We start from the raw sequence: 113,894 nt of genomic DNA on the forward strand, positions 1-113,894 counted from the left end.
CATTTAATCTCCCTTGGCATGGAGTAAAATCTGAACTGCTTATTAAAAGTACACCATGGACCTAAACCACCATACACAAAACAGCCGAGCACGCGGAGCTCGGCAGAGGTGGGGTTTAGGAACGTTCGAAGCTCGGGTCAGTTTGGCTCCATTTCTCTTGGCCTAAGATGCTCTGATTTTATCAGCACTGAAATATTAAAAAAATACATATGTGTGAAAAAAGCTGTAAAGCTGCCTCCTCAGGCCAAACTACGTGTGTCGGCATGGCCACATGTGGGTGGGAAGGGTCCCTAGGTACGATGACCACAGAGTCAAAAGGTTATTTTCTCAGATGTGGGCAAATGTCACTTTAATTGCAAAGCCTTCATTTACAGCACACTCAACAATGAACAAACAGGAGAACTGTGACTTCTGAACATATGAAATGTATAAAAGTCCCTTGAAATTCAGATAGTCGAGATACGAGCATTCCACAAGAAAAGCACACTTCCCCATTTTTCTGAAGACCGTCTTATGTTTCAAAGATGACAAGGCATACTCAGAATCTCAAAACAGTAGGATGTTCCTTGCAGGGAGAGAAGAAGAAAATCTTGTTTCATACTATTAGGCAAATACTTAACGAGAAGGGTCCTGGGTAGGGATGGGAAGCCAGGAGGAAGGAAGCACCAGATACCATGCGAAACTAAACAAATCAGTTCCACCTCTGTAACACAGATGGGACATGCCACTCCACGACCCCCGACACGGGGTGTGCAAGAACAGCCATCGGAGAGCGGCTGCCGTCACTGGCTGGGATTGCTGAAGGGTGTCAATTTAGCCCATGGACAAAATCCTTGAACAGCAGATACAAACTGTCACTGACTTTAAGTCAAAAAGAATCTTAAGGAAATTCTTGTTTTATTTATATAGATATGGACTCCTATTTATCTAATTAGAGCAATGATTACACAGTTGACATTCCTGTTCCAGAAGGGTTTGTTCAAACACTGGAATGGCTTAAGAAAAGCATCGTCTAATTTCGATTTTATTTTACACTTTGAAAAGAGACAGAGGGAAGACAGAGATAAAGGATGACTAATTCCCCCCGACTCTGGGGCCCAGCAGGTACAGACTTCTCTGACTCCAGGTTCATCCACACTGCTGGGAAGTTTCAATGTCTAGGGAAAACCAGGGAAGACTAGGTAAGCCCGCTGCGCCCCACCCCTATACAAAGAATTCTACAGTGAGTCTATCACAGTGCTCTAGCTGAAGCGTATCTTTAAAACTAAAGAGGGATTCAACTGAACATCTAAATTTTAAAACTGTAGCGTTTCAGCAACAAATAAGCTCAGAGAACTCAACCCAGAAGTGAAATGAAAGAACTATTGCTCTGACGTCTGAAAATCAAGCCGCTGCGCTCAGCTCTGCCCCACTTTCAGGCTTAGGCAGACACATAAGGGGGTGGTGGCTCCTTGGACGCGCCATTCACAGTGGCATCGTCGTACGGGGGTAACAGCACCTGAGAAGAAACAGAGAAGACGAGGGTTAGTGTGTAAAGGTGCACATACATTCCCCTGAGCTTTAACTTTAAAGGAACTTTCATGCAATTAAATGTTTACCATAGCCGGTACCAAAGATCAACTTGCCAGCAAGTGGCTACCCTTCGATGAGAGACTTTTTCTTAAGGAAGAAAATGGGAAGAGACTTTTGGCCCTTCTGTAGGTTCTCCTCACCCTGTTCACATGTGCCTGGAGGGACACAGGACTGTGTCGCTAGGACTAGGAAGCAGGCGACTGTGGCTCTCCAGAGCACGAAAGGCTTCTGGGTGAGTTCCACGTGTGCACACAATTGGGGCAGGCACCTAACTGACCACAGGAGCCGCACTCATGGTTGAGATCAGCCACAGTTTACCGGCACAGCCGTGGTAAGTTACTTAACCTACATTTCTGCAGCCATAATAGGTGGATACCTGAGGTCTATAAAATACCTAACACTGCTTGATGCACCCCTGAGACGGTCGATATTATCTGTCAATGGGTGAAGAGAAATAAATAAGAATAAACACTCATGTTGATGGACAACCTTTCTGTTCACATTTCAGGTACAAAATCAAGCACTTCTAATTGTTCATGAGCTGTCAACATAAGAAAACACTGACTGATTTGGGGAGTAAAAAACCAACCAGGGAACAGCAACTCAATATAATTAGCCTTGATTCAATCAACTAACATTTATTATGCACCTACTGAATGACAGGCATTGTGGGTACAAGATAATTCAAATAAAAGACAGTCTGTGCCCTTAGGAATTGAGAGATGAGATGAACGAAAACCTTACCCACCTCAAGTGCTTTGTGGAAAGAGGAAGAATATTCATTCACAAATGGAACAGAACAAAACAAAATTATGGACATCACTTAAACTGAAAGTAGTAAATAAATGTAAAAGTCAATTTCCTGCCTTTTCATTTATTTATCCCTTTAGCTTCCATAGGGACATTAGAATTTTCTTTTTAAGTTTTTGTCACACCCCATTCCCCCAATACCACACACAGGCACACTCTTCCCTCTCTTAACACACCTGATTGCTGATTTTTCTCTTCTTCCGGTCTGGGAGCTCCTCTTGAGGTGCAGCCCTGTCTCAGCCCCAGAGATGTCCCCAGTCCCTATTCGCTAGTAGGAACTCAGATGTTTGTAGAATAAATGATGGAGGCATCCCCTGGGCTGGCCCTGGGAGAGTCTGTATGGTACATCAGAGGGAGAAGTGCAGCCGGGCATTCTAGGCAGAGGACATCTACACTGGCTAGAGGCCAATTAGGAGACTGGAAACCACCCAGTCATTTGAACAGAGAAAATTTCATAAAGAGTCATTAACAGAGGACTGGAGGTGAAACAGGTAAAATCAGGCACGATCAGTGCATCGGTGTGAACAGGATGTTAAAGAACGCACACGGAAAACTCCTTTAGGCCTCTCGGGAGGATACGTGGCATCAGGCCCAGAGCAAAGAGGAGGTGCTGCAGGTAGACAGGTAAGAGCACCGGCAAAGGGAGGAAACCTGAACGTAGAGTACCTTCTGGGACCGGAAGGAAAGACGGACGAGGGTCAGAGCATGACCGGAGCCCTGTCTTTCACGAGCAGGCACTTTACCCAGTAACTGGCAGGAGCATCTTGACGAGGGATCCTAAAGGTCTCGGCCTGACATGGGAGAAAAGTGTACTCTCTACAACAAAGCCACAGCTCCGCTCCCTGTGTCGGCACATAGGTGTGTGTGTGCGTGTGTGCGTGTGTGCACATTCGATGTGGCTACTTAGAACCGGTGGCAACAGCTGGGATCGACACTAAAAACATTTACATTTTCCACGACTGAGCTTCAGCATGATGCTCCTCGGCCTCATTAAATAACGAACTGGTTCCTATCTATCATTATCCTTGGAGAAATTATTGTAAAACACAGCAGGGCTACTAAAAAAGGACTGAAATCAAGCCATTGTATCCAATTTATTTTCTTTCCTGAGCAAAACACAACACTCAGATTCTCCAAAAATGTACACCAAAGATTAAACATGAAATTAAAAAAAATTTTTTAATGTTTATTTTGAGAGAGAGAAAGAGAGAGAGAGAGAGAGAGAGAGAGAGACAGCAGGAGAGAGAGGGAGACACAGAATCTGAAGCAGGCTCCAGGTTCTGAGCTGTCAGCACCAAGCCCAATGCGGGGCTTGAACCCACGAGCTACGAGATCATGACCTGAGTCAAAGTTGCCACTTAACCAGTTGAGCCACCAGGGTGCCCCTGAAATTTTTTTAAAAAAAGAAAAAAGTACTGTAACTTTGTAATTTTGTTTGTCAAAATATACCTACTTTCGCATTAAGTTTGGCAGTTTGTCACTATTTCTTGTGATTTGTCTTCAAACTTGTATTATTATTATATTTTTAAGTTTATTTATTTATTTTGAAAGGGACATAGAGAGTGCGAGTGGGGGGAGGGGCAGAGAGAGAGGGAGAATCCCAAGCAGGCTCTGCAGGCGGTCAGTGCGCAGAACCTGATGCAGGGCTCGAACTCATGAACCATGAGATCATGACCTGAGCCGAAATCAAGAATCTGACATTCGACCGACTGAGCCACCCGGGTGCCCCTTCAAACTTGTTTTACAGTTTCATTTTGCAAGAGTTATCATCACATCCCAATATTGGCCTTTTGTCTCAAATATTCCTATTGCCTTGGACCCTTCATCCAAAGTCAAGAGGCCTGGTGACAACTTTGCCCTTTCAGCGGGGCTCGTGACAGTCTCACCTATCCTCGCGTCCCCACAACCACACTGAAGATGGTCTTCACACAGTACCTCACGCTCTTTTCACTGAAAGTCATCCAAATGGAATCAGTTTTACATTCTGAAGGGATAGCGTCATTTTTTTTAATCGAAGTGACGTTAATATTATTGACAATTTCAAGGAAGGGTTGGTGACATGGGACTGCCATACTGTTTCTATTACAGTCTGACAATGCTGACTAAAAACACTTCCTGTTGTCCTTTTCTTCTAAAGATCAATAAAGTACTTAGAAATCTGAAAAAACAACTGTAGAGTCCATTAAGATGGAACATGCCAATTAAGATGCCACATAACAAAACTGGTTGAAATCCAATTACTTTGACATTTTTAGAAGTTGGCTTTTAGTTAAACTCAGTCTTTCATTTTTAAAAATTTAGTCATTCACAATGAATGACTACAAAAATAATCTCTGAGGACTAAGAATATAGGTCATGTCCTACTTCAAACTAAAGGCACTGCCTGGAAAAAGGCAGCTGCCCGACGAGTAGACAAACACAGAGACGTTACAAATCTCAACCACAGAGGACTTGACTTCAAGCAATATCCAATCTAATGAAATTCTAATCTAAGTACAGTCCCTTGGAGTTTGTCTTAATGCGAGCTCAACCACAGGGTGACTGTGTGATCGTGTCACTTTCTTCCATGCAGAGGGGAAAATCCCTCTTGCCAGTGACCCCAGAAGGCAGCTGTTCACTAGGAAGATTAGAGTCTGTGTGTCCGTAGAGTCTCTTTCGTTGGGAGTTACCTTGCTAAGTGACACTGTGCTTGTGGGAAAGCAGCTCCCTGGTCATTGCAGTTCAACACAGCAAATACATCAATACATAAAACAGTTGGAGGGAGAAATAAATTAACACCAAAGGTCAAAAAATGTAACACAGAAGTGATTTCATAGAAGGATTCCATAAATCCACAAGTCATTAAAATTTGGGAAACGAATTCATTCCATCAAATACTAAGAGATGATAAAATGGTCGAGAGAAAAGAACTATTTATTGGTAAAAACAGGAGATGTTTGGGTACTATGGTTAGAGTTGGACTTCAACCATAATAGTAGAGCTTAGGCATTAAAAGCTTACATGGAACTCTACAGTTGTCAGCTTTACACACACACCTCCCCAAAGTATTATAGGTAAGTTACACACATGTCTACAGACATTCACAAAATTACATGTCCAATTTTGTGTTTTGGGAAGAGTGTTCAGAGCTTTCATCATGTTCTCAGAGAATCTTCCCCGGAGATCTGGGGGTCAAGACCAGAGATCAATATGAGGTACAAGGTAAAGTGCACCAGAAGGCTATTTGCTGGCCCCTGCATCCTACCAGGGCAACGTAAATTAAACTGAAACCAGTGACCAGGACGATGGCTGTGTGGCACCTTGTCCACGCTGGGGCAGGGGGATGAGAAACCCTAGGAAAAAAAGAGAACTGACAGATGACCTTACACAGTCAAAATACTTGGAAAATAGTATTAGTAGGTGGTTGACAGATCTAATAGCCACACAGAAAGGATGGGGGCTTAGGTAACAGGAAAAAAACAAAAACTATACAAGAAAATGTATACCACAGAGCTCTGCACTGAACAATATTCACGTATGTGCATCATCCAAAGTAAACACTGACTGATGGCGGCACCAGAAAATCTGATATGACTGTACGAGGAGGACAAGGGAAGCAAGGAACATGAGGAGGAGAGTGAGAGTTAAATCCTATCCAACAACAAGAAGTCAAAAGAGATCTTGAGCAGATGACCAAACAGCAAGGTAGACACTATTTTAAAATACAGAGATAAACACTAGAAGAAACAAGAAAAAGAGTCTGCAGCACTTACTGCTGGGGTAACAGGCAAGAGCTGGGCAGGATAAGTAAGAAAGCAATCTTTCTGTGCAGGGGGTATATGTATATGTATATGTATGTATGTATGTATATGTCATACTATGTTAACAACACAAATAACATTTAAAAAATGAAAGAGTAATCATGGCAGCGTTGAAGTCGAAGTCCGTCATCAAGGGGCAACTTTCAACCTGAGGGTGGTGGGCAGGCTAAGGGCTGCGTCATTCCTGCTGGCTGGAGGCAAGTTGTGGATTTGACAGGAGCTTCTGCAGGGGGCCTGGAAGATGAGCTTGACTGGCCAGATCTGCAACTCTCAGAGCAGGGAAGGGTGGGAGGGCTTGGACCCCAGCAGTACAGACACTTAACAAAGCAACTGGGGAGCACTGTGCTGGCTGAAGTTATTACCTCAGGTGCAACATGCTCCCACAGAGAGGGTGATCAGGACCAGCCCCCACACCCACCTGAGACCCCCCTCCAGTCCTGTGAGTCCCAACCTCCACACCGGAACATAGTGCAGAGCACCCCACACTCCAAAGAAAACTAGAGAACTATGGTGCCCTGAGGTACCCCCAAGGAAACAAATGTGTGCAACAGGAAAATGAACAATTCCCTCATTTACCGTGTTCTTCCCGCTACTCATGCCCAGGTCAACAGCAGCCCCGTATCTGACCCCACCCTACCCTACCCCATCCCATCTATTCCCAGGATTCCTGGCATAGCGCGCTCATTACCGATCTGACTCCTTCTTGTGATTTTTCTCTCCTGGAATGCTCCTTTCCTGTCACTCCATACAAACCCAAACAACCCCAGGCTCATGTTAAATTCACTTCTAATATGGAGATCTGAAATGTTCCAGCCTCGATTACACTCTTCTCCACTTAATTATGCTGTACAATCACAGTACAATAAGTTCTTGAGACAAAAACACCACAATGATAGATTTTCATATTCTTTATAGATGATATGAAGTCGTAAGAACAACACTGGAAATAGCAGTAATTATAATACGACCCTCTGAACTCAAACCACAAAATCACTTTCCTGAAGCACTTATGTAAGTTATCAATTGTATATTATCTTGTACTATTAATAGTCTCATATACACTTACCTTTCTCCTCTCCAAAGAGTTCCTAAAAAGCAGGAGTCTCACACTTCTGTATCCCTCTCTCAGAGCTTGTTCTTAGACAAAGGGGTATTCAAATGTGAGTTCTATCACTTAGTTGATGTGTGGCCATGACCATATTCTAGAGGCAATATGGCGGTGGATAGCCATCAGGATCTGATATCAGACCCGGGTTCAAATTCCAGCTCTGTGATTTATGATCCTTGGGTTATGAAATCTACCTGAACTTCAGTCTGCAGATCTATACAATGAAGACCACGACAAGTTCCCTTTGAAAGGGTGTTATAAGGATTTAAGGGAGTTAACATAATGCTAATGTGCAGGACAGGATTAGCATTTGGATGCTCAATGAATGGCAGCGATTTTCCAACTACAGCCAGACAATTGAAACAGTATTATTTTATCTTAAACTAGCTCACCTACGCAGCACGCTCTCCTCAGGAAAGTGACACCAGTAAGCCCTCTACTCACATCGTTATTTCCTTGGGTTAGAAAAGAAGTTCTCTCTTCCTGCCCCAGCTCTGGTGGTTGCAGAGAGTGTTAGAGGCTAAAATTGAAGCTGCTCTGGGCCCTGCTTGTTGAGGCAAACAGATGACTGGATAAATACCCATGAGGGAAGGTCACGGAACCAATAACCTATCTGACATGGACCCTCTCAAGAATCCTGAAGATATTCCTGTTCTGGAATATGGAAGGATAGTCCTAAGGTTGTGCCGAGAAACTCCTTTGGAAACAAGCCAGCTCATGCTTCCTTTTACCTCAAAAGCTAGGAGCAGACAGTATACTCATCTCCCCCTACTATAGGATTTGCCATCCCCACACCTCCCACGTCCTCCTTTACCAAATCTAAACAAAAGTAACTGAATGATGAGAAAAGACACTATTTGTCCATGAAAAGTGGATGCCATTTTTACTGTAAGAGATGTGTGCATATAGTTATAATTCTAAAATCCACGGCAAGGTTTGGTTGAAAACACCATAGCCAGCACTCACGCCTTACCCACGTACATGGGGGCACCTATCAGAGGGCAGCTGGGCTGAAGGCAGAGATGATGATGGGCTGAAATGCGGAGCAGGATGGCCTATGTCAACAGCAGGGGTCATCCCGGGAGGGGGGAAAAGTACACGCAAACTACGTGTCATGAAAGACCGAGGCACACCCAGGAAGGTTTAGGTAGTTTGCTGCCTGGAGACCTGGGTGCGTGAGGTGGGATTACAACGGATGAGTCTGGAGCTACAGGCGGGACCCCAGCTGGTCTTGGAAGCAACGGCAGGGAAGTGGCACCTTCTTTCATAGAAACCAGCAGTCCTCGCCATTTTGGGGAGGGGGGGTGGATATGGGTCTTTGGTAACTGAGGAGGCACAGATTGTTTTTACAAAATCAACCGCCCTCCTCTCCCCACAAAACATGAAAAAGCCAAGAAAATACCACTGTGAATTTAGACTTTTCTTGTTTTGGCTCCTCGGGGGAGGGAGGGGGTGGTTTTCGTGAAGGGGCCTGGTATTTATGAAAGCACGACAGCTCACGAGAGCGAGAGCAGCCGCTGTTGACAACACATCAGTAACAGTCCCTCAAAGCTGCTTCACAAATAAGATGGAGTTGGCAGGACGAAGTTAGGATTCTGCTCCCTCCTCTCGTTTCAAGGAAATACTAGAATGCGTGCAGCTGAGACTGAGGTTATTGTAGGGGTAAATCCTGAATCTGTTCCTATTTATTAAGAAGGAAACAATACCAAACCACCCCACAAGTCACAAATAGCCATCACACAGCAAAGTGGAGTAACCCACAGTGGAGAAATGTTGCAGTAATAATAAGTGGCACAGAACCTCCTGAAGACTTAAAAAAAAATTTTTTAATGTTTATTTTTGCGCGTGCATGAGAGAGAGAGAGAGTGTGAGCGGAAGAGGAGCACAGACAGAGGAGACACAGAATCCGAAGCAGGCTCCAGCTCTGAGCTGTCAGCACAGAGCCCGATGCGGGGCTGGAACTCATGAACCAGGAGATCATGACCTGAAATGAAGGTGGACGTTCAACTAACAGAACCACCCAGGATCCCCTGAAGACTTTAATTTTTTGTTTTTTCTTCTGGAGAGAGTGTGTGAATGTGTAAGTAGGGGAGAAGGGAGGGGGAGGAGGAAGGGGAATAGAGAGGGAGAGAGGGAGAGAGGGAGAGAGAGAGGGAGAGAATCTTAAGCAGGCTCCGTGTTCAGTGTGGAGACTGGTGCAAGGCTTGATTCCACGACCCTGGGTTCACAACCTGAGCTGAAACCAAGAGTCAGACACTCGTCCAACTGAGCCACCCATAGGTGCCCCCTATGAAGACTTTTAAATAAAGGGTTGACAAATCAGTTTTATGATTTACATCAGTCTGGCAGCAACAGAGAGAAGAAAACTGAAAAGTAGAGCTGAAAAGACTAAAGGACTAATCGTAACAAGTTTAAAGATGACTGGCCAAGGTGACAAGGTAGACATTGCTACCATTCACTGGAATGGAAGAAAAGCAGCAGATATGGAAGAAATAGTGTGATCTCCACAGTGTGCTCTTTTGTGGATGACAACTAGATGGTTGGGGGTATAGGCACGGAGCTGGTCTGGTTCACATCACCTAAGTGATTTCCACCAAATGAATAAAAAAGAGAGCAAGACAAATGATTTATTAAATGTTTTCCATTCATTTCATCAATGAGTGTTGGTGCTGCTGGGTGCCAGGTACTGAGGATACCGCACTAACTGAACCACACAAGGCCTGAACCAGCAGACAGCTCATCTGCTAGCCGAGGGGGGCTGATGAACAGAATTTATTTTCCATGGGGAAGAGCTTCTCAATCAGTATCCATTCACAAGAGTGTGCCATACAAACACTGTTTCTTCCTGTTTGCCACCGTGTCGAGAAGCCCGAGGCCCGCTGGGGTAGTGGCTAAGAGCATGGGCTGTGGGGCAGACCATCTGGGTCTACCAGTCCCAGCTCCGAGGCCTCGGGCCGGCCACGTACCTCTTAAAGCCCTACTTTTCTCTAGCTATAAACAGGGGCCATAACAGCGTTTCTCTCACAAGGTTAGTGAAATAAATAAACCTCAGCAATGTGCTTATTAGTACATGGAATGTACTCAGGCTCAACAAATCACTTTATCCCACGCAGTTTTGAAAGGATGCTGTGGCTTGCAGTATTGGTCATACTGCAAAATAAGACAAACGAGTGTTGAAATGACCTAGAAATAAGACAAAATGGAAATTAATTGGGTCAAGAAGTTTTTTTTCCATATATGAATGGATAGATAGATACAGAAAGAAAGGAAAAGAGAGGGAGGGAGAGAGAGGAAGGTGTGTTTTTTCTTTTTAAAAATTTTTTAATGTTTACTCATTTTTGAGAAGGAGAGAGAGAGTGTGAGCGTGTGCAAGCAGGGGAGGGCCAGAGAGAGAGGGGGACAGAGGATCCCAAGCAGGCTCTGCATTGACGGCAGAGAGCCCGACATGGAGCTTGAACTCACAAACCATGAGATCACCACCCAAGCCGAAATTAAAGTCAGACACTTAACCAACTCAGCCACCCGGGAGCTCCTACTTTTTTGTGATAGTAAACTACAACAAGACTTTATGGAGCCTGGGTGGCTCAGTTGGTTAAGAATCCAACTTCGGCTAAGATCATGATCTCGTGGTTCGTGAATCCGAGCCCGCATCAGGTTCTCTGTTGTTGGCACGGAGCCCTCTTCAGATCCTCTTCGGATCCTCTGTCTCCCTCCCTCTCTGCCTGCCTCTCTCTCTCTCTCAAAAATGAATAAACATTAAAAAAAGACTTTAGGGGCACCTGGGTGGCTCAGTCAGTTAAGTGTCCAACTTCGGCTTGGGTTGTGATCTCACAGTTCGTGGGTTCAAGCCCCGCGTTGGGTTCTGTGTGGAGTGTGGAGCCTGGAGCCTGCGTTGAGTTCTGTGTCTCCTCCTTCTGCTTCTCCCCAACCCCTGCTCACTCTCTCTTGCAAAAATAAACATTAAAAAAAATTTTTTTAAAAACCTTATGGAATAAATCTTTATATAAAAGACAGTGGGTAATATATACTAACACATAATAGCTTTAGCTACTATTTTTCAAGGCTTTGTGACTATTTTGCAAGCAAATTATTCTTTTATTGATTTTCTACTAGAGTTTGTAGAAAATGTAAGCTTGATTTAATCTAGAGGCAAAACAACAAATAGGTGAGAATTAAAACTTTCTCAAGAAAAAGCTGTCCTTTACAAACACCAAAGGGTTAGGTGCTGTTTGTGAACCCGCCTGCAGGAGAAAAAGCTCAACTCTGAGATCTACCAAGGCCCAAAGTTGGGATTCTTAAACTCCCCGGGATGGTTCCAACAGTTGTCCTACAAATGCCTAGAGAACTTGGCTTAAACTTCCACTAAAGCAGAGGTCTGTGAACTACGTGGGCCAAATCTGGCCTGCCACCTGTTTTTTGTGTGGCCTATAACCTATGAATGGTTTTTACATTTTTTAACAGTTTAAAAGAAAGAAATGCTTTGTGATCTGTGAACATTACATAAAATTCAAATTTCAGCACCCATAAATGAGGTTTTATGGGAACACAGCCATACTTACTCATCTATGTATTATCTACAGCTGGCTTCACACTAGGACAGCAGGGCTGAAGAGTTATGACAGAGACCATCTGGCTCACAAAGCCTAAAGTATTTACTCTCTGGCTCTTTATAGAAAGTTTGCCTTTGCCCGTACTCAGGAAAAGCATTACTCTGATTTCTGCCCTTGGAAGACAGAATAATGTCAGATATGAAATTACACGGCCTCAAAACAATCTCAGAATTTCGAGGCACTTAGGTCTTCCAAAGGTCCTTTTAAATTAATTCCAAGAAGTCAAAATATTTTCTCTTCTTCACCATTTCTTACATCCCACATGGTCCACAATGTATATACAGTTACAGTGTACCTTGTTTAAAACAGGCGGCGTGTCTTACATTGGCCACACCATATTGGCCTGTTTAGACGAGCTTTTCCTTACTCATGCCAAACAGGAAAGGAGAGACAGCTGGCTTACGAATCTTCACGATTAACAGAAATAACCATTTGGGCATTTGGGACAGGGTCACCACGGACATAAAGTCTGGGCTATCTTTAAGGAACCTAGGTTAGCTATTTCCAAACTTTTTTAATATCCTCACGTATGATATAAATAAGTAAACATACACATAATCACATTTTTTTACCTCTAAGATACACATTTTCATACATTTTAATCCCTGAATGGAGGCTTCACCTTGTAATCGGCAGCACCTTACAATAAGCAGTACCTGAAATAATGGTGCAATTTACAACTGATGGCATCTTGTTTCCAACATGCCAGGAGGCGGAGAGAACATAAACAGACTTTTTGGGAGGTTCTTGTAAGAAATCCCCACTGAGCCCTGTCTGCCTACATAATAAGGAATCATTTCCAAAGGCAAGTAAAATACAAGATGATTTTATCCTCAATTCACTGCAAAACTACTATAAACTGCAATTACTTAATATTATAGGACAAAGTCATTATTTCTCTTAATTCTCAATAGAGAAGCTACTCAGACTCTTTTACAGATTATATCCAGGATATAGAAAGAACTCATACTTCAAATATTTCAAATTGGGTCAAAAACTCTCACCAGTGAGTTATTTGGTCTGGAAATACCAAATTAACATAGCTGCCCAAACTGAAAGTTAAAATGGTTTTGAGCACTTAAATATCTAATATTTAAACAACGCTATCTAAATGAATACACCTTTAAAAACCTGTACTTTTGTCTAAAATAAAAACACCTCATTTAACTACAGAGGAAATGGAAGGGATGGCTGGCCTGCTATCATGCTGTCTATGAAAGGCATCCCAGCTACTTCCTCTCCCGACCCCAGCCTGATGTGCTACGCCACCTACTGTGCCTCCTCCTTAATGATTCTACACCGCTCCTTCCAGAGGCGGCCAAGGCGGCAGGCCAAGGCGGCAGGAAGAACGCTCAGTACCTCAGATCTCAGCTTCCCATTTTACCCAGCTCCCCCTTCCCTGTATACCTCCCTCCCTCCCTCGCGTCAGTGGAAAGGGAGAAATGTCTCCTGCTTTCATTTCCAGCATCCAATGAAGCAATGTTTAATTTTCTATTACAGTGTAATTTGTGCCTACAAGCGTCATTTTTTCATAGCTGTTAAGTGCACTACCAACTTCCATATTCTGCTTTTCAAAGCATCACAAGCCTTTCGTCTGTTGTTAAACTGTTCGTAATAATTTTCATGACAATAATGACATTTTGTCAAGTGGATATATCCTTATTTAACCAAACCAGTCTCTAATTATTAGAAAATGAGCTTAGGGGCGCCTGGGTGGCTCAGTCAGTTACGTGTCCGACTTCGGCTCAGGTCATGATCTCACGATTCGTGGGTTCGAGCCCCCACATTAGGGTCTCTGCTGTCAGTGCAGAGCTTGCTTTGGATCCTCTCTCCCTCCCTTCTCTCTGCCTCTCCCCTGCTCTCTGTGCTCTCTCTCTCCCAAAAAATAAACAAATGTTAAAAAAAACATGAGCTTGGGGTACTTTTGCTGTTAAAAACAATGCTGCACAAACATACATTTTTTTAAAATTGTTTCCTTAAAATACATACCCAGAAACTTTTCTTAAAATATGTTAAAAAATAAAATCCAAGGTCTCATTTGTTCCTAGAGCAAAAATCAATACACACTCTTTTTTGGACAAGGGTGATACGTAAGTCCATTTCTGTGTTGTTTTAAAGTAAACTGCAATGAAAATTGAGGATAACTTAATCCTCTGTTCACTGCAAAACTACTATTAATTGTTCTCACTTGCTATTATTATAGGAGGATTACAATTACGCAATTGATTAATAGCCTCTTACCCAGGGTCACAAGGAAAACTGGGTTTATTTGAAATGTTCTTCCAGAACTTTTAGGTTTCAAATATTTGTATGTTGACTGGACTGCTCCATGTCCTCATTGGATGAAATAACTGAAAAGTTATATGGGTCAGAGATAACTTCTAGCAGACCAGGAGATTTTTTTTAAATGCTGTATTTTACAATGGAAGGAAAGAAACATGAACTGAGTTAACATCACATCCGGTCAGCTTGAACCGTAGAACATACATGAGAGCAGGTGAAAAGCTTTCAGGAGGAAATCTCGGGGGCAGCCAGTGCAATCTCATGCACAACCAGCCGTGTGAATGTGGGAGCAATCGGGAAGCTGTGTGGGGCTGAGTTACAGGAAGTAGGGCTGCTTAGCACAACTCTGAAGAAGGCAGCTGCCCTGCGGTTACAAAGCTTCCTTTTAACCTTTGCTTTTCTTCCCACTCTAAGTCACCCTCCCATCCCTTCCACTGTGCTAAAAAGCAAAAATAAGCAAGCAAAATAAAAAAGTCCCACGGCTTCTTTTTTTTAATTAATTTTTAAAAAGACTTTACTTTTAAGTAATTTCTACACCCAACATGGGGTTCGAACCTACAACCCCGAGTCGTAAACTCCACCAACTGAGCCAGCCAGGTGCACTCCCCCCACAAAGTACTGCTGCTTCTAAGGTTTGTGACTTGACTTGAGAAGAATCAGCTCAATGAACTGTGTAGCTGCTTCACTCCTCACCCCGCTCAGGCAGGTGCCAGGCATGGGAGGTGAGAACACATGGTCCTGGCTGCAGTCTGCCGACAGTCTAGGAGGAAGCCGGTGCATAAGAACAGACAGAAGCCAGGTTGCTCAGGTCCGTAATGCCCCTCCTGCCGCTCGCCAGCCGCGTCATCCCAGGAAGTGACCCCCGTGGTGCCTCAATGGACTCTTCTGTACACAGGGCTTAGGAGACCCTACTCCAAAGACTCTTGGGGGATGAAGTGAGCTCATATACTCAAAGCACCCAGCACAGAGCCTGGCAGATGGCAACCACCACGTAAGCGTTTGGGGAGAGAGCCATGCTACTGAAGCTACAGGGCAGGAAGGTAAAATAGAAGCAAAGAGCAGAACATCTCTGGAATTGTTCAGTCCCCAGGTGGATGGCATTTGTGGGAACTGTCGTGGAGACAGCACACCAAAAAGTGGTTGGACCAGGTACCTTCCAAGGTACTGTCCTACCCTCAGGCTAAGTGGTTTTATGTTTTATGTACAGTCACACACAAGAGATATCCCTGAGACTCATCTTACTCCGTATCCCCTCGACTATCAGCTTGCATTTCTACCACCTACAGCTCCCTCAAATCCTTCTCCTCTTCCTCTTTCCCTCCACCGTGGCCTTGGATCAGACCTTTATCGTCTCCATCGTCATAGTCACCTTGACTCTGGAGATAGTCTCCTAACTGCTCTCTCTGCTTATTGGAGAGGTTACCAAATCTCTATCAACCTCTCACATCTGCCTTGGCTTTTTAAAATTACAAGGGGAAAAAAAAAGAAGCTTAGGGAGATCATATAAACTATTAAATTGCAAGGCCAAAGGACACCTACGATTGAGATGTTACAAGTAAGATCCCCCTTTTGTATTCCAGCAGGTAGCAGGCCAGAAGCCTCAGGGTCTAAAGTCACAGGCTACAGTTTTAAACTCTCTAGCAGTCGTGTTCTTAGCACACCTTTCTCTCCCCCCACCCCTCACTGCTTCTGGACCCTCTGGTTCCTACAGGCAAACGACAGTGATGAAAGATGTGTGCTGTTTATAAAGTATGTTTAATGAATCCGAGATGCCCAGGACTGGAAGAGATCTTGAGAGCCAGTCTAGTAACTTAGTTTTCTGGGGAAGCCCCCCTTACACCGTCTCAGAAAGTGATGAGTTTTCTCAAGAATCTGCAAGATGAGAACTGTACATTCACCTGGCATCAGTCTAGCTTCTCAAGTATGAAGGACCTTCTTCTGAAGTATAACCAAAAATCTCTCTTTGGGGGCATGGGGGGAGCTAAAAGGACTCCTGTTACTTAGTCGGGAACTTGTTTCTAACCACACCTAACCTATTCCTAGGAAGGAATGAACATCTGATTTTTAAAAGCAACAGGAGGAAAAAATAATAAAGAAATAAAAGCAACAACAGGGGGAAAAACAGGGGTATTTTTTATGCACAAATTTTAACAGTCATTGAGACCACTACTAACTCCCACCCCACCCCACCCCCCACCCCAGCCAACCAAGAACTTGTTTTGGGGCTTTTCTGACAGTCCAAGGTCAGCCTTTCTTAATCTCAGGTCCCTCAGAGGGAAAGAGCTGCTGGGGAGATAATCTGGCTTTCATCAGGTCCCTGACTTTTTTCTTAACTGTGTTTTTCAAGCAGTCAGACTCAAAACAGGGCCCCACACGGCAAAATACTTTCTGAAGTCAACACAGTAATAAGCCTGTATATAATGTTAATCTGGATTAGCACCCACAATGTGACATGGCATAACAGGCTCTATGTTATGATGTTTAAAATTTTCCTGTGTATCCATAAATGGTTAGGGATTTTCCTACATTACTCAAAGTCTATGATTTTTTTTATCTGGAATCAGAACTTCAGACATCATCTTGGCTAAATATTAATCTCACTGCTTTTAAAGTGCTCCAATTCCAAAGGAATCAGGTTCCCTACTCTGGGATTTAACTAAATACTGGGTATTACCATGACTCAAATCTTCACTGGTGTTAGCAAGACAAGACTGCATAGATTAAAATAGTTTTTAAAATCTCAATTTGCATACATTTTAATGTGAAGGAAATCTGTTTCTATAATCTACGTGTTTAGTATTTGATACATTTTTCTTCTTAAGGCCAAATTTTGATGGCAGTAGGGGAGAAAATGTGGTATTATATAATATGTATCTGGAAAGTGATTTCTACAACAATGTCCTCAAAGGAACAGTGTGTCTCTCAGGGAACCCAACAGTGTGACACAGGGATTCAGAGGGGACACTGGGATTTTTTAAAATTTCAAGGAAAGCACAGCAACAACTGGTAGATATTATACTCATTTCTTTTTCTTTTTTTCCAAGTTTATTTATTTATTTTGAGAGAGAGAGAGAGAGACAGAGTGAGTGAGCAAGGGAGGGGCAGAGCCCAACATGGGGCTCCATCTCACAAACCACAAGATCATGACCTGAGCCGGGATGCCTGGGTGGCTCAGTCAGTTAAGTACCTGATTCCTGATTTCAGCTCAGGTCATGATCTCGTCACTTGTAAATCCAAGCTCCGTGTTGGGCTATACGCTGACAATGTGGAGCCTGCTTGGAATTCTCTCTCTCCCTCTCTCTTTGCCCCTTCCCCACTTGTGCTCCCTCTCTCTCAAAATAAACTTTAAACAAACAAAAAGATCATGACCTAAGCTGAAATCTAGAATCGACCCCTTAATTAAATAAGCCACCCAGACGCCCCTATTATCCTCACTTGTACTCTTAGATTCTCTGGACCTGACTACTTAATGCAATGGACAGTTAGGTATTCCTTTTGGCTTATGGGCACCATGAAAAAAAAAAAAAACCAAGACCCTAGAGCATTATGAACTAACAGAGTTGGTGACCACTCTGTCTTAATCATTTCTTTTAAAGGTTTTGCTGTAGTTTGGTTGGGAAACTGGAGGTTAGATTAACTCAGGGAATGAGTTCCAGTACCTGATAACTCCTCTGTCCTCCACCTAAGCAGTATTCGAAAGAGTACATATACGACTAATAATATGTGTACTATTTTAGAGAAGAAAAAAAATTTAAAAAGAGAACACATTTATTTTCTACCAACAAGAGCCCCCAGAGGATGTTTCCACAGAGGTCACCCTGAGACTATTCAGCCTGGGAGAAAAGCCATCTGGCCTAATACTTGATAGGAAGTGAAAGGCAACACGTTATTATGTCAGTGTGGATTCCCAATAAAGACAGGGACAAAAGAGAAACACATTATTACATGCTACGAGGATCTTAATATAGCTATGGAGTCCAGGGAAAATGACAGAACTAGATCACTCCAACCCCCACTCAGGTCTCAGAGTGAGGCTTCGGCATATTGGGATTTTTAAAGTTGGAATGCTAACATTAACTCCTTTCGTTCTAGTCAAAACCATTCTTAAACATGCGGAGCCCTGCTTAAAGAGAAATATGTTGTCTTGGGGCGCCTGGGTGGCTCAGTCAGTTGAGCAACTGACTTCGACTCAGGTCATGATCTCACTGTTTGTGAGTTCGAGCCCCGCATCGAGCTCCGTATCTGTGCTGGCAGCTCGGAGCCTGGAGCCTGCTTCAGATTCTGTCTCCCTCTCTCTGCCCCTCCCCCACTCATGCTCTGTCTCTCTCAAAAATAAATAAATGTTAAAGAAATTTTTTTAAAAGAAATATGTTGTCCAAACCTAGAAATCCAGATTACGGTCTCCACCTAAAGAAAGCAGTGCTCCTTGGAGAAATGGCTGATTATGAGTCTGGGACAGAAAATGGACGAGAGGAGCCTGGAGCATCTTGTCAACCAGACAGCAAGGAAGCCACACTTTTGTCAAAAGATTTGGGTGCCAACCTGAAGAGGCTCCAATTGGCCAAAAATGGCACAATTTGAACATTAATACATACTTGTTATGTATTAAACTATATACATTAAACTATAAACATTAAACTATATAATATACGAGCTTTTTAGAGAAAGCTTTTATATTTTTCCCTTAGAAAGTTCCAAAAAGGCATGGAATAACAGGTTAAAGTTTTATTTAGGTTTCCTGACAAAATTTATCAAGACACTTTACTTTCCAACTGGACACCCCCAGACTCTTCTCATAACAGGCCTTTTTTTCCTGAGTTCATTTGTTCCATAAAAAACAAAACAAAACAAAACAAACAAAACCTTCACTGGTCACCACTAGAGAATGACAGACCAATGTATCATTTTGAAAACTGATAAATAACAAAAAGAAGTATATTTATCCAGGTCACAAGTACCTCTGGGTAACCCAATAGAACATGAGGGAAAGTTTCTCTTTACAGAAATATTCCAGCTAGTAGTGAACAAGGACTGACAGCCTGTCACCATCCTGCAACCCCTCATCAATCACCAAATCCAGGCATTAGGTATCACTGGTTGCTGACGTTCCAAAAAGGCAGAATCAGTCAGACAGATTATCTGCCTCTTGACGGAAGAACAAATGATCAATTATAAAGTCATGTTGCAAAAAAGAAGGTGGGGGTAATGAATATGGAAAATCCCTAGATCCGAGTACTAATCTACTGGGAATACAGAGGACTACATTACAGGCATACGGTCAGACAAATCTAGTCTGTAGGACAAACTAGTTTCTTTAACAACAAAATTAGAGTCTTAAAATACAGAGTGACCCATTGTTCCTGTTTCAAACCACTAGAAAAATTATGACATTTATGAGGCACTGGAAATCTGAGCACTTACTAGGTATTGTATGATATTAAAGCATTATTAATTTAGTATAGTAAGGACTCTTTTAAAAATAAGCACAATACCATTATCTTTTTTTAACAATGTGGTTTTTTGTTTTTTTTTTTAATATTTGAGAGAGAGAGACAGACAGAGCATGAGCAGGGGAGGGGCAGAGAGAGAAATGGAGACACAGAATCCAAAGCAAGCTCTAGGCTCTGAGCTGTCAGCACAAAGCCTGGTGTGAGGCTCGAACTCATGAACAATGAAATCATGACCTGAGCTGAAGTCGGATGCTTAACCAACTGAGCCACCCAGGCGCCCCTAAAAAAATCTTTAAAAATACTGTCAGAAAGCTGAGACTCAGGTGATGATCTAACACTGTATTTTGGACTAGACTATCAATGCAATCCAGTTATGAGAAATGATAAATCTCCCTTCCCCAGAAATACTCTTCTTTAAACACACACAGAAAAAGAAAAGGTTCACTGGGAACTCCGAGAAAGTAAAAACATTATCAGCAACTCAGTGTCCCGTCTTAAAAACAGCAAGTCAGTACAGCACAGTCAAGAAGATAATGACCAATAACCACTACCAAGCAATCCCCCAACACCTTTGTCAAAACATCAGGAAACCATCGCAGTTGGCAGTCGTCCAACGTCCCAAATCCTAGTTACTCCAAACCACTGCCAAGCTGGAAGCTTTTCTGAGGAAAGAGGTCTAGTATTAGAGGAGCTGAAGATGTCCAGTTGAAAAGTACAACTATTTTCAGTTTATATTCGCCTAAATAAAACCTACCTGCTATCCCATGTCTAATTCTGACTCTTTCAAAGGGAGAGAAAATAAAAGCTTCCTCTAAAAAAAGCAAGTTGGCTGCATTTTAGGGACTTACTCATGGCTCTTAAATTCTCTAAGCATCCCAGTTTCTACAAATATCAGAATATCCTTGGATTTGAAGGTATATCTATACAACGTGCACCCTTTTAGTCCTTCCACCTTGCTTCTATTAAGAATACATACCACTCTTTGGAAAGCACTGAAAAAACAACCACCACTGACAGTGTATCGACACAAACACGTGCAGTACGGGCATTATCTTCTCTGAGATACTTCTCAAAGTTCTGTAAGTCCCATACATCATGATATTTAAGGATGAGGTTGCTTGTTTAGCAACTTTATTGGTTCTTCAAACTCAAAAATCTCAAACTTTGTTTAGATTTTTCATTAGATCAGCAGGACAATAAATGTACTCTGGGATTTCTTCTTGAAGAAAGGGCAGGAAAAAAGAAACTTACAGGTAACTAAGTACCCAGAAACTCAGAGAAGGAAAAAATTCTTTAAGCCAGTAATTTTATCAAAATTATGTTAATTACGAACAGCGATTTCTTTAAAGAGACTTACTGACCCAAGAGGAATTCTTTAAAGTCTTGAGCAGAACATGTGTTTACTGCAATCAGGGCATAGGATTCTGCAGGACCCATCCCCACCCCACCCCCCACAAAAGGGCCTCTCAGCATCTGGTGTGTTGGGCTTCGTGCACCTGACCATGGCCTCTTGTTAAACCACTGCTCACACACATGCGCGTCAACTCAACAAATGTTTGGTGAGCACTTAGGAAAATGATTCGTGTACAGCATGCTTTCTCTCAGAAATCCCACATAGTTCTCAGTGTATCAGCTTGTACCTATATATTTAATATAAAGCATGATACTGTCTTATTCCCATCTTATACACAGGGAGGTCGAGTCAGGGACAGGTTAAATCACTTCAGTAAGGTCACAAGGTGAGTAAGTCACCACAATGTAAAAACCAAAACAAAATATAAAACTCTGTTCTGGTTTAGACCTAACACGCCATTTGTATTTACCCTTCCATGTGTCCTGTCCATTCTGTCCCCTCCAATCCCATCTGTTACAAGCCATCCCACACATTCATGTCATCCATCATCAACCTTTGCATCAACTGCTCCTTGAGCACGCGCTTGTCCCGAGCACTGCGTCAGGCACTGTGCCGAGTACAAATTCGATGGAGACATAGGCAGGTTCCTATCTAGAGGGCTTACACTTTTCCTATGAGTTTAAGATAATTTCCATAAAGTACAAATGATTTTGAGGACTCTTCCAGTAAAATCATGTTTTCCACAATCCTATTAAATAGGTTTAAAAATTTTAAGTATGAACAACTAGAAGCAAAACAAGAGTTAAAAACACAGGAACCTCTGCCACCCTCATTTCTCTCTCTGTACAGTCACGTTTCTCTAGGTTTCAACTCACATTCTCAATTCTCTCTCAAGTGAGAGCACACAGTCATAGTAGGCAGAACTGATATCTAGAACTTTATACCATGGTTTAATAATTCAAGTTTAAGATACATAAATATGGGGAAGGCACATATATTATCCATCTGTAATATTTTTAAAAATAAGCCAGAAGTTGAGCCACCTAGGTTTTTTAATATCCTATAAGGAAAACAAAACACATTTCATTCAACTATGAATCTTTTGATGACTAAGCAGCTCATGAGTATGTGTCAACAACAGTAAGATCACAGCAAACACTAGAAACATCTAGAAGCTGTCACATAATATGGCAATCTCCACGTTAAATGACTTTGCACCTACCGTAGTGTCATTGCTGGTAACATAAACCAGGACATCAGAGGAGTTCCTGCCATTGATGTATCGGTAGCAGTTCCAAACACAGCTAATCAAGTAACCCTGTAAGTGAGTAATAACTATTAGATCTTTCATTTCAACTTCAGAAGATTTTAAATACCCCCCCCCCCCCCAGTTACAAAACTTTTATTTACATAACTAGTACGTGCACATAGTAACTCTACTAAACCAAAAAGTCCCTAAAATTACAAGTGTTGGGTCCTTTTCTGCCAAAGGGTGCTGCTATAGCTTATTCTATCACACCACCCCGGAAGGCAGTGGGGGGCTGGGGAAGGGGGGATAGGGAAGAGCAAGAGAATCTGTGAGAAAAGGTAGTTGGAAAGATCAACGGCCACAAACATTTACTGCCCCCAGTGTCACAGGTCAATTTACTAACCCATTTCTCATCACATAAATTCTCTGTCTTTGGGATCTTTATTTTACTTTTATTATACGTGATTAAACAAGTCATACACAAGTTAATTTTTTCAAAAACGTTCACAGCACATAAATTTGCTTCATGGTCAATAAAATTCACTAGAACATTTCCCATTTTCATAATGAAATATCCAAAGAAGATAATTAGAATTAATGTCTCGAATAAAGATATGAATAAATAATGTCAGGAGCCAGGAATAAAGCGTGAGCTCGTGGGAGGTGTTCTATGTAGACTATGAGCCGCTTGCATTCCGCTCCAATCACCTGGAACTGGATTAAAGGACTTCAAAATCCCTTTCTAGCTGTACAATTCTTTGATCAAAAAATGTAATGATGTGGAAAGACTGGAACCCTCGTATGCTGCCGATGGGAATGTAAAATGGTCCAGCCGCTTTGGACAAGAGTCTGGTGGTCCCCAAAAGGTTAAAGAAGGTACCATATGATCCAGCACTTCCACTTGTAGGTATGTGCTTAAGAGAAATGAAAACATGTGTCTGCACAAAATCTTGTACACAAATGTTCACAGTGGCATTATTTGTAATAGCCAGGAAGTGGAAACAACCCAAGTATCTATCAACTGTCGATGCGGTAGATGAAATGTGGTACACACATACGATGGAACAGTGTTCAGCCATAGAAAGGAAAGGAATTCTGACATATGCTGCAACCCGAATGAACCTTGGAAAATATTACGCTGAGTCAAAAACGGTCAGTCACAGAGGACCACATGCTGTATGATTCAATTTACATGAAATGTCTAGAACAGGCAAATCTACAGAGACAGAAAGTAGGTTAGTAGTTGCCAGGGGGAGGGGTTCTGGGGGTGGTGAGTGATAAAAATGTTCTAAAGTTATGCTGCTTAACCACAGAGCTGTGTTCACACAACTCCATGAATATACTAAGATCCACCGAATTGTACCCTTTTAATAGGAGACCTTTATGACACATGAATTACACTGCAACAAAGTTGTTTGTTATAAAACAAAGTTGTTTGTATAAAACAAAGTTGTTTGTTATAAAAGAAGATATTTAAGGACGAAAGGGGTGCTTGTCAACATTTCTCGGAAGAGTGAGATAAAACACTCTGTCATATACTCAGAATGCTGTCTTAAGCTGCATTCATACTTAATGGTGATTACTTCTTATATTTAAGTATGCTGTGAGGATGTTAGGATGAAAATGTATAATGCTATTTTACAACATGTTCCTGGACAGCAATAATCTGAAACCAGATATCAACAATGAGAAAGACAGGAAGGGCAGATTTCTTGAACAATGTACACAGTATGTTCAATTTACTCAAAGCTTCAGTTTACTCAGTAATGCCATTGTTTCTTTAGTGGGAAAAAAAAAAGCCTTAGACTTTTTGGGAATTCCAATACAAATGAAGAAGAATGTTTGGACATATCAGTTACATGTTATGTAAGAAGACTACTCATCCATTTTTTTAGCAGTGAACTATAGCTATTCTTTTTTTTTTTTTTTTTTTAATGTTTATTTATTTTTGAGACAGAGAGAGACACAGCATGAATGGGGGAGGGTCAGAGAGAGGGAGACACAGAATCTGAAACAGGCTCCAGGCTCTGAGCTGGCAGCACAGAGCCCGACGCGGGGCTCGAACTCACGGACCGTGAGATCATGACCTGAGCCGAAGTTGGACGCTTAACCGACTGAGCCACCCAGGCGCCCCGAACTGTAGCTATTCTTTAAGACAATGTGAGGCCCCTGCAAAGACAAATCTGTAACAGAAAGGCTGAACAGCAGAGGGGAAGTGCCCGGGGACGGGGACTTCACAAGCTCAGGCGGCATTCTCGAGGGCCCCCTGCAACACCACGTGCATTCACTTACTCAACACTCCAACAGGGGGAAAACCTCTGGCCTATTGTCACTAAAAACCCAATAACTGACTTCAGTGATCTTATTTCTTTCTTGACATTTCTGTAAGCTTATTCAACTTCAGGAGAATTAAATATCTAATATGTTTCCCAAATAACCTTGCATTGACAAATCATGTCCATCATGTATTTGCAGAGCTAGGTGGTAAGCATTGCTCCCTTTGTGGCCTTGGAACAGACTGAAATGGACTACGCATCCTGGTTTGGACTCCTAGGGAACCAGTGTGGTGATTAATCTTATTAAACAGTAACAGTGAAATCAGGTCGTGAGAGCCACTGATCAGGTAAACTGATATGTGAAGTCACAACATGTAGACTCATATTTATTTAGTCATTACTGAGTCTCTACGTGCAAGGCATCAGCTTAGTGCTAAGCGGAATATAAACATGAAGGCCTAGTCTACGTTCCCAAGGAAATGCAGTCTAGTTAATAGATAATGTATGTAACGAAATATTAGGAGAAGTACACATTTCCCACAGGGTGGAGGCAGATTTGTATTGTGCCTTTTATTAGATCATAATGATAACTAAGTGTTTTGCAATTTATAAAAGCACCCTTGGGCAGAAATTGTTCTTATTCACGACCAAATCCCAGTACCTAGAACACAGCCTGGCACACGGAATACCCTTAATAAATATTTATGGAGAAAATGAATGAATGACACATCTTCCCATCCATTAGGGCACTTAAACCTCACAGTCACTGTACAGAATGTTTTCTTCACCATTATTGCTAGTTATTAAATGAGGAAACCATGGCTCTGGCTACTCGGCGAGAAGCAGCAGTGACAGAAGCTAAATCAGACTCAACAACTCCAAGCATTTCCAATACAAATGAAAATGCCTACTAATAAACATGCCTTCAAGAGCACCCGGAGGTCCCAGCCTCCGAGCTCCTGGTAATGGCAGAAAGCGGCTTGGTCAGACTAACCTTCCTTCAGGCAAAAATGATAGAATCTGGAGTAAGACATGTGCACAACTTGAAAGCATGGAGGGTAGGTGGGGGGACCGAAAGCAGGCAGAAACTAAAGAGTCTACCTGTGAAAGACAAACTACCGGGAGTAGAGGATTGATAGTTGATGACCTTTTGCCAGAGGGTGCTGCCAACTCTGCATGTGACAGGGGTGACCTGGGGTGGCAAACGACAATGTTCGGGGCTAACTGCGCAGCCGGAAGGCTGGGGTGAGAGGAGCAGAACCACACGGAAGGGTAAAGCCTCCAAATCCGTGTATAAAATTGGCCCAAACCTGAAGCACTGAACTACACGGGCAACATCAACATATTCAGAGTTTCGTGGGGAAAATGTAGACACAAATAATCCCCTACTCCTCTTCATCATATTACCTGCTTGAAGTGACTTTTCTCCCTAAATGAGGCTTCTTCAAGCTTACTGATGCTTGATTATTTAAAAAAAAATTTTTTAAGTTTATTTATTTATTTTGAGAGCAACAGTAGACAAGTGGGAAAGGGGCAGAGAGGAGTGACAGAATCCCAAGCAGGCTCCACACTGTCAACACAGAGCCCGAAGCGGGGCTCAAACTCCTCAACTGTGAGATCACGACCTGAGCGGAGACCCAGAATTGGACGCTCAGATGTTTAGCCGACTGTGCCACCCAAATGCCCCAAGGCTTGCTTTTTTAAGAACTGGGAAAGTTTACACCAAAATAAACACAATGAGATTATTATTTTTTAAGGATTAAAAGCTCAAAGTCTAGTATTTTAGTCTAGAAATTTTTACTTATTGGTAGCACACAGGCACAAATTATAGTGATGTTTTTACCATCAGGTTCACAAAAATGAAAAAGGAGAGCTGGTACTCAACTGTTGAGGTGGGGGAAACAGTGTTGACAGGGTGTCAGTCACCCAGTTGGGGGGGAGATCAATTTGACAACCTACCAAAAGCCCTCCAACTACGCATACCCTCTAAGTTTAAGAAATGTATCTTGAGGAAATAAATATACTGAAGATGAAGTAAAAATATTCATTGCAAGAGCGCCTGGGTGGCTCAGTCGATTAAGCATCCAACTTCAGCTCAGGTCACGATCTCATGGTTTGTGAGTTCAAGCCCTGCATCAGGCCGTCTGCTGTCAGCACAGAGCCAGCTTCAGGTCCTCTGTCTCCCTCTCTCTGCCCCTGCTCCACTTGCTCTCTCTCTCTCTCTCTTGAAAATAAACATTTAAAAAAATATATTCACTGCAGCACTATTAACAAGTGAAAAAGTAGAAACTGTCTTGATGTCCAACAAAAAGCAATTTATTAAATAATGATAAATTCATACACCAGATGGTTAGAGAACACTGTTCAAAATATATTACATTTTAAAAACAAATTACAAAAGAAAGTGCACACAGACATTGTAATGGCTGTTGCAGTATATAAAACATACAACCTAATGTATACATTAATGTATTCCCATCCAAATGGATTTTGGAATAACCCTTGGTTGGCCTGTGGAAGTGTGGTTACTGTTACTCTCATATAAATAAGAGAAAGAACAGAATTGTTAGGAAACAAGAAAACAGTTCAGAAATCTAAAGCAAGAAAAAAAACTGACACAAGTTTGCTTACTTCTTCAACATTCATGAATACATTTAATAATATTTAAGCCGTAAGTAAAATATTCACACTTACCTTAAAAGTCAAGATAATGCTGATAAACAGAAGAATAATAAGGACCAAGCAGGTAGGATTCACGGACATGATATCATCTCTGTAGGGAAAATTAGGAGGCTGCAAATAAAAAGTGCCCCATTAGCAAATCTCATTAATCATTCAGGATTACACTCTTTAGGCATTCACCAGATATGCTTATTAAAAAGCAATTAGTTAAAACAGACAGTTATTATGTAAGACCCCTACAAACTTTCTAGCCTACCTCTACTAATTAAAGAGTAACAAACGGTTTGTGGGGAGAGGTCAGTGTACTCATAATTCAGGCAATAACTCGTGAAAAGAAAAATCAGAGGAAGGTTCATTAAATGAGACCTGAAAATGTAACACTGCCTCCTATGATCCAAAAAGTTAAAGTCAGTAGTCTATATATACCTCTGACATTTAGATTTTATGCAAATTCTGGACCACTCTAAAGGGCTTGCACAGGCCAAGGAGGAAAAACTATTAAAATCCTGTTTTATTTATACAGAGTATTTTTGCTAATGCTGCTTCTCTTCAAAGAGCAAATCTTTTACACTAGTAGGTATTCACAGCATTAAAAACCAAAGACCAAGCCCTACCATCTGACCATACAGATGAAGTATCAGGTCAAAGAAGTCCCTTCAGGAGGACCCAAACCTGCCCCTATGATTGGGGGTGACGGGGCCCCACCATGAAGCCCCTGCTCCGCCTGGGGGAAGCCCTCCTCTAACTGGCCTGGGTCAGTGTGCGTGGAAGGCAGCTTGGGAAACCATGTCCCCTTTCCTCTCTTCTTCATCACCTAAGATCATAACTGTTTGGATTCCACATGAGCAGTATTCTGAGACATAACAAAGAGGTTCCAAATGTTAAGAAAGAATACAAAGAAAACCCATGACTCATGTGCCCGACTCCTCCTCCCCCCAGGAAACATCACCAACTGGTTTTCAGTCTCCTTTCGCTTTGGGCAAAATACCCAAGAAATAAAACCTGAATCATTCTTTGTGATCAGCTCATGAAACTGGTCCCTACCCTTGGAGACTGGAAGGGCTTTTGTAGTACTAATCTTAAAGGTAAGAATAAAACAACTTGGTGCTGGTTCACAAGATCAACATGAAATCATATTGTTTCTGTGTCTAATTAAAAAAAAAAAAAAAAGGATTAAAGTGGAAGTTTGTGACTCCTTCCACAAACATCTCTATACTCTTTCCTCCAGAAAAGCGAGCGTGGTTTCTACGTCCAGTTAAGGCCTATAGAACACAGGCACAACTTTTTTTAGCTGCACTTTACAAGACTCCACATGAACAGAACAGGCATTAGAATTAAGTGGGTGCCTTCCGCCAGCTTTCTCAGATAACGGTCCCCGCAGACTCCTGTATCTCAGCTTGTCAGCGGGGCCTTGCTGTCACTGGAGCTTTAACATCATCCTTAAGCATCGTGATAATCCATAAGCCTCACCACTTCAACTTAGACTGATCTTGAAGTAGAACAGACTGAAGACACTTGTATTATTTGGTTTGTAATTACAAATAAAAGTAGACAGTGATTTTTTTTTTTTTTTTGCTGATACTATGATTACTGTCAGCAGTATCCCCGATATTATCATTTTACCACTGGCAGCTCTAAGGCTAAGTGACTGAACAAGGTGGGGTATAACAAAGTCAAGGTAGTATTCTGAGTGTTCTGAACGCCTGCCTGCACCTTATACATTTCTGCAATATATGGGACGGAGCACACAGGACACTCTTCAAGCAGTCACAGGGCTGCCATAGGGCTTGTCTTATAGTGTCTCCTAACTCAGCACCACCCCCTTTACCAGCCCCTCAAGGTGACAGGCTATGCTGAAATCATGCTTCCTGCACACTTCCAAGGTTGACTTTAGGAACCCAGCACTAGGTCCTCATTACAGAGTAAAAACACAAGTCCCTAAAGAAAAAGGTAATTCTACAACCTGCTCGTTATATAGAAACACTCTCATGCAGTAATACTCAAGCTGTACCACAAGAGATAACATACAATTAGAAAATACACGTGGAAAATACACAAAAAAACACACATGGCAAATACACAAAATTTTTCTTGACACTACAGGCTACCGAAACATAGACCTGCTGGGTTTTTTTTAATTTTTTAAAAATGTTTTTATTTATTTTTGAGAAAGAGAGAGAGAGAGAGGGAGGGGCAGAGAGAGAGGGAGACACAGAATCTAAAGCAGGCTCCAGGCTCTGAGCTGTCAGCACAGAGCCCGATGCGGGGCTCAAACTTATGAACTGCAAGATCATGGCCTGAGCCAAAGTCAGACACTTAACCAACTGAGCCACCCAGGAGCCCCTGGACCTGTTATCTAAACCAAGGATAAGTTATTACTAAAAAGAATGACAACCATAACAGTGACAACCTAATGCTTTTAAGGAGCAAAACGCTGGAGGCTTTTCATGCGAGGTCTGCTAAGTATTAGTTACGTGATCTGGGCATGACTGCCTTAAGATCGGAAACTTCTGAGGCCACATTTCCTTCCCTCCCCTCCTCCTCCTGCTCCATCTCTCTCTTTTCCACTGAACTTCCTCTTGGCCTCCCCTGTCACCTGAAATCCTCAGCCTTGTATCTCCCATCCCAGAAAAACCCTGCTCCTTCCCCAGAGCTCATAGACAATGCAAACTTCCAAAGAGTGAACATTCTCCCCCTTTAAAACGTTCTAAAATTTTGAAGAAATTAAATTTTAAGGCACATTCACAATTTTAAAAATGAAGGCTAAAAATGTAAAGGCACAGAATTATTCTAATCTCACACCTTCCACAAGCTTCTGAACACCCAGCGACCCACCGCATTTGCTCAGATGATCACAAAGGGCATTTAACAGAAAACCAGTCCCAAAAAGATACTTGAGGAAGATAGGGGTTCTATGGTCAAATCAGTTTGGGAACCAGCATATAGTATAGTTCCACTTTTCCCATACAACAGCAGAGGCAAAATGCTATCCTTTGCTAATAACTGAGCAAACTACATCTTACAAAAATAATAATCAGTAACTAGCTTATTGATTTATGTAGGTGCATCTCATAGAGTCAATACAGCCCCTACTTATCTACTCCAGAGGTTATGTTGTCCTGACAAGCATTCTAAGAAACCAAAAATCTCATCTTTAAGACAACACTCAAAAATTTCTAATCAGTAACTCAGAAGCCAGTGAAAGACACACAAAATCACAAGTGTGTGTATGCTGATGTCTCGATCCCTGACTTGCGGGTTTCCCTCATGAAGGAACCGTGGTGGGGACGGCCACATACCAGCTGTCGTATGTATTCCTGAATGGAGTTCGGATACACAAGCACAGTGACGGCAACCAAGGTGTTGAGGGCGAAATCAAAGATCTGGTAACAGAAGAACGGGATGATCCAGGCAGCGCGTTGCTAAATAGGACAGAAAATACAACGTCAATGTGTTCCACGTAAGAAAATATGGTTTCTTCCCAATTCAGACAAAACCTTTCTTGATCTGAAGGGAAATGGAGGACAAGAAATTCAATCAACCAGGTCATGACAACTGACAAGGCAGACAGCGGTGGTCAAAAACAAGCCTCTGGACATTTCTGAGACTACAGCATTGGTTTTCCATCCACATCATATTAATGTGAGATTTAAACTTCCAAAGATTCTTACAGGAAACTGAGACTCATCACTTCTTCCTTCTTACAAGTAGCTGCACAGGTTACAAGTGTAAGGGATCAAGGAAAAAGCCCCTTTTTTCAGCCCCTTATTTCAAGGCTGCTTACCTTGTATGCTCCGTAAGTAGCCATTGCACAAATCAGGATCATAAGAAGAGAAATTGCAATCGCAATGCACATGTCTGCGAAAAGAAAAAAAGAAAATCAGTACTAGATCCACTGTTTTAACATTTTTTTTATATTATTTATTTTGAGAGAGAAGGTGTAAGCAGGGGAGAGCCAGAGAGAGGAGAGAGAGAATCCCAAGCAGGCTCCACACTGTCAGCAGAGCCCAATGTAGGACTTGAACTCATAAGCTGTGAGTGATCATGAGCCGAAATCAAGACTCAGATGCTTAACTGACTGAGCCACCCAGGCACCCCGTGTTTTAACATTTTTTTCATCTCTCGTCAAAGGCATTTTGTTTATAAACCAATTATAAGTGAGAACTTTATACGAAGTAAACCACTTGGAGCTCTTTAGGAATTTGAGAAGATGATAGTTAATGGACATAATATGTCCAAAGAAGTTCTCCTTGAATCATAAAAATGTCTACACATAACATACTGACTTACACGTAAGTTTATTTTGAAAACGGGAAAGCGATCTTCGTTACAGATATTTTTTAAAAAAAAGTTTGGTCATCTGGTCCACTGAATTAGATATACAATAAATTAGGCATTTTTTTAAGCATGAGTGCCTAACATGTATTTTATAAACTCATGTGTGTCTTATGCCCCCATTAAAACCCTCCACTGGCTTCTCATTTAAAATAAAATCTCAGGGGGTGCCTGGGTGGCGCAGTCGGTTGGGCGTCCGACTTCAGCCAGGTCACGATCTCGCGGTCCGTGAGTTCGAGCCCCGCGTCGGGCTCTGGGCTGATGGCTCAGAGCCTGGAGCCTGTTTCCGATTCTGTGTCTCCCTCTCTCTCTGCCCCTCCCCCGTTCATGCTCTGTCTCTCTCTGTCCCAAAAATAAATAAACGTTGAAAAAAAAAAAAATAAAATCTCAGTTTATCATAGCCTTTATGTCTGTCATTTCTTCTAGAGCATGCCTAATCTCTCTCTAATCTCCTCACACTTTCTCACGTACTACAATCCAGCCATGCCACTCAGTTCCCTAAGTACAGAGAGAACACCCCACTGTAGGGCCTTGGCACCTGTAGATCCCACTGACTGGGGCACCTTCACTCCCATTACCATAGGACTAGCTCTGCCTTTGTATCATTCGCACCTCAGCTCAAACATCAACACCTCCAACAGCTCTTCCCTGAGTATTCATCCTACTTCCGGTTCCTCCCACATCAATGTCCTGTTTTCTTTACAGCACGTATCACTATGATCTTGTTTATACCTGTTGTGTATTATCAGTCTCTCTTTGCTAGAGGACTCCTCCTGAGGGCAAGAACTTTCTGCATCTTCTTTACTACTGCAACCCCAACATATAGAAGGAGACAGATGCCCACCACAGGAGCCACTAGCCACATGTGGGCCCAGAGCACCTGTGATGTGCTCAGTCTGAAGTGAGATGTGCTGTAAGATTAAACTATACTCCAGAATTCAAGGACCTACCACCAAAAAAAAAAAAAAAAAAGTAAAATATCTTGGGGTGTCTGGGTGCCTTAGTCAGTTGAGCATCTGACTCTTAATTATGACTCAGATCACGATCTCACGATTCAAGAGATCAAGCCCCAGGTCAGACTCTGCACTGACAGTGTAGAGCCTGCTTGGGATTCTCTCTCCCTCTCTTCTCTCAAACCCTCCCCTTCGTACTCTCTCTCTCTCTCTCTCTCTCAAAATAAATAAACTTGAAAAAAAAAAAAGAATGTAAAATATCTTAATCATTTTTATACTGATCACATGCTAAAATATTCTGGATATACTGAGTTAAATAAGACAAACCAGTCGGATGAGCATCCAACTTTGCCTCAGGTCATGATCTCATGGCTCGTGAGTTCGAGCCCCGCATCGGGCTCTGTGCTGACAGCTCAGAGCCTGGACCCTGCTTCGGATTCTGTGTCTCCCTCTCTCTGCCCCTCCCCCACCTGCAATCTGTCTCCCTCTCTTTCTCTTTCTTGTAAATAAATATTAAAAAATTACAAAAATAAAAATTAAAAAAATAAACAAAAAGTAGTACAGTTAATTTCACCTGGGTCTACCTTTTTAAGTGTGGCTTCCAGAAAATTTTAACTTACATATGTGCTTGTACTCTCTTTCTATTGAACAGTGCTGATCTAGAACACTGCCTATATCACAGCAGGGACTAAGTGAACATTTATTCAAGAGGTCATGTTATTATGTCTTTAGATTCAGATTAATTTTTTTAATGTTTATTTTTGAGAGAGAGAGAGAGAGAGAGAGAGAGAGAGAGAAGATGAGCAGGGGAGGGGCAGAGAGACAGGAAGACACAGAATCTGAAACAGGCTCCAGGCTCTGAGCTGTCAGCACAGAGCCTGATGCAGGGTTCAAACCCATGAACTGTCAGATCATGACCTGAGTCAAAGTTGACGCTTAACCGAGTCACTGAGGAGTCCCACACCCCTAGAGATTCAGATTAGTACATATGACTGGGTTTCTTTTTTTTTTTTTTTAATTTTTTTTTAATGTTTATTTTTGAGAGAGACAGAGACAGAATGAGAGTGGGTTAGGGGCAGAGAGAGGGAGACACAGAATCCAAAGCGGGCTCCAGACTCCGAGCTGTCAGCACAGAGCCCGATGCGGGGTTCGAACTCAAGAGCTGTGAGATCATGACCTGAGCCGAAGTCGGATGCTCAACCGACTGAGCCACCCAGGCGCCCCCACATATGACTGGGTTTCTAAAGCAGTTCTACTGTGGGATTCTTACTAGCTAAGACAGTGCAAAAACCCATGCAGTAAAACATCTGTATGGTGCTGGCAGTTTCTGAGGCATTTCACGCATACCTCATTTAGTCTTCTTAACTCTGAGACGACACTGTTCCCACCAAGCAGACCGCAAAACGAGGCTTAGAAGTTATGAAACCCGCTGAGACAGTATTTGCCCCAAAAGGCTGAACTGTGACTAGTCCTGCTCTTGGATTTCAAATCTCTGGTTCTGCTAAGACTGCTGCTTCCTCTTCAGCTTTCAATACTGACCAATGAACCAATGTGGCCGACTGCTTCGATCCTCCAAAGGAAAACATCCCACTTCTAGAACCATCCTCTCTGCATCCTCAGCTTCAGAGAGGAGAGGACATTTTAGGCAGGAGGTTTACAAACAGAAGAATTGGATAAAAGTACATTCTAGGACAGCAACGCAGGTATATCAACAAAGACCATCTGCCATATTTAAAATTTTAAAAATGAAGGTTCCTGAGATTAATCTATATGGATTTAGTGGAATAAATTCAACATTTCATTCTCAAAAAAGAAAAAAGATACGGTTATGAAAGCCTCAGAGGATGACCAGTACTAGCCAGTACTTAAAAAATTCTTTAAAGCATACATACAGATTTTGTAGTTTATAATTTTAATGTTAAATTGGCTTACCTTTTCCCTCTTATGAGGGAAGAGATACCTACAAGGAAAGTTCATGTATGCCCTATGGTATTCTTGTAGGATCGTGAGGGGAATAAACTTGAATGCATTTTATATGCAAAACAAAAGCTGAGAGACTTAACTCCTTAACAGCAAAGGGAAAGTCTCTCTCACACACACATATGTAAGCCCACGTGGATGCATTCTAGCATGCCATTTGCATATGAAGTAATGAGGGTTATCAGGCTCTCCGTTCCTACATAAAGCTATGACCACCGTGGAATGTCCATTGTCTGCTTTTACGGTCCCCACTTATATGTGTGCCTTCTTTCCGCAGTGAAGTAGGTGCTGTGTTATTATGTTAATCCTCAGGACAACCCTATAAGGTTAGTACTATTAATAATTGCATTTTAGAAAAAGACTAGAAGAAGGCAAGTCCCTTGCCCAAGGCTGCCCAGCTAGTAAGCGGTGGATGGGATATTCTCCCCAAGAAGGATGAGTCTATACTCTTCACCCGGATGTTACCCAGCTGGGGAGGAAAACCATGCAGCCTCCCTAAAAGGAATTGGACGTCGGTATGTACTTGCTATGTGCAAAACCTATGAGAATTTATAGCAATCTCTGAAACCGGAACTCAGGCAGAAGTTTATTATTTTCTTCTTTGTCTACTGACATGGTTTCCAAATTCTGTACAAGCATATTTTATAATGAGAAAAAAAATTAATGGAAGCCAGCCCATTTATAGGGTATTCTTTACTTCACAGATCTTTTTTTTTTAATTTTTTTTTTTTCCAACGTTTATTTATTTTTGGGACAGAGAGAGACAGAGCATGAACGGGCGAGGGGCAGAGAGAGAGGGAGACACAGAATCGGAAACAGGCTCCAGGCTCTGAGCCATCAGCCCAGAGCCTGACGCGGGGCTCGAAGTCACGGACCGCGAGATCGTGACCTGGCTGAAGTCGGACGCTTAACCGACTGCGCCACCCAGGCGCCCCATACTTCACAGATCTTAAAAGAGACTCTAGGTATACAAACTCAAGGTTGTATTCAAACATTTTAAATATTAATATAACCTAAAAAAACACTAATATAGCCGGCATATCCTATTCTGAAGTAAAAAGAAACTCCAGAACTAAATCTCATATAATTATAAAAAATGTTTAAATTTACCTCCTTCTCCAAGAAGAGAAATTAGGGGCACAGGGGCACCTGGTGGCTCAGTCGGTTAAGTGTCCAACTCTTTATTTCAGTTCAGGTCATGATCTCACGGTTCGTGGGATCAAGACCTGTGTAGGGCTCTGCACTGCCTGCTTGGCATTGTCTCTCCCTCTCTCTCTCTCTCTCTCTCTCTCAAAATAAATAAATAAAACCTTGTTAAAAAGATAGAGAAATTTAAAAAGCACAAAAGTAAGAGAAAAGTCATAGAATATCCGTTTACCATTCATAGTGAGATACTACTTACCATAAAAAAAAAAAAAAGTTAATTTGAGATGAGGAAATTTTCAAAATTCTGTTCGTACAAATGATTATACCAACCACACCGACCGGACTGAGTATATGACAAGCATGTGAAATAGCTTAGGTAGAATCAAAGTGTAAATCCAATAAAAACATGGAGCAGAGAAGACACAGCAGGCTAATACGCCTTCTATCTCCTAGCAATCTGGAGCACATGCTGGCTCCTCTGACAGTGTGTAGTGAGTGCACCCTGGTGGACGTGAGTAACTCTGAGGGATTAAAATTCATTCCTTTTAATGACGTCAGACATAAAAGAGGAAACAGTTCCAACAACAACGTACGGATTTTTAAAATCAGTAACAGTACTGGTCGGTGACAGGGATAGATGCCCTTTACTTATTATTTTTTTAAAATATTTATTTTTGAAAGAGAGAGAGAGAGAGAGAGTGTGAGCAAGTGAGGGGCAGAGAGGGAGACACAGAATCCGAAACAGGCTCCAGGCTCTGAGCTGCTAGCACAGAGCCCGACACGGGACCCGAACTCACGAACCGCGAGATCAAGACCTGCACCCAAGTGGGATGCTCAATCAACTGAGCCACTGAGGTGCCCCATCCTTTACTTATTCTTGACACATTATTTCCTAGTAGCAACCCAGTCAGACACACTGTCTTCACACTGTTCCCTAAATTAACGTCCTGCCTCAATAATGCAGCTCTAATTTGAAAAGGATCCTAAGAAAAGCTATACCACAGGCCACAAATGGCATAATTAGATAATGTTTTCTGATAGTCAATCACGGAAATAAAAAAGGCATATAACGGAGTTCTATGAAATGCGTCTCTATTTTTTCTAATTTTCTATTATTGGTGAGACTGATATTTTTCTTAGTCACCCAAACCTCTTGCTTTTTTCCTATTTGAGTTGGTTTCAATCTCTTGTAACTGAAAGTGTTCTGCCTGACACAATTTGCAATATATTAAGAATATTACCTTTTTGTCTATCATAAATGTTGCAAACAGCTTCCCCAATTTATTTCTTCCAACATTATCATGCTAGCCTATGATACAAAAAAGGTGTATGTAGGTGTGCGCGTGTATGTGTGTTTTCATATAATGATTCAAATCATTTCTTTCATTTTTTTTAGTGGCTTGATTTCATGAAATGTCTTTGTTTAAATATTCAATTTCTGTGGGGCGCCTGGGTGGCTCGTCAGTTAAGCATCCGACTTCCGCTCAGGTCATGATCTCATGGTTGGTGGGTTCGAGCCCAGCATCAGGCCCTGTGCTGACAGCTTGGAGCCTGGAGCCTGGAGCCTGCTTCGGACTCTGTCTCTCTCTCTCTGCCCCCTGCCCTGCTCGTGCTCTGTGTCTCTCTCAAAAATAAACAAACATTAAAAAAATACATTTTTAAATAAATATTCTAATTCCACTTTCCCTTATATTTCTTGGGTTTCTTTCCTTCCCATAAAACTTGGAGCTAGCTAGATAACTACTTCATTCATGTACCCATCTTACTTCTTTAGTCATAAGTCACTGCCATGTCTCAAGTTTCTGTCATTTTGGCCACATTCCTGGCACCGCAATTTATGAAAACAAACACTCTGTGGAATATATTCTCACCCCTTAGGTCTAGAGGAGAACTATTTTCAGATGGATTCACAGCAACAATATGACCTACTGAAAGCAAAATATAAAGCCCTAACCACCCAGGTTCAAGTCCCTACTATGGGGTCCTATGTTCTGAGGTTGAAAGTTTGGGGAAGAAGAAACAATAAGGCACTAGTTTTATTTCATTAAAACAGAAGGAAGGTTCTAACACACTTTTTGTATAAGTGTGTGACAACTGTTTGCAACCTTTTATTGAAGTACATTCAGAGAGAAGAGTTTTTTGGCAACATGCTAATTTAGAGCTTTATTCTTAAACTCAAAATTTATTTCATAAACAATCAATAGGTGTGTAATATGGGATAAACACTGTGAGGACACCATCAGGACATAACCTCTGTTCTGATGTTGAGCATCAGAACTGGGAAGGGAAGGAAGAATCCAAGAGGAGTTCGTTGATGAAGAGCTAAGGGAGGTCAGAGGGGCAGGATTACTTTTAGACAAGGGGAAAAAAGAATTTTTTGGAGGAAATGGTTATTTGGGCTGGGTTGTTTTCATATATATATATATATATATATATATATATATATATATATTTTTTTTTTTTTTTTTTTTTTTTTTTTTTTTTTTTTAACTGAGCTATAATTCACAGAGCACTAGGGTGGCTCAGTCGGTTAAGCTTCTAACTCTTGATTTTCAGCTCAGGTCATGATCTCACAGTTTGTTAGTTCAAGCCCCGCGTTGGGCTCTGTGCTGACAGTGCGAAGCCTACTTGGGATTCCCTCTCCCCCTCCCCTGTGCTCATGAGCTCTCCTCTCTCAAAGTAAATAAATACACTTTAAGACAATAATAATAAAATGAGCCATAAAAAAGTTAGGAAGAACTAATTAATTCAGGAAACTTACTTAAAATGTCAAGTTCACAGAATCTAATATAAGGAAATTAGTTCCTGCCAGCTACATGCTTATATTGAGATGTATACTGATATAGTTAAATCTCTATATAAAAACAGAAAAAGCAATAAACAGCATTTACATTTTTTGTGTGATTAGTGATTATGTTCACTGGAGAACCAAGATGTCATGACTAGACCGTGAGAAGGAAATAAAAGAAATTTAATTAAAAACATGAATGATCTATAGATCATTTAATGCAATCCCTATCAAAATACCAACAGCATTTTTCACAGACCTAGAATGAATAATCCTAACATTTGTATGAAGTTCTTATAAAATAAAGAAGTTTCTACACAGTGAAGGAAACAACAGAACTAAAAGGCAACATACTGAATTCCAATTCAGATATTTGCAAATGACATATCCAATAAAGGATTAGTACCCAAAATACATAAGGAACTTATAAAACTCAACACCCAGGGGAGCCTGGGTGGCTCAGTTGGTTAAGCGTCTGACTCTTAATTTCAGCTCAGGTCATGATCTCACGGTTTGTGGGTTCAAGCCCCACATCAGGCCCCGTGCTGAAAAGTGCAAAGCCTGCTTGGGATTCTCTCTCTCCCCCTCTCTGCCCTACCCTGCTCACTCTATCTCTCAAAATAAATAAATCAACTTAGAAATTTTTATATATATAAAAAAAAAAAACCTTGGGGCACCTGGGTGGCTCAGTCGGTTAAGCGTCCAACTCTTGGTGTTGGCTTGGGTCATGATCTCACACTTTGTGGGTTCAAGCCCCATACTGGGCTCTGTGCTGACAGTGTGGAGCCTGCTTGGGATACTCCCTCTCCCTCTCTCTCTGCCCCTCCCCCACTCACTCTGTCTCTCTCTCAAAAATAAGTAAACTTAAAAAAAATTTTTTAAAAACCCTCAACACCCAAAAAATGAATAATCCAATTTAAAAATGGGCAGAACACATGAAAAGATATGCCTCCAAACAAGACATACAAATGGCCAACAGACACATGAAAAGATGCTCTATATCACTCATCAGGGAAATGCAAATCAAAACTACGGTGAGATACCACCTCGCACCTGTCAGAATGGCTAAAATCAACAACACAAGAAACAAGTGTTGGTGAGGATGTGGAGAAAACGGAACCCTCGTATAGTGCTGGTGAGAATGCAAACTGGTACAGCCACTCTGGAAAACAGTATGAAGGTTCCTCAAAAAGTTAAAAATGGAACTACCCTATGATCCAGTAAGTACACTACAGGGTATTTACCCCAAAAGTACAAAAACTAATTCAAAGGGATACATGCACCCTTATGTTTACTGGAGCGTTCTTTTCAACACTCAAATTATGGAAGCAGCCCAACTGTCCATCAATAGATGAATGTATAATGAAGATGTGGTGTGTGTGTGTGTGTGTGTATACATATACATAAACTACTATTTGGCCATGAAAAAGAATAAGATCTTGCCATTTGCAACAATATGGATGGAGTCAAAAAGCATAATGCTAAGTGAAATAAATCAGTCAGAGAAAGACAAATACCATACGATTTCACTCATATGTGGAAGCTAAGAAAACAAACAAAGGAGATAAAAAAGAGACAGAAACCAAGAAACAGACTCTCAACTCTAGAGAATAAGCTGATGGATACCAGGGCGGGGGTGGGTGGAGAGATGGGCGAAACAGGTGATAGGGATTAAGGAGTATGCTTGGGATGAGCACTGGGTGTTGTATGGAAGTGATGAATCACTATATTGTACCCCTGAAACTAATATAACACTGTATGTTAATTATACTGGAATTAAAAATTTTAAATAAAAAAATAAAAACATGTATGATCTATATGGAAAATTTTTGGAAATATTACTGATGGATGCTGAAGAAGATGTGTATTAACTGGAAAGTTGTAAGCCGTAATCAGACATTTAACAAACATTGCACACATCTCTGTAAAGTCAAAAATCATTGACTTGTACATTTAAAATGGGTAAGTTTATGGTATATAAATTATACCTCAATAAAGCCATTTTTTAAACAGTTGTAACTGGACAAAATACAACATATAAGGTATCACTTCCCCCTAAACTAATGTGTAAGTTTAACATTTGTAATTAACAAATTCGCAACAGGATTGCTTGAGAACTGGACAACTGATGCGAAAAAATAAATAAGCAAAAATGGTCAGAAGATTTCTGAAAAAGAAGGACCGGGTCAGGTTCACCATATACTAAAGCATGTTTGCTGAGGACATGGGGAGTTGGCACTGAGCATTCATTCCCACCTAGTGTGTCTGCCTATTCTACAGAGGCTAGGAAGCTAAAAACCTGAATGTCCCAGACTCTCTTGCAACTGGGTGCTGCTAGCAGAAAGGTCTCCCCAGGTACATGTAGACACATAACGACAACTCTCTCCTCCAACCGAACACCTTGGGTCCTGCCCATGGCCCATTTAGTCTGGTTTTGGCAAGAATCCTACTGAGTCAGCTTACTAAAAACCCCCTCTCCTCAGTATCTGATCACCCTGATAATCTGATCAAATTTCCTTATCCCCCAGCCTCTGTAACTTGCCATGCTGGTCTGCTTTCAGCAAGAATCCTGTTGAGTTGTCTAGAGTTGTCTAGCAAGAATCTCCCCAGCTTTGATGTTTCCTCTCAGTAATTTTCCATCCACTGACCCCCCCCCCCCCCACCTGCTCCTTGGTGACAACGCTCCACCGTCCTTGCTGGAGAGGTAGTTGAGTATGACCTCTTGCCTACTGCAAAACCCCTCTTGGGTAAAGTCTTCCTTACCATCTTTAACAAGTGTCTGAATACCTTTCTCATCAGCACAGTAAAACTGAAAAAACAAGTCTCAGAAGTAGGCATACTGCATGAATCTATTCTATAAAGCTTATTAGCATGAAAATTAAACAACAGATCAATTAGTGACACAAATATATGTGGACATCTATAAAGAAACACAAAGGAATGATCAACCATTCAGCAGAATGGCTAGTTCTGGGATCAGAGGAAAGAACATGCCATCAGGATGGGACACATAGTGCTCTTTTGAAAGTAAGCTAAAATTCAGTGTCTTAAATCGAGTGATGAGTACATAAGTACTTGTACCATTGTTTGGTATTTTGTAAATACTGTTTTATACCTATTCGCTATTTAGTAAGAGATAATTCTATAAAGAATGAAAAACTCCAAATTATTATTAATGAAAAAGGCAAGATGGGGCACCTGGGTGGCTCAGTCGGTCTGACTCTTGGTTTTGGCTCACGTCATGATCTCATGGTTTGTGGGTTCGAGCCCCACACTGGGCTCTGTGCTAACAGTGCAGAGCCTGCTTAGGATTCTCTCTCTCTGTCTCTCTCTCTGCCCCTCCTTCTCTCTCTCAAAATAAATAAACTTAAATAAAAAGAAAAAGCAAGATGGATGTTCAGTGTCCATAAAACTTCTCTGAAAGGTTTGAATTTTTTCAAAATAAAGATTTGGAGAAAAACCAAGATCCTCACACTAAATCCATGCTGCATGGTAAATCACATCCTGATTTCAAACACATTAAAATGCAAACAACAGCAACAACAAAATGCGTCATCAGAGAAGTTACAGGTAAGAAAAGAACACAAAAGGAAGAACACTCGATGCTTGAGCTAACTTAGTTCCTGCTCAGCCTCTGGCCAAACTGGGACCTGAAATGAATCCAGGGAACCTATAGGCTTCACATATCCAATTTTAAAAAGACATCTGGCAAAGTTCTTTATTCTTGTAGGCAAAGGGGAGAAACGCGCACCCAGCAAAGTAGTTTGGTTAACAGGAACATCCAGGTACGCAGGTGAATGATTCTACCAGAAGTCTTCCACTCGCCTTTCACCATCCAGTCCGTTCTCTGCCCCAGAAGGCAGACGTGCATGGTTCATCAACAGCCTCCCTTACCCTCTGGCTTTTGTGGAGTTCAGTCAACGAGAAGCCTAGACAGGAGATCAGAGGGAAGGTGACATTGCCTTGGGTTGGCCGTGGGCCTAGACCTGAGGTCACTGCTCCTAATGAGGAGGTTAACCCTGTAGGAGTCTCTCATTCCCAGCTCCAGTAACCACAGCCTCCTACCTACCCCTCCTTCAGGTTTAGGGATAACAATAGCTGGCCTTGATTATCCATGTCCCTTCATTATCCCTAGTGGTCTTCTTACATCTACATCGTTACAAAAGGTCTTCTTGAAAATATTCGTTGGAAGTATCCTTTAAAAAAAAAAAAAAAAAAAAAAGCAAGGGGCGGACTCAATTGGTTAAGCGTCCAACTCACGATTTTGGCTCAGGTTGTGATCTCATAGTTCGTGGGATCAAGCTGCATGTCCCCATGCTTGGGATTCTTTCTCCCTCTCTCTCTGCCCCTCCCCCACTCACGCAGCCTCTCCCTCTCTCAAAAACAAATAATAAACATTAAAAAAATAAGCGCGATATAGTCAAAGCATAGAATATGCAACCCTTTGAGTCATATGATGTAAAAGATAAATACATAGATAAGAGACTGGGAAGGTGGATGGATGAAAATAAAGGGCTCGGACGGTTCCTATGGGCCGGCTTCCCCTGCTGTTGCACATGCAGGGTCTATTTCCTCAAGACTGTTGGGATCTTTATGCACAAGTGGACAAGCTGTGTAGACTGACTGCCAAGTCTGTATTGGGGTATGTGAATAGACAGCAGGTAGGCAGCCTGGGGCCCTTTCCAAATGACAGGGCAAGGAGAGCTCTACACTGTGGTGCCAAGAGCCATATGGAAAGCCCTAGTTGATTGTTCTTTTTTTTTCCATTTCTTATTTTTTTTTTTAATCAAAACTTTCAAACACCCAGAAAAGTATAGTGAATCCCCATCACTCCTTTTGCTTGTATTGTTTCATCTCTGATCACTCCGTTTCTGTCCATTCTACCATTGGCGGGGATCTGGACTGTTCCCAATTTTTGGCTATTATAAATAAAGCCACTATGACCATTTTTATAAATGGCTTATGATGGACACAAGCATTATTTTCTGCAAGGTACAGATCTAAGAATGGAACTACAGGGTCACAGAGTAGATAGATGTATGTTCAGCTTTAGTTTTCCCACAGTGGTTGTATGATTTACACTCCCAGAAGCATCCTGGGAGCTCTAATAGTCCCACATGCTGATGGACAGGTGGTATTATCAGTTCTGCTAATGTTGGCCATTTTGGAGGGGTGCAGTGATTCACTGCTGTGCTTGTAACTGGCGTTTCCTTTACAACTGATAAAGCAGAGAGTACTTTCATATGCTTATTGGTCATATGGATATCTTCTTTCATGAAGTACCCGTTTTCCCCTGATTGATTACACTCAGGACATTTATCAAACGCTCATCCTTTCTCCAGTAAGTGCAGTGGTGTCTTTACCCTAAATCAGATGGCCATATATGGTAACCATCCATTCTTGATTAGTTTTATGGCCATTTCCTTCCTTAGGCCAGGTGTGTCCATTTGGCAAATAAAACTAAGTTTGACTAGAAAGACCAATCTGCTGCAAAATTAATCAGAAATTGATTTGAATGATCTGTTGTTTGACACTCTGCACAGCCCTGACACTTCCAGTCACAGTTCTTTGCCAATCCACTAAAATTTCACAAATAAAATGAAATGCTACAAAGCCTACTTCTACTCAAATTAAGTTATGAGTGTCTAATATAGTGTGCTACACATACATGCTTTTCAATCATTATCCTTCAGTCCTCTAAATCAATAGGTTATAATCATTTCGAAATCATTTTAGACTTATAGGAAAGTTACAAGAACGGTGGAAAGTTCAGGGCTCCCGGGTGGCTTAGTCAGTTAAGCATCCGACTTTGACTCAGGTCATCATCTCACAATCTGTGGGTTCGAGGCCCGCACTGAGTTCTGTGCTAACAGCTCAGAGCCTGGAGCCCGCTTTGGATTCTGTGTCTCCCTCTTTCTCTGCCCTTCCTCTGCTCTCTCTCTCAAAAATAAACAAACTTTAAGAAAAAATAAATTTTCTTAAAACAAAACAGTAGAGTTCAAATACACCCTTCATCTTGCTTCCCCTAATAGTAACCATTTATCATCAAAAACAGAGTAATGGTCAAAACCAGGAAATTGGCACTCCTATAATGCTATAAAAAACTACAAAACTTATGTGAATTTCACTTGTTTCCCCTATTACTGTCCTTTTTCTGTTCCAGAATCCCATACTACATTTAGCCGTATCTCCTTTGTTTCCTCTGATCAATGACAGTTCCTTACTCATTCTTAGTAGAGACAACTGAGGGGATGGGTGTGTCACATAAGAAATATACATTCATAAATTATAAATATGTATTATCACTAATACTTTTACATTATATAAAATAAATATAAAAATACAAATGTTAAAGGGCCAGATTTTTTTTTTAAGAGAAATCCTCATGTTTTCTTTCTTTATCCCAGTGGATTCTCCCATATGCCTCATTTTGATTTAAATAATACATCTTCTTCTACCAGATCATTTTAGGAAAATATCATAAGGAAAGGTGAAACATTATTCCTGCTTTGTCCTTCTGGATAAAATCTTCAGATGGCCACCACCATTCCAAAAAGGTATCAACTTAAAATTGCTATATTCCATAATTTTGAAGCACAATTTAAAGCAATTGATTGTACCCATTTCCAGGACTATTTAATTCTATTCATATGTGAGTTAAATATACAAAGTCTTGTCAAACGCAGTGAACTTTTACTTACAAACTTATTTTCAAAAGGAGATCAAAACATGTGAAAAGGAATGTAAGAGGAAAGAAGTTAAAAAAAGATTCACTCAAGTGAATATCCACTCTTCTGTACCCTTTTTATAACCATGAGATTTAAATGACTGATAGTCCTAAACGTAATTACAAACTCTTCATTCATTTTTTTCAAATATATGAAATATGAGCGAGACCTCAAATGCACTGGAACTAATATCCAGGACATTAGAGAACAATTACTATTTTAAAGTCTTAAGTACCAGCAAGCCTTTGAAGACAGCTAAATTAAGCCTATACGGTCAGAAACTCATTACCCAGCTTAGTCTCGAGCAATTAGAACAAGGCATATAGTGTTACTGTTTAATTCAGAGAGAACGATAGCCATATCATTTAAAACTTCTTTTTCTAACCTCAATTACCTTAGAAAAGGAAATCCTGCTACTGGCAATGGTAAAAGATCATTTGTTTTTTTTTTTTTTAATTTTTTTTTTTCCACGTTTTTATTTATTTTTGACACAGAGAGAGACAGAGCATGAACGGGGGAGGGGCAGAGAGAGAGGGAGACACAGAATCGGAAACAGGCTCCAGGCTCTGAGCCATCAGCCCAGAGCCTGACGCGGGGCTCGAACTCACGGACTGCGAGATCGTGACCTGGCTGAAGTCGGACGCTTAACCGACTGCGCCACCCAGGCGCCCCAAGATCATTTGTTTTTAAATGTCAATCAAACATTATATTTATAGCTTACATAGTCTTTTAGCTCAGGGGAAGGAAGGCAGAGATATTAATTTAATATTAATGGAACTCATTAGCCTTTCTGGGAGAATCCATAAGAGTAACAGGGTTATTCAAAATAAAAGGAGCAGGTCTCAGTCTGAGAAGGTTCCAAACCCCAGGAGAATATAATGTTCTGACATTTACTGTTGGGGCTCCTACAGGGCTCAATCCAGAACCACTTTACTTTTCTCTTTACTATGTCCTTAACATAAATACCATTTTTAGGCTGATGTCCTCAAATTTGTATCAGCCCAGACATCTGAGTTCTGGGTTATAGAGTCACATAACCAACCACTTTTTAATCTCTGCACTTTAAGACAGCTCGTGTCTCAACTATAACATACCTAAATAAGAATGGCTAGTAAAGCAGCAAAATATACTGAGCACTTATGGGCCAAACCCCATTCTAAGCATTTTTCATGCACTAATTGATTTAATCACTGCAATGATCCTGTGAGGCAACTATGATCACCACTCTTTCAGAAGGAGGAATGGAAGACACAGAAAGGTAAGTAACTAGCCCATGCTAACATTTAATACACGGCACGGTCAGCCTTCTGCTTCAGAGCCTAGACTCCTAATGACCCTGGTGAGTCACTTAAAGCAAAGTCAAGTTCCGCCCCCCCCCCCCCCAGGTGAGTCACTTAAAGCAAAGTCGAGTCCTCTCCCCCCAGGTGTGTTCTTATCTCCTGACCCCAGACTCTCTCTCACCCCAGTGAAGATCAGCTCTTTTACTCAAGCTGAAAAGCAGGGATGATCTTTGATTCCTCACTTTCCTTCTTCATTCATACCAGCAAGTTCTCTCAATCCTACCTCCAAACCCACCCTCTTCCTCATCCTCAGTACAGTCTGGATCACAGGGAACCCCCCCACTCCCCCCGCCCCACTGCAAACCAATCTCCTAAATGCATCCTCCACTCAGTGACAAAAGGGATCTCCGTAAAACATACATCAGCACATAACTGCTGAATTACTAAAAACCACTGAAAAGCATTTTTATCACTCTGAGAACAGAACCCACAAGCCTCAACGTCTTCCGAATGTTCCCGGTCTATCCCTAAAACTGCATCTTGAGTCACTGTCTCCCCACCTTACTCATTTTGCCCCAGCATTTTTTTTAATGCATTTAAAGTTCTCCAAAGCCAAAGAGAACTAAATTTGCATGATCTTTTGTTTGGGATTATGCACAGTACTGCCCCTTTCAGTTAGTGTGGACACAGTGTGACTGTAATTATAAAAGATGCCCATGAGCTTAGAACTGGGGTGCCTAGCCTCCTTCTGGCATATCCCACACCCACATCCCTGTGTGTGTTTCTATTTATTGGAGAAAGGCCTAAGTCCACTAAATAATGAGCAACACAGTTTCTGGAATGGAAAATGATCATCTCCTAGAAGACAGGGAAATACAGAAAGTAATAGAAGATACAGTAAGGTACGCATGACTCTTTTGACCTTGTTTCCTGCCATTTACTCCCCATCCTCTAAAAAAGGCCAAAAGGCCCAGGGTAGAAAGACCAGGACAAAGCATTAATTTAAAAAACGAGAAAGTTAATGTAAAGAAGGAAAAAAAAGAAAAAAACAAAAGAGACCTTATTCAGACTCTTACACCTAGAACAGAGGCAGAGCACACGTAGCATATAAATATTTGTTGATCTGATTTGTAACGATGGAAAGAAAGTGAAGTATCAGTTCAAATGGCCCATGAATCAATATTTGTAATTTAACAGGAAGAACTGGAAGCAGGATTCCCTGCCCTTGAAAGTACCAAAATATCTACAACTGCTATCTGATGTACTTACTGGCATCATCCATGAACTCAAAGTCACCTCCTAGCTCAGAACTTGAAAAGTGATACTGGTCTGGGTCAGCCAGGGCGCTCAACAGAATCAGCAGTACCACAGCGTTGATAATCTGCAATAAGAAAGAAAAAAATTTAAGTGCCCCAAGGATATGGTCCTTATAATAGGAACTTAAACTGACCATATGGAATTCAATTTCAACAGAGGCTCACAATATTGAAACAAACAACAGGTAGCCCCCCTGCGGGAGCAGGCTAACATTCCCAAGCCAGAAGCACCACCTGTCCATAGCCAAGGGCTCATGGCTTGGGCGTAGCAAACGGCCAGATTTCACCCTTTGCCCACCTTGGGGCTGGCATCCTACAACAGTGAGCAATACACACAATCATACACAGCAGCCCTGATGCCCGGGGTTGGAAAAACACAAACTCTCCAGTTAGCCAAGTGCACCGTGATAAGCAACCACAGGTCTTTCTAGGTGATCAAACATTTTCACAGGGTCAGACGATCTGAGCTTTGAGACCATGTAGGGAACAGAGAGAATGAATGCAAAGTCACAGTGGCAGAGGCATGATGGTTCCTCCTGTTGTAGCTCAGGTGAGCCCCTTTCCACCCCAGGCCCGTATCTCTGCCTTCTGGACGCTGCAGAATACATAGCCCTCAGGTACTCCAAACTTAGCTTGTCTAAATGGAAATCACCATCTCCCATCTCTGCTCCTCTTTTTATGTTCTCTATCTTTAAAAACAGCATCACCATTAATAATTAAAGGGGAAAACATTCAGGCACTATGCTAACTTCTTTATGTGGAGTCTCTCTCTTAAGCTGTCCAATAACCCTAGTGAAATAGGCGCTAAATTATCCCCATGTTATCGATGAGAAAACCGAGGCCCGTGAGTTAAGAACATTACTGAAGATCAGGCAGCTAACAACCTGCAGAAATGAGACCTGAATCCAGGAATTTTAATTCCAAAATGGAATCTCTTAGCCTCCTGTTTATATTTGAAACCTGATTATCTTTGAGCTTACCATCTACCTTACCCCCACATCCGACCAACTGGGAAATTCTGACCATTCTACTTGTACATCTGCATTTCCTTTATTCTTCCTGGCCATCCTTGCTGCATGTGACACACGTGTACCAACTGTGGTGGGGCTAGAGGGGCAGGTGTGCTAAGAGCTTGGGTGAGGCTTGAGATGAGACTGGGTTGTTATCTCCTTTTTGTGTGTATTACTCTTGTCCAAATGGGGATGGAATAAAATGAACAACCATGAAGATTACATAAAGGAAATTCTTTTACTAACAACAGTAAATAAAAGCATATCCTACTATAAAAGTCGTATTTGGAATACCTATTTACAGAAGAGGTTCAAAGGGAGGGTTAGGTTGTCTGCTCTATAAAACATCCACTCCAGAATCCATTTTTCTTTCTTTCCTTCCTTCCTTCCTTCTTTCTTTCTTTCTTTCTTTCTTTCTTTCTTTCTTTCTTTCTTTCTTTCTTTCTTTCTTTCTCTTTCTTTCTTTCTTTCTCTCTTTCTTTCTTTGTTTCCTTACTTATTTTTATTTATTTATGAGAGACAGAGTATGAGCAAGGGAGGGGCTGAGAGAGAGGGAGACTGATTCCACAAAGCAGGCTCCAGTCTCTAAGCTGCCAGCACAGAGCCCGACACGGGGCTCAAACCTGTGAACCATGAGATCATGACCTGAGCCGAAGTTGGATACTTAACCTACTGAGCCACCCAGGTGCCCCCAGAATTCATTTTTCAATGGCAATCCCAAGGTGGTTGTTTTAGGATTATTGTAGGATTTGGAATAATTCTTTTTCTTCCTCTTTGTTCCAAATCATCTCATATGGTCGGATTGTTTTTTGACAAGCACATGGTTAAAAAAATTTTTAAGGCACAAAAGGGTATATAGTGAAAAGTCACTCTCAGTCCTATTGCTATCCAATTATCCTCCCCACAGTGGTTATTAGAACCACTTATTTCTCTTCAAAGATCCCAGAAACTTCTTAGCACATTTTAAGGAGAGTGTGTTTAGCCAAACTCTATTTGAACAAAGCTTTTCAGAACACATCTAAAGCTTAAAGGAAGGTATGAGTTAGTCCCACAACTGGCATGTGATGTTTGGCAAGGATGTTCTTTGATAAACTGTCAAGTTTTCCTGGCATTTCGTTCCCTCTATACTCTTGTCTTTGAAAAAGGCAGCCCAAAGATTATGGGCTGAAGTAAGATCAGATGAAACAACCTAAGAATGTAGTTTGAAAAAGCAAAGCACCACACGAAGACAGCATAGTCACTGTTACCGCAATGGGTCAGTTTTAAGGTTGAAAAGGGAACTCTGAGATTCATGGGCAAAGCTTTAACCTAATCGTAGAGTAGGGAGGGTAAGAGCAGATGATGGCAGAGTGAGAAGCAGTGCAGTGTCTGGTTAAGGTAATGCAGGCCACGTTTAGAGATTCCATAGGGCTTGTGTTAAGAGAGTTTGGATTTTATTCTAAGCATAACAAGAAGCCCATGAAGAATATCAAGAAAGGGAAGACAGTGACCTGGCTGGGGTTCAAATGAGTAAATCATGTAAAACATCTAGAAGGGTGACTGGCATACAATGGCCACTCACGTTAGTTCACTTACCTCTTCGCACCTCCATGGGACCCACATAAAAGCTCCTGGCTGGCATGGAACGTTGCCTGGCTGCCAGATCTGAACCAGTGCTACGCCGTGGCTTCCCTGTCCTTATAGTTTCGACGCATCTGTCAATTCTCTGGGTTTTTTTTTTTTTTTCTGATTTCAGATTTTATTACAAAATTTATACTAATCAAAACAGTGCAGCACTGGCATAAAACAGACACATGGACCAATGGAACAGAATTGAGAGCCCAGAGAAGACTCATGCATATATGGTCAACTGATGCTTGCCAAGGGAGCTAAGAATACTCAGTGGAGAAAACAACTGTCAGCTCTTAATCAGCTTGTTATTATCCCCATGCCTAGTTTACTTATCACAATACATTTACTAACTGCAGCAACAGATAGGCACTGTGCTAAGTGCTTAGCAAGAATTCTCCAGGACTCCGAATACAAGGCTAAGTAAGTCATGTGCCCAAATAACACAAAGCATACAGCAGTAAGCATGCCAAGAGTTCAGAGCAAGAGTAATGGAAGTTCAGAGAAAGGTATTACTGAAACTTGAGGCTGAGACTGAGGTCATGGGGAGGTGCAGCAGAGATGCGAACACTTGGACAGGGGCTGGAAAGATGGGAAGATTTTGGAAACTGAGCGGTGTGGAAAAGAACACGTTCAAGTCTGAGTAGGGCCACTGGGATGGGGCCTGTACTGAATATAGCAAGTAGTTAGATGTGACTGAACACAGCACACGAAGGGTAAATGTAAGGGAATGAGAAGAGAAATGCAGGTTGGGGCCGGATGGTGAAGAGTCCTCAGGGGCAGGACAGGAAGCTGGGGCTTCAAGCTAATAGCTAATGAATAGCTCATAAGCTGGGATGAGACACGATTAGAGCCATGTCATTAGGAAGATCAAGCTGGAAGAGGCAGGAAGGCTAGGCAGGAGGCAGGCCCTGGATCTGGACAGCAGTGCAAAGGTCTGCTGAGGAGTAACCAAGGTTTTCTCCACTTCCCTCTAATTTTCAAGACAGCGCTGAGACTCTGGTCTTACACGTTACTTTCAGAGGTTATGGGACCTTTCCTCAGGTCCTAGAATGGAAGAGCCATGGTTGGAACCACAAGGCCTTGCCATGTGGAGGCAGCATCACTAGAGACAAGAAGTGACTAAATGCAAAGACAAAGGGATGCAAACCAGATTGGAGATTTCAAGGCTGGGTGACGGGATGTATCTTGTTATTATCAGAAATAAGAGGGGAGATCACAGAGGGACTAAGATGAGGCTGATTTTAGAGACATTGAACTGGAAAGAATTTCCAGGATGTCCAAAGAATCACGTTAGCTTGTCCATCTGCCCCTCTCTTTTTATTCTACCTTTGGTGTTCAGGCCTGCCCTCAGTTTTGTTCTGACCGCCTGATGCCTAGTCTTACTGGTGCTCCTGCTCGCTCCAGCTCATGTCATTCCTGACAGCTGAGTTCTGGCTCCTGGTTCGGTGTTCTTCTTGCTCCACAGCAGGCCCTGGGTCCGATTCCTGGCTGTGCCTGCGGCTCTCTGCACACTGTCATCATCTCCTCTGTACCGCCAGCCCTGTGGCTCTTCTCTCTGTTCCCCAGCCACAGACCACAGTCCTGGGGCCAAATGCCCTGCCAGCTGCCCTAGTTCTTCACGAGACAGTCCAGGGAGAAAGGACACAGATAAAACAAAAATGTGATGGGAAGGTCATTATGACCAGTCACCACTGTGTTCTTTTCATCACATGGTGAGATTTTCATAACAAAAACGTGTGATGACACATATTTACTGTGTCCTAAAACCTCAACTGCCGACAGGAATGTGGCATGCCCTGGGTGGTATATATAGCGAATAGAGTAGGGTGACAGGGTGATCCGTGAGGACCAAGGTCTGTGCAAAGGGGCCGGGGGAGGACTAGCCATGGTAGTTACTACACAGAATCAGCTGGAAAAGGCCGAATTAAGTCAAAGCCCTAAGAACACCTGATAAGAAGGACTTCCTCTAAGAGAGAAAATGGAAGTTATCCAATCATCAGTTCTGACCAAGAATGAAATGTTACCAGAAATGAGAACCAAGAAGATGATAGGACTTTCCAGGAGCAGATGATGCAATGACCACAGCTGAGCTAAATGTAAAAGAAAGAGTGGGCATATTTGTGATCTTGTTCAGCTAATGCTCACCTCCTTTGGACTTCGTCTGTTTTGGTAGGTCATATACAAATTGTTCCCATTCTATTGACAAAGTGTTCCTGGGGTATCACACATTTTTCCCTTGTTCTTGACAATGATTACTTCCATATGTAAATAAATTCAACTTCTGTCCAATTACTTAAGTAGTCAGGCCCTTGTATATTCTCCAGGGATCCAAAGTGCTTCTACCCTTAAATCATTTTTCAGATCCTAAGTGAACAGTGATATCTGTAGTTTGAATCACTGAAAATGTTAAATGTAATTATCAGCTCATTTTTTAAAAACATCGATAAAAGCACCTTAATAACACCCCAGCCCACTGAGGTAATAATAATTACACAACCGCCAAAAATTTGCACAAAAAGGGGCGCTTGGGTGGCTCCGTCAGTTGAGCGACCGACTTCGGCTCAGGTCATGATCTCACGGCTCATGGGTTCGAGCCCCGCGTCAGGCTCTGTGCTGACAGCTTGGAGCCTGGAGCCTGCTTCGGATTCTGTGTCTCCCTCTCTCTCTGCCCCTCCCCTACTTGTGCTCTGTCTCTCTCTGTCTCTCAAAAATAAATAAATGTAAAAAAATTTTTTTAAAAATTTGCACAAAAGTGGTGTCCAAAAATGACTGTTGTGCAGATTTATCTATAATGAAAATTTCAAACAGAAGTAGGAGAAGGGTGGGGCACCTAGGTGGCTCCGTGGGTCAAGCGTCCAACTTCAGCTCAGGTCAGGATCTCATGATTCGTGAGGTCAAGCCCTGCATCGGGCTCCATGCTGACAGCTCGGGGCCTGGAGCCTGCTTTGGATTCTGTGCCTCCCTCTCTCTGCTCCTCCCCTGCTTGCACTCTGTCTCTCTCTGTCTCTTTCTGTCTCTCTCAAAAATAAAGAAACATTAAAAAAATAAAAAAATTAAAAAAAGAAATAGGAGAAGGGCTTAATAATATTACTACAAAATAACAGAATCCTAAGGATAAAAACCCATATTTTGAAAAAAGTTAACAATAAGAAATGTTCATAGTATGTTAAATGAAAACTACAGTATAAAAATGTTATATGATTCCAATTCTATTATTTATATGTGTGATATGTTCACAAGTATAAATCACAGACCAAGAACGCGAAAGTGTACAATGTTACATACATACAAACCAGGTAGATGACGTGTACCTTTAATTTTCATTCTACTTTTTTTCATATCTTCCAGAGTGTCTAACATCAGCATATACTGCTTTTAGAGTTAGAGACAATTATTTAAAACTTCAAAAATATTTTTAATATAAACTATGTTACAAAATATTATTATTGAACTTGCTTCTCTAAAAAACAGTTAACGAAAGAAACTGACCAATGACAAGTAAATCTGGCTGGGCATTCAAGTCAAATCTTGGAAATAGGTATTTCGGGGGAGAAATGTCATAGTGAAATAACAATAAATAAGGAATCTGCCACTTCCAATAATGGTGAACCAGGTAATACAAACCAATGTCCCTCTGAGGACAACTAGGAAATCTGAACAAAATACCCACGTATGTGAGAAGGTGTGGCAGCTAATGAGGCAATGAGAATTACTGGTCCAAAATCCAGGAAAAGGCAGAAATACCCCAGGGGCATTTGTCGATTCTGGAAAAGACGGATAAGAGCTAAGAGCCTAAGCAGCACCCCTGACAGCCTTGCTGGGCCAGGGCATCAAGAGGCTGCCGGGTGGGGGTGGGGGTGGGGGCAGATCCCCCAGGGCTTTGCCCTAAGACCCTTCAGGGTCACCACTGGAGGAAGGTACACCGGAAGAAGACCAGCCTTTAGAGGGACACAGCCCAGCTTTGCAGCATCTGAGTCTTGAAACTGGATAAAGGCAATCCCCAGTTGCTAGACCCCTAATAAAAGCTATTAAAATCCTGGAGGAGAAAGAGATCATCCTATGCCTTGAATTATTTTTTTAATTTTTCAAATGCAATGTCCAAAATACAGCGAACAGGAAAGACAAAACTCTCAGAATAGAAACCAGAAAATCCAATAAAATACCCACTTGTTTTACTAAAACAAACAAACAACAGACAACAGAAACATAAGTACTCTTGATATAGAAGTTAATGAGCATGTGCTTTAAAGTGAACTATGATGAGACACCTGGGTGGCTCAGTCAGTTAAGCATCCAACCTCAGCTCAGGTCATGATCTCACAGTTTGTGGGTTTGAGCCCCGCATGGGGCTCTGTGCTGACAGCTCAGAGCCTGGAGCCGGCTTCAGATTCTGTCTCTCTCTCCCTCTGCCCCTCCCCTGCTTGCGCTCTGTGTGTCTGTCTCTCAAAAAGAAATAAACATTAAAAAAAATTTTTGTTTTAAATAAAGTGAACTATGCTAGGGGTGCCTGGGTGGCTCAGTCGGTTAAGTGTCCAATTGACTCAGGCTCAAGTCATGATCTCATGGTTCATGAGTTCAAGCCCTGCATCGGGCTCTGCACTCACTGTGCAGAGCCTGCTTGGGGTTCTCTCTCTCTCCCTCTCTTTCTGCCACTCCCCAGCTCGTGCTCACTTTGTCTCTCAAAATAAATAAACTTTTTAAAAAAATCAAAAAAATAAAAGTATCTTTTTAATAAATAAATAAATAAATAAATAAAGTGACTATGCTTATGAAAATCAAGGAGATAAAGAAGAAACACAAGGAGAATTTTGGCAGGGAACTGGTATAAAAAGAAGCATATGACAGAGTTGAAAAGAATACAGAAGCTCTACAGTGAGAAACTACAGTAGCCAAATCAAGAACACAGTGGATGAGTCTCATCCATTAGACAAAGTGCAAGAAAATTAATGAGTTGCTAAGACAGAAGAAAACGTTCAGATGGTTGGTTTAATTAAAAAAAAAAAAAAAGCAGAAGACAATGGAGTTCCAACTTCAAAATGCTGGGGAAGAAATGCCAACCTACAGTTTTATATCAAGAAAAAAAAAATCCTTCAAGAATAAAAACGAAACAAAGAGGCTCTTGGACAAAATGGAGGGAATTTGTCACCAGCAGCTCAGCAGTAAAGAAGCACTGAAGGGTATTCTTTGGGCAAAAGAAAAATGATGCCAGATAAAAGGCTGAAGAGGTACAAAGAAAGAAGAATAACAGAAATGATAATTATGTTGGCAACTGTGAATATCGATAACCTAATAACAATAATAATGACTGCAAAATATAAATAGATTCAAAATAGACAATACCATGTAAGTCAAGAGCAGATCACTGGAACTGAACTGATCTTAAATCCTTGCATTGCCCAGGAAAAGAATGAAAGTACCAGTTAATGGGAGATTTTAAAGAGTCCAGGATGTTATGTTGTAATCTCTAGGGCAACCTTTAAGATAATAGTCAGACTCGAGTGGTAGGTAGACACATGACTGCTTGTTCGGTAATAACCGAGCTGTTTATATTTTGTGCATTTCCCATATGTGTGCAATATTCACAGTAAAAATGGTTAAAAATAATTTTAAAAATAAATATAAATTATAATCAGATATGTGGTTTTCACATGGTTGGCTAATTTTTTTCAACTTTTTTTTTTTTTTTAAGCAATCTCTATGCCCAATGCGGGGCTCAAACTCAGGACTCCGAGATCAAGCATCACATGCTCTACCAACTGAGCCAACCAGGTGCCTTTAGATGGCTAACTTTTATATTCCCACATTTGAAAAAAAAAAATTAAGCTAATAATGGCAGCTGTGCCTTTCACTTGGGTCCAACATCAATGGGCAAATCAAAATGAAATGAAAGTTTGAACTTTTTACTTGAAATATTTTTAAATCAAATTTTAGAACTCTGATCCAAATGTGCTTCCTTATTCAATTCAAATAAGCCCCTGTCTAGATGGTCCTGTTCTGATATTGAAATACGTTTCTGACATTTGCTATTTCAATTCAAACAATTGTGGTAAATATATTTTGGGAAAAAAACTGGATTTATTGTAAAATCCTATTTGCCTAAGAAATTTTGTAAATCAGTTCACCTACTACGTTCCCAACATTCTTCTTGAAACTGGGTTATACAACGACAAATAACACGCGGTCCTAGCCCCAAAGATTAGTATTTCAGTGGGGCAAACACGTCAACAGCCAAGTAAAATGCAGAATGCTAGAACATTCATTAAGCAATTCATTCAATTGTTCAGAAGTTCAGAAATTACCCATGAGGCAACAAACACATGCCAAGCACTATGCTAAGCATCACATCCATATTACAGCAAACACCACAAGGTAGCTTATTGTCGAGTGGGGAAGACAGTCAAACCGGATGTTCGTTCAGAGTGAAAAAGAATTCTGCTGTACTAGTGGTTCAGGGAGAAGCTGAAAGACTTTGCAGGGAGATGACACTGTTAACACCACAGAGAGTAACAGACTTCTGGAAATCTTGAGAGACAAAAGATTACAGCACAAATAATTTTAGGGTATCAGACTCAATGACTAAGAACTAAGTATTAACAGACAGTCCCAGGAAACAAACACATAAAAATGAGCCACTCTTCTCGGCCCTTTGTGTTGAATTAATATTCTAGGCTAATGTTTTAAACTCCCGAAGCTATAAACCAAGGGACTATGTCCAGGTTACACACAGTGAGGGAAAAAGGCTCAGCAGTGAAATCAAAGTTGTACCTTTCATGAGTGCCACGTTTCAATAGGCAAATTTTTCAAATGTAGAAATGTTTTCCCCAAATTCAGTGAGACCCTCCTGATTCACCTTGTAGCCCACAGTGCCGTCACGTTAACCTGTCCTCCTCAAGAAACCACCACCACCAGTCCCATTTTATACCACTGGAGCAGTCTTGCCTCCCCTGTGAAGTGTGACTATTATTGCATTCTGCAAATGAGCACACTCAGACTGCACAGGAAACCCCACACAAGGTCACGTAGTGCTCAGCTGAGACGCAATCACTGATCCTTTGATCACAAATGTCATATATGCTCTTTTTGGGGCGCCTGGGTGGCTCAGTTGGTTGAGCATCTGACTCCTGGTTTCAGCTCAGGTCATGATCCCACGGAACTGAGCCCCACATCAGGCTCTGCATTGACAGCGTGGAGCCTGCTTGGGATGGATTCTCTCCCTCCCTGCCTCCCTCCCTCTCTCTCTCTCTCTCTTTCTCTCTCCTCTCTCTCTCTGCCCCTCCCCATGCACTCTCTCTCTCTCTCAAAATAAATAAATAAACATTTTTTTAAATGCCACACATGCTCTTTCTAGTAAACAGGTTCCTCTCAAGAAGCCACCACACCCAGTTCACAGATCCCACGAACTCTGCTAACCAATCCCCTAGCACTTGCTCCGAATTCTTTTCAAGGGAGTGTTCCAGATAGCCACTCTCACTGTGACTGGAGCAAGCAAAATGAAGCCGATCTGCCACCCCAGCAGAAGCATTCCCATTTCTCCCAATGGACTTGGCTGGGTTCTGATTTTCACCCTCAGGCTGAGGCACCATTATATGCTCTCACAAATATACAGCCCATGTAATTAATGAGAAAGCTGTCTGGACAGTGGCAGAGGATGGTCGCCTAGAGGAAGCCAGCTAGGGGAATGCTGTCCAAAGAGCCTCTGGGAGAGTTGAGAGTGAGGGGTGTGGATGGGGAGGACAAGCATGTTCCCTTTTATGTCTTAACGAACATTCTGGGTCTCTGAACGTGAAAAGACAGGCCTAGCCTGCAGCCTAGTTTAGAATGGGCTATGGAGATCTAAACTCCAGGCGTAAGAAAAGTATCACATGCTACAGGGTTAGAAGACTGGCGTTTGGAAAAGACCAGAGAAAATATAAAGTGCAAAAATGGCTAAATTAACATTTTTATACAGCAAGCATGGTCTTTTTGTGTTCTGATAACGCTGCTCTCTTCATTAGGTCTATTAGTCCCTACCTGTAGCCATCCTATTCCAACAAGGAGGATTACCATAAGATATGCTTTGAAAGACAGTTTGAAGTGATTATATTATTTTACTCTGTTTAGTTTTAATATATATAAGAATACTTTCTTCCTGTAGCTATTCATCAGGCAGAAGTGAAACTCATGAAACAGAATATCTTTACTAATAAAAGAGTCAATAACAGATTTAACCACTAGAATACAAATTTCGTATCCAGTTCAAGAACAGTGTTGTTATATTTTCCTTTATCGTTAAAATTTTCTAACAAAAGAGCAATACATTCAAAACATCCCCAAACAAAACCAAGTATCAGAAATTAAAGACAAGGGCACCTGGGTGGCTCAGTCAGTTAAGTGTCTGACTTCAGCTCAGGTCATGATCTTACAGTTTGTGAGTTCGAGCCCTGTGTCGGACTCTGTGCTGACAGCTCAGAGCTTGGACCCTGCTTCAGATTCTGTGTCTCCCTCTCTCTCTGCCCCTCCCCCACTCATGCTTTGTCACTTGCTCTCTCTCTCTCAAAAATAAACAAATTAAAAAAAATTTTTTAAAGAAATTAAAGACAAAAAACATATACCTTCACAACTGAAACACAGCTTGGAAATCTAGAACAGAAGCTGTGAAAGTATAACCTGAAAGCTAATTTTTAAACAGTCTTGTCAAATTAAAATCAAATGCAATGACATAACCTAACTATCTCTTAGATCGTAAATGTTTTCTTGGGGCACCTGGGTGGCTCAGTCAGCTGAAGCATCTGACTTTGGCTCATGTCATGATCTTGTGGTTCATGAGTTCGAGTCCCGTGTCAGGCTCTGTGCTGACAGCTCAGAGCCTGAAGCCTGCTTCAGATTCTTTGTCTCCCTCTCTCTCTGACCCTCGCCTGCTCACACTCTGTCTCTCTCTCTCTCTCTCAAAAATAAATAAACCTTAAAAAAAATTTTTTTTAAAGAAATGTTTTCTTCTCTGAGTAAGATAAGAAATAATGATGAATTGTTTATATATGGAAAGGAGAAAGATTATAGTGTATGTCATAAATATTCATTACTATGAATCTAGGCAAGAGAACATTCTTGAAGGTGATGTCAATATCTGATACTTTTAGTTATAAAACAGTATCAGATTACTTTGAAAGTAGATAGCCTCTGAAGATCATAATCCCTACCTATATTCTCAACGTGAACAAATGAAAAGATTATCTAGTAAATTATTAACTACCTGTTACTAACATAAATACATAAATATCTTTAAGATTCTATTCTTGTTTACATACTTTAGAATATGTACTAAGATTATCTGAGAAATTCCCATTTAATTTCTAAACTGCTAGTAAGGAAAAAAAACAGGCAAAGAAATATGCTCAGGTAAAAATAACAAAAGAATCTAAGAAAGTCTCTATTGTGATTTACTAACTTATTTTTTAATTAAAAAAAATTTTGTTAATGTTTATTCATTATTGAGAGAGAGAGACAGAGACAGAGCATGAGCAGAGGAGAGGCAGAGAGAGGGGGAGACACAGAATCCGAAGCAGGCTCCAGGCTCCGAGCTGTCAGCACAGAGCCCGACGCGGGGCCTGAACCCACAAACTGTAAGATCATGACCTGAGCCGAAGTCGGACACCCAACCGACTGAGCCACCCAGCCGCCCCTCCTAACTTAATTTTTAAAACATTTTCAGAAAAGCTCTATGGCATTTCTCTATTATTAAAGTTTGTTCCTTATAGCCATACTCTTAACTGTTACTTGTTCTGTTCAATACCGTCTGAAGAATAAAAACTAACAGGCAAAAGTTTCAACTACACGGGCAAGATTCTAACAAAATGAATTTAACATCACAAACATGAGTTCACTAAAGCACTGCTACCAAAAGGGTGGTCTGCAGACAGCAGCTTCTGTATCACACACAGGTTATTTTGAACATAGAAACGCAAAACCTACTGCAGACCCAGTGAATCACAAATAAATGTCAATACAACCGACTGGCAAGGTAGGTGAAAGAGAGTTTCAATGTGTTAAGAGACAATGTCAACCTAGGATTGAAGTATCTTTGAAGAATGAGAGCCAAATGAGGATATTTTCAAATAAAAGCGGATAAGAGCGTGCCACCAACAGAACCTCACTAAAGGAAATTTTTAATGTTTTCTTTTTAATTTTTGAGAGAGAGAGAGAGAGAAAGAGAGAGAGTGACAAAGCATGAGTGGGGGAGGGCCAGGGAGAGAGGGAGACACAGAATCCGAAGCAGGCTCCAGGCTCTGAGCTGTCAGCACAGAGCCTGATGCGGGGCTCGAACCCACGGACTGCGAGATCATGACCTGAGCTGAAGTCAGATGCTCAACCAACTGAGCCACCCAGGCACCCTGAAAGGAAATTTTAAAATACATACTCAGAAGAGTGAACCCACACAACAGGTCTGAGGTGTGGAAGCAAATGATCATGTACCATCTACAGTTTGGGTATTAAATATCCATTTTTAAAATAAAAACTATAGTGATTGCAGAAAAAAGGAGAATAATGCACAAAGAGAGACACAAATATATAGGTAATTCTAAGCAAACACTTACAGATCAATGTTTAGGAGCTTTTAAAAAAGACATTAATGGGATACCTGGGTGGCTCACTCAGTGAAGCGTCCAACTCTTGATTTCAGCTCAGGTCATGATCTCACTGTTCGTGGGTTCGAGCCCAGCACGGGCTTTGTGCTGACAGTGGGATTCTCGGCCTCTCTCCCTCCCTGCACCTGGCCTCGATCACACACATGCTCTCTCTCAAAAATAAACAAACATTAAAAAAAAGACACCAAAATTTTTTTAAAATGACTGGAGTTCAAGGACTTGTTCAAAAGAAAGGCAACGATATTATTAATTCTAAATTTTGATGAGTATACATGGTTACATTTCTTGAGTGAACAACCAGAATAACAGAAATGGAGTATAACTTCCAGAATAGCAGACACAGGGGAAAACAGCGGAATAGAGGAAAAGAGGTAAGCAGCAACACAGTCCGTGTGAAAGGTGGCAGCAAAGGAGAAGGAAACGGAAACAGCGACCGGAATAAATCCAGATATATTAACATTGTTAATGTCAGTGGACTAAGTTCCGCAGTTAAAGACCAAGACGGTCAGGCTCTCCAACACTGCTGCCCCCATCCACAAGCCCTCCTCTGTGCCTCACCGCAGCGCCACACGATCGCGCAATTACGTACCAATACTTCTTTGTGTGATCATTAATTAACTTATATTAATTCTGACTAATATTTATTGCCTCTACTAGACCACAATTCGATGTTGGCAAGGACTGGGTCTATGTTGAATCACCACTGTATCCCCAGCACCCGGCACACTTCCTAACACACAGTTCTCAAGAAAACAAAAACTCTGTTAAAGGACAAGGGATGAGGAAAGGAGGGAGGGAAGACAGCATCACGGTACCTTCTAGGCTTCAATTTTCTACAACTATTTTCTTTGGAGATGGGAAGTCCTTAAACCATAAGCGCAGCGAACAGTTTTCTGATCCCTAAGTTAGCGGCATTTTATCTTATATAGATGATCGTATGTTTTCATGCTGAAAGTGCTATGCGTGTGGCTTTCATTTTATCCTTTTAAAATTTCTTAAGCAGCCAATAAAAACTCCACTAATGCAGGACACCTTGGGAAAAATGCATTCACATTGTATACCACTTATTTTTATCCACAGTCATAACTATTTTTATGACTCATAATCCTTATTTACAATTATTCATTTTTTGAATTATTAACTCCAATCTGGAAAGAGAAAATGAAGTCTTGAGAATCACCCAGTAGTGCTTTGTAGACTAGAAATTAAAGCCTTCCACAGGTAGTACAGGTTGCCCGCTGGGCAACAGAATCTTAAAAATTGGACCACCCTTTGGGGACATATCAGACTAGTAGATGTCCCCCAAATCTTCTCTCCCCTTCTTTCACAGTCATGGACTTATCTGGATACATAAATGCCCAGTGACAGATAACATCTCCCAGTGTCCCAGGCGATTGGGTCACAGGTCTTATTTGGGGCTACTGATATATAAATGAAAGCAATGTGTGCAATTTCCATGTCACAAGCTTAAAACACAAAGTTGCTTGTCCTCCATTTGTCCTTTTTCCCTTCCAGCAGGGATACTTGGGATAGCACAGCCGCTCCAGCAGAATAGGCCTCTGGGGGACCTCATGGAACAGTCTGCTACCCACCCTGGACTGTTCTATGAGACAGAACGAAACCTTTATCTTGCATAAGTCCTGCAATTTGCACCTGTTATAAGACTTTACTTACACCGTAACAAATACAGAGGTTAAAGTTCATCTTAACACAAAAGAGAGAAGAACAGATAACAGAGAATCCAACGCTACCTTAAAAAGGAAGAAGAGAAAAAGACCCCTAGACCAGCGGCACTAGATGGAAGTTGGGGTAATCAAAACAGACCTCAACAGGACCATCAAAAAGCAAACCCCTCTCTTTAAGCATAGTTAGAAGACTTCCAGACCCAGCCTAGAGAGCTGATGTTTGTAGCCCTGAATGTTACCTCTTTGTGAAGCTGGACTCACCAGGTTGTCTTCATGAAAAGCAAGTCAATAACTCAAATCATTCGATAATCATAATTTAGTGTCCTCTACAGAAAAAGGATACAAAGGCCGAGGGATAGGAGCATTCATCTCATCAACGATTCTATTATGAATATTAGCAAATTGGCATTCTGGTTTTATATGTCAATCTACTATCAGCTGGCGTGAATCAGTCATTCAACTTTAGGGTGTTGACGAGATCCAATCTCTGGTCCAGGGAGGTTGAGGGCTCACAAAGAATGGACATCCCACCTGGCCTTGCCTAGGTGACCTCCTAAGTGCTTCTTTCTTTCCAACTTGTAACACCTTCGTGTTTGCAACCCGCGAGCCCTCTGCTGTTAGCACGTACGTCAATACCTGCTATCGTACCAAGTGTCACTGCTTCACCATCTCTGCACCATGGAATCAACTAGCCGTGTAATTTTAGCAGCTCAAGATGAGTGAATGAATGAATGAATGAATGAATGAATGAATGAATGAATGAATGAAATAAAGAGCTCAACCTTACTTTAATGAATAATTTGAAATTCTATTTCTTTTAAGCATTTTTTGGTGTTAATATTTTTCCCTGAGAAATAATTTTCCCTTGGAAGCTGCATCTGCAAAGATGCAACTCTAAACCTTTAATAGTTTGTTAAAGGAGCACCTGGGTGGCTCAGTCCGTTGAGCTTATGACTTCGCTCAGGTCACGATATACCGGTTCATGGGTTCAAGCGCCAAGTCGGGCTCTGTGCTGATAGCTCGCAGCCTGGAGCCTGCTTCTGATTCTGTGTCTCCCTCTCTCTCTGCCCCTCTCCCACTTGTGTGCTCTCTCTCTCTCTCTCAAAAATAAACATTAAAAAAAGTTTTAATATTCATTTAATTCATTTTCTTAATTGACATCGAAGTTAGTTAGCATATAGTGCAACAATGATTCCAGTAGATTCCTTAGTGCCCCTTACCCATTTAGCCCATCCCCCCTCCCACACCCCCTCCAGCGACCCTGTTTGTTCTCCATATTTAAGAGTCTCTTATGTTTTTGTCCCCCTCCCTGTTTTTTATTATTTTTGCTTCCCTTCCCTTATGTTCATCTGTTTTGTATCTTAAAGTCCTCATATGAGTGAAGTCATATGATATTTGTCTTTCTTTAATTTTGCTTAGCATAATACCCTCTAGTTCCATCCACGTAGTTGCAAATGGCAAGATTTCATTCTTTTTTGATCTTCTTTTGAAATGAAGATCAAATGAATGAAAAAAGACTTCATTGTTTTTTTCATCTTCGTTATCCATTCATCCATCGATGGACATTTGGGCTCTTTCCATACTTTGGCTATTGTTGATAGTGCTGCTATAAACATTGGGGTGCATGTGCCCCTCTGAAACACCACACCTGTATCCCTTGGATAAATAACCTAGTAGTGCAATTGCTGGGTCATAGGGTAGTTCTATTTTTAATTTTCTGAGGAACCTCCGTACTGTTTTCCAGAGTGGCTGCACCAGCTTGCATTCCCACCAGCAGTGCAAAAGAGATCCTCTTTCTCTGCATCCTCGCCAATATTGGTTGTTGCCTGAATTGTTAATGTTAGCCATTCTGACAGGTGTGAGGTGGTATCTCATTTTGGTGTTGCTTTGTATTTCCCTGATGATGAGTGATGTTGAGCATTTTTTTCATGTGTCTGTTGGCCATCTGGATGTCTTGTTTGGAGAAGTGTCTATTCATTTCTTTTGCCCATTTCTTCACTGGATTATTTGTGTTTTGGGTGTTGACTTTGGTAAGTTCTGTATAGACTTTGCATATTAACCCTTCATCTGATATGTTGTTTGCAAGTATCTTCTCCCATTTAGTCAGTTGCCTTTTAGTTTTGCTGATTGTTTCTTTTGCTGTGCAAAAGCTTTTTATTTTGATGAGGTCCCAATAGTTCGTTTTTGCTTTTGTTTCCCTTGCCTCCAGAGACGTGTTAAGAAGTTGCTGCGGCCAAGGTCACAGAGGTTTTTACCTGCTTTCTCTTCAAGGATATTGATGGCTTCCTGTCTCACATTCAGGTCTTTCACCCATTTTGAGTTTATTTTTGTGTATGGGGTAAGAAAGTGGTCCAGGTTCATTTTTCTGCATATCACTATCCAGTTTTCCCAGCACCACTTGCTGAAGAGAGACTGTCTTTATTCCACTGAATGTTCCTTCCTGCTTTGTCAAAGATTAGTTGGCCATACGTTTGTGGGTCCATTTCTGGGTTCTCTAATCTGTTCCATTCATCTAAGTGTCTGTTCTTGTGCCAGTACCATGCTGTCTTGATGATTACAGCTTTGTAATACAGCTTGAAGTCCGAAAAAAAATTTTTTTTTAAGTTTGTTAAAACACTTGAAGAAGTGTGATCTTTACTTAAGTTTTCTTTTTCTTCAAGTAAAATGGGTTAACCAGTTTATAGCTCAAGAACTCTTAAGGCTCCAGAAACTCTACTAAGGGACAAGGGAGTTGGGAGAGAAGTAGAAAGGAGTAAATTATGCTGTTAGGGCTCACATATTATTTCTGTTGGCATCCTTTCACAGTCAGTAAAGGATCTAACCCAAAGGGGAAGGAAATTGTGCCGTTAGGGCTCACATATTATTTCTGTTGGCATCCTTTTACGGTCAGTAAAGGATCTAACCCAAAGGGGAAGGGAAGGGAAAACTGAAGCCTCTTCCTTTATGGCAAAGATTCAAAGTAAGGTGACAAAATAAATATATTCTACATTTAAACATAATACACATCATAGTGTAAAACTCGTGTTGACTGCTTTAATACCTGACATTTTGTTAGTTAAGTTAAATATATTTAAAGTGAGTCCCAGAGAAGTTGATATTAATAAAACAGGTTTGATGCCAATCTTTATTTCATGGCCAGCCTATCTTTAAACATCCTGATGAATGTCTATCATAATAAGCCACAAGCTAAAAGACATATTAAATATCACTGAATACAGAGAACTGACAGTTGCCATAGGGGAGGTAGGCGGGGGCACCCAAGGGAATTATCTTGATGAGAACCGAGAAATGTATAGAATTTCTGAATCATTATACTGTATACTTGAAACTAATATAGCACTGTATGTTAATCATATTTCAATTTTTAAAAATAAATAAATATCACTGAAATTTACCAGTTAAAATTTTATACAGCTACCTTTCATCCTTTATATTAGGTTGGGGCAGAGGGTACCTGTGCTTTTTGAAAAGGGCTCATTGGAAGTGCCTACGTGCCACGTGGAAGTGCCTGGTTACATTCAAGGGAACCCCCCACAAGACTTTCAGCAGATTTTTCAGCAGAAACCTCGCAGGACAAAAGGGAGTGGCATAATATATTCAGAGTGCTGAAAGAAAAAACTTCCAACCAAGAACACTACCAAAGAGTTCACTCAGAAGTGAAGGAGAAGTAAAGGGCTTTCCCGACAAGCAAAAACATAAAGAGTTCATCACCACTACACCAGCCTTACAAGAAAGGTTAAAGGGAAAAGAAAGGGCACTACTTAGTAACAAGAAAACATGTGAAACAATAAATCTCACTGGAAAGATAAATATATAGTAAAGGTAACAGATTAATTATTTATAAAGCTAGTATGAAGGTTAAGAGAAAATAGTAAAAATACCTTTGATTACAGTAATAAGTTGAGGAGTATACGTGTCAAATGTGACATCAAAAAAAAAAAAATAACATGGCAAAGAGGGTAAAAATGTTGAGCTTTAGAATGGGATCAAACTAGGGGCGCCTGGGTGGCGCAGTTGGTTAAGCGTCCGACTTCAGCCAGGTCACGATCTCGCGGTCCGTGAGTTTGAGCCCCGCGTCAGGCTCTGGGCTGATGGCTCAGAGCCTGGAGCCTGTTTCCGATTCTGTGTCTCCCTCTCTCTCTGCCCCTCCCCCATTCATGCTCTGTCTCTCTCTGTCCCAAAAATAAATAAACGTTGAAAAAAAAAAAATTAGAATGGGATCAAACTTAAGTTGTTATCAACTTAAAATAGACAGCTATATATAAAAGCTGTTATATGTAGGCCTTGTGGTAACCACAGAACAAGAACCTATAGTGAATACACATAGATAAAGGGAAAGGAATATATGTATAACACTAAAGAAAGAGAAAAAAGAAACAAAGAAAAACTACAAAAACAGTGAACAATTAAAAAAATGGCAATAAATACATACCTATCAATAATTACTTTAAATGCAAGTGGACTCAATTCTCTAATCAAGACAGAGGGGCTGAATGAGCCCCCTCTATATGCTGCCTATAAGAAACTCACTTTATTTTTTTTAAGTTTATTTATTTTGAGAGAGAGAGTGAGACAGAGAGAGAGAGCGAGAGCAGGGGAGGGGCAGAGAGAGAGGGGGAGAGAGAATTCCAAGCATGCTTTGCATTGTCAGCACAGAGCCCAACTTGAGGCTCAATTCCCATGAACCTTAAGATCATGACCTGAGCCGAGATCAAGAGTCAGATGCTTAAACAACTGAGCCACCCAGGTGCCCCAAGAAACTCACTTTAGATGGTAAAGGCACACACAGACTGAGAGTGAAGGGATGGAAAAAGAAACTCCATACAAATAATAATTAAAGAAAGCTGGAGTAGCTATATTTACATCAGATAAAACAGACTTTGAAATAAAAACTGTAGTAAAAGACAAGGTTAGTACATGACAAAGTGGTAAATCCGACAAGAAAATATAATATTTGTAAGTATTTATGCATTTAACATAGGAATACCTAATATATAAAGCAAATATTTATAGATCTGAAGAGAAAAACAGACACCAATACAATAAGGGTAAGGGATTTTAATACCCTACTTTCATCAATGGATAGATCATCCAGACAGAAAATCAATAGGAATACTGGCCTTAACACATTAGACCAGAGGGACTAACAGATATACACAGAACATTCCATCCAAAAGCAACAGAATACAAATTCTTCTCAAATGCACATGGAACATTTTCCAGGACAGATCATACATCAGGCCACAAAATAAGTCTTAACAAATTTAGAAGGATTAAAGTCTTATCAGGAATCTTTTCTGACCATCGAAGTATGAAACTAGAAATTGATTATATGAAAAAACCTGGAAAATTCAAAAACACGTGGAGATCAAACAACATGCTACTGACCAACTAAATAGTCAAAGAGGAAATTAAAAAAAAATTTTTTTATCTTAAAATGAACACAAATGGAACTATAACACCAAAATTTGTGAGATGCAGCAAAAGCCTTCTAAGGGGAAAGTTCACAGTGATAAATGCCTACATCAAGAAAGAAGTCTCAAATAACCTAACTTTACACCTCAAAGAACTAGAAAAGGAACAAAGCCCAAAGTTAGTAAAAAGAAGAAAATAATATAGGGCAGAAATAAATAAAATAGACATTAAAAAGACAACAAAGATGATCAATGAAACAGATCTGGTTCTTTGAAAAGATAAACAAAAGTGACAAGACTTTAGCTAGACTCGCGGGGGCCGGGGGGGGGGGGGGTACTCCAAATCAGAAATGAAAGAAGAAATGTTAAAACTGATGCCACATAAATACAAAGGATCACAGGAGGCTGTTATGAATAATTATTTGCCAACAAATTGGACAACTTACCAAAAAATGAATAAATTCCTAGAAACCTACAACCTACCAAGACTGAATCATGATGAAACAGAAAATCTGAACAGGCTGATTGCTAGTGAGGAGATTGAATCCTTAACCAAGAACCTCCCAACAAAGAAAAGGCCACGATCAGATGGTTTCACTGATAAATTCTATCCAACATTCAAGGAATTAATACCAATCCTTCTTAAACTCTTCCAAAAAATAGAAGAGCAAGAACTCCTACCAACTCATTTTATGAGGCCAGCAGTGCCCTGATACCAAAGCCAGGCAAGTATAGCACGAGAAAAGCAAATTACAGACCAATATTCCTGATGAACATAGATGCAAAAATCCTCAAGAAAATGTTAGCAAACCAAATTCAACAATATATTGAAAAGAATCATATAGCATAATGAAGTGAGATTTTTTATCCCAGGGATGTTAAGGAGGGTTCAACATCCACAAATCAATGTGCTACTTTATATTAAAAAATGAAGGATAAAAAATCATATGATCATCTCAATATATGAAGCAAAAGTAATTGACAAAATTCAACATCCATTGATGATAAAAACCCTCAACAGAATGGTTATAGAAGGAATATACCTCAACATAAAAAAGGCCACATATGACAAGCCCACAGCTAACATACTCAACAGTGAAAAACTAAAAGCACTGATCAGGAACAAAGCAAGGATATCTCATGCTCACCACTTTTATTTAAGACAGTATTGGAAGTCCTAGCCACAACAATTAGGCAGGAAAAATAAATAAAAAGCAAGTAAAACTGTCACTATTTGCAGATGACATATATAAAAAACCCTAAAGACTCCATCAAAAAACTGTTAGAATAAAGGAATTCAGTGCAGTTGGAGAACATAAAATCAATACTCAAAAATATGTTGCATTTTGGGGTACCTGGGTGGTTCAGTCAGCTGGGCGTCTGACTTCAGCTCAGGTCATGATCTCCTTGCTCATGAGTTTGAGCCCTGCATCAGGCTCTCTGCTATCAGCACAGCTGCTTCAGTTCCTGTCTCCCTCTCTCTCTGCCCCTCCCCCAGCTCATACTTTCTCTGTCTCAAAAATAAATAAAAACATAAAAAAATTTAAAAAATATGTTGCATTTTTATTCACCAATCCTGAGCCATCAGAGATAGAAATAAAAAACAATCCTATTTATAACTGCACCGAAAGGAATATAAAAACTAGGAATAAGTTTAACCAAGGCAATAAAAGACCGGTATATTTAAAATTATTAAGGGACATTTAGGTGGCTCAGTCAGTTAAGTGTCCAACTTTGGCTCAGGTCATGATCTCACAGTTCATGGGTTTGAGCCCCATACTGGGCTCTGTGCTGAGAGGTCAGAGCCTGGAGCCTGCATCTGATTCTGTGTCTCCCTCTCTCTCTCTGTCCCTCCCCTGCTTATGATCTCTCTCTCTGCCTGTCAAAAATAAATAAACGTTAAAAAAATAATAAAAAAACTGAAAGAAAAGAAAGAAAGAAAGAAAGAAAGAAAGAAAGAAAGAAAGAAAGAAAATTATTAAGACATTAATGAAAGAAATTGAAGACATAAATAAATGGAAAGATATTCTGCACTCATGGATTGGAAGAATCAATACTGTAAAAATGTCCACACTACCCAAAGCAAGCTATAGATTCAATGCAATCTCTATCAAAATTCCAAATGTCATTTTTCAAAGAAATAGAACAAATAATCCTAAAATTTGTATGGATCTACAAAAAAACCTCAATATTCAAAGCAATCTTGAATAAGAAGACCAAAGCTGAAGGCATGATACTCCCTGATTTCAAACTGTATTATACAGCTACAGTAATTAAAACAATATGGTATTGGCATAAAAGCAGACACATATATCAATGGAACATAACAGAAACCCATGTATACATGGTTAATTAATTTACAACAAAGGAGCCAACAATACAGAGTAAGGAACAAAGTTTCTTCAACGAATGGTGTTCAGAAAACTGAAGAGCTAAGTGCAAAAGAATGAAACTCGACCACAATCTTATACCACACACAAAAATTAACTCAAAATGGAGTAATGACTTGAATGTAAACCATAAAACTCCTAGAGAAAAACACAGGCAGTAAACTCCTTCACAAGGTCTTAGTAATGATTTTTTAATCTGACACCAAAGAGAACAACAAAAAGTGGGACTACATCATACTAAATAGCTTCTGCACAGTAAAGAAAAACCTCAACAAAATGAAAAGGCAACGTACTGAATAGGAGAAAATATTTGAAATCATATATATGATTAGGGACTAATAGCCAACATACATAAAGAACTCTTACAAGTTAATGGCAAAAATCAATCCAATTTAAAACTGGGAAGATCTGAATAGACATTTTTCCAAAGAAGACATATAGATAGTCAGCAGGTACATGAAAAGTTGCTCAACATCACTCGTCATCAGGGAAATGCAAGTCAAAACCACAATGAGATGCCATCTCACACCTGTTAGAATGGCTATTATCAAAAAGAAAAGAAATAACAAGTATTGATGAGCATATAGGGAAAAGGGAACACTTGTACATTGGTGGTGGGAATGTACTATGGAAAGCAGCCTGGAGGTTCCTCAAAAAGTTAAAAATAGAACTACCATATGATCTAACAATTCCACTTCTGAGTATTTATCTTAAAAAAAAAACAAAAACACTAACTTGAAAAGATATCTGCACTCCCATGTTCACTGCAGCATTATTTACAATAGCCAAGCTATGGAAACAACCGAAGTGTCCATCAACAGATGAATGGATAAAGAAATGGCATGATATATATATTGAGGCTACACACACACACACACACACACACACACACACACACACACATATATTGAAGCATGAATGGACCTCAAGGGCATCATCCTAAGTGAAAGAAGTCAGATTGAGAAAGACAACACCACAGGATCTCTCTTACATGTAGAATCTAAAGAACAAACAAAAACAAGCTCAGAGAACAAGTGGTGGTTGCAGAGGCAGGGGGTAGGAGGTTAGAGAAATGGATAAGGGGTGTCAAGGATAAAAAGAAAAAAAATACAGTGCATTACAGAGAAAAAAAAAAAAAGAGTGTTACACGTGGCGGGTGGCTGCTTTCATTCTAACACCCTTGTTCGTAATTCTTTAATGCCTCCCCACTGCCTACAGAATAAAATCCAAACTCTGTAACCTAGTATTTCAGTCTTTTACACTCTAGTATAGTAGGGAAAACACTAGGCACTGAGGATTATATAAGTACTGGGTATCAGCCCAAATTTTGCCCTAGACTTATAGACTAAGTCATAGCATCTGACACCTAAAAAGGAACTATCAATCTTAAATGAGCATATCACCACCTATCCTATCTGAACCCCAGGGCTGTTTCATGATCTAAATAAGAGTAAATGTGAAAGCCCACTAAAAACTATCCATCACTCTACAAACACAAGCTGTCGATTTTACTACCCAGTATTACCAACCAGACAAAAAAAAAAAATCAATATTTATCACACCAGAATTTCTTAGGCTACAAAAAGAACCCATCAGGCTTGAGTCCACAAGCATCCTGGGACTTTCAAAGTGAACTGGTTGGTCATTTGAAAGGTCAGGTCGTAAAGCTAATGAAATCAGTTTCTCTGACCTCTTTAATCCTTTATAATCTGATATACGGCCAACTACCCCATGAATGGGGTACAAAGAGGCATTCAGTATGTATTTGCTGAATGACTAAGTTCCTAAAATACACTTGGATGATGATGAAAAGGATGACACATACAAAGGGTTACTCATCCCAGGTGTCAAGTTCAGATGCTTCCAACTACCAGTACCACCTTTCAAAACACTCTAAGAAAATCACATGGTAAAACAATGAAAGAAATTACAAAGGAAAAAGTATTGTTTAAGTATGTCAAGAGGAATGCAGGTTCTGATGGTAAAACATATTCTATATGAAATGGGGGCTGTAGCCTAAGGAGGGGAGCACGTATTGTTACTGTCCTCTTTCTCCCAGTAACAGTCTCGGTTTCTCTGGGAAATTACTCATCCCTCTGCTCTCAAACGGGAGAGGGTTTTGAGCAAAGTTAATCCTACTCCTGGCTCACATCCCTCTAATCAATAGTTCAAGAGCAGGAGAATATCCCAGAACTACATTTATCCAGATATTCTAGTCACAAAAACCTGGTCTGCTTGGTTTAGGGGTGGACAGGTAACTTACATTTATCAAATCAGAATGAATCTCAGGATTTAGGGCTTAAGCAATGGCTTGCAAAGGAGGGTAACCAGAAAAGGAAGGGGTGGGAAACCGGGGAAAGACGTGGCAGAAACCACTGTGCTGTTTAAGCCAACTGAAGTTGGCTTGCAACACACAGATCATGAAATTCACAGACTTCCCTAGAATAGAGGACCAAAGTTCTTAGAAGTAGGCTAACAAGTTCATATTTATGTTTGAGAAAAATACTTCAGGGAACTGCATCTATAATAGACTGAAAAAAAATGGACTGTTGATGGCAAGGCTAGAAGCAAGGAGACCAGTTATTAGACTGTTATAATAGCCAGGTGATTGCTTACGAGAGCCTAAATGAGGAAAATGTTAGAAAGAAGAGAGACCAGAATAAGGAGGTAATCACAAAATCAATAGGACATGGCAACAGAATAAAGGAAGAAATTAAGGAAGGTAGCAGGAGAAAGGCATCTAGCCGAGGAGTCTAAATGGACGATGAGAGACAGACTAGAGTATGGGCGAACGTGGGGAGGCAGTTAATGGATTCAGGTTTAGAACAGGAAGTTTTGATGAAGAAAGAATGGAAACCCCAGCAGACTACATAGCAATCAGCCTGCTTCAAGCACTCCTTTTAAATTACGAACCCTCTGGAAACCAGGACAAGTCAGCCTTCATGCTCTGTGAAGATGGATAATCATCTTATTTGTCTCTCTGAAAATGTCTGTAGTTATTAAAGGTTATGTAAAAATTCAGCTTCTTTTCAGGGCAAGAGATTAAACTGCCTTTCAAAAGAAACAAATACAAACCTCTACCTCACACTGTAACACAAAAATTAATTAGAGGTGGATCACAGATGTAAATATAATAGCTAAGCCACAAAGTGTTGGAAGAAAATAGAAGAGAGTATCTTTACAATTTGGAAGTAGGCAAAGATTTCTTAGAATACAGACAGTACTGGGGCGCCTGGGTGGCGCAGTCGGTTGGCGTCCGACTTCAGCCAGGTCACGATCTCACGGTCCGTGAGTTCGAGCCCCGCGTCGGGCTCTGGGCTGATGGCTCGGAGCCTGGAGCCTGTTTCAGATTCTGTGTCTCCCTCTCTCTCTGCCCCTCCCCCGTTCATGCTCTGTCTCTCTCTTTCCCAAAAATAAATAAACGTTGAAAAAAAAAAATTAAAAAAAAAAAAGTCTTAAAAAAAAAAAAAGACAAAACTCAAATAATGGGGTGCCTGGGTGGCTCAGTCGGTTGAGCATCCGACGTTGGCTCAGGTCATGATCTTGCGGTTTGTGAGTTCGAGCCCCTCGTCGGGCTCTGTGCTAACAGCTCAGAGCCTGGAGTGTGCTTCAGATTCTGTGTCTCCCCCCCAACCCCCGCCCTCCACCCCACCCCTGCTTGTGCTGTCTCTGTCTTTCAAAAATGAATAAACATAAAAAAAATTTTTTTTAATGGGCAATAAATAGCACTTCACAAAAGATGATATATGAGTGCCAAATAAACAAAGATAAACTGTTCCACATCATTAGTCACAAGGGAAATGCAAATTAAAGCTACCATAAGCTGCAACTACATACCCACCAAAATGGCTACAGTTAAAGACTGACCACCCTAAATGTTGACAAGGACATGGAACAAATGGAACTCCATACGTTGCTGGCAGAACCACTTTGGAAAACTGCTCAGCAGTTTCTTATAAAGTTAAATATATTTCTACTCCATGACCAGCAATTCCACTGCTAGGCATTTATTCTAGAGAAATAAAAACATATGTCTGCAAAAAGTCTTGTGCAAGAATGTCCAGATCAGCTTTATCTATAATGGCCCCAACCTGGAAACAACCCAAATGTCCATCATCTGGCAAATGGATAAATAAATTGTGATTTATTCAGACAATAAAATAATACTCAGCAATACAAAGCAACAAACTACTGATATACTCCAATTAACATGAATGAATTTAAAAGATGCTGATGCTAAGTGAAAGAAACCAGATACGAAAGAATACATACAGTATAATTCCATTTACATGAATAGGTAAAACTCTAGGGTGGGGATGAGGCAGTGGGAGGGATTAACTGGGAAGAGGCACAAGGGAACTTTCTGGGGTTTTGGAAATGTTTTCTAGGTGTGTGGGTAACACAAGGTGTATGCATCTGTCAACTCAATGAACTGTACACTTCTGTGGATCTCACCCTATGCAAATTATGCCTTCATCAAAAGGAAAAAATAAAAAAATGACCTCTAATAGAAATACCTGAAATCAACATGCTTCATTACTGGACTGAAGGAAATCTTTGTTATTCCAAGGCAAAAACAAAACACACACCAACTTTAAAAAATTTTTTAACGTTTATTTATTTTCGAGAGACAGACAGAGCGTGAGCAGGGGAGGGGCAGAGAGCAAGGGACACACAGAATCCGAAGCAGGCTCCAGGCTCTGAGCTGTCAGCACAGCATCAGACACGGAGCCCGAACCCACAGAACGGTGAGATCATGACTTGAGCCAAAGTCGTTCACTTACCTGATTGAGCCACACACAACTTTTAAACAGTAAAAACAGGGGCATCTACGTGGCTCGCTGGTTGAGCCGACGCACTTGATTTTGGCTCAGATCATGATCTCACCGTCTGTGGGCTGAGCCCAGTGACAGGCTGGCTCTGCCTCTGCGCTGAGAGTAGGAAGCCTGCTTGGGATTCTCTGTGTGCCTCTCTTTGCCCCTCCCCCAAGCACTCTCTCTCTCAAAAATAAATATAAAAAAATAAATAAAAGATAAAAACAAGTGGAAATAGGCAGACTAAAATATCACTCAGACCACAAACCAACCATGGAATTTTATGTAAATCACCTATGCTCTCTTGGCCTCTATTTTCTCATCTATAAAATGGGGGTAAGAAAATCTACCACACCAGGAATATGTAGACATCAAGATTATGCAAAGCATCTAGTATGTACCTGGCACACAAAGCCTTAGTAAGTGGTAGTGGTAGGAGAAGCAATTAGAAAATGAGTTAAAAAGACCCACTTTACCCATCTGGTGTAAGAGTTCCACTGAACTCTTATTTGAATATCTATGCACAGCCCTATCCTTTTTTCATGACAACTCTTCTCCCGTCTGATAACTGACCCTATTCCACCCAGATGACAGGTGGGGTGAGAAGGGTAGGGGAAGGAGTGTGAGATGCCTTGCTCTTCAGTGACCCTGTTCCCTTATCTTAAAAAAATGTTCATGTAAGTCAAAGTTATGGAAACCAAATTATATTTAAAGGTATAAAACTCATTATTAAAAAAAAAAAAGGTCTAAAACTGTTTCATGAAATGCAAAAGACTTTTTATGAAGATTACCAGTACTATAAAGTCAGGTTTCTCATTTATTAGGTTTACCTAATGTAGCACTCTTACATCTGCTAGAAAGCTTTCTAATTATCGTTCAAAAGGCCATGCCGTTTCCAAATGCTAACACATGCACAGCAATAGCTACTTTCCACAAAGAGCATGTTCAAACAGTACACAAAGCATGCAGAGTACTGTCCTTTTATCACACCAGTACTGTCTAGTTGGATTACAGCCAACAACAGGGCTCAAGTAGATTTATCTTTCCTGCAGATCATGTAGTACATTTGCCTAATGCAGTGCCCTAGATTTTACAAATTACATTTACTGATGTACTTGCAAGTCTGCAGACTTGAACATTTTCAAGGAGGACGCAAGACATTTATATAAAATAATATGTCTTGATCATCAGTAAAAGCACTGTTTTGAGGCCACCTACTATCCTTTTGCTGGAATTTAAAATTTCTGTAAAGCATTTCTTGGCTTTTAGCAAAGTCAGGGTTGAGCCAAGACACTGATGTTCTCTCTGCGTTCAACTGCACAAAAAGAATCCACACATACCAAAGATCTGTTCGAAAGCTTTTAAGGCCAAAAATGTCTATTGTGTGGCCTGTGATAGGCACTGACTAAAGGAAACTTGAAACTATAAATAGGACACAGAACACCATATGCCTGGGGGAAAATATTTTGCTTAAAATGGCACAACGACACAATTCGACATGATGTTCATATTATGTCAAAAAAAGTGAGTATGAACCAACAAAAAAACCCCTCTGACGATTAAGAATTTATTCACGAAAAAGTTCAGTATGCCATCTTAATACCATTTTTAAGGGATTTCCTGATGATGCAGTGGTATTCACTGCAAAGTAGCTCGGGTCTAACTCTCCAACATGATGTCACAAAACCCGAAATGCAATGGAATCCGATTCAGTGTTGGCGCAGCCCGGGGGTGCCAACAATCAACCTGGAGGAGGCATACAGGGCCAGAAAGACTCCATCAGGTTTCCTCAGTGCCCCCTGATAATCAGTGCTCCCCATACAAACAAGTTCTTAAAAGCTCCAACCTAAAAAAAAAAATAAATAAAAATTAAAAAAAAAAAAAAAAGATTTGCCTGCAGCGTCTGCTAAGAAAGGTACAGGGATCACCTGTCAATGGGCAGGAAAGTAAGTGGGTGTAAAATGGCTTCCCCGGGCACGCTGAAACTGAAACGCAGTAAATCCTGGCAAATCCCTTCCTAGAGTAAGGGCTTCACACCAAACGTGTGGAGGGACGCATTCACGGATCGTGCCAAGAACCCCCAACCGTTCCTCCTCGGGACCCGAACGCGAGCTGAAGACCGGACAGCAGCCCCGAGGCCGGGATGCGAGCTGGGAGAATGGGCAAGCCTGGGCTGCAAGCGCGACCACAGGGGTGGCAGAACGCGCCCCGTCACCCCACGACCCAGTCGCGGCGCGACTAAACACAAAGCCCAACGGGTGGTGAGGAGAAAGAAAGGAATGGAAAACACGTGGTCCGCAGATCCGATCAGGGCTCTCCCGGCCACCAAGTGCACTTTTACCGGAAGCAGAGGAACCCGCCGCAGCCCGCACGGCCCCCGACTCTGGGCAGTGGCTGGACCCCCGCCACAGGTTGGCTGAGCCGGGGATCGCGGACAGGCTCACGCACAGAATTAAGTTTCTAATAATACAACTTTAAGCGGATTAGCGCCGGCGTAGCCCAATGCCGAGGCCGCATTCGGGGGCGTGCAGAGTGCAGCGGGCGCATGGGCCGGGGTCCCGGGGTCCCGGCGTCCCGTGCCGGGTGTGGGGGCTCGCGGCGCCGGCGCCTCCGCCCCGGCAGGTGCGCCCCCCGCGCGTCGCCTCGCTCACCAGGTACCAGACGCCCAGCAGGATGGTGCCGGTGCGGACATGGCAGCACAGGCAGCAGCTGTTGGAGTAGAACCGCGTCCAGGGCGCGACCATCTTCATCGCTCGGGCCGCGGGCGCCGTGGCGCGAGTGCGCGCCCAAGTTTGCAGGAGCGTCGGCCGCGTCGCTCGGGGCCCGCCGGGGGGCTGCTGCCGGCTCCCCCGCCGCTGCCGCTACCGCTGCCTGCCCCGCTCCCCCGCTTGCCCGTGGCCCGCGCTCCGCGCCTCTGCCGAGAGCTCCGAGCGGTAGCGGCGGCCGGACCCTGCGCTCCGAAGGCTGCGGGAGGAGGAGGAGCGGGAGGGGGGCGGGGCGGGCCACGTGACTCGCGCTCGGGCTCGTGATGTCACCGCCGGCTCCAGCCAGCTGCGGGCGCCCCGGGCCGGGGGTAAATACATCAATCATCCTGCGCCCTGGGCCAGTCCCGGAGTGGCCCCGCGGTGGAGTTCCGGGCCTCTCTTCTCTCCTGTGGTCATTTGTGTAACTCTGTCACGGGTTTGAGATTCTTTTACAGTCTAGCTGGTTGTGGTTTCTCCCCTTCCACTTCTATTTGGCAGATAATCTGTAGATGCAAATGCTATCACTGTTATCTTGCTAACTGGAAAGAGGGAAAACTGCAGGGTGTGATTCCGGTCAACTGCAGTACTTTGAACGGCTGCTGGAGTCGCCAGGAGCAATTTGTCTCCTCTTCCCAGCTCAATTACTGTGGTAGTAACCTTTTCCCAGAAAATAGGATGTGTGTCAAGGACATCCTCGCTGTGCTTCGAGTAGCATTTTTAATCATGACTGCAGCTCTAAAGAAACAATCATAAAGCCAATTACTGCCACAAGGGCTCTGAAGGACACAACATAGAGCGTTAAGAGGTACTGAAAGAAAGGACTCCAGTTTGGAGTTATTTCTTCCCATCTGTTGTTTTTTCTCAAAGCGCCCTTGTCCTAAGTTAGCCTCTAATCACCGTCTAAGCCAAGCATCTCAGATGAGTTAGATCATTAGCGCATGTCAAAGTTTCGTTTCAGACTTGGAGCAAGAGAAAAATTGGTTGGATTTAAATTTCTTAAGGACAGGTTATATAGGAAGGAAGGAAGGTGTTAGATGAGGCTGTTTAAGTGCAGGACTAGTTAGTTTTACAAGGCTGTAAAGCTGTTAGATTCTTAGTGTGTAACTTAAACCTGGATCCAGAGGGACCAGAGAGGCATCCCCAGAGATGTCAGGTGTGGGCCCTTAATTGGAAATTATAAGTAACATCATTGTGGGAAATAATCAGAAATAAGGAAGAAGAAAGATCAGCTTTTGTTTTGTTTTCTCACTAAGAAGTTCTGTTTTCTCTCACACAAGAGAGAATTTTCTCTCTGGGGTCTTCCATTTAGTGTGTAATTATAAGGGCACCTGGGTGGCTCAGTCAGTTAAGCATCTGACTTTGGCTCAGGTCATGATCTTAAGGTTCCTGAGTCTAATCCCCTGGATGGGCTCTGTGCTGACAGCTTGGAGCCTGAAGCTTGCCTTGGATTCTGTGTCTCCCTCTGTCTTTTTCCATCCCCCATTTGCATTCCATCTCTCTTTCTCTCTCTCAAAAATAAATAAAGATTTAAAAAAATTTTTAATGTGTAATTATAGCCATAACCATTTTTAAATTTTATATTTATTTATTTATTTATTTACTTATTTATTTTACTTTAGAGAGAGAGCATATGAGCAGGGGAGAGGAAGAGAGGGAGAGAGAGAATTCTAAGCAGGCTCCACACTCAGCATGGAGACTAACGCAGGGCTCTATCCCATGGAATCAAGAGTCAGACACTCAACCGACTGAACCACCGAGGTCCCCCCAATTATACCCATAGCCTCTCTTAAACTTCTGTGGGACAAGCAGGAAGTGCACTGAACAGGAAAGGAAATCGTGAATCAGGATGGGGAGTGCTACTTTCCAAATTCAAACTGCCAGCATGTTCCTAGAGTTACCTCCAGCTTTGCCCTCCCCACCAGGATTTCAGATTCGTTAGGTAAATGATTCATTGACTAAAGGGAATTTCATATTTCACAGAGCTTGCTATTCAAGAGCTGAGTTTACAGACGGTTGCCAAAACGCTCTAGATAAGAAGAGAGACAGAGAGTAGAAAAAAACCTGGCTGGAGCAAGGAGATAAGGAGAGAAACAATACATCTGCAAGCAAAGTTTATGAAATAAAACTTGGAGTTATATTTATTTGGATGCAAGAGGATTGGGGGGATTGGCAAAAACAAACAAACAAAACCAAAGAAAAAAAACCAGAGGCTTCCCACAGAACTTAGTCACTGCTGGGTTACATCCTCAAACAGCAGCATATGTAACTGGAATACGGATTGCAGGGGTACAGTTATGTAGACAGGTCACCTTGTTTTCATTCCCTAGGCACGTCAGCATCTGGGGTCACACTTGCTCTGTTTTCTGTAAGAGCAAAGGGTGACAGCCTGAGTGACCTTGGTCAGTCACTCACCCCTCCTCTCCCATTCTTCTGTCTCCACGGTACCTTCATCACTGAGACAGGGAAACTGAAAGGTCTCCATTTTAGAAAGGCTCTATGCCGGATATTTCTCTGCTAGGCTCCATTTCCTCATACTCCATATTTCACCTTGCATCTGAGTGAATCAAAAAAGCTATGTTCCCACTCCACAGGGGGAAGCAAGAAAGTTAATCAATCTACGAGTTTCATCCTAGGCCCCTAAACACCTGATAACATCTCAAAAGAACCGAATCCCAAACATATTCCAGGACATTAGCTTCCAACAAACCTCCATCAACAGCATTGGCATCAATCCCCCCACCTTCAGTGATTTATGGAATAACATCGTTCATTTGCCTGACACTTGCCTTTGATGGGACCAAACCCTGGGTCCCTGGAGGAACACGTACCCTGGACCCCTCTCCAATATAAACTCCTAACCCCAAGTGACGGGGAGGCCCACATCTCCTTTTTGAGTCTCCCAGACGCACCACCTGCTATACTCTATCACTTATACTACTGAATAAACTCTGCTCTCACTTCCTTCTGGCTCACGTTTGATTTCCATCCTTGGTGATGCCAAGGACCCTTTGGAGTGGTCCTACAGGGACCCTCTGGGTCCTCAGACTGGGCCTGCCTACGTCATGACCAAATTTTATATATTTATTTTTTAAGTTTATTTATTTATTTGGAGAGAGACAGAGACAGCGTGACCGGGATGGGAAGTCAAAGAGAGAGGGAGAGAGAGAGAATCCCAAGCAGGCCTCGCACTGTCAGTGCAGAGCCTGATGCAGGGCTTCAACCCAGGAACAGTGAGATCATGGCCTGAGCAGAAACCAAGGGTTGAACGCTCAACTGACTGAGCCACCCCGACGCCCCCATCATTGCCAAATTAAAACCTTACCATTAGGACTTGAGGCCTTGCAACTTCTCTGTCACCCAGGTCCCTTCCCTTGCCTTCTTGTACTTCCCATTTTTCTCTCCCTGTATCCTCCCCGGACCCCCTTCTTCCAAGGGCGGGTATTTTCCAGTGAACTGACAGAAACTTTTTCTTTCCATCAGATAAAGCCACTCTTGTTCCTTTTTCAAATCTCTTTTTCTCTGGGACGAATTGTATTTCAGACTATCAGCTAGTGACCCAAAATGCCCAGGGTTAATTTGAGTGATGACTATTTGTAAGAAGTAAAGACACAAAGGCTGGAAGATGAGAACACTCTGCTCCCGATCCCAAAATTGACTGTGTAGTCTACAGCACAGGTCACCATGGCATTAGTCAGAACGTGTGCCATGTGCCGAGTATCCCTACAGATTACGACAATGCAGTGGGAAAGCCTAGCGCCATCAATTACATTAAAACAGGGGGGAGTTAGCATTTCAATTGGGCCTTGTAGGGGTGAATAGAATGTAGACCAGGAGCACAGATAGAGGGGATGGAAGAAACACTTGATCTTGATCCAGGACTTGCATAGGGCCAGACACTCTTTGGAAGTAGGGAAGGTCTCCCTGAAGCTTCCTCTATGACCTGGCCTAGGGTCTGTCCCAGGAGAGACCTCAGGAAACCCCTCAAAGGCTGAGAAATTCAAAGAGCTGCTACCATGTAGCTCTCCTGAAAAGGAGAAAGGGAGGCAGCGCCTTCCCTGGAGGAGTTGGAAAAGGAATCCACGTGCCTATGACACAGGGTGCTCTTGAACGTCTTCCTCAATGATGTAAGTACTGCTCAGTCCTTGGTGGTTCAAAAGAAAACCTTATAGGTCTCCTCATGCACTCTCCAAATAAACCCGGGATCTGTTCATTCATGCAGTCATGAATCTGGTGAATGGAAACTTAGCAACTACCTCCTTGGAGCTGAGTGTGGCTTGCAGCTCAGAGAACATGAGACACTTTCTACGTAAAGGGAACTCACAACTTACAGAGGGAAATGGAGAAATAAACGGAAAATAACATGAAAGCAAGATAAATGCCACTATATGTTTAGCACAGGGTGCTAGGAGAGCCCCATATCTCAGTTTGGGGGAGATCAGGGAAGGGACATCTAGGTTCACACCTGTGAAGTAAGTTGGTGTTGGCCAGGAGAGAGACAGAGGGCAGCCCCAGACAGGATGGGAGCAGGATATGCAAAGGCCCAGCATCTGGCGAGCTCACAAGTTTAGAAGCAGCAAGTACTATGGTAGCTGGGAGTTTACATTTGAAGGGAAGGAGGTCAGAGTAGAGAAGATGGGGCTAAGGAAGTTTTAGGGCTGTCAGTATGGGGGGGGGGGGTGCTTTTCATACCATGCTGCACTGAGAGGTCTGGAGCAAATCTCCTAAGGAAAGTGGGGAGCTTCTGAACTACTGAGAGTTTCATAAATATTAAACCCATATGCCTCTAAGCTCAATTAATGTCACAAGGTACATACAAACGAGACAGGGAGGACTGGCCAAATTATTTTTGGGGTCCAGTGCAACACTGGGAATGGGGGGGCCTCTTGTTTACAAATATTAAGCATCTCAAGATGGCAACATTAAACCACGCGTGGGCTGTTCTAAGCAGGGGACCCTGTGCTATTTGCCCGGGTCACACGCCCATGAAGCTGGCCCTGAAGATAGGCCCCGTGTCTCTCTCTCAGATTAAAAACAAGACTCAACAACAACAAGAAAAGTGAAAGCCATCAGATAACAAAGAACTGTTTCGTGGAAGCTGTGATAAATGCCAATTTTATAGGAGTGTTCGTAAGAAAATAAGTAGTATGTCGGATGATTCATCGGAGAGTCTGGATCTTGTCCCAGTCGGGGGTCAGGACTGTGAAGGTCAGAATGTGGAGCTGGCTCCAGGCCTGAACTGCAGCCAAGGTGAAAGTCAAAAAATAATGGTTGATGTGCTCTCAGAGACCCACGTAATTAATCATATATTTATTAAAGCACACATTTGGGTTTGATTGGGTTCTGGTCTGGGGTTGTGAGAAGCAGGGCATAAGACACTCTAAGAACTGCTTAGCAACTGGCTAAGTTGTTGGAGCTGCTTCTAAGAAACTCCTAAAATAGTGAGAGGGACAAAGATGGGCAGAGGGATTCATTAGAGGGAGATAGTGTGGCTAACGATAAAGCAACAGTATTCTGGTCCGCGGTGATACTAAGATGTTACTCTAGTTGTTTATCAGTGTGTAAAGATTTGGAATGCACTGGAATACATCGTATCAGTCAGAGTCCAGGCGGGGAAAACAGGGATCATTCTAGATACTTCACACCGAGGGAAGGTAATACAGGGAATTGGTTGCTGCAATAAAGTATTTTCTGAGTGCCAGTTTTGTAGCTACAGCTCAAAGCGATCAACTCCCCTTTGCGACAGTTTGCTGAGCCCCCACCCCAACTACTTCCCTTATCAGGCCCTAACACCCCTAGGTTACAGCACACACTTACCCAAGGCCAGAGGCCCCCAAATACCTAACCTCAGTGGCCCTTTGTTCGTCGGGTCTGCAGAATTATTCAAAAGACCCAATCCCCAGTGAGCCCTCAAAACCTGGCTAACCTCACTATGCTTGCCATACATAAGCCATCTCTTGCCGTTCCAACTTGCTGTTACCCTATTCCTGGCACAACCCCCCAGGTCCCCCCCGCCTGGCTATCTTCTTTCATTTGGAGCCATAAGTAACAAAGAATTCTGCCTTTCGTCTATCCTCACGTGTTACTGTATTGTGTCCCACCATCAAAAGAAAACTTAAATTTTATGGCAGAGTTGCACACAGATGAGAAAACAGAGGAGAGACAAAGAGGCAGTCGAGACACTGGCAAGAGGAGAAAGGAAGCCATGGCCTCCTGCGTGGCCGGGCAGAGACAACAGAAAGGACCACCAGCAGAGGTGGCTGAGCGGGCCGTCAGGGTCACTGTTGGGAACACCTCCCAAAACAGAGAGAAAGAGGAGGATGCTTTGGCCTCTCCCCTGCTCCTAACCTCCAGTCTTTCACCAGTACTTCCTGTTGGCTGAACTCCCAGACACCAGTTGATGAGGGGCCTGGGACACATACTTTCCCGTTTTCTAAAACCAGCAGGGGGCACACCCACGTTCTGAGCAGCATTATTCACAAAAGACCGACGTCAACACAGGTGTCCATCGGCAGAGGAACGGATAAGTAAACTGCGGCATATACATACGGTGGAATATTATTCAGCCTTAAAAGAGGAGGGAATCATGTCACATGCTATCACAGGCATAAACCTTAAAGACATTATGCTAAGTGAAATAAGCTAGTCACAGAGAGACAAATACTGCCTGATCCATTCATCTCAGGGATCTAGCATAGTCAAATTCAGAGAAAGTAGAATAGGGCTTGTCAGGGGCAGGGAAGGGGTTGAAAGGGAGGAGGAAATGGGAAGTTGTTGTTTCAATGGGTATAGAGTTTCAGATTTGCAAGATGAAAAAGTCTGGACACCTGTTTCACAGCAATGTGAATATACTTAACACTACTGAAATGGACACTTAAAAATGGTTAAGATGGTACATTTTATGTTACATGCAGTGTTTTTTTACCATAATAAAACTTCTATTATTTGTTTTTAATGTTTATATTTATTTTCGAGAGAAAGAGAGAGAGAGAGTGCAAGCAGAGGAGGGGCAGAGAGAGAGAGGGAGACATAGAATCTGAAGCAGGCTCCAGTCTCTGAGCCGTCAGCACAGAGCCCGATGCAGGGTGCAAACCATGAACTGTGAGATCATGACCTGAGCCAAAGTTGGAGGATTAACAGACTGAGCCACCCAGGTGCCCCAGAAGATATTTGCAAACAATATATCTGATAAAGGGTTAGTATCCAAAATCTATAAAGAACCTATCAAATTCTACAGCCAAAAAACAAATAATCCAGTGAAGAAATGGGCAAAAGACATGAATAGACACTTCTCCAAGGAAGACATCCAGGTGGCTGACAGACACGTGAAAAGATGCTCAATATCACTCATCATCAGAGAAATACAAATCAAAAGCACAATGAGATACCATTTCACACCTGTCAGAATGACTAAAATTAACAACACAAGAAACACCAGGTATCGGTGAGGATGCAGAGAAAGGGGAACCCTCTTGCACTGTTGGTGGGAATGTAAACTGGAACGGTCACTCTGGAGAACAGTATGGAGGTTCCTCAAGAAACTGTAAACAGAACTCCCTATTATCCAGCAGTTGCATTATTAGGTACTTACCCAAAGGATACAAAAATACATATTCAAAGGGGCACATGCACTCCAGTATTTATAGCAACATTATCAACAATACCCAAACTATGGAGAGAGCTCAAATGTCCATCAACTGATGAATGGATAAAGAAGTACACACACACACACACACACACACACACACACACACACACACACACACGATGGAATATTACCCAGCCATCAAAAAGAATGAAATCTTGCCCTTTGCAATGACATGGATGAAGCTAGAATGTATTATGCTAAGTGAAATAAGTCAATCAGAGAAAGATAAATACCATATGATTTCGCTCATATGTGGAATTTAAGAAACAAAACAGATGAACATATGGGAATGGTGGGAAACATATGGGAAGAGAAGAGGGAAACAAACCATAAGAGACTCTTAATGATAGAGAACAAACTATGGGTTGATTGAGGGAGGTGAGTGAGAGACGGACTAGATGGGTGATGGGTACTAAGGAGGGCGCTTGTTGTGATGAGCACGTGAGAAAACAAAGCACACGTATAAAGCACTAAATAAAAGTGATGAATCCCTGAATTCTACCCCGAAACCAATATTGCACTGTATGTTAAGTAAAATTTAAATTAAAAAAAAAAGTGCCATCAGGGAGTGATGTCACCAAGATTACAACATAGTAATGATAAAATGCATACATGATGAAATGAAGTGAGGTGAATGAGGCATTGTGACGTAGCATTGGGCTACTATTGACCTTCTGAGTATAAGTCAGAAGCAGTATCCTCTGCTTCTCCACCGCAGTTGGCTGGGGGTAACTGAAATCATGGAAAATGAAACTGCCAATAGGCACAGGGAGGGCTACTATACAGGAAAGTTGTTAAGACAGTAAATCCTATGGGTTCTCAAGAAGAACATTTTTCCTTTTTATCTTTCTTCTTTTTGTTGTATCTATATGAGAAGATGGCTGTTAGCTGAACCTATTGGGGTAATCACTTTACAATATATGTAAACCACAGCAACCCCCTGTACACCTTAAATTTATATAATGATGTATGTCAATTATTTTTCAATAAAACTGGAAAAAAGTCGAATCGTGCTTAAACTGAAAACACTGTAGACTTTCTGTAAAAAAATGGGACTGCTAATGGTACTTTTATGGGTGTTGGGAGGTTATTACAGAGCAAACAAAGCACGTTAAATGCTTTGCACATAGAAAATGTAGTAAATGGCAGATTTAGGCAAAATTAACATTATGCAGCCCCTCCTAGTGTTTTACGTTTGTTAGGTAAGGCTTACAACAAACCTGGGAGCTAGGTATTAAGCTTCCCATTTTTCCCAAGTTTCCCATTTTTCTCAGATGAGAAAACTGAGGCTCAAAGACTTTAAGTGTCTTGCTACGAGGCAGTGTGAGGACTAGGATTTGGATCCGGGATAGTCTCACAGAACTTAAGTGCATGCTGTTCTCCATGCTGCCACTTAGATCCTATCCTCAGAGATTTAGAATCTGAGAAAACAAAACACACGTATAAAGCACTAAATAAAAACATCACCCAGTACAGATTGCCCCTATACAATGTGTTCCTGAAAATACATATATGGAACAAGATTGTCCAAAATTTGGTGATATTCTTTTTGTGCCTAGAGAGTTAAAAGTATTTCTGTTTCTACCCCAACTTTTTAAAGAAGCTTTGGTGCCCTTGGTGGCTCAGGCGGTTAAGCATCTGACTTCAGCTCAGGTCATGATCTCACGGTTCATGAGTTCAAGCCCTGTATCGGGCTCTGTGCTGACAGATCAGAGCCTGGAGCCTGCTTTGGATTCTGTGTCTCCCTCTGTCTCTCTGACCCTCCCCTGCTCGCGCTCTGTCTCTCTCTCTCAAAAATAAACATTAAAAATTTTTTAATAAGATAAAATAAAAACAAGCTTCAATGATATTGCTCCAGCTTTTTACAAGTTTCTTAATTTGTTTCCTTCATAAACGAGGAGCGTCAATTAGCTGAGATGGTGTGAGAGACCTCTGATTGGGGTATTCACAGCTTCCGGCACACCCAAGGGGTCCTCTTGAGTGTTTTTAGTTTATGAGACCTAGGTTTCTTATGACTCATATCAGCACTTTAATTTTCCATTTTCCATCCACGGTTATAAATTAATAAGGGCTAAGATGCAATAAAATATTTAAATGCTCGTACAAAGAGTTCCTTAAGAGAGCAACACTACTGAATTTGGCAGCATCAGCAGGTGAGATCACAGGATGGGTTGTTTGTCAGCTGAGAGATGAAAGTCCAGAGTCCAAATCCAGCACAAGAAACGTTTCCTAAGAGAGTGTGGTAGATTGTGTCACTATCTATTCACCAAATCATCAGATTCCCTGTCCTTGGTACCCTTCCCACCAGGAAGATTAGACATCCCTGCCCTACTGAATTCAAGAGTCCCCATGTGACTTGATTTGTCCAACAACATGGTTAGAAGCCACGTGGGCAGAAGTTCTAAGAATCAGACGTGGGTTACCGGGCTTTTCCTCCTCTACCCAGAAACAGTAAGTGTGACAGGTAAGACTACGTCATCCGCAGTCCCAGAGTGGAGACAATGACATGGATCAGAGCCACAGCCAACCCATTTTGGGCAGAGAGTATGAGCAAGAAATGACTTGTGGGGTTGTTTGTTAGCGCAGGGTGACCTCGCCCCTCCTGATGATACTGGGTATGGGTGTGCGTTCAGGTAAATGTGGGTTGTTGCACCAGCTGAGTGTTAATAAGGAGGGGATTGAGCGCCCCAAAGTGGCACCGATAGCAAAGGCACCAGAGAAGTTGGCTGAAATTTTTTCATGGGAGATTGAGGCAAACAGAAAGGCTTCACAGAGGAGCTGGAACCTAATGTGAACTATGAAGAACAAGGCCTTGGACAAGGGGTGCTACCTTTTCCCTATCCTATTTCAATGTCTGGCTATGCATTTCCAAATACCAGATAACTGAAAGGTCAACAAAAGGAAAGATAAGGATATAAGATGTTAAGGTTTGTTTTTTTTTTTTTTTTAATTTTTATTTATTTTTTGAGAGAGAGAGACACACACACATATAGAGTGCACGCAGGGGAGGGGCAGAGAAAGAGGGAGACACAGAACTGGAAACATGCTCCAGGTTCCACCCTGTCAGCACAGAGCCGGACGCAGGGCTCAAACCCATGAACGGTGAGATCATGACCTGAGCCAAAGTCGGACGCTTAACCAACTGAGCCACCCAGTGCCTCTGTTAAGCTTTCATTCTTAGGAAAATGATTTGAGTAAAGTGAAAAATATTCACAAGAATATAACAAACCCTTGCTATAACCGTCACTGAGATTTCATCACATCCTCAAATTTTGCCAACTTTGCTTCCTGTTTTTTTCTAAAGAAATAAAATATTACAGACACAATAAGTTCAAGCTTTCTGCATACCCCTCCCTGATTTTATTCCTCTCCTTTAAAGAGTCCACATTTACACCTTAGTAAAGTAGTCATTGAAAAAAGGCTAGAAGCCATCAAAATAAAAACCCCACTTTGAAAAAAATACATTTTTTGAAGGCAACATTGAAAAGCATACTTTTTTTTTAATGAAGTACAATTTATTATATCCAGGTGTAAATACCACACAATCATCAGTCAGAGGAAGGAAATGAGAAAAAGATAAGACAATTTTTAATGACCACATTATTGTTTTCCAGTTATTCTTACATAGAATTGGGAAACAGTATTATTCTAGGTCTTAAGGGTTTAACAGGATCGTAACATCTCAGAGTTGGAAAGCATTTGGAATCAACTTGAATCGGTGTCTTTATTTCACACTTGAGAAACTGAGGCTCAGAGAGACAAAGCAATTTGTCCAAGGTCACACAGACAATTTGTGTCATAGTAGAGCTTTGTCCCCACGCAGCATTACCTTCCAAAACTGATAAGAGACTGAGAGGGGAAGGCCAGCTATCTGTCTGTGTGAAGTATGGGCAGCTGTAGGAGGGGCAAGGAGAAAATTCCCTAGGTGCTGAAGGTAATGGGTAAGGGTAAAGGGAGCAGGGCGCCTTTGTGGAAAAGACTGGTCTCCTTCCACTGGAGCACGGGCATCTTAGCAAGTCAGGAAATGCCCAGTGACTGTACCCCAAGACCATGGCCTGTAGTGGTTTTCTGAAGGTGAATGCTGCCTGTTGGGGTCCCCTGACAACAAGGAGCCTCCCTGGAAGCTCCCATGAACTGGCCTTAGGACTTGGTAAGACCTGGAGTGAAACGGAATTCTTGGGGCCTCAGGATCCTGAAGACTTCGGGCCGTGATGTCCCAGCCTCTCCTCCCTTTCTCTCTGACCAGATCATCCCTGGGCAGGGCTGTCGGTGTGTTTTAGTTTTGTTTTTGTAGTCTGAGGGAGGTTTTCTGGCTTTTTTCTTCCCCCTAATTGATGTGTTTCTTTTTGCCGTGGTTTAAATAATACTCAGAAACAAAGCATGCATTTCAATGTTGTTTCCTTCCTGAAATGGGGGATTTAGATTAAGCAAATTCCCCGGGAAGTTTTCACAAGGGTATTTTAATTCAGTGAGTCAACCATTTTAGATTACACGGAGCAATCCCTCTTTCCCTGTGCCAAGTCCCTTGCCGCAGAGAGGATTGAACGCATTCCGGGAGGAGTGCCGGAGAAAAGGCTGAGGGCGTTTTGTTTATGCAAATGTTTGGCAGCCTTTCCTTTTCTCCCCAAGGGGAAAAATTTGCATTTTGAAAAATGAACTGTGCTAATACCCCTGAGTCCATACTGAAGTAAATAAATGATTGAATAAATGAATAAGTGGGGAAGAAGAGAGAAATCCCCTGGTGGAGGACAATTCCAAATAATTTATGTAGCTACTTTGCCTGCAAGGAGAAGGAGCACCGTTTCTCACTCCTTCGGTGTGGGCGGTGCATAGTGACTTTCTTCCAAAGAGCACCGTACGGAGAGTGGGGCAAAGGGTGACTTGGAGAAACCTGACAAACACGACCTTGGCCAGGTGATCAAGGTCAACAGCAGCAGTGATTAAGTCCTGTTGATGGCACGTACCCTTGATAGGGTGTGATGAGAACGGCACTTTATCTCTCTGATCTTCTTCCCCAAGACCCATTACCCGGGTCTCATCATGAGAAAAATATTAACAAATCCCACTTGAGGGACATTCTACATATCCGAGAAGTACTCAAAATTGCCAACGTCATCAAAAATGAGGAAAATGAGAAACTGTCACAGCCAAGAGGAGCCTAAGGAGATAGAAGAAGTAAATGTGGTATCCTGGATAGGATCTTGGAAGAGAAAAAGGTCATTAGAGGAAAACTAACGACATCTGAATAAAGTCTGTACTTTAGTTAATAAGAATGAATAATAATAATAATAATAATAATAATAATAAAGAATGGGGCGCCTGGGTGGCTCAGTTGGTTTAGGTGTCCTACTTCAGCTCAGGTCATGATCTCACGGTTTATGAGTTCAAGCCCCACACGGGGCTCTGTGCTGACAGCTCAGAGCCTGGAGCCTGCTTAAGATTCTGTGTCTCGGGGCGCCTGGGTGGCGCAGTCGGTTAAGCGTCCGACTTCAGCCAGGTCACGATCTCGCGGTCCGTGAGTTCGAGCCCCGCGTCGGGCTCTGGGCTGATGGCTCGGAGCCTGGAGCCTGTTTCCGATTCTGTGTCTCCCTCTCTCTCTGCCCCTCCCCCGTTCATGCTCTGTCTCTCTCTGTCCCAAAAATAAATAAACGTTGAAAAAAAAAAATTTAAAAAAAAAAAAAAAAAAAAAAAGATTCTGTGTCTCCCTCTCTCTCTCTCTCTCTGCCCCTCCCCTGCTCGTGCTGTTTCTCTCTGTCTCTCAAAAATCAATATACACGTTAAAAAAAAAAAAAGAATGCATTAATATTGGTTCATTGTGACAAATGTACCATACTAATGTTAAGGTGTTAATAATAGGGGGAAATGAGTGTGGGGTATCCGGGAACTTCGGCATTCTAGTCGTCATTTTTCTGTGTATTTAAACTGTTCTAAAAAGTAAAGTTCATTTTAAAAAGATAGAAAAGTGAGGTGTGCAGTAATGAGGAGAGGGGGGAATTATTTTAAAATTGTGTTAGGGTGCCTGGCTGGCTCAGTCAGCAGAGTGTGGGACTCTTGATCTCAGGGTGGTGAATGCGAGCCCCAAGCTGGGTGTAGAGATGACTGAAAACATAAAAATTAAAGAAAACAGTTTTAGACAAAATTTTTAAAGGCTCAGATAATTATGAAAACAGAAGTTTTTTTGCAAACTTTAAATTTGCTATGGCATCACTTATGCCAAGTAATTCAGCCTCAACTTGTTCCCTGTAGAGGGAGAAAACAATGTTTTGTGATTTAATATGAGAAACATTTAAATAAATTAAATGAATCTATGGTTTCCTCAAACTGCTTTTTGCTCATTGCTGTATACATGCCCCTTTTGGGATCCTTGGTAAATTTTAGTTAAAATTTTTTTTATTGGCTAAAGGATTTAAAGCAAAGGAATATGCCATTTTTGACTTAAAACGTTCATTAAGATTGAACTCATTTGACTCATTTAACTTTTCATTAAGCCTTTATTATTCTAATAAATATGCCCATTGTGTGACAGTTTTTATTTTACAGTTCACCTAATTTTACAGTTTCATAAGAAAACCACATCCAGTTTGAAGCAGCTGGTAGCAATCTTTGTTGTTATTTGTTAGATGAGTAATGGAGAACATTTCATGTTCTTTTTAGGTCCAGTGACCATAGTGAAAGAAAGGGGGAAATTTCTCCCCCAGTATATAAAGATTAGGAGAAGACTTCATTTTTTTTTTTTAATTTTTAAAAAATGTTTATTTATATTTGAGAGAGAGAGAGAATGAGGGAGGGGCAGAGAGAGGAAGACACAGAATCGGAAGCAGGCTCCAGGCTCTGAGCTGTCAGCACACAGCCCAATGTGGGGCTCACACTCACGAGCTGCGAGATCATGACCTGAGCTGAAGTTGGATGCCTAACTGACTGAGCCACCCAGGCGCCCCAGGAGATGACTTCATTGAAAAAGTGGAGAAGCCCCTCAGCTCTAATGTGAAAAATGCCAATATGGCACCTTGGTTGGACAGCATGGCCTGGGGGGATGAAGCTGGCATTCAAAGTGTAACACTTGTCTGGGGACCTTCAACAAACACTGAGAATTTAGCACGTGCCAGGCACTCTTCTGGATGCAGATTGAATAAGAATTCATCAAACCCACTTCTCTTCCCTCTGCACACATGTGTAGACCATATTTCCCAGGTTTCCTTGCAGTTAAGTGAGGCCATATGTCCGAGTTTGGGGCATGCAAAAGGGATCAAAGTGATGTGCCTTTTCCAGGATGTGCCCATAAATATCCCCTATACAAAGCCTCCACTTTCTCTCTTCTCTGACCCCCCCCCCCAAAATTTAAGTTTTAAAATTCTTGCTGATGGAGCATAGTAGTCGGTTTTAGGCAGATACTTAGTGGGTGATCTGTGTGTGTGTGATTCTATGATCTCAAAATGCTAACACCTGCAAGAAATCTATTGGGTAGCTGTTGCTGGGTTACTAAAACTGCATTAGCACTTTTCATACTTAATTCCCTCAAAAACACATGCGTACAGTTTGTTTGGCCAACTGAGTGATGATTGAAGTAAAATTCCTAAATATCATTTATCTCCTATGAAGTCAACTGTCCCTTCCATTATCTGTTCCATTTCGAGCAACACAATTCCAATGCAGTTTATCTTGAAGTCTTACTTAGCCCAATCTTGTTTCAAACATTTCTTCTGCACTATGAGTAATATGCTTAGTGAATTGATAATAAACCATTGTTATCCTTGTAAAACACTTTGTTGTGTAGCAAAACCTCTTAGATTCTGTGGCCTGCTGCCATTTTTTTTCCCTGTGTTGTGATTCTCAGATCAATTATCGCTGTTATTTTTCTTTTAGATTCCAGGAAATGTATAAAACTTGCAATAAAAATAATAACAAGAACTGTTCATCTTGATACAGCTTTCCTCAAGAAGTCCAGACAACTCCAGAGAATGGTTGTAAGATATGAAACAAGAGCTAGACAGACAGCAGCTGAAGCCAGACAGAATTCTTAGGTGTTTGGAAGCAAAGCTATCCACATCTGTCTTATTAAAAAGATGGCCCATCATTGCGGTATTAGATAGAACCAGAGGTCAGAATTCTCCTGTGCTTCATTCAGCACTCAGTGTCCCAGCCAGCCATGAACAGGTCAAATGAGGTCAATTGTCAAACAAGGATAATTGTAGCAAGAAGAATAATGGAGACTTACAATGAGATTGTTTGCATCCAAAGCATAATGTTATTTTTTTTTAATTTTTAATGTTTATTTATTTTTGAAGGAGAGAGAGACGGAGCATGAGCGGGGGAGGGGCAGAGAGAGAGGGAGATACAGAATCTGAAACAGGCTCCAGGGTCTGAGCTGTCAGCACAGAGCCCGACGCGGGGCTTGAACTCACTGACCGCGAGATCATGACCTGAGCCGAAGTCGGCCGCTTAACCGACTGAGCCACCCAGGCGCCCCTCTGATGGACTTCTAACATCGTTAAAGCTAAGCCACTTTGCAGGGCACACTAGGTCTTTATAATTTAGCCCCTACTGTCCCCCTGGCTTCATCACTCATTGACATCTTCCTCTTCGTACCTTCTGGACCCTTCCAGCGAGCTGCAGTGTGCACATGCTTTCTTTGGCCTGTGCATGAGGAGACCTTCTCGTCCTCAGGCCTTCTTCACTCATGCTGGTCTCTCTGACCAAATATGCTCTCCACTTCTGTGATTTGTCTGCCCAGGTCTCCCCTTGCTGTTGCCTCCTCAGGCCAGTCTTCTCTGACTTACCCTGTTTGAGTTAGGTGCCTGTATCCATTGGCATGATTTTGGCTCCCCATAACAGAAACACCATTACTGTGGCTTAACAGGGTAGAAATTCAATTTCTCCTCCATGTGGAATGAATGTGGAGATGGATGGCCCAGGGCAGTTTGGAAACTTTGCAGCCACTCGGAACCCAGGCTCCTTTCCTTCTGCACCCCAGTCTGAGCTTGGATCACCTCGTGGTCCAGGCTGACTCTTTCAGCCATCGTGTCAACCTCTCAGGCAGTGTTTTTGATTCTGTACTTGTCTAATTGGTAGCTATTAATCTTAAGGCTTTGGCCTTAAGGTTGTTTGCATCTCCCTGTGATCCAGGGCCCATTCTCTGAACCACCTCCCTTACATGACTCACACACCAGGCCGGCATTTTCCCTGTTCTAAATTGCCCCAGGGCCACAGACCAGACAACTAGAGACAGCCCTTATGCCCCAAAGCCTGCTGGGATTATTCAAACGAGCCAATGCCAAGCTTGCCTCTCCCTGAGAAAGCGCAATCAAGGCCTATGCCGCCCTTTGCACCTGCTCCAGCATCCTGACCGAACCTGGTGCCTCCCCACGTGGCCCGGTGTGGCATGGAGCGCCCCTTTTTCTTATTGCAAGTCCTAAATTCTTCTTCCCAAGACATCAGCCTCTCCATGCCATCACTCAGTCTCCTTTATGAATGAGGACCCAGACACAGATCACAAAGTGACTCCCATCCTTTCAGGAAGCTTTCCTTGGCCCACGGCACACACAGCGTTTGGCCACGACCGGTGTCCTCCCACGACTTGCTCCCGAGGAGGCTGGGAGGGTGCGGTGTTGTCCCAAATACATCAGGGTTCTGTCGTGATGATCTTACTGTTTGCTCTCCTGGCACTGGATGCTTCTCTGTACGCATTTATCCTCTTGTCCGCAATTACCTGCTCACTCGTTTGTCATCTAAGTTGGTAAGACGAGGAATGGATTTGTTATGTCGCCTTGATGACTGTTGTGTCCCTGCCCCTAACGCAGTGCCTTGAACACTGGAGGTGCTCAGTATTGCGTAAGAAAAGCACAGCTTGTTGACTGTTAACCTAGGAACACGGGTGACATGTCTGCGTTGCTCGGTTAAGCATACCTTCTTTATAAAACGGGTAACGCATCTGACATCGATTCATCTATTCACGTGGTCATTGAACAAATATTTGTTTTGAGCAGCGAACTGGGGCTTGTTGTAGTTCTAGGAGCCAAAATGAGCTAAACGGGCTGTCTCTTATTCAGGACTGTGTTTAGAGCAAATTCCTGCCAGCGGATCTAAGCCTTGTTGGGCTCACCTTCCTCTTTCCTTCAGACGCATTTAATTCTATGCTTTTCACAGTAAGTAGTCAATAAATCTCAACTGAGCTGCCGGTTGAAATAAGAAGGACAGAGTGAGAGATTTTAAATGTCCTCATTATCGTCCCAATTTCCTCTTTAAAAATGTTACTTGGCCATTCTTCCCTTTTAAGTTTTATAGTCCTAAAGAAATGAACAATTGGATAATAAGGGCTGGGTATAAATTCTAATTCCCTTTCCTGGAATGTGTCTTTGTAACACTCTGTACTGGTTTCCTTTGAACTTCAATATTGTAGAAATTTATGCAGAATAGGTTTTTGGAGGGAGCTGAGCCACACAGTGTCACATGATGTTATCTTCCCTAGTGCCAGGCTCTTAGACTTAAAGTCTGATGTGGCATGAAAGCCCCCAGCTACCATCAGCTCTCTGTACAGATTCTCTCTCTCTCTTTTTTTTTTAAACGTTTATTTATTTTTGAGACAGAGAGAGACAGAGCATGAACAGGGGAGGGGCAGAAAGAGAGGGAGACACAGAATCAGAAACAGGCGCCAGGCTCTGAGCTGTCAGCACAGAGCCCGACGTGGGGCTCGAACCCACGAACCGAACCGTGAGATCATGACCTGAGCCAAAGTCAGACACTTAACCAACTGAGCCACCCAGGCGCCCCTGTGTAGATTCTTAAAGATGTTTTTCCTAAGTCTGATATCTGAGAAAATAAGTTCACTTCCCATTAGTTATTCAAGCAACAATGATATTTTTCTGTTTAAAAAAAATTTTTTTTTAACATTTATTTTTGAGAGACAGAGAGAGACAGAGTGTGAGTGGGGGAGGGGCAGAGAGCAAAGGAGTCACAGATTCCAAAGCAGGCTGTAGGCTCTGAGCTGTCAGCATAGAGCCCAATGCGGACCTTGAACTCACAAACCATGAGAACATGACCTGAGCTAAAGTCGGATGCTTAACCGACAGAGTCACCCAGGCGCCCCTGTATTTTTCTATTTTTGATCATATATATGTGTGGATATATATATATATATGAAACTTTTTCTCTGCTCACTTTTCTTATAGCAATGGTGATAGAAATGAATTAAAGAACTGTGTCCTAACTTGGGGTGGGGGGGTCTGTCAAACAATAGATCACTAGTTTATTAATGTCTGTGCAATGGGGCATATAACATGAAATGGGGTCTCCCAAACAAGATAACACCATTTTTTTTTAAGTTTACTTATTTATTTTGAGGGACAGAGTCAGAGAGAGAACTAGCTGGGGAGGGACAGAGAGAGAGGGAGAGAGAGAATCCCAAGCAGGCTCCACTCTGTCAGCTCAGAGTCCAATGCAGGGCTCAAACCCACAAACTGTGTGATCATGACCTGAGCTGAGATCAAGAGTCAGATGTCTAACCAACTGAGCCACCCGGGTGCCACGATAACACCATTTTAATTAATTAATGTTAGTGGAGTGGGGTCCAAACACAAAGTGGTTTCTTTTGTTTCATCCATGCCTTTTGTCATCCATTTTCTATTGAGTCCTCCTTTCCTGTCCTGTAGAGACATCCAGAAGATTCCATCCTTTCCCAGTTGTTTCTTATAATTAATGCTTAGTCTCCATATAGCTCATGTTTAAACTTCATCCCCCGTCCTCTTCCCCCTTCCTGCACTCAGCAGACAATAGTGGCATAGGGATTTGGAGGTGAATGGAGCAAGTCTCTGCTTTCATTTCTTTCCCAATCTTGCCTGGGGCTTGTGATTGAGCCTGGGGTCTTCCCCCACCCCACCCCACCCCACACTCCAATTTCTCCAATGTGTTAGGGTGGCCAGCTGGGAGAGAGACAAGGTCTGAGCCTTTTTCGACTGCTGACCTTCTTTTAGGGGTTGTGATGGTTAATTAAAATTAACCAGGTCCTCTCGTCTCGGCTATGGTGCCCAGTCATTTGGTCAGACACAAGTCTAGATGTTGCTGTGAAGGTATTTTTTAGACGTGATTAACATTTATATCAGTAGACTTTGAGGAAAGGAGATTATTCTCCATAATGTGGATGGGCCTCATCTCATCAGTTGAAGGCCTCATGTGAGAAAAGCCCAAATCCCCACAAGAGAAGGGCTTGTGCTTCTTAACTACCTTTGGACTCAAGACTACAACATCAATTCCTGCTGGAATTTCCAGACGCCGGCTCGCCACGCAGATTTCAGACTTGCCACCTCCCACCATTGAACATTGCATGAGCCAGTTCCTAAAAATCAATCTCTCTATCTCTCTCTCTCTTGCTCTCTCTTCCTCTCTCAGAAATGAGCTATCAAGCCAGGAAATGATAAATGATGTGAAGGAACTTAAATGCACATTACGAAGTGAAAGAAACCAATCCGAAAAGGCTACATACTGTAGGATTCCAACTACATGACATTCTGGAAAAGGCAAACCTATGGAGAGGGTAGAAGGATTGGTGGTTGTCAGGATTGGGGGTGAAGGGAGGGATGAATAGGTGGAGCACAGAGGATTTTTAGGGCCGTGAAAATAATCTGTATGACACCACAATGATAGACACATGTCATTATACATGTGTCCAATCACATACAAGGTACAACACCGGGGTGAACCCTAAGGTAAACTATGGACTTTGGGTGATAATCATGTGTCCCTTGTCCTCCCCCAGCAAAAGTACCTCTCTGGTAGGAGATGTTGATAATGGTGGAGTCGGGACCTGTGTGGGGGCATGAGTATATGGGACATTTCTGTAGCTTCTGCTCAATTTTGCTGTGAACCAAAAACTTCTCTAAAAAATAAAGTCTTAATTTAAAAATCATTTTAAAATCTCATATATATGTACATATTTCCTCATTGGATTAGGCCCACCCATGTTGAGTGTGTGTGTGCACGCATGCGTTTTAGTGGTTCCGTTTCCTGGGAGAACCCTTAGGGTTTTTCTCTGCATCGCTGCCATCCCTGACTGGTCTGTGTCTATGGCCTCCATTGCAGGGCAGGTACCCAGATCTTCAGGAGCGCTTCTCTTGGAGAATGTCTTCACCTGCCCTGCCCGGGATGGTGGTGAAGAACACCTCCTCCTTTCACCTCACAGAGAGGGGAGGGAAAGCCACAGAACGCTGCCCTAAGCCAACAACACTCTACTCTCCTCACTCTCTTCCCTTCTCCCCTCCCCCATATTTTTGGGTGGGCATTAAGTGATTACGGGGAGCAGAATGGTGCCCCAGCGATGGCAGTTGTCTTTAGGACATGGGGTTCTTCGTGCTCCTTAGTCCTCAGCTGTAGACCTTAGTGGTCAGTTCCAAGGCCGTGGGAAAACTTCAATAACTCCCAAGAGTGTTTCACAGAACACTGGATTCGGAAATACCCAGTAAGCGAGGCAGCTGAGACCTTGGCTCTCCCTTGCTTCTTCCCAACTGCACAGCCTCTCTGGGATTTGGGACTAATTACTTAACTTCCTGAGCTTTTGTGAGCATCTGAGGATAACATACACAAGGCACCTGCTACGGAATCAATGTTCCATGAATAATAACTATTACTGTGAATAAGATCTGACGTTCATGGGTATGGAATCAACTCATGACCCACCCTACCATCAGTAAGTATATGTCACCACTGGCTGTTCTGTTGTAAGAACAATCAAATGTGTGATGTACTCTTAAGGTGCCTAAATTCTGAGCTGTGTTTTAAAAATGTTTCTTCTGTGAGGGCATCTGGGTGTCTCAGTCAGTTAAGCATCCAACTCTTGATTTCAGCTCAGGTCATGATCTCACGGTTTGTGGGTTCCAACCCCTTGTCAGGCTCCATGCTGACAGTGCAGAGCCTGCCTGGGATTCTCTCTTCCCCTCTCTCTGACCCTCCCCAGCTTGCACACAAAAGCGCATTCTCTCTCACAAAAATAAATAAATAAACAAAAACCCATTTCTGTTGTCATCACACTTTATTTTTCCCTGTTTTGAAATTAGTACATGGAAGAAATCTGATGCATTCTTCCTAAGAATGTCCAAGAAGGTCTGGACAATTTGTATACTGGTCAAGTTAACATGAAAAAGATCACTGAAGTCACAGACAGTGGGTTAAATATTAGAAAACTCAATTTAGTATTAGAAACATGGAATGAGGAAACACAATTTCCTACAACAAACAAACAAGTAAAGCTGACATGATATGCCCTGAGATAAGAGGGATTGGGCTATAATTGGATTGTTTCTATCCTCTGCCCAGCCCCCCTTCTTTCAGGGAGGTTGAGAAGGAACTGCCTTGTGATGATCATTCAAAACCTCAGCCCAGGGTTTGGACAGATGTGATAAAGTCCCTTTTTCTTTACTTATGTGCTTTATGAGACAGTATAGATCAGCTGAAAACTAATGTTTTTGTTATTTTGTAAGAATACTACCACTTTGGGGCACTGGGTGGCTCAGTCAGTTAAGCGTCCAACTTCAGCTCAGGTCACAATCTTGTGGTTTGTGAGTTCGAGCCCTGCATTGGGCTCTGCGCGGAGAGCGTGGAGCCTGGAGCCTACTTCCGATTCTGTGTCTCCCTCTACTCTGTCCCTCCCCCACTCACGCTCTGCCCCCCCATATCAAAAATAAATAAACGTAAAAACAAAAGAAAAGAATACCACCACCTTATATTTTATGTGATTTACGTGATTAAATATTTTGGAGTCCATACATCCATTATGACTGTATTATACAGCATCGAAGTTAAAAGCTATATGATGTTTAGTCATTAAAGTTCTCAGAAAGAGAGATTCTTGTAAATAAAATATTTAATTTTTTAAATGTTTATTCATTTTTTGAGAGAGAGAGACAGAGCGCAAGCAGGAGAGGGACAGAGAGAGGGAGACACGGAATCCCAAGCAGGCTCCAGGCTCTGGTCTGTCAGCACAGAGCCCAACACGGGGCTCGAACTCAAGAACCAGGAGATCATGACCTGAGCCAAAGTCGGACACTCAACTGACTGAGCCACCCAGGTGCCCCCAAAATATTTAAATTTATGGTGACAATATACAGAGTACATATACATTTTCCATGAAGGACTCTTACCCCAAACTGACCGCTGTTCGTATTGTTGATGTCTTCAAAGTATCTGACTTGTAATATCCTCCAGCCCCTTCTCCTCACCTGTATAAAAAAAGGCAAAAATTAAAAAAAAAAAAAAAATAGGCGACAACTGGGGCAGTGCTTTCTCTTCCCCCAGTTTAACATCAGAGGTCAAAGACTCTCGATCTCTCAAGAATATTGCTGTCAGAATCTCGTGTCCTTGATTTTCATCAAAGCTGTCTTAAAAATGTATTTGTTGGGGCGCCTGGGTGGCGCAGTCGGTTAAGCGTCCGACTTCAGCCAGGTCACGATCTCGCGGTCCAGGAGTTCGAGCCCCGCGTCGGGCTCTGGGCTGATGGCTCAGAGCCTGGAACCTGTTTCCGATTCTGTGTCTCCCTCTCTCTGCCCCTCGCCCGTTCATGCTCTGTCTCTCTCTGTCCCAAAAATAAATAAACGTTGAAAAAAAAAATGTATTTGTTATTATGGTAAGGACACATGAGATCTGCCCTGTTGATGAGACTTCTGTAAACATTTTATTTTTAAGTCATCTCTATGCCCAACGTGGGGCTTGAGCTCACCACCCCACGACCAAGGGTCACGTGCTTTACCTACCGAGCCAGCCAGGCACCCCTATCCTCTTAACACATTTTTCAGTGCACAGTGCGTTGTTGTGGATTATAGACACAATGTTGTCAGATCTCTAGAACTTATTTATGTTGCGTAACTAAAACATTGTACTCATTGAAGAGCCATTTCTCCCTTCTCCCAGCCCCCCGCAACCACCTTTCTGCTGTTTCTATGAGTTTGACCTTTCTACATATTTTACGTAAGTGGGATCATGCAGTATTTGTCCTTCTGTGGTGGGCAGCATTAAATTCAACAGTACTTAACGTCTCACCCTGAAACCTATCTTTGTTATTTTTCTAATATATCTCCAATGACCAGCCCAGAACTCACTGGCCTTACCACATTTTTTATCAGCTACCCATAGGGTGTGTGAGGAGATGACTGTTCAGAACCTCACATTCACTTCAGTTATTCTGACATGATTGAGCTTGAGGTGATAACAAACCAAACCAACCGTCCTCTAGGGGATTTTACGGTCTGTTATGCAGCAGCAGAATCTAATGTGGAGACCAGAGCATACGTTGGTCAAAAGCTTTATGTTGGTCTAATGTACTTTAATGAAACACCTGATTTTCAATAGATTTTAGAATTATTTTCAAATTGGCCTTTATTTTGAAAGCTTGGCTTTTTGGAAATGTCAAATGGGTACATCCACTTTGGAAAAGAATTTAGCTGTTTCTTAATAAAACTAAATTCCCAGGGGCACCTGGGTGGCTCATCGGGTAAGTGTCCGACTTCAGCTCAGGTCCAGATCTCACAGGTTCTTGAGTTCGAGTCCTGCATCACGTTCTGTCTTGGCAGCTCAGAGCCTGGAGCCTGCTTCAGATTCTGTCTCCTTCTCTCTTTGCCCTTCCTTCTCCTCTCTCTCTCTCTCTCAAAAATAAATAAACATTTAAAAAATATTTTTTTTCAACGTTTATTTATTTTTGGGACAGAGAGAGACAGAGCATGAACGGGGGAGGGGCAGAGAGAGAGGGAGACACAGAATCGGAAACAGGCTCCAGGCTCCGAGCCATCAGCCCAGAGCCTGACGCGGGGCTCGAACTCACGGACCGCGAGATCGTGACCTGGCTGAAGTCGGACGCTTAACCGACTGCGCCACCCAGGCGCCCCTAAAAAATATTTTTTAAACTACACAATGTAGCAATTTCCATCCCGGCTGTTTATCATCGATGAATGAAAACCTGTGTTCACTCAAAAACATGGACACAAATGTTCATTGAAGCTTTATTCATAATAGCCAGAATCTAGAAACAATCCAGCTGTCCCTCAGTGGCTGAACGGTTAAACAACCTTGGTACATATGTACCATAGAATGCTGGCAGCAACGATAGTGACAAGAAATGAACTGTTCTGTTTTTGTTGTTGTTTTTTAAATGTTTATTTACGTTTGAGAGACACACAAGAGAGACAGTGTGAGCAGGCGAGGGGCAGAGAGAGAGGGAGACACAGAATCCGAAGCAGGCTCTGGGCTCCGAGCTGTCAGCACAGAGCCCGACGCGGGGCTTGAACTCACGAACCATGAGATCATGACCTGAGCCAAGTCAGACGCTTAACCAACTAAGCCACCCAGGTGCCCCATAATGAACTGTTTTTGACACAATAGTTTGGATTGCTCTCAAGGGAATAATGCCAAGAGAAAGAGGCCACTCCCCAAAAGTACATACCATATGATTCCATTTAAACAGCGTTTTTGAAATGACAACATTATCAAGAACAGAGCACATGTTGCCGTGGTTTAGGGACAGGGGTGGTGCTGGGGAGAGCGTGGGTGGTTGTAAAAGGGCAGTGCAGGGGAGTCCTGTGGTTAAGGGCTGCTCTGGACCTTGACAGGCACTGACCTCATGAATCTACGTGCGATAAAGTTGCGCAGTATTAAATTAAAAACACCCAGAGAAGAGCACCTAAAACTGAAGAAATCCGAATAAGATGGTAGATGGTATCAATATCTGTACCAATATTGGTACGGATATGGTACAAATATGGTACCAATTTCCTGCTTGAAATATCGTACTATAGATTTGCAAGAAATTACCTCGGAGGACAACTAGGTAAAGGAGTCTGTCTTATTCCTTACAAGAGCATGTGAATCGACAATTATCTCAAAATAAAAAAGTTTAATTGAAAGAAAGGCTTTGCTTGTAGTTGAAGATATTGCAGGGAAAGCAATCCTTTACATCTGATAGACCATTACGGAGCAAAGGGAAGTTTTCATTAGTTTCTCCTGAGGAATAGCCTGCCTTGCAAAATAGAACTGTGGGCCTCAGGAAAGTTAAAACTTCTGTTACCGAGAAAGCAATTTGGTATCTTCTAGAAGTCAAAGGAAAGAGAAGAACAGCATGAGATGAGAGTAACCTCAAGAAATACTCAATGACTTCCAAAAATGAACTTTTTAATTGCCTTTCTTATTCTTTAAGCTCAGAGTTGGACTCTACTTATGCACGTCCAGACCGCAAATATGCATATAGGCCAGTCTCTATGTTTGGACATTAACCATTATTCTTGTCACTTAAAAACATTCTATACAACAGGGGCGCCTGGGTGGCTCAGTCAGTTAAGTGTCTGACTTCAGCCCAGGTCATGACCTCACGGTTTGTGAGTTGGAGCCCCACCTCGGGCTCTGGGCTGACAGCTTGGAGCCTGGAGCCTGCTTGGGATTCTGTGTCTCCCTCTCTCTCTGCCCCTCCCCAGCTCATGCTCTATCTCTCAATAATAAATAAGTGCTAAAAAAAATAAAAAATAATTCTATGCAACAAAGGGCTCTTCTATTCCTACTGTGTGGAAGGCACTGTGGGGTGCAGAAAGATGATACACAAGAAAATCTCCAAGAATTTACAGGAGTCCACTGAGGAAGACAGGGCAGCAGTAACACGGAGTGCAATGAGAACGCCTTTGGACAGGTGCAGACACAGGCCAGGGCTGTGCAGAGGGGGAAGAGACCATGTGCGTGCGTGCGTGTGTGTGTGTGTGTGTGTGCGCGCGTACAGAGGGTTGGAGATGAGGACTAAGGAGAGAAGAGAAGGATTATAGGAGATGGTATCTGAACTGATCTTGAAGTGATTGCTTCTGTGGCTCTTTAAATTTGAATACAATACAATACAATACAATACAATACAATACAATACAACTGAATTAGAAATTTCGTTCCTCAGTTGCGGTGGCCACATTTTAATTGCTCAATAGTCCCATGTGGCTCAGTGGCTTCTGTGTGTGATACACACAGTATACGGATACAGGGCATTTCTATCACTGAGAAAGTTCTGTAGGGCTATGCTTGCCTAGCATTCGGCTGTGTGCAGGTGGGGAAGGGAACTCTAGGTAAGGGGGCAGCAGGAACAGTCAGGGGGGTGTGAGTACAGGGGAGCAGTGGGGAGATAAAGTGAAAGGTAAATTGGAATCGGTTTCTGAAGGACCTGACAGGAGGTTTAGGGATACCAAGGGCGGCACCTTTCTTTTCTCGTGTAACAAATAAATCCTGGTGATCATGAGATATCAGCAGATAGAGATTTTCCTTCTTCCTTTCTACAGCTGCATAGAACTCCATCATTGAACGGAACGTAATTTATTCGATGAGCACCTCTTGATGGGTATCTGGGCTGTTTCCAGTCTCTCACCGTTACAAGCAAATGCTTACGGTCTAGGACACTTCCATTTTTGGCAACGTCCCCTTGAACTCAGTGCTTCTAGTGGTGGCCTTCTGGGGGCCAGCCCAGAACCCACTTCTCTAGCTCTTCCTCTTTTGGAAAATAGCAGTCAGGGGATGAAGGGAGGGCTGAGAATGCCCTGTGTTCAAATCGCTGTCTCGTGGTGGTTTCCGATTCCTCTGGAAGGTTTTTAACCCTGCCTCGAGGTGAGCAGTGGTAGACAACCAGGGCTGGAGGGCTGGAGCTCAGTGTCAAGCACCTTCAGCAAAATTGTTTGGAGTCAAAGGTGCCCTCAGGACCGGTCAGTGCCACGGTCTTCTTGAGCTGTTACATGGACTGTCATGTAACACCTGCCACTTAAGGCCTTAAAAAGACTGCACGGCTCTGGGTTTGCACTGAAGCCAGGCAAAGGGAGTGGGGTGGCCTATACTGGAGCTTAGAGTCCTGGCCAAGGCGAATCTTGGGCTTTCCTTTCTTGAGGTATCCTCAGTTTGATTGCCCTTTGCCTCCTGCCTCAAAGGACACGTAACAGGCACCCCCTCCCCCGCCCTTCTAAAAAGGTGAGGTGACTTTGTCTTGGTCCCATCCTGCAGTTCTCAGAACACTTTTTATACTTCATACCCCCCAAATCACACTTTTAGGTACTTTGAGTTGATGGATTTGCTCACGTGACGCTATCTGCAATTTACTTTAAAAGGCTTTAGGGTGGAGTGCGTGATATAAATATGTGCGTCAGTTTGAGCTACACACGGGGGACGGGGGATGCTGGTTACTGTCATCCCGTGATCAGGGGGCACTGTATCAGAGAAGGGCCTGCTCCGGAGGGGGTCGCCGGACATCCTCCTGTTTTCCCCATCCCCGATCAGGCCCGGATGAGGCATTCGTCTTTCGACACTGCTTTAGAGCGCCTTTTGTGTTTTCCATGTCAATGTTTTTATTTTTATCTAGTCGAGTTTGAGCACCCTTTCTTCATTGCACCTGGATTTTGAGTCATAGTTAGAAAGCCTTTCCCTACATCCACATTATATAGGAAATCGTCCATGTTTTCTTTAGTACTTGAATAGCTTGGTTTCTTATAGTTGGATTGCTGATCCCCTGGAGTTTATTCTTAGGCACGGGGTGAGCAGTAGTTTGGCTTGTTCATTTGTGTGCCAGTACCACACTTAATGACAGGGTTTTAGCGCTTGTTACAGTACGGGGGGGGGGGGGCGACTTTCTCTTCCCACTCTCCTTTCTCAGTATTTTCTTAGTTATTCCTACATGTTTCTTTTTTGCATGAAATTTAGAGTCCATTTGTCTAGCTTGTTATGGCTACTTTTAATTTTTAATTTTAAAAATAGCACCGGATTGCTCTCCCAAAGGGTTGTGACAATTTATGCTGCCACTTGCAGTGAATAACACTATTTTCTCTGCATCCCCATTAGCAGTTGGAGTTATGGCTCTTTTTGATTCTTGGCAGTCTAATAGTTATAAAGTGAGACGGTCATTCTTTAAATTTTCTTGGTGTGCCACTAAGTTTAAGCATTTTTGGAGATGTTTGATTACAATTTTGTATTTGCTTACTCATGAATTACACACTTATTCCTCCCCTTTGCTTGTTTTCTCTTTTTTTTCTCCTTTGTCAATTGTCTTTATGTATTATAGGTATTAGCTTATTAATTTGTAAACTGTATTGCATATTTTTTTAAAACTCTGACTACTCACTTTGTTATATGCCATCTTTTTGCTATACAAAAGTTGTAAATTTGTACATGGTTACCCACGGAAGTACAGCCATTAAGCTTTAATAAAGGTACAAAAGCAATTCAGTGGAAGGATAGTTTTTTCAATAAGTACTGCTGTAGCAATCGGAAATCCATAGGCAAAAAAAAAAAAAAAAAAAGCACTGAGTAAATATATTAAGTGTTGAATCACTTCTTTTTACACCTGAAACTAATATAACGTTGTATTGACACTGGAATAAAAAAAAAATTCACACATTATACGATAATTAACTCAAAGTGGAAGTGGATTATAGATTTAAATGCAAAACATAGCACTATAAAATTTTTCCAAGAAAACAGAAGAAAGGCTAGATGAGGAGTTCTTAGACATGACCCCAGAGACATGCATGGCCCATAAAGAAAAAAATCAATAAATTGGACTAAATCAAAATTTAAAACTCTTGCTCTGCAAAAGACCCTGTTAGGAAAATGAAATGACAAGCTATAGATTACAAAAGAATATTTGAGAACCACATATCTGACAAAGGATTTTTTTCTGGAAGATATGAGGGACTCTCAAAATCCAGTAGTCAAAAAACACCCTAATGAAGTTTTGGGGTGTGGTGGGGTTCGGAGCTGATGGCCAAGAAAGAATTCTTGAAGACGTCTTTGGTGCAAAAAGGTGATTTTATCAGAGCATGGGGACAGGACCCGTGGGCAGGAAGAGCTGCACTGGGGTTGTGGAGAGTGACACTTGTATACTATGGAGTTGGGGGAAGTCAAGTCAAAAGGGAGGCCTCCAGGAGGACTTTGATTGGAAGAGAACTCCTAAGATACCTGAGGCCTTGCTGTTGTCCAGCTCAGGCTGTTTTCCCCTAGTGAGGCGTTAACATTAGGACTCTAGGGGGTTCCTGGAGAAACGTTATAGTCTGTATTTGCCTCAAGTATTTGCCAATGGGCTGCAGGTTATAAGGAAATTTAATTTCACCTGCCATTTCCTTCTCACCTTTGTTCCCCACATCACTATGGAGGTGAGGGTGATATTAGGAGCTCCAGGAAACTGAGTCTATAGGTTTCTGGAGATTAGGCTATTGATAAGATTGTCTTTTTTTTTTTTTTTTGTAATTTACTAAGATATTTGTAAACTGACGGATTCTCCTGTCCTGCAAGACTGTGATCGCTATCAGTTAACCACTTGTTTTCTTTCCTTTCCTTTGTTCTTGAGCAGTCAGGAATGTCCAGAGAATATCACATACATCCCACTTGGGTTAGGGGGCGTGGGTATGTGTACTTTGCCCTCAGCTTGCCTTATGCTCCCTTATCAAGACCAGTGGAGTTGCCTGGGTGGCTCAGTCGGTCAAGCGTCTGACTCCAGCTCTGGTCATGATCTCATGGTTTGTCAGTTGGAGCCCCACATTGGGCTCTGTGCTGACAGCTCAGAGCCTGGAGCCTGCTTTGGATTCTGTGCCTCCATCTCTCTCTGCCCTTCCCCTGCTCACGTTCTGTCTCTGTCTCTCTAAATGTTAAAAAATATCTTTTAAAAAATCACCTTTTTGCATCAAAGACATCTTTAAGAGTTCTTTCTTGGCTGTTGGCTCCAGACCCCATGCATCCCACTATCACCCCCCCAAACCTCATCACCGTGAGTCTATAATTGTTTTAAAATAAAACATTTAAAATGTTTGAAAAAATTGTATACACTTAAATATGTACATCTTTTATAGTGTGTAGGTTTCCAGCCTTGGTTAAGAATATCATCCTCATATACAGTCAATTATTTCTCAATAAAACTGGTAAATACCCCACTTTTCCTTCATTAAAAGGTAAGGGTATCTCTCCCACCTCTATGTTGTATATGTAGTTTTCTGTATTGTCTAAGATTTTTTTTTAAGGTCTCATTCTTTAATCTATTTGGGATTTATTTTCCTGTAAGGTATGATGGGGTCCAGCTCTAACTTCTTCCAGTTAGAGAAGTTGTCCCCAAATCATCTAGTAAGTAAATCATCCCTTTACAAGGAACTAAAACATGACCTACACTGTATTCAAAATTCTCATGTATATAGGAATATATTTCTGGTTTCCCACTCTGTTCTCCCGACCTGTTGGACAATCCTTGTGTTGATAACAGATGACACTGGCGTGGACATTAATCAGGGTTTGGTTGCTTGACATTGACATTTTGAATATCCTTTATGTTTGGGGTTCTCTACATAGTCAAAATTCATTCTCCAGGTTCCCTTGCTGCTCGACAGACACAGATAGGACCTCGAGTCTGCCAAACACTGACTAGGAAAGGGGTGAGGTGGGAAGAGGCTCGAGCAGAACCCAGTTGTGGACGCCCAGGGGGCGCCAAGAGGCTGCAGGGTGAAGGTCCGGGCACTCAGTCCTGAGCATCCTCACGGGAGCTGGTGAATGGATCATTTTTTGCTTGGGCAGCCTCTGAATGAGCATGTGGCAAGCTGTTATTCCTGGTGGGGTCAGGGCCTGGATCTCCGGTGCTCCCGGATTCCTTTTCAGTTTAAACTAGCTGGAGGGATCCCGGGTTTTATAGTGAAGAACCCTGATGGACACAAGCCTTTCTGTATTTTATCTGACATTGGTTACTGATAACGCTAGTCCCCTGCCCTGCCCCAACAGCTGCCTACTACTTTTTCTGACTTTTGTCTTTTTCAAATTAGTTGTTTCCACAATCTTTGAGGAACTTAAAAAAATGTTGCATTCTAATTAGAACTGAACTTAATTTATATATTAATTTTGGAAAGAGTGGCGTTTTTGTTTTCCAAGTAATGATACAGCTTTTCATTTGTTATATTATTTTCTGTCCTTCTCGAAGACTTTTTCATTTGGTCTTTTTCTTGAAAAATTTATTTCTTTTTTTAATTTTTTTTTTCAACGTTTATTTATTTTTGGGACAGAGAGAGACAGAGCATGAACGGGGGAGGGGCAGAGAGAGAGGGAGACATAGAATCGGAAACAGGCTCCAGGCTCTGAGCTGTCAGCACAGAGCCCGATGCGGGGCTCGAACTCACGGACCGCGAGATCATGACCTGGCTGAAGTCGGACGCTTAACCGACTGCGCCACCAAGGCGCCCCAGAAAAATTTATTTCTTAATATGATAGTTCTGGGGGCGCCTGGGTGGCTCAGTTGGTTGGGTGACCGACTTTGACTCAGGTCGTGATCTCGCAGTTTGTGAGTTCCAGCCCCGCATCGGGCTCTGTGCTGACAGCTCAGAGCCTGGAGCCTGCTTCGGATTCTGTCTCCCCCTCTCTTTACCCCTCCCCTGCTCATGCTCTGTGTCTCTCTGTCTCTCAATAACAAATAAATGTTAAAAAAAGAAAAATGACAGTTCTGGTTGCCATACTTGGATTTTTCCCATTTGCTTTTCTAGATGCTTATTCTAATACAGAAAATTCTAAACAATTTTGTATATCTGCCATTTGAGTGTGTTCTCTTCCTAGTGGTCACAGCTTGTTATTAAAACCTCTTGAGCTTTGCAGGTGTATAAATAATCAGGAAAAAATAATTTCACTTTTGATGTTATGCCAATTTTAAACTTTTATTATCTGTTAATGCTTCTCCAAGACAATCTGGGCTAACATAACCCTGTTTTGCTGATTTCAACCGAGGTGACATTAGTATTTCCCCTATTTTAAGTTTTTAAAAAAATCTACATTGGGCATGGCTATTGGATTTTGTAAAATACTTCTTCTTTAAGTGTCATGCTTATAGGCTTTTTCTGCTTTAATTTTGTGATGAAATGAAATGTTAATACATTTCCTGATATCAGCACACACTTGCATCTTTGATCAGTGTTTTATTCTGTTAATAAATTACTGGATTTTGTTTGCTAATAATAGAAATGTACCTAAGGCAGGTTTTCTTCCATCTTTCATTATTGTGGTCATTTCAATATTGCTGAGAAATGGGAATACTTGCAACTTTTCCAGGTAATCCTGTATTTTAAAATTATGATAGTTTCAAGGAGAAAGAAATCATTCATAATTACACTATCTTAAATTACTCACAGCTTCTGCTGTTTTGCCATAAACCCCCTTGTGGTATTTGTCAGAAAGTCTGCAGCCCCTCAACAAATTTCACAAGGAATCTACACCCTCGACAACCCCCCCCCTTTTTTAAGTTTTTAATTAATTAAATTTATTTATTTAGAGAAAGAGAATCCCAAGCAGGCTCTGCACTGCAAGCACAGAGCCTGACACAGAGCTCGAACTCATGAACCTGAGCTGAAATCGAGTTGAATGCGTGGATGCCTGGGTGGCTCAGTCAGTTGGGCGTCCGACTTCGGCTCAGGTCATCATCTCACAGCTTGTGAGTTCAAGCCCCCCGTCAGGCTGTGTGCTGACAGCTCGAGCCTGGATCCCGCTTCAGATTCTGTGTCTCCCCCTCTCTCTGCCCCCCCCCCCCACTCTGTCTCTCTCTCAACAATAAACAACAAAGAAGAGTTGGATGCTTAACCAACTGAACCACCCGGGGGCCCGAGGAATCTGCACCCTAAACAGGGGCACGTGCTGCCCTTCTGAATCCCCACATGGAGGGTGGGGTAGTTCTTATACAGCCTTGTTACCCTCCTCCCTCAGGGAAAGGCTGTCATGTTCACTATACAAACTGGGGGCACTATTCACATTCAGTCATTGTGCCTATATGTAGTTGTTACAACTTCCCAACAGATGTCAGTGGAATAACTTGGCGAAGGGGCATCAGTGAGCCATGACTCCCTTCCAAGACCGGCTGAAGTTACTTGGGATCCTCAGCTAGTGTTGGCACGAAAAAGGACCTGTGCCATGTCGGGGTATTTGAGAGCAGCTATTTTCATCCGTGCCTTTGCCCCTTGATCCTGTTGCCAAATGACAAACGTCAAGCTCACTCCCAATATCCCCTCTACTGGTAAGGTTCTATTTCTTAAGCAGAATGGTGGTTTCAGAGGTGTTCGTTTTATTGTAAGTTACGTACATGTTACATATATTCATTTTGAATGCTTTGATACAATAAATAAAAAAGGAAAGCATACATATACAAATAAGAATGCCATTACCATGGGGAAGACCTTGAATCTGCTTAAGTTTTTCTTCAATTAGCCTATTCGTAAATCTCAGTACTGTAACTATTATTAGTTCGCAAACATGTCACAATGAACCTCCAGCCTTGATGCTCGGGTTATAAAGCATTCTCCCGTTAAAGCATTTAGAAAGAATAGTAATGCTTTATTTTTTTTTAAAGATCGCTTTAGACACTAGGGCAATTTTTCTATTGAAACTTGTTACAATTTGTACTTGCGGGGCAGGCGTGATGGCAGGCTATTTCTTCAGCCTGTCTCTAGAATCTAAAACAGCTACTGGTTGGCAGGAATTTCTTTCAGAAAGCTAGTACATAGACACTCGAACATAACTAGCTGCTCTTGGCGGTATCCAAGAGACTTCAAAATTTCCGCTTAGTTGGAAAACTTAAAACCCGACCTTAAAAATGACGTTTGGGTGCAGGATCTCCTTGAGGTGTCAACCCCGTGACAGGGACTGCTGGCTGTGCTTGTGGTCATCCCCCACGGCTTCCTCAGCAGCGAGTCCTGAATTGGCCTGTGGCAGCCAGAATAAAGCCTATTGTTTCCTATTCTCTTCGTGGCTAGTAGGATCAAGTGTCTTAAGTTTGCATTGATAAGCCTACGTGATGTACCTTTGTGAGAAGCGTTGCTAAAGGAAGCGGGCAGAAATGCTGACAGAAGGTTTCTAGCGTGCAGCTGTCTGCGACCAGGACGTGGAAGCCACATGTTGAGAACGGGGAGGACCAACGTAGAAGGGACTTGGATTCCCGACCCTGTAGTGTCACAGCAGCCCTGCACGGCCTTCCGGACTTTTACATGCACAAGAAAATAAACTTCTCTCTTGTTTAAGTCACTACTGTTTCGGGACACACACTAATAAATAATGCCAAATCTGAGTCTAACGTCCTTAACCTAAGAAGTGGACGCAGTGGCAGTGACATCTACTGTTAAGATGACGGAGGGTGGAAGCTGTTTCCTCACAGAGAACATCCTGTGTCACAAGCGGATATTTTACGAGGTGCTTAACTCCATAAATATTTGACTTCCTAACGGTAAAGCCTGCAAGTGCACCTATGGCTTTGGAAAGAAGCATCAAGAACATCAAAAAGTAACTGCCTTTAGACCAGCTTAGGATGCAAAATGACTGAAGTCCCTTCCCATAAGCGAACTATAACGAGCAATTTAAACAAAACAAAAATGGTATGTTTTATTTACAATACTCAATGCATTTTACAAAGAACATATTTGCATTCCCTAAGTCTTTTGGAAAGTAATTCCAGTTTGTGCAATGAGTTTACAGTAAAGTCTTAAGACATCTCTTAGACATCTTAAACCTAAATTCTCAATTTTGAGAGATATTTCACACTACGTTAATAGAGGACTGTTTTTAATTAAGAAAAACTAAACTCTGTAGTTAAATATTGCCCTTCAATTATTTTTAACCCAAATACAAACTGGACTAGCCTATGAAATAATACCATTAGATTTGGATAAATTATTTTCACTGTTCCCCTCCCCTCCCCAAATGCATGCACAAAGTAAACATGGTAAATTACATTAACAACATTTTATTTCAACACTTTTTTTGGACTCTCTCAACTATTGTTTTGCTCAAGGTGGGGTCGGATAGGTAGAATTCCAGTCTGGGGAAAATCCTAAACCCTGCTCCAGAACAGGAAAGGATTTGCAGTAAGTATGCGGACTCCAGCCAGGATTAGAGAGATTTTTTGAGTAGGTTCTTTTGCTAATCAGAACAAGGTTCCACTTCAGGCCTGACAAAGCCTAAAGAGATCAGTTATTTCCCTATTAACAGTTTGGGGAGCATCTAATCCAAGCCTCCAAAGGACAATAGGCTCCTCTCTCTCCTCTTCTCCCTGAATCACTACCTTCATTTTAGTGTCTTCTGAGGTTGATGATGGAGAACAGTTCCTATGTTCAGATTCCAGAAACTAACTGGATGCCATATAAAGATCTTCTGGAACAGGTAAAAAGCACTGAATGATACTGTAATTGTGCAAGAATTTTCATCTCATGCATATGGAAGAAAAGAAACATATTAATTTATCACTCATAGCTGCCATCTCTTAAA

General features: G+C 42.0%; 1 protein-coding gene across 1 annotated transcript; it reads right to left on the reverse strand.

The window, feature by feature from the left end:
- Nucleotides 1-319: 319 nt before the first annotated feature.
- On the reverse strand, nucleotides 320-78,244 carry LAPTM4B (lysosomal protein transmembrane 4 beta). Its single transcript, XM_086695082.1, has 7 exons — nucleotides 77,918-78,244; nucleotides 47,674-47,785; nucleotides 30,979-31,052; nucleotides 30,494-30,616; nucleotides 27,207-27,305; nucleotides 22,210-22,305; nucleotides 320-1,498 (listed from the first exon to the last, which is right to left on the reverse strand). The coding sequence occupies exons 1-7, from the start codon at nucleotides 78,014-78,016 to the stop codon at nucleotides 1,421-1,423; spliced, it is 681 nt and encodes a 226-aa protein (XP_086551208.1). The 5' UTR covers nucleotides 78,017-78,244; the 3' UTR covers nucleotides 320-1,420.
- Between the last annotated feature and the right edge of the window lie 35,650 nt (nucleotides 78,245-113,894).

The sequence above is a fragment of the Puma concolor genome, chromosome F2 (assembly GCF_028749965.1).
Source record: "Puma concolor isolate L17-30 chromosome F2, mPumCon1.1.hap2, whole genome shotgun sequence".
NCBI classification, from domain to species: Eukaryota; Metazoa; Chordata; class Mammalia; order Carnivora; family Felidae; genus Puma; species Puma concolor.

Excerpts from the sequence above, each read along its gene's own strand:
- LAPTM4B (XM_086695082.1), bottom strand. The coding sequence starts at position 78,016 with ATGAAGATGGTCGCGCCCTGGACGCGGTTCTACTCCAACAGCTGCTGC. Across the intron at positions 31,053-47,673 it reads TGAGTTCATGGATGATGCCA|ACATGTGCATTGCGATTGCA; the intron begins GTAAGTACATCA and ends TTCTTTTCGCAG. Across the intron at positions 30,617-30,978 it reads CTACTTACGGAGCATACAAG|CAACGCGCTGCCTGGATCAT; the intron begins GTAAGCAGCCTT and ends TGTCCTATTTAG.